The sequence below is a fragment of the Rosa chinensis genome, chromosome 3 (assembly GCF_002994745.2).
Source record: "Rosa chinensis cultivar Old Blush chromosome 3, RchiOBHm-V2, whole genome shotgun sequence".
Lineage (NCBI taxonomy): Eukaryota > Viridiplantae > Streptophyta > Magnoliopsida > Rosales > Rosaceae > Rosa > Rosa chinensis.
Genome location: NC_037090.1, coordinates 46,618,748 through 46,762,926, shown reverse-complemented (window position 1 = coordinate 46,762,926; position 144,179 = coordinate 46,618,748). Strand labels below are relative to the sequence as shown.

Below are 144,179 nucleotides of genomic sequence, written 5' to 3'. Positions count from 1 at the left end.
GCCGATCTTGATTTGCATGCAAAAGTAAAACTGGGGTGACTTCTCAATCTGGTACGACTGCCTCTGTGCCCATTCAAGCAATCGCTTGTTGTTTTACTTCCTTGTTGACCATGTACCACCGCCTCACACATTCAATTATATTTGGCAACATAAACCATGTTTTTGTCTTCTTCTTGATTGAAAGATGAGCACGGTTAAGCATTGTATTTCTGAGTTGTATTCAATACCAATCTGCAGCACATTATATATATATATTTGAAAGCTTTGGTGAGCGACACGTTTTGACAAGCTTCCATTCATCATATATAATTAAAACTATTTGTCATTATCTGCAGGTCTTGACCATTTCTCCACAGTCAATCTTTCAGAAAGGTCGGCTTATTTACTTGACACCTACAGCATTGATTCTTGTACTTTTTTTCTTTTGATGGCAATCACCTTTTGTACATCACCGCTTCGAAGATTGACCTTGCTCTTGCTGCACTTGTGTTTGATCGTTGCCACCATGTCCTGCTTTGATCGTCACCACCACTTCACCCATCAAATTATATTTGGCAGCCTTTGTCTTCTTTGCTTATGACATAAAGCAAATTCAAGCTTGAATAATTAAAGCCATGTTTTTGGCTTCTTGTTAGCATGATTCCAGAAACAAAGAAAAACAATTAAGTTATGTTTGCTCCCAGCTTGCATCCACAGTTTCAAAGTAACAAATAATTAAACTTGGCCACCATTTGTCTTCTAGTTCATTACTTCCCTTTGACCACCGTTTGCAATGCATATTTGAAGGTTCTATGTTTAAAGTATTTTGTCTTCTTGCTGCATATTTAGACTTTATCTAGCCTTCCTAGCGATCACACACCAAAACGAGATGACTGCCACCAAGTTTTGTTTTAATTGTCAATAACGCATTTAGCTTGTCTCTTGGTATTTCTTGCTAATTAAATCAACATAACTTTGCTTTTTCAATTAACAACTCAAAGCTTTTGTATGCGCAGACTTAGTTGACTGCCAAGCCCTGCTGCCAATTTTCATAGAGGTCAGTACTGCAGATAATTGGTAGCCTGCAGTTTTGCCTTCCTTCTAATTATTTCTTTCATTTACCTTATGTTCACAACTCTGCTCTCTTTTGACCATCTTATTTTATCTCTTTTGGTTTGCAGGTTACAAAAACAAATTATTAAGGGTGAGGCTCTGTATTTCTCTGCTTGGCGTGTTGGATTGGTAGCTTAGGATTTGTATTTCTTTTTGGAAGTGGTGGTGGAAAAGTTTTGATACGGTGGAAGAAGAAAAGCAAGGTAGCAGGGGAAGCTTTTTATGTGATGGGTTTTGCTGCGTTTGGAGGAAGAGAATGTACTGCATAGGTTGTGATATCGGAACTCGGCCGTTCATGAACGACTCTATGTTCCAATATTTAAAACCCCAGCAGCCATGTTGCATTAAGACGTCGGCCGTTCATGAACGACCATGTTAGTCTTAATTCAAGAGGAGATTGCTCAGCCGTTCTTGAACGACCATGGTTGTCTCAAAAGGGTATTGGTTGTTCATGAACAGCCCCCTTTTGCTTGAAGAAAACCTGTTAATTCCCTGCCGAAGCAAGCAAGAGCAGCATGATGCAGTGTATACCTAAACTTCTCCCTTCGAGCTGCTTTGATTTCGCTCTCTGTTTTGGCAGAGTCTTGGCCTCTTGTTTTCTGAATATTTTTCTCCTCTCCCTCTTTGTGTGTTTCTCTTCAGCGTGGCCACCTTTATATAATAGTGGTTGGATAGCTGATGCCTTGTATTTGAATTTGAATAACAGCTATATCTTTATCACTTGTTATTTTTGAATGTTTGAATTGGTTGAGATGTTAATCAACACTTGAATAGTCAAAGGCTCAAAGCTAGCAGAACTTATCCTTGACGTTATTCAAAGCCAAAAGACTTTGAAAAATATTTGAATAGCCCCCCTTGCTTGCTGTTTGAACTTGGTCAAAGATAAAACAAGCTTATCCATGTGGGATTTGGAATGTTATTCATTGCAAGTGTATTTCTGTATTTTTCTTCTCTACGGCAACCATGTAGCTACCGATTTATTTTTATATCTCAACAGTGAGCAAAAACCAACCAAGAAACGAGTCATAGCAGATCAAGTCCCTTATTATTGTTTCCCTACGTACTTAGTCTACGTGAATGCACAATAGTTAATCCTATCAAACATGCAATCAAGGTATAGAATGCTATCCTATCAACAACACATATAGTGTCAACATATTTGAAGCATTAAGACCTCATGAAAACGATTGGTTATAGAGTTGCAGTCTAGTGTGGAACGCCTACCCAGCATGCTCTTCTAGTTGTTTAAAACATCATCTTTTGTTCAAAGCCTTACATGCTTGTGGATTAAAAAACAAGACGATTAGGTAAATTATTTTCTAAACCTAGCTCCAATTACATGCATAAATCCAATATTCGTGACCATAAAACATATACATGCAAAAGTTTTCAATCAAGCAGAAATAAACAACCAATTCACACCAAAGATCAAGAAACTAAATTAAAACCAAACATATGTTCTACATAATTGGGGCTTCAAACCTTGCCCTTAACAAAATTTAGCTAGCCACACATCATCTTAAATTCAACAAATAAAATCCTCAGTATTGAATTACAAGAGAATAAAAACCGTAAAAGAAGAGGATGAAGGCCACGAATTCACTTTTAGGTTGCCCTTGGATGTAAGAACTCCTTCAAGATGAAGAATTTTGGTATACACATACCTCCTAGGCACAAGTATCAGAAGCACACGACTCGTATCGCCAATACATGAGCAAGGAAAACTCCCAGCTGAGAGTTCTGATACCCCTCGGAACGATATTAGGAACCCCAAGCATCCCACACTGAAAGAAACGGAACCAAGCTCCCATAAACCTGCTATATTAAGGTCATCTCCAACAACCCAAAGATGTAACTGTTTACTATCGCTTTCCATTATCATTATCTTTTAACGATACTGACTTAGGCATCAGAGCGTTGAAAGTCGGCACACCCAATCTTCCCTCTGACCTTCGTCTTTATTGTAGATAAGCGAGACCGATAGCGATAGTAACAGGCCGATACATCCCATGTTTAGCTGGATCAAACCCCTTTCGAGACAGATGAAACAAAGAACACGGCAAGACTCGATGATGGAGGATGGAAGTGCACGGTTTTGCGTCTTGAAGACTTGAGAATTTCAAGACTTTGTGAACTAGGGTTTGGGAGCAGAAGATGGCGTAGTAGGGTGATTCTTTTTCATGTATTTAGATGCTCTATATGTAGTGGGAGCACAGCCCAAGTTTCCTTCTCCAATTCTGCTTTAAAGACCTTCCTAGTTGCTTGAGGATTCCATTAATTGGTGCACAATTTAATTGACTCCAAGCCTTAGTAATCTTCCCAAAATCTTGAGGAATCATTCGAGGACTCTCCTTGATATTTGCAGCAGCAATAACCTTCCAAAAATGCACCCAAAATCCGTTCATAGAAGATTTCCACCAAACTGTCATGATTTGACTGGGACTCAATTTCTATCTCTGAAGCTTACTTCTTGGACAAGGAACGACTTCCTATTGCTACGTTTTTGGACATTTCTGAAATCCTATGTGTTCTATGACATCATGTCTTCTAGAATGATCAATAACCTTCTAGAAAAACTCCAAGTAAGTAGCCGGAAAAGATCTCCCAAAAAGCTTCGTGAAAAGCTGACAGTTTCTGTCTTATCGGGAAGCTTACTTTGAATTTGATTTCTTGCTGCCTCGTTGACACTTCTGGCCAGTTCTTTGGCTCTTGTCGAAGTGCAGCATCATGTCTTTAAGGATTGATGGCTCTTTTTGCAAAGGTGCAGCTAAAAGAATATGATAATTGCTCCTCTTAAGCTCATATTTCTCTTGAACTGCTTCACGAACTTCCTAAAAAGAAAACAAACTTAAAACTGACTTTTTAAAGGAAATAGCTAATAAAAGTGTAAATGATTGCACATTATATTTATCATATTTTATGCTCCTATCAGGAATGGGTTAGCTCCCTTAGTGTTTGTGTTGTCAAGGACTTCTCCAAGCCATAACAGTTTCAGGCAAGACTTATCATTGATCCCTTGCGGCTAATTTCTGCTAGTCACCACGACCTTGGTGGTGGGTAAAATCCTCCATACCTTTAGTATTCACCAACAAATTTTTTTCAATAGAATCTCCAATCTCAGCAATAGGAGTATTAGTTACAGGGACCACATCAATCTCACTTACATGGGCCAAAAGGTTTCATCCTCCATCTGGAGAGACTCTCCCTTTTCCTCCACCACTTCTCCCTCCCCTACCACGACCCCTAGCTCTCCCAACACCAGTAGATAATCTGAGACTAGGGTTGTTCAGTACTTTAGTTTTCTTACTCCTCTGAGCAGATCCCTCTCTAATAGACTTTGTTTGTCTTTGCATTTTGGTGGTGTATGTAGCCTTGTCAGACTTTGTTCCCACAGTAGGAGTCATGGTTGTGGATGATTCTATTTCAACAAGTTTAAAGGAATTGGGCTTAGCTGGTGTAGCAGTTAGCCTATTGAAGTTATCAGTAGAAAGTGGCACTGGAAAGAAATTAAAGATTTGCGTGGAAGTACTCCTCCTTGTCTTTGAAAAACCAAGGAGGTATATACTCCAAATTATCCCAATTTCCATGATGGATGCATAGCCCATTATAAAGCCCGAGTTATGCTTCCATTGAGAAACATTGCCCCATGAGCATTAGGATCCCACATGCTAGGTCCATTCATAGTATACCTTGGTCTTGGTATCACAACAGTAGATAGACACACATCCTCCTTTGACTAAGTTGGCTTGGAGGAAAGGTTAGCATCAGAACTTGTGCAGTGTGCCAAACAAGAGTTGTCCCTATCCCTCGATCCCCTTCCAGCCCAATTCAAATCTCTTTTCCTACGGGTCTTATCTTGCTTCTGCTGAAAATTTCTGGTTGTCAGAGCATAAGGAAACTCCAAAAGGAATGAGGCTTGAGTAAACACAGGCTTCTGTTATCATAAACAAATTTATGAGCAGACGATTCACCTGGTACTTGCCAAAAGTATTCACATGTTGATCTGCTAAAACTAGCATCCAACTTAACCATATAAAATATCATTGTTAGTACCAAGTAAATCGGGATCGTTCAAATCCAGGGATTGAGGATACACCTGTCATTTTAGAACAATTAAAGAATTAATAAAAATACAAAGTAAAATATTTACAAAGATTTACAAAAGATATATACACAAATAACGAAAAAAGGGGGATTTAGGTTTTAGGATTCCAAAAATTAAAAGAAATAAAATTAAGAAAATACAAAAACACAAGTACAAGAATGAAATGTAAGAAACGAAGATCAAAACCCATTCCATATATCAAATTCGATTCAACCCTACAATTGTTCATCTAAGTCATGAGAAAGAAGTTGATCATGTGAAACATTCTAAGCAAATGATTTCCCATATTTTACTTTCCTTTACTAATTAATCTAAGTGAAAGCACCTAGATCAATCCTATCAAATATGCAATCAAAGTCTAGAAAGCTAGCTAATCAAAACATGTTCAACGCAATACACATAGAGAAAGGCTATCAACTTAAGTGCACAACCTAGTATGAATAAGTTCATCTATTTGCAATCCTCTTCAATTGAATTCGATTTTTGTCCAAAACCTTTACTACTTTTGATTTAAGTTCACAAAACTATTAGGTGAATCATTAACTTAAATCTAGCACCAATTATACATAAACCTAAAAGTTTCGAACCAATTAGAATAAACTTATAAAAGATATCAATCAAGCAAATTTAATTGAACAATCTCACATAAGCAACTAAAGAATCACAATCATAGGAATCGAAAATTTCATTCAATCATAAGAATTCGGATTTAAACTTTGTTCAAACATTGTTGTCAACTAGAAACAATTCCAACCAAAATCAAACAAGGAAAACCTAAAAGGTTACAAAGAAAGAGGACGAATTACACCGTGAGATGGAGATGGGGATGGAGGTGTTGACATTGGAATCTTGAATCTTGGAAGCAAGTCTTCAAGCTGGATGATGGATGATGGATGATGATGCTCATGGCTCCTTCTTGTCTTCTTCTTCCTTGCTTGATGTAGATACCTCCCACTATGCATGGAGGATTTGCTACATCACCAAGCATAAGTAACACCCTCTTTGGGACACCCACAAGCCACAGTGAGGCCCAACCGAGACATGCATCCCGTAGCCCTATGTTCAAGCTACGCTACGGTATCCGGAAGTGGCAAATACGTTGCCAGGAAGCCACCTTCCTGGCCTTGCAAAGTTGCCTTCACAAACATGCTTTCTAGACTAGAATAGTGATTTCTACATCCCACATCTAACAAAATGTAAAGGAGATGGCTTCCTTCACCTATAAAAGGAATGCCTCCTCCCACTTAAACATCCATCCCATTACACACTTTGTAATCCCCTTTGGGCCGCAAGGCCCAAACACACCTAGTACAATATTCAAGTGGACGTAGGCGGGAGACGAACCACTATACTTCTCTTGTGTGCCTCTCTCTCTCTCTCTTTCTCTAAAGCTAACTAGAGACCCCGCGGACTCTAACGTTAACATTGGCGCTAGAAGGACTCGACCTTCCTCGCCTTGTATTCTCAATCAAGCCTTACATCCACCGCTACCCATCTTAGCGGTCAAACAAAAAGCAAAATTTTGCATCAAGTGCAACTTGGGCTCATTGCTTAATTTCAGGTCAAGATGAGGTCCCCCGCCAAGTTAAAGGGATGGTCAACTCCGGTCAATGCTAGTTAAGGGCTGGTCAACGCCAACAACAAAAAAGTCAACACTGGCCCTACTGACCCAAAAGTGGTCAACGCCCAGCACCTGTGGTCAACGTTGCACCACCAATAATAAAAAAAATCCGCTATCCATCCTCAGCGGTAAAAAATAAAAAATAAAAAATAATAAAACAAAAGTATTGGTGCCAATTTCCTCTGGACACCCAGAAAGCTAGTCTTTGGTCTGGGCACCATAACAACAGAATCTTCATACCACTAGAAGCTTTGATGCGCCGCCAAACTCCACAACACAAGGTCTTACACCGCCAAGCTAAATCATCGGCGCACTACCGCTAGCGAGCCCACCGCCAAGAACCCATGTTCTTCAACGAGCTTTCTTCGTTACGTTCAGTAACATACTAGGTTGCACTACCGCTTCCGCTGATGCAGCATCTGCAATTTTCATCGATCAAAGCTTGCGGTGACAGCGCCAATGCTCGCACTCAATGTCAATCATCAGCTCATCCATAACAAGCTCTGTCACCGATCAATCAAAGCAATGTCACAGTAGCTAGTGCACCTGCAATTGATCTCGACACCCATAATGATCAGCGATCACCTTCTTTGTCAACACCGGCCACCAGTAACTTCAATCAAATTCCCACCATAATCGATCAATTTCAACACTCAAATCGCAGGGCATGGCTCCAAGCGTGGGCGTTAGGTGTGTTAGAAACCATATACATGCTCACAACATATGCACACAATCATAAAAGGGATTAAGGCTTACCTTCAGCAATCACTGGCATGGATTCCATCTTATGCAGCTACAAACACAAACACTGAATATGGCCTTCTGTTACTTACCAACTTGCTTCTCAATGGACAGAACAATATGCAAAACGTCGGTAGTAATCAGAGACCAATTCATCTGTATATATAGGAGACTTAACCCTCAAGAAGCTTCCCATTAAAGCTATCCATATCGGTTTAGGTTTCCTAGTTAGATTCTTAATGTAACACTTCATTGTAGTCTTTCTTGCAGACTAAGAATAGGATTACTTACCTTAATGAATAGATACACTGCTTCATTAAGTTACAAGTATTGATTTACAGTTTGTATCCATGTTAAACTAGGTTTGACATTTAGCTAATCATCAATTACTTTATGATGATATGTGTTAAGTCCATATTTGATCTAACAATCTCCTCCTTGGACTCACACATATCATACTCGATGATTTGCACCAGAGAACATCAAAACCTACTTAACTTACTGAAGTGCGCGCCAGATAACAAACTCAAATCGAAAATCCATTCCAACATGGTCAGATCACAGTTACTTATGCAGAGCAAGAAACAGTATACATTTTAACAAAAATGCAGAGTTTCAAAACCACTAACATAAGCTCCTGCAATCCACATATGTTCAACCAGAAGTGATACAATATATGTTAATGTGTATCAAAAAGTAAACATATATTAGGTCCTACTTTATGTTTCTAAAACCAGAAACTCAAGCAAATTTACTGAACACTGATGGCTTAAAATTATTGCTTGAACCTCAACATCATGCTATACATGATTTAAGCCATCTGATAGCAAGTATGATATTCAAAACAAGATGATAATTTCCAAAACAAAACAATAAAGCTGCAGCAAAATCATAACTGGAAATACCTCAAAATTTTATTGATAATAAAAACTGTCATTACAAATAAGTTGTGATAAACAAAAATAAAAGATCACAACTAAAACACAAGAACTCAAAAAACCTTAGAATTTTAAATGCTCCAACTGGACTAACTCTCTACTGAACCTAAGCATCTAAATTAGCTAAAATTCCAATGCTTGCTGTATGCTTATGGAATGCAGCCACTGACAATGCCTTGGTGAAAGGATCTGCTAGCTGTGAATTTGTGTCAATACTCAAAACAGCTATTTCACCATGCTTTACTCTTTCTCTAACACTGTAATACTTTAGATCAATATGCTTGGAATTATTTGACCTTTTACTGTTCTTGCTAAAGAAAACTGCAGCCTCATTGTCACAATAAATCACAAGTGTGTCTGCCACAATGTGACTCAATACTTTGGTCTGCATGAGAAAATTCCTAATCCAAAGTCCTTCACACACAGTTTCATATACTGCAATAAATTCGGCTTGCATAGTAGAAGTTGAAACAAGTGTTTGTTTCATGGTTTTCCAAGCAATAGCACCTCCTGCAAGCATGAATACATATCCACAAGTCGACTTCTTGGAGTCTGGATAATTTCCTGCAAAATCCGAGTCTGAGAATCCAATGAGTTTCAGATCCTCCACTTGTCTATAAACTAGCATGTGACTTTTAGTTCTCTGCAGGTATCTCAACACTTTCTTCCCAGCTACCCAATGTTCATGACCTGGATTAGATTGGAATCTTGACAAAATCCCAACTGCAAAAGACAAGTCTGGCCTAGTGCAGACTTGTGCATACATGAGACTTCCTACAAGTCTGGCATAAGGCTTTGACTCCATATTTTCTTTCTCAACATCACTATTGGGACTTTGCTTCTTGGTTAACTTATCTCCTTTGGACATGGGAACTTCTCCAGCTGCACACTTCTCCATACCAAATCTCTTTAAAATTTTGGTAACATAATTCTGTTGAGACAAACCAAGTAGTCTCTGTGCTCTATCTCTTTTAATTTCAATGCCTAGTACATAGGATGCTTCTCCTAAGTCTTTCATGTCAAAATTCTTTGACAGAAAACTCTTGGTATCTTTAAGCAGTTTAATGTTACTGCTAGCCAAAAGTATATCATCCACATAAAGTACCAGAAAAATAAAATTGTTCCCAACTGTCTTCAAATAAACACACTCATCAACAAGATTTTCTGTAAATCCAAAAGTAGAAATCACAGAATCAAATTTCTTGTACCACTGTCTAGAAGCTTGTTTTAGGCCATAAATTGATTTTCTTAACTTACACACTAAGTTTTCACTTCCAGCTTGTACAAACCCTTCTGGCTGCCTCATATAAATCACTTCATCTAGTTCACCATTCAAGAAAGCTGTTTTAACATCCATCTGGTGCAGCTCCATATCAAAATGAGCCACCAAAGCCATGATTATCCTAAACGAGTCTTTTGTAGAAACTGGAGAAAAAGTCTCAGTAAAATCAATGCCCTCCTTTTGTGTAAAACCTTTGGCAACTAATCTTGCTTTATGTCTCTCTACATTGCCATTTGCATCTCTTTTGGTTTTGAAAACCCATTTACAACCTATAGGCTTCTGGTTGGGGTCAGGTTCAACTAATTCCCAAACTGCATTTTGACTCATGGAATTAATTTCTGCTTCCATTGCTTGCTGCCATTGATGAGATTCACTACTTTCAATGGCCTGATTAAATGTAGTTGGATCATTGTCCTCTGCACAGTCCATTTCAATTTCTGCTTCTTGCAGATAAACAATGTAGTCACTCTCTTCCCCCCATAGGTTGGTTTTCTTGCTCTCTGTGATCTTCTAGGCTGAGCCACTGGAGGATGGTGAGATTCAGTTACTTGACCAGTTACGTGGTCAGTTACTTGACCAGGGACAGTTACTTGGTCAGTTACATGGTCAGTGACATGGTCAGTGATTTGACCAGGTACAGTTACATGGTCAGTGACTTGATCAGGTATAGTTACTTGGTCAGTGACTTGGTCAGTGACATGGTCAGTGACTTGGTCAGTGACATGGTCAGTTACTTGGCCAGTTACTCGACCAGGTACAGTTACTTGGTCAGTGACATGGTCAGTTACGTGACCAGTGACATGATCAGTTACATCTTGTTCTAAAGGCAATGCTACACTTACATTCTCATCTGACACAATTTCCTCAAAATCTGAGGTTAAATCCTCAAGGTTTGTATTGTGAACTTTTTCACTTAGAAACTTTACTTGATGTGTTTCAAAAATTCTAGGTGAATGATGAGCAGAATATAATTTATAGCCTTTAGATTTATCTGGGTAACCTATAAAATAGCAACTAACAGTTTTGGGGTCAAGTTTATTCAAGCTTGGATTATAAATTCTAGCTTCTGCATGACATCCCCAAACATGGCAGTGATGAAGACTAGGTTTCCTGCCACACCAAAGCTCAAAAGCAGTATTTTCTATGGCTTTGCTAGGTGTCCTGTTGCAAATATAATTTGCAGTTTTTAAAGCCTCACCCCACAGAAATTTAGGCAAACCAGTTGTACACATCATACATCTAACCATGTTCAAAAGAGTCCTATTCTTTCTCTCTGCAACACCATTCTGTTGTGGATTATAGGGTGTTGTGTATTGAGCTTTAATTCCATTGTCTTGCAAAAACAAGGCAAATGGACCCTTTTGTTGGCCGGATTCAGTGTACTTTCCATAGAACTCTCCCCCTCTATCTGACCTCACTGTTTTGATTTTCTTTTCTAGTTGATTTTCTACCTCAGACTTAAAGATTTGAAAGGCTTTCAATGCTTGTGCCTTTTCTGAAAGTAGATAAATATAACTGTATCTAGAAAAGTCATCAATGAATGTGATAAAATACACATTCCCACAGATAGTTTGATGCCTAAATGGTCCACATATATCAATGTGTATGAGTTCTAATAAATTTTGGCTTCTATATGCAGTCTTCTTTCTAGTATTAGTTATTTTTCTCTTAAAGCATTCGACACAGTCTGTTAGATCAGAAAAATCAAGTTCATTTAGGATGTTGTTTTTCACCAAAATTTTCAGTCTCTCTTTTGAAACATGGCCGAGTCTTCTATGCCATAAAAATGCAGACTTTTCATTTAGTTTGGTTCTTTTAACACCTGTTAAAGTGCTAGTACTGTTTGTGTTATTTTCAACAAGTAAAATTTCTTGTTGGGCCATTGAACAATTTAACTGTAAATAATCATTCATAATAACACCAGAACCAATTTGAACAGAATTTTTAGAAATAAGAATTCCATTACTATCCATAACAAGTCTACAACCAGATTTTACTAAAAGAGAAACTGAAACCAAATTCCTTCTCATGGAAGGTACATAAAAAACATTGTCCAAAACTAACAATTTTCCTAATCCTAAATCGAGCTTTAAGGTTCCAATAGCCTTGACTGCCACTCTCATGCCATTGCCTACACACAGGTTCACTTCATCACTTTTTGGGATTCTCCTCCTTATGAATCCCTGCAAAGAATTAGTAATATGAATAGGTGAGCCTGAATCTATCCACCAAGACTGTGGTTCAACATTTATAAGATTAATTTCTAAAGAAAAAACTGTATTAGAAAAAATCTTACCCTTTTTGGCTAACCAATTTTTATAGCCAGTGCAGTCTTTTTTCATGTGTCCTACTCTTTTGCAAAAGTAGCACTTGAACCTAAATGGCCTATTTTCCTTGGCCACTGCAGCTGTTGAACTCTTAGTTATGGCTTTGATAGGCTTGAGCTTATTTTGGGGCTTTTTCCTTTTAGGCTTCTCAATGAGGTTAATGGTTGTAGCAGGTTCCTTTTCTTCCTTGATCCTAGATTCTTCATCCACACAGATGGATATAAGTTCATCTAGAGTCCAGTTTCCCTTTTGAGAGTTGTAACTGGTCCTAAGATGACTAAAACTGTTAGGCAAGGAATGTAGCGCATAATGCACTACCTGCTCATCCCTAACCCCCATCAAGAGCTCCCTGAGTCTGCCATTTATATTGATCATCTTCATAATATGCTCTCTAACTCCCCCTGAACCCATGTACTTCAAATCATGAAACTCCTTGGTTAGCCTAGCAGCTTCTGCTTTTTCACTTTCTTTAAACTTAGCACCTATGAGTTCCAGAAAATCTGACGCTAGCTCAGGCTCTTCTATACTTCCCCTGACAGTCTTGGACATAGAGGTACGAATGAGGTTCTTAGCCATTCTATTGGATCTATGCCACTTCTTGTAAAGATCAGTTTCCTTCTTAGTGCTCTTTTCAATTAACTCTTCAGGTTTGTCCTCAGTGAAGCAATAGTCTATGTTCTCATGCATTCCCATATAGTTCTCTACAGAATCTAGCCAAGCTCTATAGTTGGTTCCAGTTAACATCAAGACACTGTTCAAGTTCATGTAAGAGTTACCTAAGGAGCAAAACAAAAATTCATGTGAGTTCTCAATTTGTAAAGAAAATAACTTTAAGTTTTCTGTGTTTTATTAAGCTTTAAGCAACCAAAACAAGAACATACAGAAAACCTAAACAATCCATACTTGCATTCATATCAGTCCATAACCAAAACAATGTTAAGCAACACTTTTGAGCAGAAGCATAACATCCTGGAGTTCTTTATCAATATGCCATGTTCAATGAAAACAAGTTATCCAAAGAAATTTATCCACATCTTTAGACAGAAGAAAAATTTCTAAGTATCCGTATTTATTTTCATCAAGCATGCATATTGCTGTTTTGTATTCTAAAACCATACTTGACCACTTCTTTGGAAGATAAAACTGAAGCATAGTTTTAAAACACAAAACACAATTTCAGTTTTGTCACTCGATCAGGTACTTGATTAGTTACCTGACCAGTTACATGGTCAGTGACCTGACCAGTTACATGGTCAGTTACCTGATCATTGTTTTCTGCCGACATCAATGAAGAATGCTTTGTGCATCATAATCACTTATGCCAACAGAAAACCACAAAACCCATGAGCTTTTAACTTTATATGCTACCCAGATTCATCCTTGTAAGAAAATTAAGCTCTCGTATCTGTCAATTTTAATAATGTGTAAACAAAATCTGGGAGATTTTTGTTCTTCATGCAATTTTACACAATCACAGATACTATACCATATCATCAATCAATTCAACATGCATATTCAAGCATAACCAAAATTGATTTGATTCCAAGAAACCACAGAACAATCAAGAAATTGTAAATTTCATCCGGTCACCATCTACTCTAACCTAACGCACGCCGGGAATGCAACTAGGGTTCTTGAGCACAATCAAAAACTCAATTATCATGCTATGAATCGAAATCAATTTCACAGAAAAACCTGTTTTTGCTTTTTCCCCAATTTGCTGCTAAAAATCACAGCGGAAGCATGAATTTGATATTTAACCAGATGCAGCAATCGACTTAAGTAACTTACCTTGATCAGTTACATGACCAGTTACATGGTCAGTTACCTGATCAGTGACTTGGTCAGTTACCTGACCAGTTACTTGATCCGTAAAGCAAAAAACTTTTTTTTTTTTTCTTTTTTTTTTTTTTTTTGTGTTTGTTTTGCAAAACCCTTCAACGATTTTGATACTTGTGAGCCTATGCTCTGATACCAATTGTTAGAAACCATATACATGCTCACAACATATGCACACAATCATAAAAGGGATTAAGGCTTACCTTCAGCAATCACTGGCATGGATTCCATCTTATGCAGCTACAAACACAAACACTGAATATGGCCTTCTGTTACTTACCAACTTGCTTCTCAATGGACAGAACAATATGCAAAATGTCGGTAGTAATCAGGGACCAATTCATCTGTATATATAGGAGACTTAACCCTCAAGAAGCTTCCCATTAAAGCTATCCATATCGGTTTAGGTTTCCTAGTTAGATTCTTAATGTAACACTTCATTGTAGTCTTTCTTGCAGACTAAGAATAGGATTACTTACCTTAATGAATAGATACACTGCTTCATTAAGTTACAAGTATTGATTTACAGTTTGTATCCATGTTAAACTAGGTTTGACATTTAGCTAATCATCAATTACTTTATGATGATATGTGTTAAGTCCATATTTGATCTAACAAGGTGTAGCGGCACCGGCAAGTTGCAAAACCGCTAAGCAAAAGCTCCGCTCCGCTCAGCCAAACTTCACCACCGGATAGTCTCCGCCGGGCTTCACCGCTACAGCCCACCGCCGACCATGTTCCACTGGTCCCCTCCGCTGGATTTCACCGCTCAGGCACTCCGCTGAGCTTCTTCGCTGAGGCACCACCGCTAGCCATACTCCTCTTCAATCCTCTTGGCCAAGCTTCAATCCTTGGCGGAGCTTCATTTTCCATAGTGGTGTTTCAATTTTCATGCTGGAGTTTCAACCTCCTCTTCACACCTAGGAAAATACGCTGGACACCCATTCTTCTTGACAGATTTTCTTGGCAGAGCTTCACGCTCCAGGACCATCAATCGGTCACTCTCCAGCTGATCATGCTCTGCTGACCAAGCACCGCTGCACTGCTGATCTGATCAGGCTCCGCTAAACCAGGCCTCCGCCAAGCAACACCGCTGGATAGCACCGCTGGTCCCTCCATCATCCACTGCTTGTTCACGAACCACCGTCAACCTCGGCTCATTGCTCTCAGCTATTGTTGACAACCCAGCAGCCTAACCTGGGCACATGTCTCTGGTTATCACACTTGATAGCGCCCAGGCACCATAAACCAGATAAGCTGAACTATCTTCTGTTACTGAATTAAATATCTTGTTCACTCTATCAGAATAGACTCGCATACATGAGTAAATAGGCACGTGGTTTTCTAAATAAACCACCTAGCTGCTTGAGCTATGCACACATCACCTCTCCAGTCTTGTACTGCATAGGCATCTTTTATTTGTTCCTTCACAAATATCGGCCAAGTGACCGCACATGTCCTCACTACATATGCTAATCTAAAAAGTTAATGTTGTGATCACACAGTAGCTCCTCACAAGTTAAAAAAGGAAATCCCCAGTACGGTTTAAAATTCAAGCCTGCATAGTTTTATGGCCATAAAGCCCTACATACATGCTCTTCTGGTTTTCCTTGAAAATGTTGATAACGTGATAACTGCATGGACACGTTCATATCCACTAAGTTATATATTGGCTGCATGCGCCAATCTTGTCAACTCACGAGTACATACACATGTAGTATTGTGATTAGTTATCAAGTGGTTAGCTATATATACATATATGCCTATATAGATACATATGCTTAGCTTATGTGCCAGCTAGCTTGTCAGTATTTATAATCCTTTGTGATTAAATAAACATACCCACTATGTCATGCTTGTGCTACACACACAACCACATGACTATTAAACAAAATTGGTATATATATGCAAGTTATTTGTCATCAATTATTAATTTGCTTATACACTTTGCTTACAATTTTATCAAAGTACATATGCAAATTATTTATATTGATTTTACAAATCCACATATTAATCATCTATTTTGGCTTAAGGAAATTCAACTATTTCTATCAAGCATTTGACCGCAACTATGGGTTGACCGACATTATCGGAGTACTTTATCCACCACAAGCAATGGACCGTCATGATCGGCCAACTTCTCTAGCCTCCAAATCGGCATAAGATAAGTCACTATATCTTATCTCTTAAGCTATTGCAATTAGAGCCTTTGCCATGGCTATACATGTTTCTATGACCCTTACACATGCCTACAAAATGTTATTAGCAACTTTACTACAAGTACATGCTACACACATACATGCTTAAATTCACGCTCATGTGACATTCATCTAAGAAGCTTGTGACACTTACGACTTAATTAAACATGCTTGGACAAACGACTTGCTCGGGTTGCGACTCGCTTGGGTATCGAGTATGGCCATGACTTCCGCTTGGGCCATGCCCCGCATGCTCGCACAGCGCCTACACACTCAAGTACACCCAACTTGCTCGATCATGTCCAACATGCTTTACTTAAGCCCCAAGTTCACAAACGCTTCATACTATGTCACCGGGACTACTCCCACAATTTTCTTTGGACACCCATTACACTTGCCACTATCTATTGTGCATGTTATATGACCATAAGATCCACATATACAAATACCAATATTTTACATGTTCATACACATTAATGGAATATTGAATTCTTCTACCATTTGTCGCTTGCAACAAATCAAATTCTTTTCGCATTCCATTAATACGAGCGGTAACCAATACAACAAAGCATTCTACATTTGCGCGTTTTCTGCCTCATTGGGCAGGTTAACGAGTCCTTTCTTGCTTACGGAGTTTGGGGACTTGTAGGGGCTCCGTGCCGGCCGGTTACTTATGCTTGATGACTACATGATTATAACTCCCCAACCAAGAAGCTCCTCTTACTTGAGGACTTCGGGGACTTGTAGATACCTCCCACTATGCATGGATGATTTGCTACATCACCAAGCATAAGTAACACCCTCTTTGGGACACCCACAAGCCACGGTGAGGCCCAACCGAGACATGCATCCCGTAGCCCTATGTTCAAGCTACGCTACGGTATCCGGAAGTGGCAAATACGTCGCCTGGAAGCCACCTTCCCGGCCTTGCAAAGTTGCCTTCTCAAACATGCTTTCTAGACTAGAATAGTGATTTCTACGTCCCACATCTAAGAAAATGTAAAAGAGATGGCTTCCTTCACCTATAAGAGGAATGCCTCCTCCCACTTAAACATCCATCCCATTACACACTTTGTAATCCCCTTTAGGCCGCAAGGCCCAAACACACCTAGTACAATATTCAAGTGGACGTAGTCTCCCGCTAAGGCGGGAGACGAACCACTATACTTCTCGTGTGTGCCTCTCTCTCTCTCTCTCTCCTCTCTCTCTCTCTTTCTCTAAAGCTAACTAGAGACCCCCGCGGACTCTAACGTTAACACTTGAAAACCGTGGAGATTGTAACTTAGAGGATGGAGAGAGGAAGAGAAAGACTTGACATTTTGTGTGAATTTTTTGAATGGGACGAAGTATGTGTGACGTCCAAGAGGGGGAGTATATATAGGGGACGTTGGCCTTGGTCTCCAAGTCTTCATGAATCTTCTATTATTTTCCAATGAATTATCAGAAAATACCACATAACTCCAACCAATCACAACTTGCCATGTAAGCCCTGGTGTGTCATCCAACCAATCAAAACTCTCCAAAATTAAGTCCATATCCCTTTTAATATATTGTTGCCGAAATATATAAGATTTATTTCTGATTTTCTTCACAAATTTCGGCCAAAATTCCTTTAGGGAATTTAGGGATGAACCTAGACTTGTTTTGAGCATTTTCTTGTTGTCCACACTTCTTCTTTCCTTAAAACTCTCCCTAGAATATCTCCACACATCTTCTTGCTTGATTTTCATGTTGCTTCCTTCAATCTCTCTTGGTATTTCACGGAAAAACTCAAACACTTCTCCAAAAATATCTCTTATGCGTCACAAACCCTAATTCCAATGGGCTTTAATCCATTTTGCCGAAAAATCCAAATTAACCTAGAAGGTTCTTGGGCCTTCTTGCGTCATCTTCAAGCCTTGATGCCTCCTAACGCTTCCAAGAGTCATTTCCCTTCATTATTTTGATCATACTTCCTTGACGGCTTAGGAGTCTTGCTTTGTCAAAGTTTCCTCTTCTGAGCAGGATTTCCTGGTTGAAACAGGAAACTTCATTTCTTCATTTCAACTCATTTATGCAGCCTTTTGTGTCTTGTCTCAACTCCCTCCAACATTCTCTAGCTTCTCTTTCCACTTTTGAGCTCATTTCAGCTCATTTATGCCAAGGACCTGAAAATAGAAACTATTACTAAAAATAGAAACTATCTAAAAATAAGAAATGGAAACTTTCCTAAACTAAAATGGAAACTTTCTAAAAATAGGAAATAGAAACTTTCCTAAACCAAAAGAATTTATTTAAGGAAATAACTAAGTAAATATGATGAAATAACCGTTAAAACGTCGCATTAAAATGCTCCTATCAAATTCCCCCACACTTAGCTTTTGCTAGTCCCTTAGCAAAATCACAACAAATACACAACTAAGACTCAACAAATATACAACAAACGAAAACTCTATTGCCCTTCAACATTTTGTCTCAGAAGTCTCTTACTTTCACAACATCAAGCTTAGCACTCAACCAAGAATCAATGTTTAGGCATTTGAGAGTTAATTAAAACAGATAATCCACACATACACAAGTAGAACTTGGTTGTAACAATGGTGATGGGGTGGAGCTCAGCATGTTTCAGACAAGTATGATTCATATCCTCATAAGGTATATCCACTCTTTCTTCTCTCAGATTAAGGCAATGCTTAAAAGCTTATAATCACTCAATTATATGTGGGAGAACATATTTTAAGGCAATCAAATAGCTCACATATATAAGAAACGAAAGGCACTTTGTGAATATAATTTTTTTCAAAGATCTCATGAAAGATATCAACTACTTGCACGAATGAACCCAAGCCATAGGTTCAACTCTTGTAACTCATCTCCACATATCAAAGGTTGTCTCATCTTAAGGATCAAGAAGGTCTTATTAAGGGTTATAGTGGGGACAAGGCTCTAGGTTTAAAGAAACGAAAAGTAAGGATTTTAACAAAGTGTTTTAAAAACCTAGCAGAGCTCATGCTGATGTAGAGAGACTTCTAGAAATCCACCAAGGCATTCAAAACGTCACACCCATAGAGGCTTTATAAAATGGTCTAATGTCTTCATGTTGGGCTCAATCTTCATTCTAAACTTCTTTTAAATTCTAGTAAATTAGACAAAGGCCAAATTTTTCGATAGTGGGCCTTCAATTCAAAGCAAAATCCAAACTCACCAAGTATGGGGGACTAAAATCCATAAACATATTTTTCTTTTTTCTTTCTTTTTCTTTTCTAGCCGTACACATTTTTTTCTTTTTAACTTTCTTATTCACGGTTTCACATACATTTTTTTTCTTATGGACAAGTTTACCCCCACACTTGAACTTTCACCTCTTCTCATCCTTCATCATTGACGCCAAATCCTCAAGTAAAGTCTCAAAATTAGCTCCACTAAGTTTTCAGAACAAAGGGTAAGGTTATAACTATACTAAGGTTCAGGTTAAAGATTTTCAGGGTGATGAAAGAAAAGGCTTGATGTAGGCTTAAAGGGGTTTATCTAGGGGAGTCCCACGACGGGCACAAATGGGGACACATGCTTATTTGGCAATGGTGGTAATTCCTAGGGTGCCTTTATCCTTTCCAAAATCAGGGACATGTATTGATAAAAATCTCAACAAGCACAAGAGCGAATTCTAGCATTCTCTAGTCCATCAAACTTAATCTATGGCAAGCAATCAATCAAGATGAAAGAATAATGAGATCATCAAATCATTGCCAAGAAAATAAGAATATATTTTTCATTTATCACTCCAAGAAAAGGGACATGGCTTGAATATCTTACATGGCTTTTATAAATCAAAACTCATCCTAATATGCTCATATTCTGTACCAAGGTCACGAAATCCATATCCACTACACATGCACACATTTTTCATATATCTCAATTAACCAAAGAATACCATTTTAAAATCATCTCAATATTGTGATCCTCTTTTAGCCATAATTTCAGAGATATAGAATCATCCTAGACAGTTGAAAGGGCATCCTAAGACTCAAGAACACAAACAAAGACTAAGTAAGATGCCAAAAAGGTTTTGGACTTAGGGCTATTTCCTTTCTCCTTTCGGTAACTCTTTTGGGACGTGACCAGGTGAGGAGGGGACCGATTTTGGCGGAGCTCAGCTCACTTGTTTAGCAGGGGACGAGACCCTTTGCTAGCACTTCTCGGATCCAAACCAGACCTTAGACATCACACCTTAATAGATGCGCCTACGATGAAGAAAATATTTCACCCAAAAATCATTTTGACTCAATAAATAAAAGTAATGAAATTTTTGTTATTTTTGACATTTTTCGATTTTTTTTGTATTTTTCAATATATATGACTCAAGACACAAGTATAAATCTCTTCCCCCACACTTAAATATTTCCTTGTCTTCAATGTAATCAATCATAATCTTGCAATTAAACAAATAAGCATATAGGGATGAAATTTACGAAAACAACTACTAAAACAAAGAAGAAAATTGAAAAGTAAAAGGGAAAGAGAAACCAAATCTGTGTTTGTAGACTCCTTCACAGCTACTTCTGAATTGGGATGCCTCCCAAGCAGCGCTTAATGTTTATAGTCTTTCAGCCTAGACTTGTACCTCCATTTAATCCTCTAGTTGTGGGGCACTTTGGAGGGGTACAGCCTCCACTTCATGCTCCACAAACGCTTCATAATAAGGCTTTAAGCGGTGGCCATTGACTTTGAACTATTTGCCAGTCTGTTCACTCTTTATCTGCATAGCTCCATGAGGGAACACATTAGTAATAGTGAAATGCCCAATCCAACGAGAACGATGCTTACCTGGAAAGAGTTTGAGATGAGAATGGAAAATGAGAACTTTCTGGCCCACAACAAAAGTCTTTCCACGAATCATCTTATCATGGAAGGCTTTTGTCTTCTCTTTATAGATCCTTGCACTTTCGAATGCATCATTCCTTATCTCTTCCAACTCTTGCAATTGTAACTTCCTATGAAGCCTAGCCTCATCAATGTCCATGTTAAACTGCTTCACTGCCCACCAAGCTTTGTGTTCTAACTCCACAGGCAAATGGCAAGGTTTGCCATACACTATCCGATATGGTGACATTCCAATGGGAGTTTTGTACGCAGTCCTATAGGCCCACAGAGCATCCTCTAAGCGTAGGGACCAGTCCTTCCTGTTAGGGTTCACAGTCTTCTCTAATATCCTCTTGATCTCACGATTAGAGAATTCAGCTTGCCTACTTGTCTTGGGGTGATAAGGTGTGGAAACCTTATGTGTAACATCATACTTCCTCATCAAAGCCTCAATCGTCCGATTGCAGAAGTGGGATCCACCATCACTAATAAGGACTCTAGGCATTCCGAACCTGCTAAAGATGTTAGATTTGATAAAATCTGCAACAACCTTAGAGTCATTAGTTCGAGTGGCCTTTGCTTCCACCCATTTCGAAACATAGTCCACAGTAAGCAAGATATAGAGAAATCCAAAAGATGAAGGAAAATGGCCCATGAAATCTATACCCCAAACATCAAATATTTCAACAGTTATGATATTAGATAATGGCATTTGATCTCTAGGACCTAGATTTCCGGTTCTTTGGTATCTATCACAAGTTAAACAATAGGCATATGCATCCCTAAATAACGTTGGCCAATAGAACCCAGACTCTAACACTTTAAACGCAGTCTTCTGAGACCCAAAGTGACCCCCACATGCTTTAGAATGGCAAAAAGAAAGTATAGCATGTTGTTCATGTTCAGGAATGCACCTCCTAATTAACTGATCAGAGCAATATTTCCAAAGATAAGGTTCATCACAAACATATTGTTTAACAGTTTTCTTAAGCCTATCTCTATGAGCACGTGACATGGTATCAGGAATCTTTTTAGACACAATGTAATTTACAATATCTGCATACCATGGTTCACTTACCTGGATTCCAAAGAGCTGCTCATCTGGAAAAGTCTCCACCATAGGGAGAGGGTCTTCTGCGTGCACCAAACGGCTCAAGTGGTCAGCTACCACATTTTTACTACCCGTCTTGTCCTTGATCTCCACATCAAATTCTTGGAAGAGTAGGACCCATCTAATAAGCCTTGGTTTCGCCTCCTTCTTGGTCATTAAGTACTTGAGAGCTGCATGATCAGTATAAATAATGACTTTAGTACCAAGTAAGTGAGAACGAAAATTTTCAAGTGCAAAAACAACTGCAAGAAGCTCTTTTTCAGTAGTAGAGTAATTCATTTGTGCATCATTAAGAGTTCTTGAGGTGTAATAGATGGCACTTTTGTCCTTTCGTTGCCCCAAAACAACTCCAACTGCGTAGTCAGAGGCATCACACATTAATTCAAAGGGCAAGGACCAATCTGGAGGTAACATGATGGGGGCAGACGTCAAAAGCTCCTTAAGCTTGTCAAAAGCTTCTTGGCACTCCTTGTCAAAGGTAAACGTCACATCCTTCTGGAGTAGGTGACATAGAGGTCTTGAAATCTTGGAAAAATCCTTGATAAACCTCCTATAGAACCCTGCATGACCAAGGAAATATCGAATCTCTCTCACAGAAGTGGGAGAGGGTAAGTAACGCACAAGGTCTACCTTAGCTTTGTCAACCTCTATACCCCTAGAAGAGACAATATGTCCTAGGACTATCCCTTGCCTAACCATAAAATGGCATTTTTCCCAGTTTAATACATGGTTAGTTTCCATGCAACGTTTTAAGATTATTTCCAGATTATTAAGACAATCATCAAAAAAATTTCCAAAAACAGAAAAATCATCCATGTATTACCTCTATGATTTTCTCAATATAATCTAAAAAAAAATACTTACCATACACCTCTGAAAGGTACCTGGTGCTTTGCAGAGTCCAAAAGGCATACGACGATAGGCGAATGTCCCAAAGGGGCAAGTGAACGTCGTCTTCTCTTGATCCTCATTAGCTATGGCAATCTGATTGTAGCCTAAGTAGCCATCCAAGAAGTAGTAGTAATCATGTCCAGCTAGTCGCTCAAGCATCTGGTCAATGAATGGAAGAGGAAAATGGTCTTTCCTTGTGGTTGCATGGAGCTTCCTATAGTCAATACAAACTCTGTGGCCTATAACTGTCCTTTAGGGCACCAGTTCGTTCTCAGCATTCTTCACTACAGTCAGTCCGGACTTCTTGGGCACGACTTGAACTGGGGACACCCATTTAGAATCTGAAATGGGGTAGATTACACCACAATCTAGGAGTTTGATAACCTCCTTCTTCATAACTTCCATCATAGGAGGGTTGAGATGACATTGAGCCTCTCTAGTGGGTTTGGACCCCTCCTCAAGAAGTATCCTATGGATGCAGGTTGTAGGGCTGATTCCCTTGATATCCGCCAATGTCCATCCTATGGCGGTTTTGTGTTGCTTAACATCTCCACCAATCTCTCCTCTTGTGAAGAAGTAAGTGCAGAGGACACGATCACTGGTAAGTTCTCATTGTCTCCTAAGTAGACATACTTCGAATGGTCTGGAAGAGGTTTAAGCTCAAGTTCTGGGTCCTGGACCATTGAAGGTAAAGTCTTATTAGCAGATAATTGAATGGACAAGGGTGGAGTAGACTTACCTACGAAGGGTGATGCCTCAAGGAAGGACACATTTGCAATGATTTTGTCCTCACAAGTCTCCCTAAGCATGTCCTCTTGGATTGTGACACCATCCTTGGTGTAGCCCACTCCTTGTTCGAGTGTAGTGATCAAAGTATCCTCATTCATGATATCAAACATTTTCTGCGCAAGATTATCCAGAATATCAATAGAAAAACAATCATGAACATCAAGAGGATACCTCATGGCTTCAAAGATGTTGAAGCCAATAACATCACCATCGAATTCCATGGTGAGAGATCCAGTGTACACGTTTATCTTTGTCCTAGCCGTCCTTAAGAAAGGGCGACCCAAAAGTAATGGCGTTGAACTCACAAGAGAGTCCTCCATCTCTAACACGTAGAAGTCAGCGGAAAGATAAGATGGTTAACCTGCACAAGCACATCTTCCAACAAACCTAGACCTAGGGTTTCATAAACAGAATAGGGCATAACGTTAACAGATGCTCCTAGGTCTAACATGGCATTCTTAAATCTAGAGTTACCAATAGTGCAGGGAATGGTGAAGCTTCCAAGATCCTTGCATTTGGAAGGTAGCTTCCTCTGAATAAGGGCAGAGACGTTCTCACTTACCTTTACTACCTCCTTCTCACGGTTTATCCTCCTTGTGGTACACAGCTCTTTAAGGAACTTAGCATATTTGGGCAATTGATTGATGGCCTCAAGGTTCACTTGCACCTTCTTGAAAGTTTTCAAGATAACTTGGTCACTCTCATCCTTCTTTGATTTGGTAAATCTGCGTGGGAGGGGCATGCAAGAGGAAGAAGGGTTAGCAATAACCGAATTTGACGACTTAGAGTGGTTACCTTTATTTTTCGGAATTGCCTTTGAAGGTGAGGGCGTCTTCGCCTCTACCCTGGACGTTGCAGGGTCTTTCTCAAGTCCCAACTTGATGGGCTCTTGCTCCTCTTCAGCTTCAATGTCTACTTAGGCTTCCTTGGATCTCTTAGGTTGATCCACGAACACTCTTCCACTCCTAGTAGTCACAACATATGCATTCTCCACATTACCTTTTGGATTGGGTATTGTGTTACTAGGGAGCTTTCCAGTCTCATGAATCTTGCTCATGAAGTCCACAACTTGGTCCATTTGCTTCTTAAGGTCTGCAATGTCCTTTGTATGGGTCTGTTGTCCTTGGACCAAAGCCTGTGTAGAATTGGTTAGTGCCTCAAACATTTTATCATAATTAGAATTCGAATTACCTGAGGCCTATTGAGGATTGAGATAGGGCCTTTGAAAGGGTGGCCCTTGAGGACGTTGGAAGTTACCACCAAGAGGGTTCTGAATATTGTCATTGTTGGTCCGCTTGAAGTTGGGGTGGTCCCTCCATCCAGGGTTATAGGTATTCGAAGTAGGATCATACCTTAGACGTTGGGGACCTCCTTGATATCCACCTATGGCATTTACGGACTCCCATCCACCATTATCTATGAGTTGGGGGCATTGGTCAGTCACGTGCCCTTGCATAGAGCAAACCCCACAAGCTAGCATTGGTCCCTTGTTGCTTACAACCTGGTTCATAAGAAGAGTAAGTTTATTTAGCTTATCCTCAATAGCAGAATTAGTACTTACCTCATGCACCCTATGAGTTGTGCGTCCCACACCCTCATATTGTTGGGCATTTAGGGCACGATTAGCAATGAGTTCTTTCCCTGCAGGTGATTTGTCAACAAAGGCTCCCCTAGCTGCAGCATCAAGCATTTGCCTTTCTAAGGGCATTTGATGTTGAGGACATTGGGCAAGTAGGGACTTGAACCTCTCATAGTAGGCAGCATAGGATTCGTCTTGTGCCTGCTCAATACCACTGATCTTCTTCTTGAGCATGATTACCTTGGACGTTGGGAAGTATTTTTCCAAGAAAGCTTTCATCATGGCGTCCCATGATGTAATACGCCCAGCAGGAAGTTCAAATAGCCAATCCTTGGCTCTATTAGTTATGGAGAAGGGAAAGGCCTTTAACTTAAGGATATCTTCATCAGCTCCTTGTGGAATCATGCTCGAACAGACAAACAGAAACTCTTGGAGATGCTTATTGGCGTCTTCCATAGATAGGCCATGAAACACAGGAAGTCTATGCAATAGTCCACTCTTCAACTCAAAGTCTGCATAACTTCCTTCAGCAGCAACAGGAAACACAATGCTTGTAGGGAGTCCTCCTTGAACCACGAATGAGGAAAGTTCCCTAATGGATTGATCAACATTGAATCCCATTTCTGCGTCCTCTTCTTCAGGGGGTGGTGTGTAGGTTGGTGAAGGTGAAAGGGGTGACGTAATTTGAGTTGAGATTGAATTGGAGGAAACCAGAGATGATGGCGTACGTGAAGGTGGAGAGGGAGTTGGTGTAGGTGATGTGGACTCCTCAGAAGACTGTAAAATCCTCTTCCCTTGCTCGTTAAATATGTCTTCCTTAAATTGCAAAGGAGAGGGTTTTTTGTACTCAAGTTGTGGAGGGTTCTGCAAACGTGCAAATCTTTCTTCAATCTCTCGTGCACTAGGGATTTTAAAAGGCTTGGACATTCATGAAGATCCTGAACAACATTAAGAATTAAATAAGTTAATAAACTATACAATAAAAGAAATACAAATTAATATTTTATACAATAAAACGTCACAATTTTACAAGTATGATTAGAAGTATAATGTACAAAATTTTCACACAAACCAAAAGTTCAAAACGTCACAATTTTTATTTTTATTTTTATGGGGTGTGAAACAAATAATTAATAAAAGCTTGAATTCTATTATAAGCTCTTAACCAAAATTTAGACGTGCGGCCCAAGGGCTCTATCCTTAATACTAGTCGCCTTTATCAATCTTTTGGTAACTCTTTTCACATAGAGCCAAGTAGTAGAGGAATGATTTTGGCGGAGCTACTCCCACATTGTGGTTTAGGCTCACTTGTAAAGCACTTCTGGTATCCAATCAGCCTAGACACCCTGTGCTACTAAGGTGCGCCACACGAAAGAGAAGGGTGGATGACTAATGTTAAAGACAAAGTCCTTCACCTATTCCATTATGGTTAAAAACTCATGATAAAACTCTTACTCACATAAACTATTATCATCACAGAACAACCATTTACACGTTACTCAAGTATTAACAAGTATTTCTTCTTTTTACAATTTTGTTTCAACATTTACGTACGGAACAGGGAGTCTCGATGTGCAGTGGGACTGAAATAGTTACCCTTTTTCAAGACTATGTTTTATCCAATATACCTTAGTGTATCACAACATTTTCTTTTGTTATAAATATCATTGATATCGAATTAAATTCCAAGCAGTAAATCAAGTGGACGTGCGGTCCAAGTATAGTCGTCTAGACACAAATTCCCTTAAGCATCTTTTGGGCAACCTTACTGAAATGGCCAGGTAGGGGAGGGCGACCAGAAGAGGTATAATCCATTTTGGCATGAGCTACTCCCACATAGTGTTTTAGGCCCATTTGTAAGCACTTCTGGATCCAAAACCCGCTATGAACATTGTTCCCTTCCTAGACACCATCCCACATAGGTTATACTTACTAAGATGAAAAATGTCCCAAGTGTGAAGACAATTCAACAAGTGTTAATAAAGGCCGCCCTCAACCTTAGGGGACCTGAACTAGGTACCAATAAGGGGTTTAGGCTAATATTAACAAACGCGACTTCACCTATTCCTCTCAAATTACAACTTACAATTAAAACTCTTTTTCAACAATAAAAATAACAACCTAAGTAAACTAATTAAGGGCAAATTACTAGTCACACCCTTATCTTTTTGGGATTCGACAGTTCAGTCTCTCGTATCGTAATTTTAACAAGTAACTCCTCAGACATTCAAATTTCACACAATTTGGTCTAAAATGACCATTTTACCCCTCACTTCCTCTTTTTTTTTTTTTTTTTAATTCTCCTCTCTCTCTGTATTTTTTTTTTTTTCTACTTCTCTCTCACTCTGTCTCTCGGCTCAGAAAAGATGTCTCTGCTCTCTCTCCTCGGAACTTGATCGCCTCTGTGTCATAAGCTCTGGCTGCCTCCTCCTCCGTTTGGAACGTCCTGAGCTAAACCCGAACCACGCGACGCGGGTCACGAATCTCAGCCGCCCATTTTCCCCTGGTCTCTGCTGCACTCCCCTGTACTTCCAGTTTCAACTACATTCATTGAGGTCAAAATCACAGTTCACCTTCAAGTTAACATAGCATGCATCATTCAACACTATCCAAATAAGATAATATTGCAACAATTTCAACACCACCAACTCGCACTACACGTCACCCCTTTCACTTCCCCCATTCCTTCAGCAACTGAAAGGCAGTCGCAAAAATTAAATCCCACAACCAAAATCAAACGCAAAAACAACCCACGATTGAACAATCCCAAAATCCCTAAATTACTAAACCCAGAGGAAAAAAAATCACAAATTAAGACAGATAGAGCAAGAAATCAAAAACAGCATATACCATTTTCTCCATAACCACAGGATTGGGCGACCCATCGAGAAATTCCTGCTAGGACTCAGCCAAGACCTCTTCTTGCTTGTTGAACTTCGTGCTTGTTCTTCCTGACCCGGATTCATCGGGCCAACCCTCAAATCCCCAATTCCGCATAATCAACTTTCTTTCTTGCTCTAAGTCTAATTCAGTTGATAATTCATCCATGAATTCATAAATCGAAATCTAAATCGATATCAAGTCTTACCTGCAAAACCAAACAAATCAAACTCAATCCTCTTTTCTCTCTGTTTGCAGAAGCCAGATGTCTGTCTCTCATCTCTCTCATGCTCTCCTTTATCTTCTGGGACCACGTCGCCGCCTCCACAGCTTCCGCGGCTCCATCCTCGCAGCCCAAGACCGCGTTGCAGTGCCGTCATAAGATGGAGAAGCTCCACAAGCGGTACCGTGCTGAGAAGCAGCGGGCTTCTAGGTACCCGGGTCGGTCTTCCTCCTCGTCGTGGGCTTTGTTTCATCTCATGGATGAAATGGAGTCTGACCCGGATCGGGGATTGGATAATGGTGGTGAGTTTGGAGGTGGGTTTTCGTTAAAGGCTCTTAATTTGATGAAATTTGATGGAAATGGAGGGTGGAATGGTCGGATTGGCGGCGGGACGACGAGGGAGGCTTAGGTGAGTTGGCGAGAGAGAGAGAGAGAGAGAGAGAGAGAGAGGGGAGAGCAGAGCTCTCATTCTGAGCCGAGAGAAAAGCAAAAAAAAATAACAAAAAGAGAGAGAGAAGAAATTTAAAAAAAAAGGAAGTGAGGGGTAAAATGGTCATTTTGGACCAAATTGTGTGAAATTTGAATGTCTGACGAGTTACTTGTTAAAATTACGATACGAGGGACTGAACTGTCGAATCTCAAAAAGATGAGGGTGTGAATAGTAATTTCCCCATTAATTAAACTAAGTTTCGAAAACAATATACAACATATATTCACAATTTAACAAGTGATTTTTCAATCCCCGGCAACGGTGCCAAAAATTGATATGCTAAAACTAGCATCCAACTTAACCCTATAAAATATCATTGTTAGTACGCAGTAAATAGGGATCGTTCAAATCCGGGGCTTGAGGGTACACCTGTCATTTTAGAACAATTAAAGAATTAATAAAAATACAAAGTAAAATATTTACAAAGATTTACAAAAGATATATACACAAATAACGAAAAAGGGGGGTTTTAGGTTTTAGGATTCCGAAAATTAAAAGAAATAAAATTAAGAAAATACAAAAACACAAGTACAAGAACGAAATGTAAGAAACGAAGATCAAAACCTATTCCATGTATCAAATTCGATTCAACCCTACAATTGTTCATCTAAGTCATGAGAAAGAAGTTGATCATGTGAAACATTCCAAGCAAATGATTTCCCATATATTACTTTCCTTTACTAATTAATCTAAGTGAAAGCACCTAGATCAATCCAATCAAACATGCAATCAAAGTCTAGAAAGCTAGCTAATCAAAACATGTTCAACGCAATACACATAGAGAAAGGCTATCAACTTAAGTGCAACATAGTATGAATAAGTTCATCTATTTGCAATCCTCTTCAATTAAATTCGATTTTTGTCCAAAACCTTTACATTTAAGTTCACAAAACTATTAGGTGAATTATTAACTTAAATCTAGCACCAATTATACATAAACCCTAAAAGTTTCGAACCAATTAGAATAAACATATAAAAGATATCAATCAAGCAAATTTAATTGAACAATCTCACATAAGCAACTATAGAATCACAATCATAGGAATTGAAAATTTCATTCAATCATAAGAATTCGGATTTAAACTTTGTTCAAACATTGTTGTCAACTAGAAACAATTCCAACCAAAATCAAACAAGGAAAACCTAAAAGGTTACAAAGAAAGAGGACGAATTACACCGTGAGATGGAGATGGGGATGGAGGTGTTGACGTTGGAACCTTGAATCTTGGAAGCAAGTCTTCAAGGTGGACGATGGATGATGATGCTCATGGCTCCTTCTTCTCTTCTTCTTCCTTGCTTGAAAACCGTGGAGATTGTAACTTAGAGGATGGAGAGAGGAAGAGAAAGACTTGACGTTTTGTGTGAATTTTCTGAATGGGAGGAAGTATGTGTGACGTCCAAGAGGGGGAGTATATATAGGGGACGTTGGCCTTGGTCTCCAAGTCTTCATGAATCTTCTATTATTTTCCAAGGAATTATCAGAAAATACCACATAACTCCAACCAATCACAACTTGCCATGTAAGCCCTGGTGTGTCATCCAACCAATCAAAACTCTCCAAAATTAAGTCCATATCCCTTTTAATATATTGTTGTCGAAATATATAAGATTTATTTCTGATTTTCTTCACAAATTTCGGCCAAAATTCCTTTAGGGAATTTAGGGATGAACCTAGACTTGTTTTGAGCATTTTCTTATTGTCCACACTTCTTCTTTCCTTAAAACTCTCCCTAGAATATCTCCACACGTCTTCTTGCTTGATTTTCACGTTGCTTCCTTCAATCTCTCTTGGTATTTCACGGCAAAACTCAAACACTTCTCCAAAAATATCTCTTATGCGTCACAAACCCTAATTCCAATGGGCTTTAGTCCATTTTGCCAAAAAATCCAAATTAACCTAGAAGGTTCTTGGGCCTTCTTGCGTCATCTTCAAGCCTTGATGCCTCCTAACGCTTCCAAGAGTCATTTCCCTTCATTATTTCGATCATACTTCCTTGACGGCTTAGGAGTCTTGCTTTGTCAAAGTTTCCTCTTCTGAGCAGGATTTCCTGGTAGAAACAGGAAACTTCATTTCTTCATTTCAGCTCATTCATGCAGCCCTTTGTGTCTTGTCTCAACTCCCTCCAACGTTCTCTAGCTTCTCTTTCCACTTTTGAGCTCATTTCAGCTCATTGATGCCAAGGACCTGAAAATAGAAACTTTCTAAAAATAAGAAATGGAAACTTTCCTAAACTAAAATGAAAACTTTCTAAAAATAGGAAATAGAAACTTTCCTAAACCAAAAGGATTTATTTAAGGAAATAACTATGTAAATATGAGGAAATAGCCGTTAAAACATCGTATTAAAATGTTCCTATCACATGCCCCAACCTCCCACAATGATAACAAAAATTCTGGAGATTCTCATACTACAAACGGATTTCGGTAACAGATGAACTGGATCTGGGAAGTTGAACAAAGGTTGCAAGTGGCCTTCTAGTATCAAAATCAATTCTTAATATTCGAAAGCCCTATTTCCAGCCACCATAGGGTCTTCAACCTCAATCACTGATCCCAACATACCACCCAGCTTTCTACCATTGTTTACAATAATCTAGGCTAATAGAACTCCATGAGCCTGTATCCAATAAACTGCTCTGTTAACCTCAATATCATTCAAAGAGTGATACCGAGCCCAATGGCGGATAGAGGAACAATAGCCCTTCACATTCCATGGGGCTATCATCTATCAGCTTGCTAGCTAGTTTCTATGAACTGACAGTTAGACAATAGGTATTCTTTTTAACTCTAATGATACGTATCTAGCCAAGTGTTTTCAGTACCCATTAGAATAGTTTTGATTCCACCAATGCCTGGTTCTTCATCAGTAATCAAAATTCCCACTAAATTGATACCATATTCCAAATTAAGAAGATCGGCACTATGTTCAAAGTTAATAGACATTGCCTTAATAATCTCCTCATCCTCAAAGGGGACTTCATCATGTGGGGTAGAAGAAGAAGCCATAATGACTAGGGAAGGAAAAGAGATAGTGTTTTGAGATAAATTATCCACGCAAGTCAGGTTGGGGGCCTAACTCACAGAGTATACGTGAGAAATAAATGAAAATGTAAGCTTCAGCCTAGAAACAGAATGTAAACGACCTTGGATGTGGTATCTGACAATTAGGAGATGATCGTGTCATTACCAAGAGTCAAGGATCAATTTCCTTTGTAGGCTCTTGACTCCATTGGAGAAGAATGAAAGCACAGAGAAAGATTGCTCCCTACTAATAACAAGTAGGGCTTGACTCTATGATGTTAGAATCAAATATGGACTTGTCACACATTAACATTAAGTATATTGATATTTAGTTAAATGTCAAATCTAGTTTAACATGGACACAAACTCAAATCAATACTTGTAGCTTAATGAAAGAGTGTATCAATTCATTAAGGTAAGTAATCCAATTCTTGGTCTGCAAGAAAGACTACAATGAAGTGTTACATTAAGAATCTAACTAGAAAACCTAATCCGATAAGGAATGCTTTAATGGGAAGCTTCTTGAGGGTTAAGTCACCTATATAAATAAGATGAATTGGTCCCTATTGCCGGCACGTTATTGCATTAGTTCTGTCCATTGAGAAGCAAGGTTGGTAAGCAATAGAAGGCTATATTCTAGTGATCGTTGTTGTGTAGTTGCAGAGATGGAATCCATGCCAGTAATTGCTGAAGGTAAGTGTTACGCCTCGTATCCGAATTACCCTTTTTCTATATCTAATTGAATTATTAAACGTTTTACCGTCTTTGGTTTCGGTTTTTATCAATTAGGGGGGTGCCAGAAGTTGATTTTTATGGGTTAACAATTTGAGAAAATTTCATTCACGAAAGTTGTAGGGGACATTAAACCGAGTCCGTGGACATGTGGTACACTTAAATCGGAATTCATATGTGAAAGTTATGGCTTAAAATGTGAAAATTACTGTTCATGGTAATTATTATATATATGGAAAATTACTGTTGGTAGATTTCCATTTTCGGAAATCCACCCCAGCTCGGTAACTCTCTCTCTCTCTCTTCTTCCCCGAGCTCTCTCCTTCTTTCGGCCTCCCTTTGATTTCCGGCCAATCTCCTCCTTCTGGCCACCCAAAAGACGAACCCAAGGCATAGGACGACGCTCCTCCTTCCCCTTGACACGCCTACGGTGGTGATTCACAATGATTTGGCCGGAATATCACAAATCGGGCTTCCAAACTTTACTGTAGCAGTCGGCTTTAATCGTCGATTTCTTCCAATTCAGGCCATCTCCGGCCACAAAACCAGGCATAGGAGAAGCGCCTCGAGCCATTTGCCATTTCCCCTCAAGGTTCTAGCTTCAATTCGTGGTGTAGAGAGTGAATCGAATAAATTTCAAATCCTAGGGTTCTTGAATTTTCTGGAAGTTTTCACCGGCCAAATTGGAGCTCTTCAAGGTAAAATTGGAACTTGTTGTAGTTGAGAAAGAGGTTGGGTTTGTTGAGTAGGTGGTGCTGCCGAATTTTGGTGGCCATCGGAGGTGTTTGCCGGCGGCGCGTGTAGCTCACGTGCCGCCACTGTGGATGGCGCGTGGTGGCGCGTAGGGTGGAGTTTTGGTTTCTATTTTTAGCTAGTTAAAATGTACATGAGTTGTGGAGGTTGTAAATGTGACTTTGGTGTAGTTTGGTTGGAATCCGACGTGATTGGAGGAGTTGGGTTTAAAGGAAATAGGGTTTAGAATATCAATTTCTAATTATCGTCGATTTAATTTTCCGTCTTGGAATCACATTTTTACAAGTGCTATACGTACAGGACGAGAGGAGTCTCCATACAAGGAGAATATCGATCGACGGCAGGATTAGCTGAATATTGTGAGTGGACTTTTGTTTTTAAATAAATGATGCATGCATTTATTTATTAAAGTATGCTCTATTTAATTATCTTATTACATTTTGAGCATATGATTTAATTTCAGAGATTGATTTCGCTTTATCTCATATAATTGCTTTCGATAGTGATTTGTATCCGAAGTTGGTTATGATTTATAATCCTATTTGACGAATTATTTATTTCCGATGTGATTCCGGAATTATACTATTTATATTATATTTATATTCGTCGATTTGAAATTTTTAAAGGATTTTCGAAATGGGATTTCGATGGAGTTAGTCTTCATATTTATTTATCGATTTTCAGTTTTGGGCATTGGGAATGCCTTGATGATGATCTTGGACTTGGTTTTGTCTCGATTTATGGAGATTATGTTTGATTATTATTTATCTCCTATTTATTTTTGAACTTGAGCTTATCTTGGCGTGTGGGACATGTCGTTGAAAATTCATTTGCGAGAGTTGGGGAAGTTTTATGGATTTATGTGGTTTTCGGATTTTCTTTTGCCATACTTTGGGTGACTATTATCATTGCTAGCATTGATTCGTCCGCCTTTGTGGCGAGGTGATGGGATCACTGAAGCCCGTCCGCCTTTGTGGCGCTGGTTACTGTCTTTGTGACAGTAATGCTGAAGCCCAGTATCCTAATCGCTACACTTAGTGGCGTGTGGGTATATATAACGGGAGTATATGGGAGTACTTTAGCCTGGGAGGTTATCACCCGAGCCTGGGAGGCTCATTCGTATGGCTATCTCCTTCCCCTACTTTTATATTATTACTTGACTAGCGGGGCTAGTCCGATTTCTCTTAACCAGTGGGGCTGGTATGTTTTTCACTAGTTTTTGAGTTTAAAGAAATACGTTTTATAAACGTTGCATGCATCGAGATTTTATAAATTTAAATCTGTGGGAAAGTAATACAACTTCATTTCTTTTAAATTATTTATTTGGTTATTTATTTTTGTCCACTCACGCTGACGTGTTTTTCAATTACTTTCCCCTGGGCCCTTCGGTTTCAAATGCCCAGTTCTCAGAGTTGCTGCTTGGCGTACTTGGAGCGAGCCATAGTGACCGCATCAGTTTCCCACCATCTCATATTGTAGGTTACCTGTTTAACCTACTGTACTCTATCGTATTTTCTGTTTTAGTCTGCTCTGATTACTATGGGATTTGTGACCCGGACTTGTAATGAGTTGTATTTGAGGTCTATGACCTAACTTTCGTGAATTGCTGTATTTAAAGTTATGAAGCTTCATTGGACCTAAGCTTTTGAATTATTATTTCTATCTTTGAGTTTGAGTTGGTTGGATTATGGGAGCAGGGTGGCTCCAGAAGGACACGGTTGGGATATTAGAAGTGAATTCGTTTTTCTTACAGGTTTGGGTTGCCTACTTTTAAGGAAGGTTCTGCCGAAATTTTGGTAAAATTTTCTTTAAAAGTGGGTCCTGCAGGGCCACTTCAGATTTCAGGGGGAAATCTGGGGCGGGTCCTGTCAGTAAGTCTTGATTCTTTTATGATTATTGTCGAGTTGATGTGCATATGTTGTGAGCATCTATATGGTTTTACAATTGGTATCAGAGCATAGGGCACAAATATGAATTCAGTTTTTGATTGGCATGAAAATCGTTTTAGGGTTTCGCAAAACAAACATAAAAAAAAAATTTGCTTTACGAGTCAAGTAACTGATCAGGTACCTGATCAAGGTAACTTACTTAATCTAGACCCAGTCAAGCATACGGACTATCCAAGCCCAAACCCGACCAAAACATGAAGAACAGGTGATTGTTGTATCACAACGGTCAGTTTTGATCAAGACGAAGGTTTGGGACTGGATTGGGAAACGCGCGAGATGTTTTCATATCGGGAGGGGATTCAACACCCCGATTGCTGTGAATCAAGAAGCCAATAGAGTTGATTACTACATCTGGACAATGAATTCACGCTTCCGCTGAGATTTTTTGCAGCAAATTGGGGAAAAAGCAAAAACAGGTTTTTCTGTGAAAATTGTTTTAGATTCATAGCATAATTGTTAAGTTTTTGATTGTGCTTAAGAACCCTAGTATCATTCCCGGCATGCGTTAGGCTAGAGTAGATGGTGACCGGATGAAATTTACAATTTCTTGATTGTTCTGTGGTTTCTTGGAATCAAAACAATTTAGATTGTGATTTGATATGCATGTTCAATTGATTGATGATATTGCATTGTATCTGTGATTGTGTAAAACTATATGAAGAACAAAAATGTCCCAAAAATTGTTTACACGTTGTTAAAGTTGACAGATACAAGAGCTTATTTTCGTACAAGGATGAATCTGGATAGAATATAAAGTAAAAGAGCTCATATGTTTTGTGGTTTTCTGTTGGCATAAGTGATTATGATGCACAAAGCATTCTTCATTGATGTTGGCAGAAAACACTGATCAGGTACCTGATCAAGTAACTGTACCTGATCGAGTAACAAAACTAAAATTGTGTTTTGTGTTTTAAAACTATGCTTCAGTTTTATCTTCCAAAGAAGTGGTCAAGTATGGTTTTAGAATACAAAACAGCAGTATGCATGCTTGATGAAAATAAATATGGATACTTAGAAATTTTTCTTCTGTCTAAAGATGTGGATAAATTTCTTTGGATAACTTGTTTTCATTGATGAACATGGTATATTGATAAAGAACTCCAGGATGTTATGCTTCTGCTCAAAAGTGTTGCTTAACATTGTTTTTGTTATGGACTGACATGAATGCAAGTATGGATTGTTTAGGTTTTCTGTATGTTTTTTGTTTTGGTTGCTTAAAGCTTAATAAAACACAGAAAACTTAAAGTTATTTTCTTTAGAAATTGAGAACTCACATGAATTTTGTTTTGCTCCTTAGGTAACTCTTACATGAACTTGAACAGTGTCTTGATGCTAGCTGGAACCAACTATAAAGCTTGGCTAGATTCTGTAGAGAACTATATGGGAATGCATGAAAACATAGACTATTGCTTTACTGAGGATAAGCCTGTAGAGTTGAATGAAAAGAGCACCAAGAAAGAAACTGATCTTTACAAGAAGTGGCATAGATCCAATAGAATGGCTAAGAACCTCATTCGTACCTCCATGTCTAAAACTGTCAGGGGAAGTATAGAGGAGCCTAAGCTAGCATCAAATTTTTTGGAACTCATAGGTGTTAAGTTTAAAGAAAGTGAAAAGCAGAAGCAGCTAGGCTAACCAAGGAGTTTCATGACTTGAAGTATATGAGTTCAGGGGGAGTTAGAGAGCATATTATGAAGATGATCAATATAAATGGCAGGCTCAGGGAGCTGTTGATGGGGGTTAGGGATGAGCAGGTAGTGCATTATGCACTACATTCCTTACCTAACAGTTTTAGTCATCTTAGGACCAGTTACAACTCTCAAAAGGAAAACTGGACTCTAGATGAACTTATATCCATCTACATGGATGAGGAAGCTAGGATCAAGGAAGAAAAAGAACCTACTACAGCCATAAACCTCATAGAAAAGCCTAAAAAGAAAAATCCCCAGAACAAGTTGAAGCCTATCAAAGCCATAACTAAGAGTTCAACAGCTGCAGTGGTCAAGGAAAACAAGCCATTTAGGTTCAAGTGCAACTTTTGCAAAAGAGTAGGACACATGAAAAAGGACTGCACTGGCTATAAAATTGTGTAAGTACTTGGACTACTCCCTTCAACACATGACTTTCCCAAGATCTCAAGGACAACAGACATGCAAAGAATTAGGAGGGTATCTCTCCTAATTGCTCGGAGAATCAAAGGAAATAAAAGAAGATCGCATGAAGAAAATTTCAAGGAAGCTATCTCACTGATCTTGAGATAAAGGTCTCTTTAATACATATCATATTTGCATGATTCTAAATTGATATGCATTGATTTTAATTGATCTCAAAATCTCTTTATGTATGCATATCCGATTACATGTTCAAAATAGTTTAAAAACCTTTCCATGTTTATCTTATTCGGTGATTAAGATACGATTTGTTTGAGGGGGAGTCTTGCTCCTATAAAAGGGTTTTCAAACTGATTTATGAGAGAGAGTTTTTGTTTTGCATAAAATTGGTTTTGCTTGAACCACTTGTGTTGTTGTTCAAATCGGTCTTTGAAAACTCTCAGTATTTTGTTTCATGTATTCAATTGCATAATCAATCACTTGCATAATTCATTCTCAAGATCAGTGAGAAGATTGAGTACGGGGAAGATTGAATATAGATTGGCTAGTAGTCGGTGTTGATCTAGTAAGAAGTTAGAACAGTAGTAAAACAAGTTAGCATTTGTTGCTAAGTGAAAGTGTTTGTTGTGAACAAACATTACTTGTATACTGTAAACTTGATTATTTCATATTGGATTGATTCTTCGTGTTGGCTACGTAAAAAGCCACACAGTGAAGTTTCCTCAGTGGAGAGGTTTACACTGCGTCAGCAATTCCTGTGTTCGTGTTATTCTAATTGTGTACTTGAATAGTGTCAGTATTCAAATTCTATAATATTTGTTCCATCTAGTTAAAACAAATTGGTTAGCCAAAAAGGGTAAGATTTTATCTAATACAGTTTTTTCTTTAGAAATTAATCTTATAAATGTTGAACCACAGTCTTGGTGGATAGATTCAGGCTCACCTATTCATATTACTAATTCTTTGCAGGGATTAATAAGGAGGAGAATCCCAAAAAGTGATGAAGTAAACCTGTGTGTAGGCAATGGCATGAGAGTGGCAGTCAAGACTATTGGACCCTTAAAGCTCAATTTAGGATTAGGAAAAATGTTAGTTTTGGACAATGTTTTTTATGTAACTTCCATGAGAAGGAATTTGGTTTCAGTTTCTCTTTTAGTAAAATCTGGTTGTAGACTTGTTATGGATAGTAATGGAATTCTTATTTCTAAAAATTATGTTCAAATTGGTTCTGGTGTTATTATGAATGATTATTTACAGTTAAATTGTTCAATGACTCAATAAGAAATTTTACTTGTTGAAAATAACACAAACAGTACTACTAGAATTATGATCATAGACATCACGACAATTACATCGGTGAGAAATACACGTGATGTAAAACAATGTCATTAACATCGATTCCTCAAAAACCGATTTCTATGCAAATAACTAACATTTCTTTTTACTGTTGACCGATGTCTATATTTTGAATCAAAAATTTTCAAAAACGTGGAAAGACTAAGTTAAAAATTTTCAGGAACGGGGGAACAAAATTTTCATTTCCCACACTTATTATTTTTTCACTACTTTCACACAATTGAAAATTGGCGACCCATTTTCTCTCTTCTATTCCCCGAACCTTGCCCTCTCCTCCTTCCTCTCCCACTCTCTTTCTAGAGCCACCACCACTTCCCTCTCCTCCACTCTCTCTCTCTCTCATTAACCACCTCCGCCTCTTGCCGGCGCCATCACCTCCACGAGCAAGCTCTCTCTCTCTCTGGAATTTCGGAAGACTGAAAGAAGGCAAAGAACCCTTTTCTCAATCTCACTCTCGAATGGGGGAAATCAATTGCTTATGTGAACCAAGACAACATCCTAGGGGCGACCGGCTACCACTCCTTGTCCTAAGACGACTAGGGTTTGGGAAATCCTAATCAAACCCTAGGCTAATCAAACCCTAGGCACCATAAAAGCCATAATCAAGCAAAACTTCTGAAACGTTTCTGGCAAGAAAGATTTTCCTAGAGAGATCGCTCATCTCTGAAGCGAAATTTCACTGCCTTTAATTTGTTTGGAAACGATGGGCAGAGGAAAGTACAAGAACAAGCCCACTGGTCAGTACCAGTTCTCCAGTCGCGAAGATCTTCGTAAGCCCCCGTTTCTCTCCTCCTTTGTTTCATTCCAAATAAAACAGCTTGATTCTTGTTTATTTTGTTCTCAGAACATGAATAATTCAGTTCTCAGAACATGATAATGATTTCAGTTCTAGTAATGGTGTATTACTATTCGGATTTGGGTTGGAACTTGAGGAATGATTATTGATTATGAAAGACCAGAATTTAACAAGTCATTGTAAGGTCACCCTTTTCTTGTCTTAAGATTTTAGCTATGTTTGATGTCAATTGCAAGTTCAAGCAGCTACCAACTCATATTTATTTTTAAGTATTGGCTGAATAATCCAGGAAAGAATTATAGTTTTATTTTTACTTTCTCAATATGATCCCATGTAATGGAAACTTAAACACTAGTCGACATTCCGGAATTTCATTGTTGGTTTTCATTGTTTTGGGGATATTTACTCAGCTCTAGATGAGATTTCAATAGATTGTACCAATGAGTGTTGCTTCTTAATATGAACTCCCTATAAGTTTTGATTGATTTGAGGATGTTCTATTGTTCTTGAGATGGATAGGAGTGAAGGTTAGGCATGACACTGCCTTTGTGTCTTACTAAATGGTCTAATTCTACTTCTTTGCCAAAAAGAATTAATGACTTCCTTTTCATATGTGTAAAAGAGAGAGAGAAGGGAAATAAATAGGAAACTAGATGCCCTTATATTTATATTACAATTTCCAGTTTATTTTCGAAAATCATGATATATCTTACTTCCAGAGTAAGATGATTCCCGCTGCTGCGGTCAAATTAAGCATCCTGACTCTTTTTTGTGTTGCATTTGTTGTTTATATATATTTGCAGTTGCCGGTACCTCCACCCGTCCCCGTTCTTTTTCAAAGGTAACCCTCTGTCACACTGTTTTTGTGGTCACCGTGATGCAAATATCAATTTTTAGGTTTAAGTAACCTTTTACTTAATGTTCTATTAGCGAGAAGCTGAACATGAAGAAGAACTGGAAGCGTTCTGTCAAAGAAATCTCAGACGCTGGCGAAAATCACTGATTCATAGTCGGTTCTCAAAAGGTAAATCGAAATGGTGGGGGTTTTCAATTTTAGAGTTTTTGGTAATCAATCGAAAATTGAATTATAGATGGGTGGAGTAGAAAAGAATACTTCAATTCAGGGTTAATTCGATAATTCTATTCATCCCACAATAAGGGTATATATACAAGTACAAAGGAGTAGTCTAACTCTAATAGGAAACAATCTTTCCATAATTACAGGATATCCTAATTAAATAAAATCCTAATTACATACAGATTTACAGCGATTCTACACTCCCCCTCAAGTTGGTGCATAGATGTCTATCATGCCCAACTTGTCAATTGAGCTGTCAAATACCTTTCTGCACACTCCTTTAGTAAGAACATCAGCTAATTGCTCCTCTGAGTTTACAAATGGAAAGCGAATAACCTTTTTGTCAAGATTTTCTTTAATAAAATGACGGTCAACCTCCACATGCTTTGTTCTATCATGTTGAACTGGATTATGTGCAATCTCAATGGCAGCTGTATTATCACAATGCAAATCCATAGGATTTTTAAGCTTGTAACCCAGGTCTTTCAAGACATTACGAATCCACAACATTTCACAGACTCCGTGTGCCATACCTTGGAACTCAGCTTCTGCACTTGATCTGGCAACAACTTTCTGCTTTTTGCTACGCCAAGTGACAAAGTTTCCTCCAACAAAAGTGAAGTACCCAGATGTAGAACGGCTGTTAGTTTTATCACCAGCCCAATCTGCATTTGTGTACCCAACAACTTCCAATTCATCTTTTTTCTGAAACAGTAACCCTTTACCTGGCGCCATCTTCAAGAACTTCAAAATACGAAAGACTGTATCCATATGCTCTTCACTAGGACAATGCATAAATTGACTAACAACACTCACAGCATAAGCAATATCAGGTCTAGTATGTGAAAGATAAATCAACCTTCCTACAAGACGTTGATACCTCCCTTTATCAGTTGGAACTTGATCAGGATAAATAGCAAGTCTTTGATTCATCTCAATGGGTGTCTCCATTGGTCTGCAGTCCAGCATCCCCGTTTCAGCAAGTAAATCAAGGACATACCTCCTTTGTGAAAGCAAAATCCCCTTCTTAGACCTTGCAACTTCAATACCCAGAAAATACTTCAGTTGTCCCAGATCCTTCATTTCAAACTCCTTTGACAGATACTTTTGGAATTCATTCATCTCTTTCGGATCATCCCCTGTAACAATCATGTCATCAACATACACAATAAAAGCTATAATCTTACCATTCTTGCGTTTGATAAACAAGGTATGGTCAGAATTGCTCTGTCTGTACCCAAAGGCTTTCATGGACTTTGAAAATCTTCCAAACCAAGCTCTTGGAGACTGCTTCAGGCCATACAAAGACTTCTTCAATTTACACACCTTGCCAACGTCACTTGGGTAATTCTTAACACCTGGGGGCACATCCATGTACACTTCCTCCTCCAAATTCCCATTAAGAAACGCATTCTTCACATCAAACTAGTGCAAGGGCCAATCTTTGTTTGCTGCAAGTGAGATTAGAATCCGGACAGTATTAATCTTTGCCACAGGTGCAAAAGTCTCCTCATAATCAATCCCATAGCGTTGTGTATATCCTTTGGCAACCAACCTCGCCTTGTATCTATTAATAGTTCCATCTGCATTAAGCTTCACAGTAAATACCCAACGACATCCTACAGTCTTCTTTCCAACCTGCATAGGTACTAGCTCCCATGTTGCATTCTTTTGAAGAGCTTCCAATTCTTCATTCATCGCCTTTGTCCATTTTAGATCCGTCAATGCTTCCTGCACGTTACTAGGAATAGATACAGTAGATAATTGATCAACAACAAGTGCATGTGACCCAGAAATCCTATGGTTAGACATAAAATTAGCTATAGGGTATTTAGCTTTGGCTTTGATATCTGGTTCATATTGTTTCTTAGGAATTCCCTTGGTAACCCTTTGTGATTTCCTAGGTTCGACACTTTCTAACCCAGAAGATTCATTAAAGTTTAGGGGTACCTGAGGAGGATCATTCTGACCGGGATCTTCAGTTGGTGATGTATAAAGGGGAATATCTTGTGTGTGAGCTTCAGATACGTCTTGATTTTGATTCAAGCTATCCAGAAAAGTCGTCTCTTCTATCTCGGAATTCACAACACTCTGTTCAGCAGTTACATTTTCTGTTTCGGAATTCACAATACTCTGTTCGGCAGTCACATTTTCTGTTTCGGAATTCGCAACACTTCGTTCGGCAGTCGCATTCTGTTCGGCAGTTGCATTTTCTGTTTCGGAATTTGCAACACTTCGTTCGGCAGTCGCATTGTCTGTTTCGGAATTCACAATGCTCTGTTCGGCAACTGCATTTTCTGTTTCCGAATTTCTACCCTCAAATCTGTCCTCCAAATGTTCCAAGTCTTCAAAGACATCAAAATCAATAATAGAACGAGGATTCCCTTCACAACCTCTCCCCCCCTGAAGGGAAGACTGAGAAACTCCCCCTGAGTAATAAGGCTCGGATTCACGAAAAGCAACATCAAGAGAGACATGTAGAGTGCCAGTAAGGGATCATAACATCGATAACCCTTCTGGAAGTCAACATAACCAACAAAGATACACTTCCGGGCACGGGGATTAAGCTTGCTGCGTTGAGGCTTGGGAATATGAACATAGGCTATACACCCAAACACCCGGGGCTCCAAATTAGGCATAGAAGGGATGGTCAAAAGTGTATGAAGCTTCTTATGAGGATTCTGAAACTCAATCACCCGTGAAGGAGTACGGTTGATAAGATATGCTGCTGATTTTACTGCTTCTCCCCAATAGGACCGAGGTACATTCATGCCAAACAAGGAAGCACGAACAACTTCCATCAACTGCCTGTTCTTCCGTTCTGCTAAACCATTTTGTTGAGGAGTATAAGAATTGGAGGTTTGATGACGAATTCCATGTGACCGGCAAAACTCAATCATAGGGCCATTCACAAACTCTCCACCATTGTCAGACTGAAACACTCTGATGGATTGTTGATACTGAGTTGCCACCATTTTGTGAAATTCGGTAAACATTCCAAATACATCACTCTTATTCTTCAGTAATGACACCCATGTCATGCGAGTGCAATCATCAATAAACGTTACGAAATACCGAGCTCCAGAAAGAGAAGGAATTTTCGCAGGACCCCAGACATCGGAGTGAATCTTCATAAAAGGAACATGACTTTTATTAAGACTTGGTGAATATGAAATACAATGACTCTTGGCCAGTTCACAGATGTCACAGTGGAAATCCAAATCACTAACAACTGAAAACAATTGAGGTTGCAGCTTCTTAAGATAACAAAAGGATAGATGACCTAAACGGCGATGCCATAACCACACAGCTTCCTTCGCATTCTCTACCCCGTTGATCTGATTAGCCTGTCCCAAAAGATGCTTATGTTTCTTTCCAATCTCCGTCAGATCCAGATAGTATAATTTCCCCCTTCTAACACCATAACCAAGAATCCGTCGAGTCAGAATGTCCTGAAACACACAGAAAAACGGATAGAAGGTCACAATACATGCAAGAGATAAAATAACTTGACCAACAGACAGGAGATTATAAGCTAGTGATGGAACAACTAAGACAGATTCAAGGGTTAAGGTATCAGATAAAGCAATAGAACCTTCTCCGGTGACCGGAGTTGGAGTACCATCAGCAGCAAGGTTCGAAAAATTGCTAGGCGCTAGTAGGGCGGTGGGCTAGGGAGGAGCGCCTAGCCTCCTAGGCGGGAGTCTAGGCGGCGCCTAGGTGGTTTTGTATTTTTTTAATTTTTAATTTTTATTTTTATAACTTTTATTTATATAATTAAAAATATATAAACTTATAAAGACTTAAAGAGTAATAAACTAAATATTTATCTTCCTCAAATAAAAAATAAACTAAATGGAAATTTGGTGGAGCGATGTGAGCCATCACTACTAGAATTATGGCCTCAGACATCGGCCAAAAACCGATGAGAAAAAGAATTCCGACCGATGTCTTAGTGCCTGATGAGAAAGATCCGGAAAATGCAGACATCAGTTTTTAGCCGATGTCTGGTATAATTATATACATCGGTTCTTCATTATAAATCGATGTAAATACGTTTAAATTCAGACAAATTTGTATGTTTATATATTGTTAAACCCTCATATTTTTGCCTTTAATGCTTATAGAAATATAGATCCTACAGCCCAACTATACATTTTAACATCGTTATTTACTTAAAAACGATGACTGATATTGCTTCACACATCAGTCACCATGAACGTTTCTTGTTGTTCATGATTTAGACGTGTAATTTGGCTCATATCCTACCATTCCTAATTCAATATACACAGTTGAATATTATATGAACCGATTTATTTACTTACATTAACATCAGATTCTAGGGAAAAAACGATGTTAATCATCTTATACTACATTGGTTCCAGTAAAAGAACGATGTCTGATGCTATGTAATATATCGAATCACTATAAAAAACGATGTCCGTATATTTTCATAACATCGGTTTTCTTGTCCTCATCGATGGCAATACTTATATTGGACATCGATCTTTTTCTAAAAGACGATGTGCAGTAGCTTATGGCACATCGATTCCAACATAATAATTCGATTTCCTGTGGTTAATGGGACATCGATATTGATTTTGGAACTGATGTATCGGAACTGATGTATCTCTCTTACTGGACATCAGTTCTTATAGCTATAACTTATTTAAACTTTATACATAGACATCAGTTTGAAATAAGAGGATTGATGTCCACAAAATATGTAGCTGCTACTATATAATATTGCAATATCCACAGTTGACCAAAGTGATTTCAATATATATTGGGGTATTTTGTCCAAAATCATCATCATTGACAGTTCACAAAATAGGCAAAACAAAAACCCCAATTAACCTACTACAAGGCTAGCTAGGCAAGCAATTACTATTACATTTTTGTTCATAATTGCTGCATTCATTTCATCTACTACAAAAATGTTAAACAAAAGCTAACTAGCCTTACTCAAAATCATGAAAGTAGTCAGAATCTACAGCAAAGTCTGTTAGTCGGCCACTTCAATGCACACCTCGTCAAATTGTTGTTGGGTATATCCTTTATGAGCCTCTACCGCCAACTACAAATATGATGAAAGTTCGTCAGCATTCCTGGCATGGATTCAGCAAGCATTACACTTCAGTTGACACTATAGTGTCCCACTGTCACTTTGTCTAGTATCCCAGCAATAAAATGATCCCTGATGCCATTTTCTTTCAGTAATCCTTTTGACTAAAATATTCAAACGAAACATGTTTTACCCGACTAAATCCGTCTGGCCATGTTATTGACATGGCATAATTTTCCATGGGCCGAATTTCTTCAGGTTCAATATTTTCTGGACCATCATTATACTGCAATTTTTGCTCCCCTATCCGCTCATCCTGATTGAGAATAAAATTAGCCACCTAAAAGTCAAAAGGATTATACATGTAGATCAATGGGAACTTATGGCCAACAAACCAAATTTCTACAGCAACAGAGGATATAAGGCCGTAGTTTCTTTCTAGAAAGTTACATTTTGTTTGCTCTGAACCTTGACCATTGAAAAGTTCTGGTGTGAAATTTAGCCACCTCTACTATATATCCCCATCAACTAGTTTCTCTCCAAAGTCTTGTTTTACATGGACATCAATTTCTAACTCTAGAATAATCTTAAAATAAAAAATAAAAAAATAAAAAATTAAACATTAAACATTAAAAAACAAAGCAGGTAAAATTCAACAGCTGTATTCTTACTTCTCTTTGCTTTAAACCAATTTATGAAGTGATGTAGTGCTCATGTGAAAATGACAGAACTCGCAGAAGCAGTTTTCTTGAAGGACCAGTGTCATAAATCAAACATTATATGCACGTCATCTTGCAGAAATAGTGTGCTACTCTGAGAAAGAAAAAAAGAACAGACAAAAGAGCTCTATACTTGGTGCTTCCAAATAAATCTAGTCATACCACACTTTGGGCAGAGCGGTCATTCCGTCTCACAGTTACAGGATGGAGAAGAAATTCATCATCTGAATCTGGTACCCTCACTCTTATTGCCTTGATAGATTTATCATAGGTCACTGCTGCTGAGACTACAATAGAAAAACATAATATTTCATTAGAAAAGGACCAGTTCAGTAAAAGAATAAGGGAATTTAGCTTGCAAGGTTTTTAAGTTGGAAAAACACAACTTCAAACTAAAATTTGATTTCAAAGCTTTGGAGATACTAATACCTTCTATACATAGTTACTCCCTTAATCTTACTAGGGTAATTTACCAGAAAACTTTGTTAACCTGAATAGGTACTGGAGGTCTAAGATAGCTTACCTTGTTGGCGAATCTTAGCACATTGTTGCACAACACATATTCCAAGCTCCTGAAATGTCCTCGAAACTTCACCTAGAGGATCAGCTACCACTTCAGGTACTCCACTATCTCCAGACGCAGATAGCTGCCAGATAAATGTAATCAAGGTTTCTGCCTGTAGCCAATATACCATATTGAAAAACATTTTACAATTTGATATGATAAATTGATAATAGAAGCAAATCGTGACAGTCATGTGCTCTGAAACAAAAACTTGAACTGTATAGAAAATGTATGGCCCATGTTGTCAACCAAGCTAGTCTCAAGCATGCACTAGAGCAATTTCAAAGGATAACTGAACTAAGAAAACATAGGACTTACAGCATAAACATGAATGAGTAAACTTTACTTCCCATTACTGGTTGAGATATAATTACAAGTTTGTCAGTTTTGAACAATGTTAAAGATCTATTATCCCATTGACAGGTTAATTTATAATGGAATGGATGATTGTGTGGCGAAAATACACGCACCTTCAACTTTGAAAACATGCGACTCCTTTTGCGACATCAATAAACGCTAGCTTTTGAGGGGTGGTAGCTCATGTACCTCTCCAAAAACTCACTGTAACTTATCTCTTTCCCATTCACCCTCACTGAACCCGATCGGGAAATTGGAGTTCGAATTGTGAGAGATCCTTGAGAAAGCGAGACTGAACCAGATGGAATGCAAGGAGACTGCTTGCAGTCATGAATTGTAGGAACCTTCTTTCTCTTAGATCTATCCTTTGCATCTTCCAGGTCTCTCTCATGGTCAACATTTGAACCTATAGGAAAGTCGAGAAAATACACATACACATTTGAATTATACCAGTTCATACCCAAAACTATTATTTACAAACTTAAAACCATTAGATATTACGGACCTCTAATATGCCATTTAAAGAAAAATCAAGGACATGATCCAACCGAACAAAAAACATACCATCTATACTAGAGGTCTGTTCAAAGTTTGATGAAGCCTGCTTTCTCTTATGTTTAGCTGCTGCACCCTCCAGGTCTCTCTCCTGCTCTAGTTGTGAACCTGTAGAATATTCAGTAAAATAAATGTCAAAAATCCAGACAGTTCACATGCTCATCAAAGGAAAAAGCAGTGAATCTTGAATAAGGAATGATACAACAAGAAGACCACTTGCAAGAAATCAGAGTGAATCTAATATTAAATCAAATTCTAGGTTCATCACCAAACTAATTTAAAAGAAGAGTAGCATTTTATAATCATTAGAATTGTCAAGATACTACAGTTTTACAGTTTGTGAATGAAAACCTTGTCACTCAATAAAATTGTCAAAGTATACTGCCCCTAGACGACCGCTTTGTGCCACAATTTCGAGATAAAAGTACAAGTAAATAATTAAATTCACACAGTTTTCATTAAATTATTTAATTCCATTTCAAACTCCCCCAGTAATCAACTTAAACCAAAAGGATAAATGAGACCACACCTCATGGGGAATGCCAACTTCTTGCAAATGCTCAGACAATGAATCACTCTGCTCAACACTAGTTGTGCCAACAAGTACAGGGCGACCTGTTTTGTGCATTCTAGAAATCATGTTCCGTGGTTTCAGTAATCACATACATAATTTGTGAGGGCCAATAGTAAATTCATCTATTATTACCAGAGTCTTGATAAGTTCAAACTGAAAACCAGTATTCACCACCATATGAATATTGCCTGAGAAGATGATAAAAATAGATACATATGAGTCAACTGACCTCAGATTCAACCTTCCTTTTGTCTACATAGAAGAAAGCTGAGTTCAGAGTAACTATCGCAAAGGCATGAACAACTGGACCGTAATCAACATCAGTCCCACGAATATTATACAAGCAGCAAACCTGCAGAGTCATGGCAAAATCAAAACCATATCTCTGTATCCTATGATGAAGTGATTAAAGTTATACAAAACAGAAACAAAGTAAATATATTAATGTATTTACACAGAGGACACACAGGACACACACACACAGGACATAATGTATATATTAAGATAGCAACTTTCAAAAACTTACCTTGCACCATTATATTTTGGGTGCCCAAAGAAACCCCAGCAACTACCTGAGAGAAATTCACACTATCAAACACAGCAAGAATTCAAGATATCGAATCGAATTCAAGATACCCATTCCACCAAGTCAATACAATGAAAAACTTCAGTGCTATGCGCCATAAGAACTGTAAAAATTAATCACAAAATTACTTCCGATTCTCAATTTTAAAGCAAACCAGCAAAGCTTTAAATAAAATACCAGTAAATTAATTTGAAGGTCAAGTCGGAAATGCAAGCCACCACGGGTTCTGATATCTCCATGCCCCTTCTCTTCGCTGCTTGGAGAACTATAATTGAAAACTGAGAAAAAAACCAGAAACGAAATCAAAAGCCGTCGAATTAATGAGTGTGAAGATTTTAGTACCTTCGGCATCAGCGATAGAGATGGTGCAGAGCTGAATCGATCTCTGAGAACCTCGCTCACTGGGTCGTCTTCTTCTCTCTCCATTTTCCTCTCTTTCTTCTGATTCTCTTCTTCTCGGACCTCGACTCGGTTTCACCGTCGGATCCTGATTCCCGTCGCTTCCTGGGTCGGGCGCGTTTCCTCTCCCGCCACTCCGCCTTCTGTTGGACGAGAAGCACCAGCTTGCGGCCGGAGAGAGCTTGCCCGCAGAGGCGATGGCGCCGGTGAGGGGACGGAGGTGGTTGATGAGGGAGAGACAGTAGCCATGGAAATAGAGCATGAGAGGAAGGAGGCAAGAGTGAGAGAGAATGAGCTCAGGTCAGAGAGCGTCGAAGGAGGTGCCGGTGTCAATCGTAGTCAAAGTGAGAGTTAGGGTTCGAGTGAAAAAATAACAAGTGTGGGGGTAATGAAATTTTTAGTCCCCGCGTTTCTCAAAAGTTTCAAACTTAGTCCCTCCGCGTTTTTTCAAAATTTTTGAACAAGACTTTACACATCAGTTAATTTAACGACCGATGTTTATAATCACAATAGAAATCGATTTTTCACAAACTGATGTTAGCATGTATTTTTTACATCGCGTGCAATTCCGACCGATTTAATAGTGGTGATGTCTAATGGCATAATTCTAGTAGTGATGGATCCCCTCACTGCTTGATCTGGGCCGTCCATTGTTAAATGGACCAATTTATTTATAGTTGTTGATCAGATCAAAGCTGTTGATCAGATCAAAGAGAGAGGGAGAGAATAAGCTCGAGAGAGAGAGAGAGAGAGAGAGCCCGAGAGCTCGGTGCTCTCAGACCCGAAGCACGACCCGACCGGCGCCACTCCTTCCGGCCATGGCACAACGGCGGACCACCGGCATCGTCTTCGTCTCGCTGTCGCCAGAAACCTCCTATCCTTGGATCATACATGCACTGAACGGAGAAGGAGACTCGACGACTAAAAGCTTCGAGACTTCTCCGGTGATCTCTGCAATTTCCGGCGATTCCGGCCATCGTTTAGGCCGCCTGTGGTCTAGGCGAGGTATTGTGAAGCCTTCCAGGCTGTAGCCCGACGATTCATCAGTTCATCACCATTCTAGTTTTGGCAGTGAGCTTAGGGAAACTGAGCTTGGGTTGATTCAAGGGATTTCCGACTTCCGAAGGTATAATTCGAATTCTTGAGTGGTAGTTTGGTTCTTGTTGTGTGGATCGAAATCTGTGGCTGGTATTGGAACTTTGTAATCAATGGTTGTGTGTGCAATGACCTGTGGAGTTGTGGTGGAGCTCGGATTTGTCTGGGATGTGTAGGATGTGTGTTTAGCTTGTTAAGTTGCAACTCCAGAAAGCCCAGAGCGCCCAGGCCAGAGAGTTTTAGAACACTGATCAGCAGTAGAGACAACGTCTTGAGGGGAACTTCTAAGGTTTTTCACAAGACTTGGGTCATTGGTCATATGGTCAGATGCACCTGTATCAATTATCCATGTACTATTAAAAGTAACCTTACCCTTCATACCTGACTGCGCTACATTAGTGGAGGCATTGTCTAGGTAAACTTCCTCTTTAGTAGCAACAGTGGCCTTGCCCAGATTCTTTCGCATTTTCTTGGTGAAGTCCCACCAATCAGGGTAACCAATCACTTCATAGCACCGCTCGTTGCTATGACCTAATTCCCCACAGATAATGCACCTTTTGTTTGCATATGGATTTGGTTTACCTAGAAGACGGTGTGGAGAAGGTCCTGAGAAGCCTAGAGGAGGACCCTGTTTGCGTTGAGCCATAACAGAAAATTCAGTAGTTACCGAATGCCCCATAGCCTGTTTCTCTGATTGCGTCATTGAGGAATTCATGATTTTCACAGGATTGGATTTTCAAGGGTTTCAAGATGGATATGAATGTTTTGGAAAAAGAAAAGTTTTTTTGTTTCTTTTGTCCGAAAAAAAAGGTAGGGTGATGGTGGTTTGAAATTCAGGATGGTTTGATTTCAACGGTGGTGGTACGTAGCAGTTTGTGGTGTTATTTGGGATTCAAGATTCAGGATTCAAAGGATGCAGCGCAAGTTCAAAGGATTAAACCTGGCTTTGATACCAAGTAGAAAAGAATACTTCAATTCAGGGTTAATTCGATAATTCTATTCATCCCACAATGAGGGTATATATACAAGTACAAAGGAGTAGTCTAACTCTAATAGGAAACAATCTTTCCATAATTACAGGATATCCTCATTAAATAAAATCCTAATTACATACAGATTTACAGCGATTCTACAGAGATTTGGGGATATCTGCATTCCCTGAAGAAGACAACATATTCTGAGCATTGTCTCATTTGATTGGTCTTTAATTACATGTTTTCACCTGGTGATGTAGATAATCTTTGGGAATTGATGGAGACATCTTTTAGGAGAAAGAGACTTTTGGGAACATGTGGGAGGAATTGATATTTCCTTGGCTCCATCTAGTTTCGGCCAAGCAATTAAACACACGGGTACTTTAAACTCATAATCTGACTATTGAAGTTTGATTTAAATGCTTGACTTCGTGTGCAATTCATCCGCTACTGTCAATTATGAATATAGAGGAATCAAACCCACGTCAAATCTTAAGATTACTCATGTATATATGTATTATAATATCATTGTAATTGTCTAACTGGGCCTTAAGGTGTTGTCATTTGAAAGATGAAACGTCAAGAATCTTTGGTTAATCATTATGATTGGAAAACATATTTTCTGACACTTTATCTTTTAGAAATTTGGAAACAATACCTATTCGTCTTCAATTTATTTTAACAGTTAGACTTAATCACCTTGCCTAATGCTAATTTATCCCAGGCATTTGATACCCTGCTCCGAAAGCTACAAAGGTATGTCCCTCTTGGAGCATCTGTTGCTGATTTGTATGCAGGAGCAGGTGTTGTCAGATTATCATTGGCTGCTACAAGAAAATGCAGGCAAGAATTTAAGATTTTTGTAAATGCACAGTATTAAAACTCAGAAGTCTCGAACTTTATAAAGTGAAATTCTAATTGTTTTCTAGGTCTGTGAGATGCATTGAGATTAACAAAGAATCAAAGCTATCCTTTGAGAAGACGGTTGCCCGCCTGCCCAACATAGTAGATAGCAGCATCAGCTGGCATCATGCAGACACTTCTAAGGTTAATAACCCTGGGAAAGTTTATGATCATATATTTTATGAGCTAACAATTAGAATTATGCATGATCATAGATAATTTCAATCTCAATTCTTTGATTAATTTCTATTGATTTGCAGCTCTTCATATTCAAATACACGTCTGGATATCTTTTAGCCTCTCTTTGATTAAGCTCTGTGATGTTGTTAACTCATACTCTGTTTCAATTTTATATTTCCAAATAGCTTGAGTTTTGACAAACTGAACTGATGCATGATCTTTGATAGTTTGTCTTTCGGTTCTCACTTTTCTTCAAAACTATATATGAGTTTGGATGTACTTATCAAATTGGACTATCACTTGTATAAATTATTTCAGAAACTACAGTTTCCAGACCCAGCGACCTATTTCTGTAAAACTGTAATTTTCTGTTAATAATTTGAAGTTATTTTCTTCTGAGAATTTGTAGTGGACTTGTTAAAGAGTATTTGAGACTTGGAATCTCCTAAAAAAGATTTTTCTATAATTAGTTATGATTTTTCAAAGTTACAGATCTGTTGCAGGAATTTCTGAAAACAGTATCACTGTCATGTTCTTTCTGTTTCTTTTAATATCCTTTTATGTACAATCTTGCTTCAAGAAACTAGTACTTTAAAAGTAAGCATTCCCACCTTTCATATGAAACCAGCCTGCCTCCATTTGGAGTTCGTATGAAAGATTTATATCACGACAAATTTGGCTTTGTGCATGAGCATTTCTGCTGCACAGTTTTACTTTACAAATCAGATCTCAAATAACCATTTCTAGATGCTCAATGTGTGCTATAATCCAGTATTTCTATTGTATGATAAAGCAATTAGTTTGTTTTTATTTGGGGGGCTACAAGGTAGTAGAAAATAAGAATTCAATGTGTTTATTATGCTTCAATATATTATTCATCTCCAAGTAGGAGGTTTATATAGAGATACAAGTGTAATCCTACTAGGAAAAGATCTCCTATAGTTATACAGGATACGTAATCTACACATACAAGGAAAGTAAATATTTACAGAATATTCTACACTCCCCCTCAAGTTGGTGCATAGATGTCGATCATGCCCAACTTGTCAATTGAGTTGTCAAACACTTTCCTTGACACTCCTTTCGTAAGGACATCTGCTAATTGATCTTCTGTATACACAAAAGGGACGTGGATAATCTTTATGTCCAGGTTTTCCTTAATGAAGTGTCGATCTACCTCCACATGCTTAGTCCGGTCATGCTGAACAGGATTATGAGCAATTTCAATAGCAGATGTGCTATCACAGTGCAAGTCCATAGGTTTCTTGAGTTTAAAACCCAAATCTTTCAACACATTACGAATCCACAACATCTCACAAACTCCATGTGCCATACCTCGGAACTCAGCTTCAGCACTCGACCTAGCAACAACCTTCTGTTTCTTACTACGCCAAGCTACAAGGTTTCCTCCAACAAATGTAAAATACCCAGATGTAGACCGTCTGTCAGTCTTATCACCGACCCAATCTGCATCAGTTTACCCCACAACTTCCAATTCATCCTTCTTTTTGAACAACAAACCTCTTCCAGGTGCCATTTTAAGATATCTCAGAATACGATACACTGCATCCATATGCTCTTCACTAGGACAATGCATAAATTGACTAACCACACTCACAGCATAAGCAATATCAGGTCTAGTATGAGAAAGATAAATAAGCCTCCCTACTAGACGTTGGTATCTTCCTTTATCAGTTGGAACCTGATCCGGGTAGATGGCGAGGTTGTGGTTCATCTCGATTGGCGTCTCAATAGGTCCGCAGTCAAGCATTCCGGTCTCAGCTAACAAGTCAAGTACATACTTACGTTGGGATAAAGAAATCCCCTTCTTAGACCTTGCAACTTCAATTCCAAGAAAGTACTTTAATTGCCCAAGGTCCTTCATCTCAAACTCCTTAAAAAGATACTTCTGTAGAGCCTCCATCTCTTTTAGATCATCCCCTGTGACAATCATATCATCAACATATACTATCAGAGCGGTAATCTTACCCTGGCTACGCTTGATGAACAAGGTGTGATCCGAATTGCTCTGTCTATATCCGAACATCCTCATAGACTTAGAAAACCTTCCAAACCAAGCTCTAGGAGACTGCTTTAAACCATACAGAGACTTCTTCAACTTACAAACCTTGCCAGTATCACAAGGCATATTTCTAACTCCTGGCGGCATGTCCATATACACTTCCTGCTCTAAGTTTCCATTGAGGAAAGCATTCTTCACATCAAACTGATGTAGAGGCCAATCTTTAGTTGCTGCAAGTGAAATCAAGATTCGAACAGTATTGATCTTTGCTACAGGGGCGAACGTCTCTTCATAATCAATTCCATAGCGTTGAGTGTATCTTTTGGCAACTAATCTGGCTTTGTACCTGTCAATACTCCCATCAGCTTTAAGTTTTACTGTAAACACCCAACGACACCCAACCGTCTTCTTTCCAGCAGGCATAGTCACAATATCCCAAGTCGAGTTTTTCTGCAAGGCCTCCAGTTCTTCATTCATCGCTTGAGTCCACTTAGGATCTGCTAATGCATCCTGTACACTACTAGGAATAGATACAGTGGATAATTGATTAATAACACGTGCATGTGACCTAGACAACCTATGGTTGGATATGTAATTAGCTATAGGATATTTAGCTTTGGCTTTGATGTCGGGTTCATATTGTTTCTTAGGAATACCCTTGGTGACCCTCTGTGATTTCCTAGACTCAATATTATCTACCCCGATAATTCATTAGAAAATAAAGGTACCTGAGGAGGAACATTTGCAGCGGATTCTTCAGTTGACGATGTAGAGAGGGGGAAAAACTCTAAGAGATGAGAACTCTGAACTTGCTGGCGCGTAACATCTTCTCTGTCCAACTTGTCAAGGCCACTTTGGGAATGTGAACTGATGTCAAGGCGTGCTCCATCTGTCCCTTGGGACTGGTCACGGATGCTGCCTCATGTTGGGACTGATCACGGCTGGATGAGGACCCCACGGGTGTTGCCTCATGTTGGGTCTGGTCATGGCTGGATGAGGGACCCACGGCATGTTGTTGGCTGGACGCTGCACGTGCTGCCTCATGATGTCCTTCTGACCCCATGGTCTCATGATGTCCATCTGACCCCACGGGTCCACCACCAATCAGTCCATCTACATTGGTTCCTTCTGTTTCGTCGTTGTTTCTTTCTGTTTCGTCTTCTGTGTCGTTTCCAACTGGTATTGGAGAATTTCCAACCCCAGAATTTCCAACCCCAAATCTTGATTCCAATGCTTCTAATTCTTCAAACTCCTCAAATACAAATGAATCTTGAGGGTTTCCTTCACAACCTCTCTCCCCCTGAAGGGAAGACTTCGAAACTCCCCCAAAATAATACGACTCAGATTCACGAAAAACAACATCAAGAGAGACATGTATAGTGCCAGTAAGAGGATCATAACATCGATAACCTTTCTGGAATTCAGCATAACCAACAAATATACACTTACGGGCACGGGGATCAAGCTTGCTGCGTTGAGGCTTAGGAATATGAACATAAGCGACGCACCCAAACAGACGAGGCTCTAGGTTAGGTAATGACGGAAGTGAAAGAAGTTTCTGAAGTTGCTGTTGAGGGTTTTGAAATTCAATTACCCGAGAAGGAGTACGATTAATAAGGTAGGCAGCGGACTTCACAGCTTCTCCCCAATATTCCCGAGGTACATGCATGCCAAACAAGGAGGCACGGACAACTTCAAGCAACTGTCGATTCTTTCTTTCTGCCAATCCATTCTGCTGAGGAGTATACGAATTCGACGTCTGATGTCGAATTCCATGAGCTTGCATAAACTCCTGCATAGGGCCATTAACATATTCGCCGCCATTGTCAGATTGGAAAACTCGAATAATTTGTTGGTACTGTGTAGACACCATCTTGTGAAACTCTTTGAACACAGAACACACATCATTCTTGTGCTTCAATAAGGACACCCAAGTCATACGAGTACAATCATCAATAAAAGTCACATAATATCGAGCTCCAGAAAGAGAAGGGATCTTGGCAGGACCCCAAACATCAGAATGAATTTTCATAAACGGAATAGGACTTTTATGAAGACTAGGTGAATATGAAATACGATGACTTTGAGCCAGTTCACATACATCACAACGAAAATCTGAATCACTAACAACTGAAAACAAATGAGGTTGCAGTTTCTTAAGATAACTAAAAGACAGATGACCCAAACGACAATGCCACAGCCACACTGTTTCCTTAGCATTCTCTACTCCATTGACCTGATTCACTTGTCCTAACAACTGTTGATCTCCACTTTCTGTCAGATCCAAGTAGTAGAGTTTCCCCCTTCTAACACCATAACTAAGAATCCGCCGAGTCAGAATGTCCTGAAATACACAGAAAGAGGGATAAAATGTCGCAATACATGCGAGTGTTAGGATAATCTAGCCGACAGATAGGAGATTATATGCTAATGAAGGAACAACCAACATAGAGTCAAGGGTTAATGTGTCAGATAGGACAACAGAGCCTTCTCCGGTAACCGGAGTTGGAGTACCATTAGCAGTAGAAACAATATGTTGAGAGGAGGGTTTCAACTTTTTCAAGAGGCGAGGATCATTAGTCATATGGTCAGATGCACCTGTATCAATTATCCAAGAACTATTCATAGATACCTTACCCTTCATACCTGACTGTGCTACATTAGCGGAGGCAGTAGACGGTTGCTCTTCCTCAGTAGTAGCCACGGCAGCTTTTCCAAGGTTCTTTCGCGGTTTCTTGGTGAAATCCCACCAATCAGGGTAGCCAATTACTTCATAGCACCGTTGCTTGCTATGACCCAAAGCTCCACAGAGCGGACACTTTGTATTTGCCTATGGATTTGTCTTACCCTGAGGGCGGTGTGGTGGAGGAGTTGAGAAGCCTGGGGGAGGACCCTGTTTGCGTTGGACAATCATGACAGAGGACTTAGAGGTGTGTCCCATTGCATGCCTATCAGAATGTACCTTTCGAACATAGGCATAGCTTTGTTCCAAATCGAATTTCGGGTCTTTGCGCAGAATCTCACCACGGACTTGATCATACTCTGAATCGAGTCTACTAAGAAACATGTGAACTCGCATCCGTGCCATGACAGTAGTCTCTTGAACAACTGCAGCCACTGTGTTATTTTGAGAGGCCATACGCTGATCAATCTCCTGAAACATTCCCACCAATTCATTGTAGTAGGTAGGAAGGGTCCAACCATTCTGTTTCGCTCCAAAGCACTTTTTGTTTAATTCAAATATCCTGGTTTCATCAGAATCATCATAAAAGGTATTCTTAATAGCTTCCCAAACATCTTTGGCTGTTGGGAGTCGGATATACCGATTCATGAGTGATGGCTCTATGGAATTAATGAGCCAACTCTTCACTTTTTCATTGTCTGTGGCCCAAACTTCAAATTCAGGAGAGTTCTCATCTGGTGCAGCTCTGGTTCCAGTGATGTAGCCGACCTTTCCTCGTGCTCCAATCCTCATCTTCATAAGGGGTGCCCATATGGTGTAGTTGGATTCACTCAAGGCAACACTTGTTGGAAACGCTGAATTATCTTGAGCGGAGGTATGATAATGGTTAATGATGGGAGGCATGTTGTGGTGTGCAAGGGTGGCAGCGTCGTCTTCCATTGACCAAACGAACAAGAACCTGACACGTGACCAAGCAAGAAACTGCAGGAGGTGAGAAGTCTCTGTCGGCTGGATTTAATTAACCTGCAGGAAGGAGGTCTTGTAGAAGTGCTTAATTGAAAGAGGTCTTAGTCAAATAAGGTGGGCTAGGCTTAATTAAAAAAAAAACGGCAGGAGGTCTTGTCAGCTAGGTTGAATCAACCAAAAAAGGAACAGCAACTTCAATCGATGATGATAACTTCAAGATATTTTTGTCTTCAATTGCGTTGATGTTTTTCGGCATTCAGGCTTCGGATTTCGGGTTTCAGATTTTGGCTCTGATACCAAGTAGAAAATAAGAATTCAATGTGTTTATTATGCTTCAATATATTATTCATCTCCAAGTAGGAGGTTTATATAGAGATACAAGTGTAATCCTACTAGGAAAAGATCTCCTATAGTTATATAGGATACGTAATCTACACATACAAGGAAAGTAAATATTTACAGAATATTCTACAAAGGTGATATCATTGTTGCAACCTTGGACCTTAACAATGATGGGGTTCCTTGAAAAGGAAACCACTTGGGAATTTTAAAAATGTAGCTGCTTGGTCTATCATATTTTGGAGTGCTTTTACATTCTTCTTGTCTAATAATGTACATAAATATGATATTTATTGGTTCAGATCCGCCTTCTTTTGGCTATCAGTTAAGACATAGGAGAGGAAAATCAGAAACTACTCGTGCTTAGTACATAAACACAAAGGATGTGAGGTTTGTCTATGTTTTTCTACCTCTTGCAATGCTAGGCCTAGAAGTAGCACCAGTTTGGTTCTTAATGGAATTTCCTGGGGCACATTGTTTCATGTAGGCTAACAATAAGCACTTGGAATGTTGCTGGAAGAATTCCGGATGAAAACCTTGATATTTCGGATGAAAACCTTGATATTGATGATTGGATTTCTTCAGAAGAGCCATCGGATATCTACATTTTCGGGTCAGTACTTTCTATCTTCCTTTTCATAATCAACCTAGGCACATACTTTCAGTACTTTCTATCCCAGAAAGGTATAGTTAAGTTAACCAACAGATTGTGTTATGGATGCTAGGATAAGAATGTCTTGTAAGGTCAATGTCTTTTTGTCTTTCCCTTTTCCTTTCCTTTCTTTCCTTCTGTTTTTCTTGTTATAGCTAATTGTTCATTTCATTTTATTTGCAGGTGAAAACAGAAGATCAATGGGATATAAGTATGGCGAGGCTTGCTTTCGTTTATGTTTCTAGTATTATGTACCATTTAGACTTAAATTTTTGTTTTATTTCGACATGTTATGCATAGAAATACTTGGGATGTTGTAATGTACTTTGAGCATCAATATTAATCAAAATTTATTTACTTACGATATTTATTCTCATTAGATTTCCTAGCAATAGTTACAAGTAAGTTTATAACTATAAAAATGAAGTCATATAAGAACTAATACATCAGTTCTAAAAGAAAAATTGATGTCTCATTAGCCAGTGGATAACAAAGTATTAAGTAAGAAACGATGTAACACAACCCAATGAACATCGACTTATTAAGTAAGAAACGATGTAAAACAACGCAATGGACATCGACTTATTAAGTAAGAAATGATGTAAAACAACGCTATGGACATCGATTTATTAAATGAAAAACGATGTCTAGTATAAGTATAAACATCGGTATCAACCTCAAAAACTGATGTTTAATATAAGCTTGGACATCACTTCATAAAAGGAAACGATGTTTAACATAATAATGAACATTGGTCGAGTAATACAAAAAGAATGTAGATTCAATCTTAAATAGTGTGATATATGGCAAGTACCCGTAAAACTTATAAACAGCAGGTAAATTTCAAAAATACTGATGTGTAAGAATATATTACTCATCGTTTCTAGAATGAGTAACGATGTTAAAATGAATATTAGTGCTATTGGACCTATATTTCGTTAAGCATTAAATGCATAAATATGAAGGTTTAACAATATCTAAAAACACCAATTTGTGATCATAATAGCAGTTTAACATCGATTATAGAATCTAATCCGATGTTTATTGTACTATGGGACATCGGTTTTTAACCGATGTCTATTTTTTGGCGATCTTTTACATAACCCACTAACACATGTGTACAAATTTTTTTTTACATCGGTTTCTGGCCTATGTATATGAGAAAAATTCTAGTAGTAAAAGAACTTTAATAGGTGTTAAAAGAACCAAACTAAATGAAAAGTCTGCATTTTTATGACATAGAAGACTCGACCATGTTTCAAAAGAGAGACTGAAAATTTTGGTGAAAAACAACATCCTAAATGAACTTGATTTTTCTGATCTAACAGACTGTGTGGAATGCTTTAAGGGAAAAATAACTAATACTAGAAAGAAAACTGCATATAGAAGCCAAAATTTATTAGAACTCATACACACTGATATATGTGGACCATTTAGGCATCAAACTATCTGTGGGAATGTGTATTTTATCACATTCATTGATGACTTTTCTAGATACAGTTATATTTATCTACTTTCAGAAAAGGCACAAGCATTGAAAGCCTCTCAAATCTTTAAGTCCGAGGTAGAAAATCAACTAGAAAAGAAAATCAAAACAGTAAGATCAGATAAAGGTGGTGAGTTCTATGGAAAGTACACTGAATCCGGCCAACAAAAGGGTCCATTTGCCTTGTTTTTGCAAGACAATGAAATTAAAGCTCAATACACAACACCCTATAACCCACAACAGAATGGTGTTGCAAAGAGAAAGAATATGACTCTTTTGAACATGGTTAGATGTATGATGTGTACAACTGGTTTGCCTAAATTTCTGTGGGGTGAGGCTTTAAAAACTGCAAATTATATTTGCAACAGGATACCTAGCAAAGCTATAGAAAAGACTGCTTTTGAGCTTTGGTGTGGCAGGAAACCTAGTCTTCATCACTGCCATGTTTGGGGATGTAATGCAGAAGTTAGAATTATAATCCAAGTTTGAATAAACTTGACCCCAAAACTGTTAGTTGCTATTTTATAGGTTATCCAGATAAATCTAAAGGCTATAAATTATATTTTGCTCATCATTCACCTAGAATTTTTGAAACACATCAAGTAAAGTTTCTAAGTGAAAAAGTTCACAATACAAACCTTGAGGATTTAACCTCAGATTTTGAGGAAATTGTGTCAGATGAGAATATAAGTGTAGCATTGCCTTTAGAACAAGATGTAACTGATCAAGTCACTGGTCGAGTAACTGATCAAGTACCTGTATCTGGTCAAGTAACTGATCAAGTAACTAACCAAGTAACTGATCAAGTAACTGATCAAGTACCTGTAACTGGTCAAGTAACTGATCAAGTACTTGTAACTGGTCAAGTAACTGACCAAGTAACTGATCAAGTACTTGTAGCTCAACCTAATCCTGAACATCCTCAGCCTAGAAGATCACAGAGAGCAAGAAAACCAACTTGGGGGGGGGGGAAGAGAGTGACTACATTGTTTATCTGCAAGAAGCAGAAATTGAAATAGACTGTGCAGAGGACAATGATCCAACTACATTTAATCAGGCCATTGAAAGTAATGAATCTCACCAATGGCAGCTAGCAATGGAAGCAGAAATTGATTTCATGAGCCAAAATGCAGTTTGGGAATTAGTTGAATCTAACCCCAAACAGAAGCCTATAGGTTGTAAATGGGTTTTCAAAACCAAAAGAGATGCAAATGGCAATGTAGAGAGACATAAAGCAAGATTAGTTGCCAAGTTCACACAGAAGGAGGGCATTGACTTTACTGAGACTTTTTCTCCAGTTTCTACAAAAGACTCGTTTAGGATAATCATGGCTTTAGTGGCTGATTTTGATATGGAGCTGCAACAGATGGATGTTAAAACAGCTTTCTTGAATGGTGAACTAGATGAAGTGATTTTATATGAGGCAGCCAGAAGGGTTTGTACAAGCTGGAAGTGAAAACTTAGTGTGTAAGTTAAGAAAATCAATTTATGGCCTAAAACAAGCTTCTAGACAGTGGTACAAGAAATTTGATTATGTGATTTCTACTTTTGGATTTACAGAAAATCTTGTGTATGAGTGTGTTTATTTGAAGACAGTTGGGAATAATTTTATTTTCCTAGTTCTCCATGTGGATGATATACTTTTGGCTAGTAATAACCTAAAACTGCTTAAAGACACTAAGAATTTTGACATGAAAGACTTAGGAGAAGCGTCCTATGTACTAGGCATTGAGATTAAAAGAGATAGGGCACAAAGACTACTTGGTTTATCTCAACAGAATTATATTACCAAAGTTTTAAAGAGATTTGGTATGGAAAAGTGTGCAGCTGGAGAAGTTCCCATGTCTAAAGGAGATAAGCTAACTAAGAAGTAAAGTCCCAAAAGTGATATTGAGAAAGAAAATATGGAGTCAAAGCCTTATGCTAGACTTGTAGGAAGTCTCATGTATGCATAAGTCTGCACTAGGCCAGACTTGTCTTTTGCAGTAGGGATTTTGTCAAGATTTCAATCCAATCCAGGCCATGAGCATTGGGTAGCTGGGAAGAAAGTGTTGAGGTACCTGCAAAGAACCAAGGGTTATATGCTAGTGTATAGGCAAGTGGAGGATCTGAAACTTGTTGGATTTTCAGACTCAGATTTTGCAGGGAATTATCCGGACTCCAAGAAGTCGACTTGTGGATATGTATTCATGCTTGCAGGAGGTGCTATTGCTTGGATAACCATGAAGCAAACTCTTGTTTCAACTTCTACTATGCAAGCTGAATTTATTGCAGTATATGAAACTGTGTGTGAAGGACTTTGGATTAGGAATTTTCTCATGCAGACCAAAGTATTGAGTCACATTGTGGTAGACACACTTGTGATTTATTGTGATAATGAAGCAGCAGTTTTCTTTAGCAAGAACAGTAAAAGATCAAATAATTCTAAACACATTGATTTAAAGTATTACAGTGTTAGAGAAAGAGTAAAGCATGGTGAAATAGCTATTTTGAGTATTGACACAAATTCATAGCTAGCAGATCTTTTCACCAAGGCATTGTCAGTGGCTGCATTCCAGAAGTATACAGCAAGCATTGGAATTTTAGCTAATTTAGATGCTTAGGTTTAGTATAGAGTTAGTCCAGTTGGAGCAATTTAAATTTCTAAGGTTTTTGAGTTCTTGTATTTTCAGTTGTGATCTTTTGACTTTATTTATCACAACTTATTTGTAATGGCAGTTTATTATTATCGATAAAATTTTTGAGGTATTTTTTGACTTTGGTTATTGCTGCAGCTTTTATTAAATGTTCTGAAAGATTGTCGATTTTGTACTTAAAGTTATACTTGCTATCAGATGGCTTAAATCATGTATAGCATGATGTTAAGGTTCAAGCAATAATTTTAAGCCATCAGTGTTCAGTAAATTTGCTTGAGTTTCTGGTTTTAGAAACATAAAGTAGGACCTAATATATGTTTACTTGTTGATACACATTAACATATATTGTATCACTTCTGGTTTGACATATGTGGATTACAGGAGCTTATGTTGTGGTTTTGAAACTCTGCATTTTTGTTAAAATGTATACTATTTCTTGCTCTGCATAAGTAACTGTGATCTGACCATGTTGAAATGGAATTCTGGTTTAAATTGTTGTCTGGCGCGCACTTCAGTAAGTTAAATAGATTATGGCATTTTCTGGTGCTAGTTATCAAGGTTAATATGTGTCAGTCCAAGGGGGAGATTGTAGGGGTGGGCATTTTGTACCAAAAATGCGGTTACCGACCCGAACCGCACATAAAAAATGGTTCGGTAACCGCACTGAACAGTATAAAAGCGGTTCGGTTGCGGTTTCGGGTCATAAACCGCCCGATTTAAACCGACCCACACCGAATTTATTTTAATTACATTTTATTTATTTATTATTTCTTTATTGATGGAAATGTTGGTTTTCAATATATAAGAAATCCATTTTTGATTAGGTTTTCAGTTTGTAATAAGTTGCTATGTTTGCTTGATCATTGATATATATATATATATATGTGTGTGTGTGTGTGTGTGTGTGTGTGTGTGTAATAAGTTGCTATGTTCTTTCTACAAGTTGCTTGATATTTGCCGATTTGTGTGGACTCTATATGCATTCAAAATTTATTTATGCTTCATTGAAATTGTTAGGTACAAAAAAACCTGATTTTGGCCCTCTCTTTCTAGTTGAAATTAATAAATCACTCCAAACCGAAACCGACCCGCACCGCACCGAAAAATGGTGTAACCGAAATAATCGGTTCAACCCTTTTGTAATGCGGTTGCGGTTTGATATATAGGCCAACCGAAAAAAGCGGTTTGGGCCTCAAACCGAACCGAACCACACTGCGCCCACCCCTAGGAGATTGTTAGAATCAAATATGGACTTGTCACACATTAACATTATGTATATTGATAATTAGTTAAATGTCAAATCTAGTTTAACATGGACACAAACTCAAATCAATACTTGGAACTTAATGAAAGAGTGTATCAATTCATTAAGGTAAATAATCCAATTCTTGGTATGCAAGAAAGACTACAATGAAGTGTTACATTGAGAATCTAACTAGAAAACCTAATCCGATAAGGAATGCTTTAATGGGAAGCTTCTTGAGGGTTAAGTCACCTATATAAATAAGATGAATTGGTCTCTGTTGCCACCACGTTATTGCATTAGTTCTGTCCATTGAGAAGCAAGGTTGGTAAGCAACAAAAGGCTATATTCTAGTGATCGTTGTTGTGTAGTTGCAGAGATCGAATCCATGCCAGTAATTGCTGAAGGTAAGTCTTAATTCTTTTATGATTATTGTCGAGTTGATGTGCATATGTTGTGAGCATGTATATTATTTTACATATGAATCAAGCACTAATTTTCCAATTCCAGAAAAAGAGTTACTTGAGTAAGTATTGTTGTGTAACGTTTTGCGGCAGTGTTCTGGGCAAGTCCTAGAAAGAAAGACATTCTCTCTCCTCACATTAGTGCAGCGTTGTTATTTGTGAAACTTAAGATACCAAAATTACGAGTGAGCCATACATTAGGTATTATTATCGTAAATCCGCAATTTTAGATTTTTAGCTATAATAAAAAAAAAAAAAAAACCAGCTTGCGCGCCTTGCCGCCTTGACACCAAATAGAGGAAAAAAAAGAAGAAAAAAAAGCGGATAAAGTTTGGGAGTGTCAGTGTTTCCCCCTCTCACCACCAGAGACTAGACTAGAGAGTAGAGAGTGAAGCAGAGAAGAGAAACTAAGAGAGAAATGTTGGCAAACCCTAGCAGTGGCAGACTGCACTGCGCCAAACCCTTTCATTTCCACCCAAAATCAAACGAGCCCAAATGTTTTGTGTTCCGAAACTGGCCCCCGCGCAGCAAGTCCAAGTCCAAGTTCTGCAGTTTGTCCCTCCTCGTTCCCAGAAAGAATCGCAAGGCCTTTGGCATCAGGGCTTTGACCGACGCCACCGGAGCTGCGGCGGTTGATGTTACTCAGCCCTATTCCGTCAAAATCCCCGTTGGCGATAGACACGTGAGTTTCTGCTTCTGTTTTTGTTTTTCCGAGGGCTCTTATCATTTGTCCACAAATGTATCTTGAATTATAGATAGGCACTATTGTTTCCATGTCCTAGTATAGTTGGTTGTATGAACTGAACTCCTGATTTATTTGGCATGTTTACAGATTTTGATTGAGACAGGTCATATTGGGAGACAAGCCAGTGCTTCTGTTACAGTCACAGATGGAGAAACTGTAAGTTATACTCTCGCTACTTCCTACCCTTGTACTCTTTTCATCTTCACTTACACTGGTTTTGCCTTTCCCTCATTGCTTTACTACAGAAACAAGACCACATAAATTAAATGTGTTTGTTATCTCAAGAAACACAAAAAAAAAAAAAAAGAAGAAGAGAAAAATACAGAAACAAGAGGATGGATGGTTTATCAGATTTATGTTTCTTTTTGTAGATTGTTTACACATCTGTTTGTTTGGCTGATACTCCAAGTGAACCGTCAGACTTTTTCCCTCTTTCCGTTCATTATCAGGAGCGTTTTTCGGCTGCAGGTCGGACTAGGTATGTCTCGGAACTTTTCCCCTTATTTTGATTGCTTTACAGTGTTACTTGTTTTTTGAATTATTTCAATAGGTTGTATCTGTCATTATTACAGTGGAGGATTTTTTAAACGAGAAGGAAGGGCAAAAGATCACGAGGTACATCCACAATTTTTTGGTATTAAGAACCCATCTCTGGGGTTTTTTTTTTTTTAGTTTTAGATGAAGCTGTCATGATATATCAGACATTCAGTTTCAAATTTTTATTTCATGCAATATCTAGTGGAATTTTTTTTTTTTTGACCAAGTTTTTTAACTCTGGTCTGTTTATCTAATTTTTTCCTTTTTCGCCTAGGAAATGAATGCGTGCAACAGTTTGCCTTCTTAAGTTGTATTGTATATGCATAACAGCTAGGTCACAGGGATCAGGGATCTTAAAAGTATCAATGTTTGATTCTTACTGTCAGATATTATGAAAAAGGGATGTCTTTGGGTTTGAATCTTTTATTTAGAGTTTTAGTCTTCTGCTACTTTCTCAGCTGCTATAAATGTAGTGGCCAAATACCAATTCTCTCTCCATAAATATGAGTTTTGGGGGGTTGAGGTTATGGGTAAGTTTATACATATTTATACTTTTCTTTTGGTGTTTGGTTTTGGGTAAAGGGCCCTACTTTAGAAAAAACCACGCTCCCTTTATCTAGTTATGGCTCCTTAATAAGAATGTACATTTCCAATCAGACTTGAGAAAAGATAAGTTACTGCAACAAGAAATTATTTTCTTAAAGTTTCTATGTTTTCTTCTGGGTATGCATATTGGGACAGATTGTTCTCACTACATATCCCACCTTGTGATCTATTAACTCATTGTGCACATAACTTTCTCATTTTTTGATTGGTTTTGATTTTGATTTTGATTTTAATTTGTTTTAGCTTTGCATTCATGCAGGTTCTCATTTGCAGATTGATTGATAGGCCTTTGCGTCCAACTATGTTGAATGGCTTCTACCATGAAACTCAGATACTTTCTTGGGTATGCGTAGATTTTTTACTGCACATATACTCTCATTAATATTTTATTGTGGTTTACTTGAAGATTTTCTGGTACATATGCCATTCTTGCTGCTTTGAGTGCTTCTATGTCCGTATTTCACCCCTGGCCCCACCCAATCGCAATCCCTTGGTTCGATCTAAGAAGCTGGTACACAAATCATGCTGAATGGAATAGTGATCAATAATCTAGTTTTAAGTATTTTGTTTATGTCTTGCTGTAATTTAGGTGAGGCTTATTGATATTTTAGCTTAGGTTTCTAGAATTAACTTGGTGTGTATAAGTATGCTTGCCTAGAACTGATATCTTCTCTCGTCTCTCCTAAACCCTAATTCTTCTCTGTTTCTAATCCTTTGTCGTCTTGTTCTTCTTTTCTGCTTATTCTGTCTATCTTCTTCCCCTCTATTTCGTTTAGCTGTGTTTCTTGATTCTCCATTGGACTCATTTATATTGTTTGTAAAGTATATTTTCTAATTAATGACATAAATGTGCCGGTGACCTGTGGCTTGTTGGTTGTTAGTTGGCCTAACACACACCTTGGAGGTCACGGGGTTCAAATTTCACTGACATCAGGGATGGCTGGGGTGGGGATTATAAACAAAAAAAACTTTGTTAAAAAAAAGAAAAGAAAAAGGAAATTGATGTGCGTATGTGTCACAATTTTATTTATATCTAAGGCATTATGTACTTCACAGCAGTCATAATTTTTTATATTTTATATTTTTTTAATCTTTTTCTCTATTGTGACACATGTGAGCAATTGTGTTGGGAAACTTCTCCTCATTTGCTGCTCCTACTTTTCACTTTTTCTGAGGTTTTGCTTAATAAGATACCCATGACTGAGCGTTAGTGAATACAACCTTGACTAGTGGTGTACAATAATAGTCAATTTATTTCAGCCTGCATTTCAACATTCAGGGCTTTTAGCTCATTCCCAAGGCACAAAAGACATGATCATAATTTTGCATGTTTTTACTTACTAAGAACTTCTTTTGTCAACTTATTCCTGCAGGTGCTGAGTTATGATGGTTTGCACTCTCCTGATTCTTTGGCAGTCACAGCTGCTGGAATAGCTGTGTAAGTCTGATTGCTTCCAATCCCCTGAAACGGGAATTATTATTATTATCGTTTTTTTTTGTTTCCTTATAAAGAAGATACACTTTCTTATGTTTAATTATTTGAATTCCACAGTGCTCTTTCAGAGGTTCCAAACACAAAAACTATAGCAGGAGTTAGAATTGGTCTTGTTGGTGACAGATTTATTGTGAATCCAACAACTAAGGAGATGGAAGACTCTGAGTTGGACTTGCTGCTAGCTGGCACAGATAGTGCAATATTGATGATAGAGGTAAAATGTTAGTGGTAGTGTTTACATAATGTTTGTATGCTATTCCTTAGAATCCGTATCAACTTTAGTTTTCACATGGATTACATTTTAAACCGCAATGCAGACTAATGTACGATCCCACTAGCAGCTTTATTGATATAGTGGGTGTTAGGCACATTTTCTGCTAACCTTTAGAAAGTATCAGTAATACTGTATTCAGCCTCTGCAATGTTAGATGGTAGGATTGGACCAACAGAAGTTGGAGGTAGATTTATTATTTTTTTTTATACTTTTCTTTGATAAGAAACAGAATTTCGTTTATGTAAATGAATATGTAGATGAGTGATTATGTGCTATTAATTCTATTATAAAGCCAGGCCTCATTGATTTTGGGGTCATGGGCTTTACCAACATGCAAACAGAATTTCATTAAAGGCTAGTAGTGTATAAAGTCAGATTTTGGGATACAGTAATTTTGTGAAAGTTTACTATATTTCCTTATTTACATGACAACTGATAGCATTACTGTGTGTGACATATTTGCAGGGTTATTGTGATTTTCTGCCCGAGGAAAAGTTGCTGCAAGCAATAGAAGTTGGGCAGGTTGTTTACTTAATAAATGTCTTGCCTATTTGTTGCACAAGCTATAATTTGTGCTGCGTTCCAATTATCTTGGCCCTTTTGGCATGTAGGTTGCTTGAATATGCAGCTCCTTTATCTAGATGATACTTATCTTTAGCCTTATTCATTTAGTCATTAAATATTATGAGCCTCCTCTTCGATTGCACAAGGATCTTTTGTTAGTATGCTTTTTATGATCACATTTTGGTTGGGCCTATTATGTTCTTAATATCATATATATAATCAAAACATAATGTTATGTAGTGCTTAATGGCAAGTTTTGGAGCAATGAATTAATTCTAGGTGGCCAGCTCACTTGACGCTAACTAACAACAGGATGTCTATGGCATCTATATTAAAGCATTAGATATTCAATCAAAGAAAAAGAAAAAGAAAGAAGGGTTAGAAGACATGTAGTAGTTGGACAGAGCTGAATATAGCTAGCGCACCCTGGCCTCCTGGGTCCACAGTTATATGATTATTTGTTCACTTTCTCCAGTATCAACTCTTTTCAATTCCTGAGAAACCCTTGATCTCATGTAATTGTAAGATTTTCTATATGAGCTTTCTTTGTTTAGATGCTTGCCAACACTGGATAGTTCCTGTTTTTTAGCCTGTCTTACGCACCAACATTCACATGCATTATTCTGGTGATTTGGTAGCACATAAAACATGCATGTTATCTCATACTTGTTTTATTTTTTTGAATTAACAACTTGATCTATGTATATCTTTGCTGGGAGATTTTTAACTCTATTTAGGGTCAGAGTTCACGGTCGATCATTTCTTTGAATTGTTCATTAGTAGGATTCCACAACAGAAACAAATCCATATAGATGTGTAAATTTTGCTTATACACCAATATCAGGATGCTGTACGAGCAATTTGCAATGAGGTGGAGGCTTTGGTTAAGAAGTGTGGGAAGCCAAAAATGTTTGATGCAATTAAATTACCTCCCCCTGAGCTATATAATCATGTTGAGGTATGCTAATAACCTTTTGCATTAGATTTCTCTCTCTCTCTCTCTCTCTCTCTCTCTCTCTCTCTCTCTCTCTCTCTTTCTCTCTCTCTCTCTCTCTCACTCACTCAAATGAGGTATACAATCATGTTGAGCTAATAAAACATTCTGAAGTGCACTTAATCTCAATAAATTCAGGAGCATTTAGTTTTGAACATTGGTATGTGTATAAAGGCAATTAAGTATGTGGGTTTGAGAAAACAATAGATTAGGACTGAAAGATTAAAGGTGCTCTCAAATTTTGTTTCTGTATTAAATTTGTTAATTGTTGTATAGGGTTTTGTTAAACAGTTTGTATTCCTATTCTATAAGATAAGTCATATTCCTTCACTTGTTTGGACAGCCAGTAATGTTTCATTAGCTAGTTTCTCCCACTTTGTTGCAAGCTTTTTGGGCTGCATCACTTTTGGTATAATAGATATGAAAACCGTGTTGCAAACCAACCCTTTTGGGCTGCATCTCTTTTGGTATAACAGATATAAGAGTGTCTATCCATGTTAATTTTCACAAATTTGATATAGATTTTGGCTGGTATATTGGTCATTTCAATGGATTGAAACAGATGATTCTTTGAGGATTATAAAGGTATGAAGGTGGAGGGTATTGTAGGATACGTTTGTTTATTAGTCATCTTTTTGAGCATCTACTTCTCGGTTAGGATAGAGGCAGTTTTTGGGTTGTGGGGATGATTAGATTTCCACTGACATTCTTGGTGTTCTCCATGGACTTCATGCCTATCTTGTTTCTGCAATACCTTTTTTCACAGACAATGGATTTTTTTGTTGTTTCCCATAACGAAAAAGGAGATTTTGTTATCTTATGCATAATATTGAGTGTTCTACCATGTACAGGAAATTGCTGGTGATGAGTTGGTAAGAGCTCTGCAGATTACACACAAGATTCCTAGAAGAAAAGCCCTGTTGTCATTGGAAGGAGAAGTTTTAACTATACTTACTGAAAAGGGATATGTTAGTAAGGATACAGCTCTTGCAGGCAGTGAAACAGTACCAGATATATTTGAAGATGAAGATGAGGATGAGGAAGTGATTGTGGATGGTGAAGTAGATGAAGGTGATGTTCATATAAAACCTACCTCACGGAAATCGACTCCCTTGGTATACTTCAATTCTATTTATCTTTTATTTAGTGTTTTATGATTCCATGAATGACATCTTTTGATGCAGTGTATGTGTTGTAGTCTAGTGGTGTTTGTTTTTAATTTTTATTTTTTAGCATTTTTTATTTGTTGAAGATTGCTTTGAGATGTTGTTGAGATATTTTTAGATCTATAATCTATAATTATCTTAGGCCAACTCCAACTACTTTTGGTTATTATTTTCTTTGTAAGTATGACTCTTTGGACAAGATGCTGACTGATTTGCTAGCTATATGTTCAAGTCTATGACTCTGCATCTAAAAATAGATTTGAACAACAACAGAGTAATATTAAAAAATATAAATGATAGCAGCATTCCAATCAGAAAGACTAGGATGTAATGATTTATATTCTGTGAAAATCGATGTCGATAGAGATGCCTAAAACCAGACCTTGTTTCACAAAAGGTCCCAGCTCCTCTCTCATTCACATTCTTAGAACTTCTATTATTTCTTGCCATCAAAATTAGCCAGAATACAGCTGTAACAGTGCATCCTTCAAGAACGTACCCTCATTTTTCCCTGCTTGCATCTTTAATGCAATAAGGCCACAGAATCCACTTGATTGTCCCCAACTCACTTTAGACTCCCTAAAACTAAAGAACGGGCTCAATTGAGATGGGTATGTGTAAAAAGAAGAGGGAAGAAAATAGCAAAATTGGGCATAAATTAGGCTGGCATGGCTTTATGATGTCTTGGGATTTGATCATAAACTTGGGCCCAACTAACGTAGAATTCTAGCTATCCTGTGATCTGATTTAAAGCAATATATTGGAGTTTGTTGAAAATATGTACATTCAAAGCACAATTGCCCAAAGCCACAACCAAAAAACTGGGGGCCTGTTAAGAAATTTTGTGTGATTCAGGTATACTGTTCGTTTGTTATCTTGCAATACATTGTTGGTGCATTGTTAACTGCTTATGCCTTTTGGGTCTAGTGCTGTTATATTGTTCTGGTTGTAGGAAGTTTTGCATTCTAAACCCCCAATCCCCACTTTCCACTCTGTTTCTTTGAAGGTGCAGCAAGGTGTAGTATGAGCTGCACCTATGATTTTCGGTCTCTCTGCATATGTCTGCCTCTCCATGCGGAGGATGGGGCTACAGGGTGTGTGCTTGAATGCACTGTTGGCCAGTTTACCAACAACATAAGTTTCAGGAGTCCAGTGGTTGTCTACCATGTTAGGCTTGTTAAAAGCTTATAACGTCTAATTGTAAGTTTAAAGATAAATAGGAAATGTTGATTGCAGATTTGCAGGGCATTTAAGAATTGTTAATATCTAAGAAATTTAACCTACCAACTGCAGGTGTTCAAGTTTGCAAGGTACTAAAATCCTTGAACTTGATCCATCAAATGACTTGTTTTGGAATTGGTGCAACCTCTAAAATTTTGATGACTTTTGTGATCTTATGGTTTGTATATTTTTGGTTGACATTTGACTGAAAATCATAGTTCTGATTGTGTTGCTGCTGAATTCGTTTTCTTTTATCTGACCTATGCATTATTATATTTTATTGTTCTCTGATTGTTTTATTACTGCAAGAAAATAAAGTACTTTCATTATTCTCTAGTTTTTTTCTGAGGTAGACGTGAAGCTGGTATTCAAAGAAGTAACATCCAAATTTTTGCGCAGGCGCATTGTGGAGGTATGAGGATTGCTTTTGTTTAGATATTCTATTTACTTAAATATTCTGAATATGTTCTTGTATTACTACATATAACTCTTTCATATTTAGGTGTAATTAATCTGTTAAATTTATGATATTGGTTTTATATAGATATATTTAACTATGGGAAATCTGTGTTTGGTACTGGGTTTTGTGATGTAGATTAGATAGGGAAAAGACTAATATTGCCTGCAATAGAACTTGATATTGCTAGCAAACAAGACAGAACAAAACTTAGGGCGGTTGGGTTGTTAGAGAGGTCTGGTGTAGCCTAGGAATCTCTCCCAAACTTCAAACAAGGCCTCACACCTTCTATAAGTGAATCACTCATAAAATCTATGAAATAATAGTAGCACTGTTCATTGCCTGAAAATGACAGAGGACATGCTCTAAATAAAAGACATTGAGAACCCCACTAATACCTTCTAGGCACCTTTTAGAAGATAAAAATTAAAGAAATTGATGAATCAGTTAAGGATTGGCTATAATCGATCATATTGGACAGTAAAAGGGCACATGCGATCAAATTAGAAGTTGGGGAGCACAAATGATTTTAGATGTAAAGTTCAAGGAGGTAAAATGATTTTAGCTCAAAATTAAATATCAGATTTAAAGACTTCTTGGTTGAATCTTTTACTCCTAACTAAATAACACATTGGCTAAACCTTTACAACTTTCGAGGAACCTCTATGCAAATTGCTGCAATTTTCCAGCTGTATATTAAGCTAAATCCCAACTAGGGCTGCAGTAGCCTAAGTCCGCCTGATAAAAGTATTTAGCCTCTTCTTAGTCTGCTTACTTTAAGTGGGCGTGGTTGCTGTCACTTTGCCTGGGAGAAACTTGTGGAGATTGTTTTGATGCTATCAACTTACTGACTCTTCAGCATAATCACTCTTCAAAGTGTCCTACAAACTTCAGCGAGAATTTTCTAGGGTGAGTTTGGATTGCTTCTGAAAGTCCTAAAAGTTTTTTTTTTTTTTTTTTTTTTTGGCCTTTGAAATTTGGCAAAGCTTTTGTATGAGGAAGACTTGACATGTGATTCTCAAAACCACTTTCAACTGCTTCTAAAATGCAGCCAAGAGCCCAAGACAAATTCCATACTTTTGTAAACTAGTTCTTTTTATTAATTCAAACTTGCTTTCGGGGCCACTACCATTTTGGTCTAGTGGGATTAGTCTTCCCTTTGTAAGTGGGAGATCCTGAGTTCTACTCATGGACGAGTAGTTGTGTATTCCAAGTTCTGTAAAAAAAAAAAAAAAAAAATCGCTTTTGGGTCTTCTAAAAGAAACCCCAAACGAGCGATAATGAAAAAATTTCCCAAATAGTGAAATAAGTGATGAGAGCTACATCCTGATCAGTGAATTATTCATTCTATGTGTGAGCTTTGTTAAATATGATTTTCATTGATCTGTATGTTTACAATTGTACCATTATATAGCTAAGATCTGCTCTACTGTTACCAACATAATTCAATGCTATAAATACAAATATTAAAAACTAATCTACAGTTACACAATCAGTTTTGATTGTGGAGAGGAAATCAATGTAGGAGAGTGATTTTCTCTAACACCCCCCTTCAAACTAGGCGGCTCAGGACGCACAAGTTTGGTACACGAGATTATGGCGCTGCTTGTGAAGTGGTTTAGTAAGAAGATCAGTTGGTTGATCGACAGAAGGGACAAAAAGAACCTGATGACTCCCAAGAGCTATCTTTTCACGAACGAAGTGATAATCTAACTCGATGTGCTTGGTGCGAGCATGGAAGACCGGATTAGAAGCCATGTATGTGGCACTTAGGTTATCACAGTAAAGCGGAATGGGGTACTGAATATGGACACCAAGTTCATATAGTAAAAAGCCTAACCAAGTTGTCTCGGCACTGGAATGAGCAAGGGATCGATATTCAGATTCTGCACTGGAGCGAGCAATGGCAGGTTGCTTTTTGGAACACCAAGAGACAATGGTATTGCCAAGGTAAATGAGATAGCTAGAAGTGGAACGGCGAGATTCAGGGCAACCGGCCCAATCGGCATCAGAGTAAGCAGAAAGGTGGGCAGGTTGGCGTTGAGGACCAAAATGGAGACCATGGCCTAGTGTGCCTTTGACATAGCGGAGAATACGTTTGGCTGCAATGAGATGTGGAGCACGAGGTTGACTCATGAATTGTGACACAGAATTGACCGCAAAGGCGATGTCAGGGCTTGTAATGGTTAGGTACTGCAGGGAGCCAACTATCTCACGAAAGGCAGTTGGATTTTCAAGAAGATCACCATCATGTGTGGTGAGAATAGCCTTTGCCGACATTGGAGTGCTCACTGGTTGACTTGAGTAACAGATCATGTTTCTCTAAAATATCATGAGCATACTTGAGTTGATTGATGTGAAGGCCGTTGGAATGAGGCCTGACCTGTAAACCCAGGAAATAGTGAAGGGGACGAAGATCTTTAATGTCAAATCCACGGCCCAAGGCATCAATAAAACTTTGAAGAAGCTGATCGCTGCTGCCTGTAATGACAATGTCATCAACATAGAGTAAAAAGAAAATTGTATGCTGTCCATGTTGATAGATGAATAAAGATGAGTCAGCTTTATTATGTCGAAAACCAACAGAAAGCAGAAAAGAGCTCATGCGTTGAAACCAAGCACGGGGTGCTTGTTTGAGGCCATAAAGTGCCTTGTGAAGCTTACAGACATAGGAGGGCCGAGAGGAATCAACGAAGCCAGGAGGTTGAGTCATGTAAACGTCTTCCTGAAGATAGCCATGGAGGAATGCATTTTTGACATCCAGCTGACGGAGAGGCCAACCCCTAGACACAGCAACACAAAGAACGGTTCGAATGGTAGCAGGCTTGATAACAGGACTATAGGTTTCACCATAGTCGATCCCGTGCTGTTGATGGAATCCTTTGGCAACAAGGCGGGCCTTGTAACGCTCGACTGAGCCATCCAGGTTTCACTTAATGCGGAACACCCATTTGCAGCCCCCAATATGCTGAGATGGAGAGGGAGGAACAAGGGACCGTGTATGGTTTTTCAACAAAGCATTAATCTCCTCGGTCATGGCAGCTCTCCAAGTCACATCTTTGGAAGCCTGAGTATAACAAGTGGTTCCATGGAATGAATAACAGATAAAAGAGCTTTTGTAATGGGATACTTTACAATGCCGTCCGTGTGAATTCTGGGCTGGATGATTCCATCTCGGAGTCGAGTCCTCATGGGGTGTGTTTGGGGCGGCGGAGGAGGCGCTAGGACTAGTGGAGGAGCTGGTGCCGGAATTGGTGGAGGAGGAGGGGGAGGTACAACGACCGGCGATGGAGGGTCAGTGGCGACTGGAGGTTCGACGAAGACCGGAGGAGCGTCATCGTTGGATTCCTGAGCGATGGTGGACTGAGCAGGCGGCTCGGGTGCATCCACCGGTCGGTGACGGCGTCGGTAAGTCACAATCGGAGGAGCGACCGGAGGAGGACGACCAGGGGGCGGCGATGAGGGAAGCGGAAGCATGAGATTGATGGAGTGCCTGTTTGATTCGAGAGACGCCAAGGGTGGATGTTGACCAGAGTGTGAACTCGGGGCGTCGGGCTGCAGACTTGGACTTGGGTCAATGGGCTGTGAAATTGGACTTGGGTCATTGGGCTGCTCTGTGTACCTGCAAGTTTTTGTAGGGAAAATTGGTTTTGTGAAATAAAACATGACAAGAGATATAGACACGATCGGTGTTTGGATCGAGACAACGATAACCTTTGTGTTGAGGACTATAACCAAGGAAGAACACTCGACACTACGACTAGACAATTTGTTGGGAACATTTGTACCTAGGTAAGGAAAACATGAGCAACCAAAAACACGAAGGGATGAATAAGGAGGAGGATGACCATAGAGACGTGTGTGAGGAGTATCCCAATTTAGAGTAGGAGTGGGAAGAAGGTTAATGAGATATACAGATGTGAGAACAGCCTCAGCCCAAAGATTGTGAGGAGCACCTGAGGTGAGAAGTAGAGTGCGAGCCATAGTGGCAATATGTCGATGTTTTCTTTCAGCAAGCCCATTTTGTTGTGGAGTGTATGGACAAGAAAATCGTTGTAGGATACCTGAAGAGGCACAAAACTGAGAGAAGGAATGGTTGACATATTATGTACCATTGTCACTTTGAAGGTATTTTACAGAACTGTGGAAAATATTGCGAATCATGGCAACCAATTTTTGAAAGTGAGTAAGGACCTCATTTTTCTGGCGCATAGGATAAAGCCATGTATAACGAGAGTATTCATCTGTAAAAAGAACATAATATTTGAAGCCACTGACAGACAAGTTAGGAGACATCCATACATCACTATGGATGATAGAAAATAGAGAAGAGGCAGAAATATGTTTGGAAGGAAAAGGTAATCGATGGGACTTGCTAAGTGCACAAGTATGACAAAAAGAATTAAAAGAAAGTGTGGAACCAAGAGTAGATCCTAAACAAGCTAAAACGGAAGAGGAGGGATGACCTAAGCGATTGTGCCAAAGAGACGAGGCAACAGAGTGCATGGGGGAATGTGGACTCAGAAGACAAGCTAAGTGGATAAAGACCATCTTTGCATGGGCCCTGAAATAATAAACGACCAGTACGTAAACAATAGATTTGATAGAAATCTGGAGCAAATATGAAGAAAACAAGATTATCCTTGGTGAAACGAGCCATAGAGAGAAGATTTTTACGAATCGACGAAATGCGAAAGACATTTTGTAAAGAAAAGGTGGAAGAACCGAATGACAAGGGGAGGTTACCAGTATGGGAAACGGGCATCGAGCCCCCATTACCCATATATACATTATGAGGCCCTCCATAAGAGAGTGGATTGTTGACAGGCATAGCTGTCATGTGATGAGTGGCACCGGTGTCCGGGTACCAAGTTGGATCAGCAGCAGAATGGACTCCAGCAAAAGGGGGAGCAGTATTTGGGCCGAAAAACTTTGTGGGCCTTGAGAAGAATAGGAAGCCCATGTAGGAGAAGAGAACAACCTAGGCACGTTGTGTTGCATCGTGTACAGAGGTTGTGGGAAAAGGAATACTGCTGCTGCTGCTCAGAGAAAGGATGACAATTCCGGCCAGTGGTTGATGGTGGGAAAAGGAAGACTGCTGCTGCTGCTGCAGGATGAAGGTATGATACCAAAATGAAGATGTAGGAATATTGGAAAAGGAAGAATGAGAACTGAACAGGGAAGGATCCTAGGCTGATACCATGTTAAATATGATTTTCATTGATCTGTATGTTTACAATTGTACCGTTATATAGCTAAGATCTGCTCTACTGTTACCAACATAATTCAATGCTATAAATACAAATATTAAAAACTAATCTACAGTTGCACAATCAGTTTTGATTGTGGAGAGGTTACACAATCAGATTTGATTGTGGAGAGGAAATCAATGTAGGAGAGTGATTTTCTCTAACAATACCATGTTAAATATGATTTTCATTGATCTGTATGTTTACAATTGTACCATTATATAGCTAAGATCTGCTCTACTGTTACCAACATAATTCAATGCTATAAATACAAATATTAAAAACTAATCTATAGTTACACAATCAGTTTTGATTGTGGAGAGGTTACACAATCAGATTTGATTGTGGAGAGGAAATCAATGTAGGAGAGTGATTTTCTCTAACAAGCTTCATCTCTTTGTCTTCTCTATAGATTTGAATCCTAATGGTGTTGCCAGTTCGCTTTTTGGGAAGTAATAGATGTACCGTATGAGTGTATCTGTAATCTTATTGTAAAGTAATAGATGTACCGTATGACCTGGCGGTTTGTTTGCTGAACACTTGGCTTTCAGCTTAAGCTTTGAAGTCTAACTATCCGCAAAATTTCTTGTAGTTCGGGTTGGTTAAGTGGTAGACCTGGTCCAAATAAATTTGGTTGCTGGAAAAAGAGAATCAACTCACCCCAATATTGTCGGGTCTGTCAGCCTGGAGAGTAAAAGGAGAAGAGACGTGGCGTGGGAGAGGGAGAGTGGCAGTGGCGGCCTCAAGAGGGAGAGGTTAGCGGTGGTTTGGAGATGATGTGAGGCAATGGCATGGATTAGAGAGGGGCAGTGGAGGCTTGGTGAGGGAGCGGGTCAGCAGTGCCCAGAGAGGGAGTGATGTTAGGATTCCAGTGTCCTGCATCGTAGAAATAGTAGATGGATTAAGATGAGTCGTATCAGAACTTGGTTCACCAGGCTAGATTAAACTGACGGTGTGCATAATGCTGGCCATTGAATGCTGATAGACAAGTGGAAGCCATATAAAAGCAAGGAAAGGGCTACCACGTGGCCAATGTCATTAGAGTAAGCTGAGAAGGAAATCGGGTTCGGAAGAATCCAAAACCTTTTGGAATCTCCATCCATCTGAAGTAATCCAAAACCTACTGGTAAAACATTGCTCGCCTCTAAGCCAATAGTTCTAATTGCGTTGGGAAAAATTTCATGTGCTGGACCCCAACTATCTTCCCCACTAGACCATGAAGGAGGAATACTTGGCGTGACTCCATTACTTGGAGTTCCCCCAAGCTTACTTAAAGAAGATCTTTCATGTTTAGAGAGTGAGTGTGAGGGCAAAGAAGAGAGAGATAGGAAGAGAAGAGATAGTCCTTGTTTTCTTATTCTTTCTGGTTGTTCATCAAGTCGGTTATAGGCTTGGCATGATTGTGTATTCATTATAAATATAGTGGAAGACTGTTTTGCTGAACCACGTTAAATCTGTGTTCTGTTCTCATCTGTGTGTGTGTGTGTATTCTCTTGGTGTGCTGTACTTGTTGCGTTTTTGACATCCAGGAGGGAGATAGCGCGGCCGGACCCTAGGAGAGAAGGGGAAATGGGACTGCTCTGATACCAGTTAGAATGGGAAATTGAAATTAAATTAAGGCACAGCACACCAAGAGAATCACACAGAGATAATAACACAAGAACACATATAACGTTGTTCAGTAATGCCTTTTCCTTATTGGAATCTCCATCCACTAGGAATCCAATACCTACTGGTAAAACATTTCTTGCCTCAGACAATAGTTCTAATTGCCTTGATAAAAACTCATGGGCTGGAACAGAGGGAGGAAGAGAGACCACTAGGCTGAGACTCTGACCACTATGATACAAATTAGTTGTGAATTTCTTTGTATTTATTAATTTCTTAGAGGAGTTTATATAGGTACAATAACAGAAGAATACTGTTAGGTAAGGAATTGAAACTTACAGCTAATGAATTAAAGACTGAAGTTGCTCTTACATAACAACGAGCAGATACAAAATACAATAATTATAGACGTAGTTGACTAAGAAATAAAGAAGAAATAAAGGCTAATTCACATGGATTGGGGTTCTCCAACATTTTTCAACCTGGAAATAAGTTATTGTACTATTAATTGTTACTGATGCTAGTTGAATTTATATTTTGGATGTTTCTTTTTCTGGTTGCTACAGGGTGGAAGAAGAAGTGATGGGCGGACCCCAGAAGGGATACGTCCAATTAACTCAAGATGTGGACTACTTCCAAGGGCACATGGAAGTGCTCTTTTCACACGAGGGGAAACACAGGTTCAGAATTTTTATGCCTGGAGCCCTATTCGATTATGTTTTTCTGTAATAGAACTGCTTTCATGGTTAATCTTTTGGTACATGCTCTCTTAGATGATGTTTCTGTTTAATTTTTACTAGCCTCTTGACACGCTTAGGCGCCTTTTTTTTTTGGCAAAATTATGCGTGTCTATTGGCCTTTTTTATTTATAGATTTGTACATTTTTTGTTTATATAAATTATTTATCTAAGATAGTTTTTTTGGCAAACTGCTATTGCAGTAGTCCGTAGGGAGCAGTTTGGTTTGTCTCCCACGTTTAGTTGGTTTGTCTTTTTTCTTTTTGATTTTAGATTTTTAATTGACTTATGTACCCTCTATATATATTAGATCACAAATGTGGGTTTATAAAAATTTAAACCTTAACCTTTGATTGCTTAATTAATACTGATAGTTGAAAAAAAAGAAAACACATTTATTAACCTGAATAAGGTACACATTTGCTCCTCTGCGTCTCACATGTGGGTGTTTTAAATATCGTCTTGCAACCAGTTAGCCCCATCTGTTTTTTTACTCTAATGTTAACCCATCTATGGAGCTACATAATCTCTACATTTTTTGCTGGCAATTTTGATAGTATGAATACTTTTCAAATTTAAGGTGAATCTTCATTTTGTGAACAAGCATGTCTAACTATTCTGAATGTTGGAAACTAGCTATATTTCATCCTGTAGTAAGATTAGTTTACTAAAATTTAGCAGAAGTTTTGTATCATTGACTCTTTAGTCACAGCCAACTAGTCAAGTTCTTTAGGGAGTTGCTATGTACACTCCAGTCACAGTCAACTAGTCAAGTTCTTTAGGGAGTTGCTATGTACACTCCAATAATGTCAATCTAGACTCCGCCTGCAGTTTTATGTACAGTAGGAAAAGTAATAAATATTATTAATGGAATGTTGATAACAACTTCCACTTTCAAAAGAATGTCAATTGACTCTCATTGCACTTACTGAGTGTTACCGCTTCCCGCTTAGATGATCTTATCAGCTAATCATTTAACAAATGTTCTCAATTATTCAGTTCTCTTTGGATATTAGAAAGCTGTTAATGTTTCCAAGTTATGTGATTAACAGGTCCTTTCGCTTTTCGTCTGTTTTACAGTCATTGGCTGTGGTTACACTTGGTGATAAGCAGATGGCTCAGAGGATAGACAACCTAGTGGGTGTAGATGAATGGAAAAGATTCTATCTCCAGGTCTCTCTCTCTCTCTCTCTCTCTCTATCTATATATATATATATATATATATATATATATATATAGGTGGATACCAAAATTTGGTAATACAGTGGCTCTGGCAGACAGTTCTCATGTGTGTATATATGGAATTATGATATACCCATTCCCATTTCTTCCATTATGCTACAGCTTGTTAATAAATTCTCTTTTTTTTTTCTTCTCAAACAATGTGTGTGTGTGAAGAAAACTAGAAATTGGAAATGAAGAACAATGAACTTCACTTCACAAGAGCTTATAAATCCAGCCTAACAGTTTCCCAAAATCAACCATTTTTACCGTCCATGAAGATGACCAAAGTCTCAGCTGATCCCAATGTTCCTTGCAACCCTAAAATGTTCTTTATGTTTGTGAGAATATGGAGTTCTGTCCCACATTGGAAGTAGTACTTTACAAAAGAGCTTATAACAGTTGGGCCCTCTCCACCCATTGCTAATTGGTTTTGGGTTGGATGCTTAGATTTGTTTATAATATCAGTGTGTAAAGCCGTTAGCCCACAACTACAAGTTGTACATGTTGGCTCGGATCTATTCATTAAATGAATCAATTCAATACCCATAGGTGCTACATTGGATTTGAATAAGATTTCGGATCAATCTATTTTGACTGACTGCGTCCATTGTGTTGTTGCTAGCAAATACCATTATGGGAAAACAAACTGGGTATTAGCTTATAAGGTTCCAGGCCTCTACACCCATTGCTTGTTTTGTTTTAGTTTGAATGCATTAAATTCTTGGTGTTCCATCCAACTTATCCAAAAAATTTCCAACAATAAGCAGCCCAATAGGGTCTTAGAATTCTTTCCCTTTCCCAAAGCCCCAGAACTTAGTACTCCATAGCTCAAAATACCATGTTGGGGTGCTCCAACTGGCATTAATATTGGTAAACCATTTTCAGTCATAGTTGCAGAGGATAGCGAAAATGAAGAAAAACATGTTCCATGCTTTCCTCCCTGTCTTCACATAAAGTGGATCAATGGGGAGAAAAGCAATTAAAAAGCCTTCGCCTCTGAACTTGATCACAAGTGTTGACCCTCCCAAGAGCCCGAACCAAACCAAACCATAACTTTTACTTTTCTGTTCCAGATCTGAGAAGAATGTAAGAAAGAGGGAAGAGTTACTGCATGAAAAACCATATCCACTTATTTTCATACTTAAGTGGATATTATATTGTGCCCTTCTTTACCTGATATTTAGTAGACTGATTAATTTTCTGATTTCCTCTGTTTTCTTCAAGTAACTATCTTATTTTATTAGATTGTAATTGTTGAATGAAAGTAATGTTTGATAATTGGTATCATTCTCATTGATGGTGTTATAGACAAAGTAGCTGCTTGGTTCCATGACCTTTGTAGCTATAGAATCATCAACTTGGAAAAATCTTTGAATTTTTCTGTTGAAATCATGTGCGATTACTAAACTTCCAAGTTTGAATATCTATCCTTTTTTATCTTTCTTTTTCTTTGAATTTCTTTAACCTGGCCAATATTTTGAACCTGTTATTAATTTTTCAGTACACATTTCCCCCTTCATGTGTTGGGGAGGTTGGACGGAATGGAGCACCTAGTAGAAGAGAAATTGGTCATGGAATGCTGGCTGAGAGAGCTCTTGAACCAATATTGCCTTGTGATGATGATTTTCCTTACACTGTACGTGTTGAGAGCACAATTACTGAAAGCAATGGCTCTTCAAGGTTGACTTTCTCAATATGTTGTGTTACTCTGTTATCATATATCTTTCAACAACCTATAACACAGTCAATTTTTCTCATGAATGCTTTTCATGTTTTTTTACGGTGAAATACACACACACACACACACACACATCTGATATAAAGAGCCCTTCTACTAAGGGATCCCTTGTGGGACCCACTTTCGATCATTTATCGGCAAATTGATCATTAGATTTTTAGGTCTACATGAGTAGATCATTTCTGCAAAATTTCAGCCAAATTAATAATCGTTAAGGCATTTATAATCGTGATTTATCATTATGAACATAAACAGTTCAGGTTAGACAGATTTGGTTTGTCCATTGATTTGATCTAGTTCGGTACCTTAACGATTATCAATTTGGCTGAAAATTTGCAAAAGTGATCTACTCATGAGGACCTAAAAACTAAATGGTTGAGAAGTGGGTCTCACGAGTGATCCCTTAAAATGGCCAAAAAGGGATCCCTCACTAGAAGGGCCTTGATATATGTATATGTATATGTATGAAGACCTACCTCTTAACATCTTTTCGGGGATACAGTATGGCGTCTGTGTGTGGGGGATGCTTAGCACTACAGGATGCTGGAGTTCCAATCAAGTGCTCTATAGTTGGAATAGCAATGGGTCTGGTTCTAGATACCCAGGAATTTGGGGGGGATGGTTCTCCGCTTATTCTCTCTGACATAACTGGATCTGAAGATGCATCAGGGGATATGGATTTCAAGGTCTCGTTCTAGAATTTTTTTAATTTGTTATTTCAGTGCTTCTGAATATAACAAAGATAATTATTTAATAGCATAATTCGTTAAGTGAAGAATTCAGTGATTTCAGGTTGCTGGAAATGAACATGGTGTAACAGCATTTCAGATGGATATAAAGGTCAGCTATCCGTATATTCTCATAGTTGTTTGAAGCTGAATTTATGTGACGTTTTGGAAAGAGGGTGCGTGTGTCAGTGTGGTATTACCTGTGTTCTAGTTTTCTGTTTGTCCTAGGTAATAAACTGAAGCTTTATTATCTTAGGTGAGCGGGATTACATTATCAGTTATGAGAAAGGCACTCCTACAAGCAAAAGATGGCCGGAAGCATATTATTGGTAAGTTGTACTAGCTAATATTTGGTTCTAGTAAATTTCTGAAGCAACTATAGTACAGTCAATTTTTCTCGTCATTGTATTTTAGATGATGCCTTCTATCCCAGTAAATTCAGTCTATGCTATGATTTATCACTCATGGATGTTTATTGATTGTTTCCTGGTGGAATCGATAGGATTTTATTGTTTGTTTGATTTACCATGTCCATTCTTTCCTGTGGTCAAAATAAAGAATGATAAATTACAATAGTCTTTCATTCTCTTTTCTCATCTTGTCATATGTTGTCATATGATAGCACTGTCAACCATGAAGAATATGTTGTTTACATATTCTTGCCTTGAGAGAGAAACAATTACAGTTGAAAGGAAGGAAGTAAATATTTACTCTAACTCAGAACCACATTGTTTATGATGGTCTAACACAACCATTGGAATATCAGTTCAAGTAATTCACATTCTGTTCCTACTTCAGCAAGCTCCATGTGTCACAAATAGTGGATTTTCTATCCTTGAGCTATCAGTTCAATTGATCTGATTGTCTGTATTCTTAGATGGGTCTAAACTGTAAAAAACCACAAATTATAGTGAGCTTACTTTCTTTTTTCCCATCAGCATGGTTACATTTAGTGATTTAGAAGATATCTTATCTTGTTTTTTCTTATTTTGAGCTGTCATTGGAAGGAAAAGTTAATTCCTTTTTTATTTTATTTTTATAACTCAGCGGAACTGTTGAAATGCTCCCCTCCACCTTCAGGAAGGCTTTCCAAGTATGCACCACTGATTCACATAATGAAGGTATTGTTCCATATTCTCTGCCAATTGAAGCTGATGTTCTGATATGTATTGTGCCTCTTGCTTATGACCTCATCGTTGTCATAGGTCAAACCTGAGAAAGTAAACTTAATCATTGGTTCTGGTGGGAAGAAGGTCAAAAGTATTATAGAAGAGACCGGAGTAGATGCAATTGACACACAAGAGGATGGGATAGTAAGACAAGACAGGCCCGAATCTTTGGTCATATGTTTTCTTCTAATCACATGCAACTTATCTTTTGGCTATTGCAGGTGAAAATTACTGCCAGGGATTTATCGAGTTTAGAAAAGTCTAAAGCTATTATTGCTAATTTGACAATGGTTCCAACTGTTGGTGATATCTACAGGTATTTTTTTTTTTTCCTCTAGAAAAATAGATACAGATCTTTCTTAACATTTTCTTTTACGAAAATTCCAATATTTATTTTCTTCTGTATTGTCACATTGATGATGTCTGCCTAAATTTATACTTTACTGTACACTTTTTAAAAAGTACCGTTCATGCACTTACATTATAAATTATCAATATCATTTAGCTAAATGAATAAATAAATAAAGAAAGTTGGGATAAATTATCAAAAGAACTGTACCAAATTGTTTTATGTAAAGTTCGCTTTGCATTTTCGCTTTACATATAATTTTATCTGAAGCATTCCTCAAGCTCTATCAAAGATGTCAAAAACCAGAATGAATATTGAAAAATCATATTCCATTAGGATAATGCATCTCTGTCCTAAATATGCATGACATAAAAACTTGAGTTATTGCAGTAGGATATTAAAATCAAATAGTTACATTAGATGGGAAAAAGTGAATTTTGCTTCGGTATTATATTCTTCTCACACGAACACAATTCTTAGTAAAAATTTATAGTGAGTCTCGATAGTTTTTTTAGAACACGCCACACGCGGTTGGCTAGGGTTTTCCAGCTTCTATTCATTCTCGTCCGGTCGCCTCTGCGCCATTCTAGGCCTTGGGCCTCGGCGGTGAGTTCTTTCTTTGGGTGTCATTGGCTCCTGGCGAGAGTTCTGGCTTGGACAAAGGAGGCCATGTTAGGGTTGCGGCTCAAAACTAATTCCTTGTCTATTTTGGATTCTTTACTTCTGAAGGCTTTAGGTAAGTGGGTAAGTTATTCTAGTGTATCTTGGATTCTTGGAGTTTTTCCTTAGAAGTAAAGGTTTAGGATTGAAGATCCTATTGGGAGTCGAACTAATTATGAGCCTATAAATAGGCATTCAGGGAGATCGCTTTGGTGTGTGCTTTCGAAGATTGGAAGACACATTTAGGGAAGATGCGAGGGTTTGGAGATTCTTACGTTGTGGGTTGAAAGAGACTCATTCTGGGAGGTGCCGTTGTGGGTTGAAAGAGACTCATTTTGGAGGGTGCAATTGAGACATCGTTTAGAGAGATCCGTGTGTGGATCAATTGAGAGATTGTAGAGAGTTGCAAGCTTTGAGAGATCGGGTGTTTCTGGGAGTTCTCTGTTGAGAATTTGGGTTGTGAGGAGAGGTTATTTGAGTGGAAGAACCAAAACGTTCTTCAAAAGTTTGTATTCTTTATCTCGTCTAGTGGATCCACCATCATCATCACCTGGGGATGTAGGTCAACTGTTTGACCGAACCTCGCCCAACAATTTTTTGTTTGCTTACATAGTTTGTGATTACTGTCTTCATTCGGTTTCGGTCGTGGGCTAGGGAATTCGGAAGGTGACCCGAATTTCCTAACAGGCCAAGGCGAGGGAGGCTAGCGGTGCAGTTTCGGGGATGACTGGGTTGGCTGGTGGGGTGATCTGAATCTCTTTCGGATCCGCTGTGGTTGATGGCTTTGTCTGGGGCGGTGGCGGAGTTGCTCTGGCAGGGTGGATGCTGGTCTGCTTCGACGATGGCAGCGGCTTCGTAGCTTTCTCTGGTTGCGGGGTTTGGTGTTGACGGAGGACAGAGGGCATTTGGCTTTGCAGTGGTGGCACGGGTCTAGCTTTGAGCTGCTGTTGGGCTCTGGAGCTGGGATTTCTTTGGGCCTGGCTAGGTTTAGGGTTGTCTTGGACTGCTTTATGCTTTTAGTTAGGTTGTTTTACAATAAGGCCACTGTTTTTTTTGTGGGTATAGAGGGCTTCGGCCCAGTCATATCTTTGTCTCTTTGTGGATCTGTGTGGCAGGCTCAATTCGATTGCTGATATTGATGTACACCAATTGCGGTCTTAGGCGGATGTACCAATTTTATCAATTGTGTCATATATCTTCAATTAGGCTAAGGTCTAGTTGGTTAGTTTTGTAGTCCTTGGTTAAGTGTGCATGGCGGTTCTAGAATGAGTATTATTTGCTAAGGATCTGTTTCGCAATTAGGCCGAATAGGCAAAAACAGGTTTATGCTTCGGGAGCTTTCGCTCTGGTGTATGTAATATCTTGGCACTGACTTGGTGAGGTGGTGAAAATATCTATGATATTTATTTCCCTAAAAAAAAAATATATCAGTAAAAATTTATGATTGTGGGTCTTTTTTGATAGATTGATGAATGTTAGATAAATTTACATTTTTCTTTTGTAAAATGGACTTGTATAATAAACAATGGACTTGTATAATAAACTTATGGTTTTTAAATTTCAAGAATAGTAGTTGTATATCTAGTTATCTACCACCTTCACATAAGGTCATTAGCTATATTATTTCCAATCAAATCATTTTTTCTTCTCAGAAAAAAAAAGAAAAAGAAAAATATTATGTGTGGGGGCCATATGGACCATGGACCGAGAATCAAAAACCGAACGTTAAATGCAGAGTTATCCGTTGAAATAGTCGACAACAAATTAAATGATTATTCCAATCTAAAAAAATATTATTTAGATAAATCTTATGGACCAACCAAGAATAAAAAACCGAACGTTATCCCTTTGACTTGTATCTTTGATATAGTGTGTTAAGGTCTTAAGGCAGACAGTCAAAACACTACAATAGAGAATCTTGCATGGATAGTTTCTTCACTAGTAATGGTCCTTTTATACGTTAGTTGTTTCAAGAATTCGTTCCTTAACTAGCTAAACTCACACGCCATCTGAATTTTCTGCGACTACTTATTAGAAGATAGTTTCTCTCAAGTGTAGCATGGGAAGTTCATTGTTGAAGCTTGTTGACATCTTTAGTAGCGTATCTGTGTGTCTCTTTACTATGCATTGACTAAGATCAGTAAATAACCATATGACTCTGCGACCTTTGATGTATCAGGAATTGCGAAATTAAAACAATAGCTCCATATGGAGTATTTGTGGAAATAGCACCTGGCCGAGAGGTATAATTCATTGCATCTTTAATAACCAATTCATTAGTTCTTTTACCTCTATATGTCATGATGCTTGTTTTATGGAGAGGTAGGCCTAATTATGGTCATGATGCTGGTGTTATGGAGATGTAGGCCTCCTATATAGAGGTATGAGGTTGAAACATAATATCAGAAATCTCAATTCTCCAATCATTTACAGGGACTTTGCCATATTAGTGAGTTAAGTTCAGATTGGCTGGCAAAGGCAGAAGATGTAAGCACATAATTCTACATCCATTCTTATAGTTTTATGAAATCATATGCAAGGATCATGAGGAACTGATTTATTTTTTCACAGGCTTTTAAGGTGGGAGATCATGTTGATGTTAAACTTATTGAGGTATGGGTCTATTCTTTCTTACATATTTATTTCAGGAAACAGAATGTATTGTGGAATGTGTGTACACACAGTCATACAGATAGTATTAATCTAGGTTTCATTGGGGCATTAACCTTTGCACAGCTGTTAATAAAAACAAAATCTTAATAATTAGCCATGAGCTGAACACATGGAAACAATTTAGCACACATTTTTTGATGTGGGATTCACATTCTCAACACTTATCATAAAGACATGAGAAAAATTTAGTGACTCTTAGCCCCAGAAATCTGAAGAACATATCATCTCAATAGCATAAACAATGGCCATTGAATTTGACAAAAATTTGAGAATCCAATCCAAAACCACTTGGCAATGGGCGGAGAGGCTTACCTTAAAATTTTTTATGGATCTGACATTTCTCTAAAGTTGGTATTTTTAAGAAATAAGGTTGTAACCTTGGCATAGTTCCAAATTTTTTTTATTTATATTGTGATGGAAAACGTTGGTGGTGGTTTGGCACAAAAACTTTGGCCACTTACAGGAAAATTTGGACTGTAAATATTTTGGAACTTCCTAGTGAGTGCAAGTGAAATTTGAAAAAAAAAAAAGAACTGGCATTGTTGACATAAAAGACCTTTACATTCTAGTCTTCGACAAGAATGGATAGTTGCACCGCCAGTAGCTTTGTTAGTTAAATCAGTTTAGGTTCCATAGCTTTGTCATCACCTAGGTTTTTTTTTTTTTTTTTTCTTTGCCAGATTTTGTTAACCTTGATTGTTTGTAGTTATTATGGCTTGCTTTCTGCTCATCAAGTTTGCTTAAACTACTTTACCATCTAGAATCCCATATTTATGGCCATGTCATATCAGGTAAATGAGAAGGGGCAACTTCGCCTTAGCCGCCGAGCATTACTTCCAGATGCAGATCCTGAGAATGCTGGTGTAAGGCAGCCTACAGGTGACTCCAAAGATGTACCTTCTCAAACTTCGGACAAAAACAAAGTCAAAGGTACAAGCTCACCTAAAAATAATTCATCAGAAAGTACTCTGCTCCCACAAAAAAAGTTCATCCGGAGATCAGTCAGCCCCGCCAAAGATAGACAAAATATTAATAATGATGCGACAAAGAAGAGCAGCAGTAGAGTAGTGAGCAGTTCCAGCAAGGATGAAAATACTCTAGTAAATGGAGGTGCTAACATTGGATAGTAAGGATATTTTAACTGATGAGGGTCATCTGTTGGCCCCATTTGTCATGGTGAATATGACAATGTGATGTGATGGCCACCAGATCTAACAGAAAGAAAGGGTACGACTTGCTAATTACCATTGTACTTTTATTAATGTCAATAGATGCATGCATTGTGCATATATTTGGTGTACATCAGCTACATGTCACTCCAGATAATTAGAAAATCTTTTTACTCATGATCATCTTCAATCTCTTGTTGGGAAAGTAGGCTCAAAGAGATCATCATGCCAATAATTCCAATTCCAACCTGTATGTTTTAATTCTATATCAGGAGTATCCATATCTTTTTAAAATTAACATTATCCATTAGGATTAGATTTCAGGTGTCTCCATGCACCTATGGTTCTCGTCTACAGTCATTGATTTACAGTACTTGATTCTGGGAATGAGTATGAATTCCACTCTCTTAAGGTATATAGGCAATAATAATAATAATAATAAGTTCAAGAAGTTTTCCCCAGGTCTAGAGATAGCTCCATGGGATGGGTTAATGCATCAAATAATGAAATTTATCCATGTTGAGAAAATCTTATTATTATTTATTATGACTCGCTGACCAAGCTGTAAATGGTACACAGCTTATGTACTTGAGGTTTATTTATTTTATTTTTGATTTTATATGCTACAGTTTTCAGGATTTTTACTTGTTAGAAGTGGTGGATTATGTGTCCGAGGTTAGCAATTCCGCCAAAATGTTCACATCACATGCATTCTTCTGATTGACTAGAGGAAGTTACAGACTTACAGGTGTTACTAGTGCATATGTTCTTCAAGAGAGGGAAGTCTTATGGGCTTGGAAATTTTGCTGGACCAATAGATTCTTACAATTCCATTTGCATTGTGCCTTTTATGTCTTTAGAACCTCTTTTCTTAGTTTCTTTTCCTTGGCTCTTGCTGCAGCACAATATTGTTTATCCTCCCTTGTATGTTAAATTGGTAATTCGTATTTTCTTGTGCCATCGCATCTAATAGCTAGTTTCTAGTTGCTAGCATTTTGACATGAGATAGACGTTCTGATTCGAATTAATGTTTAATGATAGAAGAATTGTATTGGATGGCAACTACAACTCGATGACTAGGTTCGAAAGATATGCTGGAAATTGGATCACTTATCTTTTATATAATGCTAGTGCTGGTAGCCTTTACATGTTGGTAGATGTTACTGAAGACTTCTGAAAGTCTCCCAAGTCTCATAGTATGTTATCCAGCTATCATCACTAGTACTTAGAGATCGGAAGATTAGAAAAGTTGTTCAAATTACTTGTAGGCCACACACAAACGGGCATTGTTATTGTCGTATCCTATCATTTTGGCACCGTCGCATTATTCAATGTAAAAAACACTCTCTTGCGGCTGAGAAGACCGTCCCGTATGGACTAGAACTAAAGAAAACCAAGGCTCTGAAAAATAGAAAGCCTTTGAAGTAGACACATTTGATGTGCGACAATACCATTTCCTCATTATACACTGAGACAAACATTTGATATGCCCATAATTTCTTATATTTCTCTGTTGATGGTTGTATTTATGTTTAGTTTTCTTTATTTATGAGTCATCTATGTTATTTCAATATGTTTCGTAGAGAAAAGAAATGAAGCTAAAATGGCAATCACATCAGACCATGTGCATAGTTGCATTATTCGTGATGTGAATATTCATACAGTAAAACCTCTATAAATTAATAGCATTGGGACCAAGAAAATCCTATTGATTTATCGATTAATATTCACTAGATTAATAACTTATTAATTTATCAAGGTATTCTTTCTTTTCTTAAACATTGTTGTATTTTGTTCAATGTGCTATGTTGACTGAGGAGTAAATAATTGAGAGCGTCATGGGAAATTATCAAGATGATGTAATGGAAGATGATAGTTCTACTAAACTCTCAAAGCAGTGATGACATTGGATAATTTTTTTTGTTGTAGCATGAGAAAACTACACCAGAACTTCTTATCATGTTAAGAAAAGTCAGAAATGAGATCTAAGGTAACATTAATTTCAAGAAGAAACAAACAATAATTGAGTCATTCTTTATAGTCAAATCATAAACATTATGTATTGAGGAATTATTAATTTATATATTACATGGAGTCTATATGAATTTTTTAAATGTATTATTTTATAAATTTAGAGAATTATTAAATTAACATGTTGTCCCCAAGCTGGGACCAACCAAAAATATTATTTAATCAAAGTTATTAATTTAATGAGTTATTCAATTATGGAGGCTCAATTGTAGTTCAAATCCAAGCCTTCATTTATTACTGAAATAGTTATGAGAAGGTCTTGGGAGATCCTACAATAGAGGCCTGTTCTAGAGAGGACATCTTTTAAGAATTTGAGGATTTTTACTATTTTACACTAGTATATGACATAATTTAATGATTTCAACTGTTACCATTTAGCATAATGTTTGTTTTATTTTTATCTAATGGACTACATTTGTTTACACAATTTTGAATAACCAAATAATTATGGATTTGATTGATTTTCTAAAGACACAATTCTTGGATAGAAATCTCAAGGATCAACAGTTGCAATCATTGAATTACGTCATATACTAGTGTGAAATAATAAAAATCCTTAAATTCTTAAAGTACGAAGGTTTTTTTCTAGAATTGGCCTCTATGTGTGTGTGGTTGTCCATGTAAATACTCATTAGTTATGTCTTTATGATGGAAACCCTACCTCTTATATAAAATAGTCTAATAAGAATGAATCACACACTTTACCTCTCTTTAGCATTGCTAAGACAGAGAACTCTCATAATTAAAATCGTTATATTTTTCCAAAATGACCTAGCGCTCTGCTAGGGTTAAGAAATCTCTTCCTCAGGGCAGCGGTTTCTCAATTTCTCGCTGCTGCTCGTCAATAGCTGTTATGGCGGATCTTGGTCTGCTTATTCTCTTCCTCGTGGCGCTGGGTAGCGCTGAGGCTGTGTTGGTGTCGGGGGTTGGAGGCGTTGTTGGATCCGCGTCCAAGCTTGACAGTGAAGTGCAAGATGCAGCCTCGTTTGCGGGGATGGCATCTCGGTGGTGGGTGAGTGGTGATCCGGTCTTGGTTTGGTCAAGATCGGATCGGCGGGGTCGATTCCGATCAGATCCAAGGGACGATGGTGCATCTAAGAATGGCATCTTGATTAACCAAATCTGGTTTGGTGTTCCTATTGATAGTGATGATGGATCTACTCTTGATCCATCAATCTATGGCGGAGGCCAGGTTACTCTTGTTGGGGGTGGTGGTGATTTGTGGTGGGGTTGCGTGCAACAGTGCGGCGAATCTGGGAGAGGTGATAGCTTCGGCTTCTTCTCCTCTTCGTTGGAATCTTCCGATGGTTGTAGCGGTGCATATCTCGTGTTCGGGGCAGTTGGTTGTATTTGGTTATTGAGGAGAAAGCATCTGGTCTTCAATGGTGGAGGCAGTAATTTGTCTCTGGTTGTTGACATTGGGCTTGATCTAGGGGCCACTGGTGGTGTTTACGACGGCGGTGGAGGTGGGACAGAAGCTGGCATGTATATTGACGGTGGCTTGCTTGCCTTTTCATCTAGGTTTCGCCCAAAGGGTTATGATTGGGCTGCTAGGGCTCTTTGGACCCATGCAGTTCTTTTGTCTTTAAGTTTTGATGTAGCTTTGGGCCTTCATTCTTTTGTGAATGATGGGCCTATAGTTTTCTTGCATTAAGCGGGAGAGATCGCAAAGAAAGGAGAGACCTCGTTGCCAATTTAATCTACTTCGGGGCTCTACTTTTCTTTGTTTTGGGCTTAATCCTAAAAGGTGGGTGTGCTAGGAGATTACTAGTTTGGTTGCTCTTTTGCTAGCGGTAGCTTTGTAGTAGTTTCTAAGAAACGGTTCTTTCTGACGACCACACAGGGGTGGATCGTTTTTGTACTGCTTGCTGAATTATATAATGGGATGACTTCTTTTACTCAAAAAAAAAAAAAAGTTATGTAATTCAATTAGTGTTCTAAAAGACGGTCTGAGCGGCCCCTAAGTGCTAAGCGTAGAGTGATTGGCCCGATTTTGGGCTAGGCGATAAGGGAAATCAAGCTGGGTTTCGACGAGCGAGGCGGGATATGGGAGGCCTGGGCGCTGGGGGGCTACCCAGATATATATGTTCTTCTACTTCCCTCCCCTTTATTCCTTTTGTATTTGTGGAGAAAAAGAAGAAACATGGCTATGAATCTGAGCCGTTTATTATAAAATTAACAGCTGTAATGAAAGCCGAGCCTCTGACTCGCTCAACTGTGAACTCAATGATGATTCGTCTCTTGTCCTCCTCAACTGGGCAATCTCAATTGGAGCGCGAAAAACGTTGAGGTAAATTATGCTGAAAACAATCCAAAGTTACTTGGCTTCAAAATGGAGACAGAAATACAAAGTTCTTTCACCTTTCCACTATGGTGAGAAGACGAAGAAATAAAATTGAAGGGTTGCTTAATCAATCTGGTGAGCATTGCACTGATCTTCCTACTATGAAAAACATTGCTGCTGCTTTCTTTCAAGCTCTGTTCACTCATAATCCCTCAGAAGACATCAGGTTTGTCATTCCTTACCTTTTTCCTAGTTTGGATATTGATGCTCTCAATTGGATGAGTAGATCAATTTCTGTTAGGGAAGTGCAAAGTGCCTTATTTAGTATTGGAAGTCTAAAGGCTCCTGGTGTCGACGGGTTCCCTGCCCTTTTCTACCAGAAGCATTGGAATCTTTTATCTGCTGAGATTGTTAGTTTGGTGACTGATGCCTTGACTCATGGGAAAATTCCTGACGGCCTCAATCACACCCTCATTACTCTTGTTCCTAAAGTGATAAGCCCACAAGATATGTCGTTGTTTAGACCGATCAGCCTTTGTTGTACTCTTTATAAGACTATATCCAAAGTTTTGGTGGCTAGGATTCGCCCCTACCTTTCTAATCTCATAGGCCCCAATCAAGTTAGTTTTGTTCCAGGGAGGCAAATTTCTGATAATATTATCATTGCTCAAGAAGTCCTTTATAAGTTTCAACACTCTCATGGCTCCAAAGGTTTTATGGCCTGGAAAATTGATCTGTCCAAGGCCTATGACAGATTGCATTGGAGTTTTATTGAATCAGTTTTAGTTGAAGCCCAATTTCCTGATAAGCATACCAAATTGATCATGAATTGTGTAACTACTACCAGCTTCCAGGTTTGTGTGAATGGTGAACTTTCTTCTTGTTTTAAAGCTAGTAGAGGAATAAGACAGGGAGATCCTCTCTCCCCCTATCTCTTTGTTCTTTGTATGGAGAAGTTGTCTCACCTAATTTGCTCAGCTGTTAATGTAGGGAAATGGAAACCTGTGAAAGCCTCTAGATCGGGACCTCTCATTTCACATCTATTTTTTGCAGATGATCTGATTCTTTTCTCTGAAGCAAGTTGTTCTCAAGCCAAAGTTATGAAGAGGTGTTTGGATATCTTTTGTAACCTATCTGGGCAGGAGGTAAGCTTCAATAAATCTCTTTTGTTCTGCTCTCCTAATACCCGCAAGAAGCTTACTCGGAAAATTAGCAAAATTTCTGGTTCTGTTCTTACTACCAACTTGGGTAATTATCTTGGGATGCCCCTTATTCACTCTTATGTGACGAAGCAAACGTATCGTCCTATTGTTGAAAAAGTTCAGAGTAAACTTACAGGGTGGAAGAGTAAAGCTCTTAGTTTTACTGGGAGACTCACCTTGGTTCAAGCTGTATCATCTACCATGCCTATTTATGCAATGCAAATGGCTAAACTCCCTATTTCTGTGTGCAATTCCCTGGATAAACAGTCTAGAGATTTTTTATGGGGTGACTGTGATGAAAAAAAGAAAGTTCATATGATAAATTGGGACCTTGTTTGCAGGCCTAAATCTAATGGTGGTTTGGGTTTGAAGAAAGCTGTTCATATGAATCAAGCTATGTTAGCAAAGATTGGTTGGAGAATGTTTCAGAAAGATAACGGGCTTTGGTGCGATGTTCTCAACAAAAAGTATGTGAAATCTCAATCTCTTTTCCACTCTAATTACTCTTGTCCTTCTAGCTGTTCTAGTACCTGGAAGGGAATTGTTTTGTGGGGCTAAATTGCTTACTCAAGGCCTTTGTTGGAGGGTTGGTGATGGTTCTCTCATTAATTTCTGGTATGACAATTGGTTAGGAATAGGACCCCTAATTCAGAAAATTTCAAATGCCTCTGCTATTGATGTTCATCTTAAGGTCAATGATTGCTGGAATGATGTGGGATGGGACATGAACTTCTTCAGTTCAATTCTTGATGAAAATACCATCAATGAAATTGTTAGAATTCCTGTTAATTTTGATGGCGGCGGGGTTGATAAAATGATTTGGGGAGCTAATTCCAATGGGAAATTTTTAGTGAAATCTACTTATCTCTGCTTAATTCAACATGAAAACTTTGCTTTATTTCCTTAGGAGTATATTTGGCGATTATCTATTCCTCCCAAATTACAGACTTTCTTTTGGTTGGTTTGTCATGGTAAGCTGCTATCTAATGTAGAAAGGGCTAAGAGACATCTTATTGTTGATCCAAGTTGTTCTTGCTGTCCTAATTGTCCAGAAACTTTGCTACATTTGCTTAGAGACTGCCCCATGGCTCAACGTATATGGAATAAGATTATGTGCTCTGACTCAATTGCTAGGACTTGGAACCTAGATTGGAATGGTTGGTTGCATGCTAACACTCATTGCAAACTTCGTTGTTATGGTGGTCTGATGTGGGTAAATATCTTTATTTTCACATGTTGGTTTATTTGGAAATGGAGATGCAAGAGAATTTTTGATAGTGAGTTCTGGTGCCCTTTTGACCCTGTTACTGTTATTTTGGATACTGTGACTGAATGGGGTCGTGCTCATACCTGTGACACTCGTGTCACTGAAAAAGTTGCTGTGACTGTTAAATGGACTAAGCCTCCTCCTGGATGGGTGAAATTGAATGTTGATGGTGCTAGAACTCAAAATGGAAGTATTGGAGCTGGGGGGGTTATTAGAGATTGTGATGGTAATTGGATATCTGGTTTCTCTGCTTGCTTAGGGAGTGGTTATGTTCTTGAGGCAGAAGCTTGGGGTCTCCTGCTGGGTTTAAGGCTCACCTACTCCCTTAAGTGTGTTTATGTTCTCATTGAATCTGATTCTGAAATTTTAGTTCAAATGCTAAATCAAGGGGTGGATGATCTTCATCCTTTGCATAGTGTGATAAGTAGGTGCAAGTTTCTGCAGAATAAGCTCTCTTCGTGTGAAGTCTCACATGTGTTTAGAGAGATCAATATGGTGGCTGATATTCTCTCCAAGTCCAGATTGGGGTCTGAGTTTGGAGTGAAGTACTTTCAGCAACCTCCTCCACAAGTTGTGAATCTTGCTCTTGATGACTTGTGTGAAACTGTTAGAACTAGGAATGTAGTTGTTACTTCCTGATTGTTTTCTTTGTGTTTGTTCTTTGGGCCTTTTGGCCCCCATATATCCAAAAAAAAAAAAATTATGCTGAAAACGTCGAAGTTAATAATGGAAACAGTGAAGTGACCTCTACCACCGAAGACCTGCAAACATCTCCGCCTCTACCACTGCATCTCACCGCCGTTCCTCCAACAGCCTGGTGGCGAATCCGATCTTCACCTTCTTCGCCCTTCCAAAGGGAAGCGGCGGAGATGTGGAGGCCTCAAATTTTCAGCGCAAACGAGTGCGCAATGGTGACGAGTTGAGTAGCAATCTGGCTGCTATGAGGATGGAGGATTTGGATTCTCGACTACAACAATCTACTTCTCCTCCGTCCCCTCTTAGCTATGCAAGTACCCTCAAAAACCCCGTGGACTGTTTTCGTCAAACCATGGTGGAGGAGTTTGAATTGACTGATGCTGATTGCTCTTATACGCCTGGGAAACATGGTCTGAATGTCTCCTTTGCCCATAAGGTACACAATAAGTTTGACTATGAATGGCGATGTGCTGTAATTGTTAAACAAGTGGGAAAGCCCAACTCTACGAACTCTTTTGATTTCATGCTAAATGGGTTAAGAAAGAAGTGGAAATTGAAGGGTGGTTGGCATCTCATTGATTTACCAAATGATTTCTTCATTGTCAAGTTTAATTTGGAAGAAGATATGAACCATGCTTTATGTGATGGACCATGGATTTTGGTGGGGCAAACTCTTGTAGTGCAAAAATGGCGACCAGACTTTGATCATTTTCAGGAAAACATCAACAGAATGGCTTTGTGGGTGAGAATTGGTGGGTTGCCTGTCAAGTACTTCAAGCAGTATCCTATTGCGAAAATTGGGAAAATTCTTGGTATGGTGATTAAAGTTGATCAAGTTACTCTTGCTCAAGATAGGGGTAAATTTGCTCGTGTATGTGTTGAAGTTGATCTTAGCAAGGCCCTATGACCATTTGTGGAAGTCGAATCTGTTGCTTATGGAGTTGTTTATGAAGGTATCTCTATGACTCTATGATATGCTTTGAATGTGGTTGTTATTGCCATACAAAGGATCGGTGTCCTACTGTTCATTTTACTCCTCAACACAACTCTAATGCTATGATTGATAACCCTGACTCTTCTGCTAGGAAGGATATTAGCTCAGATAATACAACTTCTACCCAGCAAGATATGGAGACAAACCAACCTACAACTGTGGATTTGAATTGTCCAAATGCTATATTGAAAAATGATATGGGACCATGGATGTTGATGACCTACAGGAACAAAAGAAGAAGACTCAGACTGGAGCTAAGAAGCTTCCTATTGGTGGTTCCAGATTTAATGTCGTTCAAACTGAAGGTGAGGAGCTTATTGATACTAATGGAGAAAAGGTAAGTTCAAGCTCTGGACCATTTGATCACACCCCTCCTATTTTGAAGCTATGGAAAAATTTCCAGGAAAAGGCAACAGTTGCAAGAGACGCTAACTTGAACATGGATAAAACTCCTGAAATTAGAAAGGACAAGCAAGTGTAGGTTGAGGAGACTGTTGTATCGAAGGTGAAGCTACCTAATAGAATTCCAATGTCTGATGTCTCTAACCGAATGGTGAGGAAGCATCATATTGGGCGGGACCACCCAAAAACCTTAAGGCAATATCAAAGAATCAGTAAGCCTTCTTGTGCTCCTATATCCAAACTTCAAATTCCAGCTTTCAATATTGTTGAGGTGGATATTGTAAAGGACCTGAGGATGACTCAGATATTGCTGCTACTTGTGGCCATTGCCCACCAGAGGAACCAGTGGTTCAAATGGTGTGTGAGGGGGCTTTGAACGGTGAAAATGCGGACATGGTTGCTGCTAATTTTGCTGAGCATATCTTTGCGAGTAATAGTGTTTTGACTAATGATCAAAACCTGCCTTCTCTAGATGGGAAGGGTATGGTTGATACTTAATCTGAGGCTTTTGGCCCTCCCTTTCCACTATTTTATCATGAATAATATCCTTTTTTTGGAATGCTAGGGGTGCAGGGAGTGATAGCTTTAGGTATGATATTATGGACCTAGTGAAATTGCATTATGTGGATCTTTTGATCATATGTGAACCTAGGGCAATTTAAAAAAGCAAAGAAACATCTTTTGCAACTTGGTTTTTCAGATTGTGGAGGCTACTGGCTTTTCCGGTGGTGTATGGCTTTTATGGAATAAAAATGAGTTTCAAGTTGATTTTTGGGACTCCAACTCTCAGTCAATTATTGTCAAAATCTCTGGTGGTGGTTTGCAGGACTGGTTACTTACTGGACTTTATGCTAGCCCTTGTATTAAAACTCTTCAGGGACTTTGGAGGTATTTAACTGCTGTATCTACTTCTATTCAATTACCCTGGTTAGTTATTGGTGATTTCAATGCACTTACTTGCTATGTTGATAAGAATGGTGGGTCTTATACTGGTAAATTTGGGGGCCTTAAAACATGGATGCAAAGTGAGGCAATGGTTGATCTTGGTTACACTGGGGCTGCCTATACCTGGTCTAAAGGACATGTGAAAGAGAGGCTTGATAGAGGTTTTTGTAACGGGGATTGGAGAGTTTTGTTTGCTGATGCTAAAGTTACTCATTTAGCAAAAATGAAGTCTGACCATTGCCCTTTACTTCTAAAGCTACACTCTACTATTCCTAATGCTAGAACAAATCCTCCTTTCCGTTTTCATGCAATGTGGATGCAGCATACTGATTACAGAGATTTTATTGACAAAACTTGGAATACTATTGATGGAGATATACTCACAAAGACTGACAATCTTGCCTCTAAGTTACAGATCTGGAATAGAGAAGCTTTTGGGAATATATTTGGACAGAAACGAAGATTGCTAGCACGAATTAGTGGGATTCAACGGAGTAGATGCTTCCAAGATAATCATTTTTTGAGAAACCTTGAGCAGACTCTAACTCAGCAATATGAAACTATCCGGGATCATGAAGCAATGTTGTGGAAACAGAAGTCCAGAGAGAAATGGCTTAAGGATGGAGACAAAAACACTAAATTCTTCCACATTACCACCATGGTGAGAAGACGAAGAAATAAGATTGAAGGATTATTTGATGACTCTAGAGCGTGGAATGAGGATATGGGAATCATGAAGAATATTGCGTCTTCTTTAAAAATCTATTTGCTTATGAGGAGGGTCCTGATCTGAGGTTCCACATTCCCTGGTTATTCCCTATTATTGAAAATGATGGATTGGTTGAGCTTACAAAACCTGTAATTGCTGATGAAGTCAAATCTGCCCTCTTTGCTATTGGTAGCTTAAAAGCCCCAGGTTTTGATGGCTTTCCAGCCCTATTCTATCAAAAGCACTGGAACATTTGTGGCGAGGAAATAATTCGGTTGGTTTCCAACGCTTTCTCATCCAGTAAGATCCCTGTTGGTTTAAATCATACCCTCATCACATTAGTGCCTAAGACACAGAATCCTAAACATATGCATTTGTTCAGACCAATAAGTTTATGCAGCACCCTTTATAAAATCATCTCCAAAATTATTGTTTCCAAGATAAGGCCTTTTCTCACTAAGTGGATCAATCCTAATCAAGTAAGCTTTGTTCCTGGGAGACATATATCTGATAATATTTTAATTACTCAAGAGATCCTTCACAAGTGCAGATTCGCTAAAAGCAAGAAAGGTTTCATGGTGTGGAAGATTGATCTTTCAAAAGCGTATGATAAATTAAGCTGGAGTTTCATCCAGCAAGTCCTTTATGAGTTGCAAATTCCTGACAAACTAACTCAGGTTATTATGCATTTTCTTACTTCTCCAACTTTTCAGGTTATTGTCAATGGGGACCTTTCTGCTGAATTCAATGCTGGAAGAGGGGTAAGGCAAGGAGATCCTTTATCTCCATACCTCTTTGTTTTATGTATGGAAAAACTTTCCCATTTGATTCAATCTACAATTGAGGTGGGACAATGGAAACCAATACAATCTTCACAATCTGGGCCTTTTGTTTCGCTCTTATTCTTTGCCGATGACCTCATCTTGTTTGTAGAAACATCCACCAACCAAGCTAGAGTTTTGAAAAAATGCATAGCCTTATTTTGTGATCTATCTAGATAGACTGTAAACTTTGAGAAATCTAAAATTTATTGTTCTCCTAATACCAGAAAAAGGATAGCTAGATCCATCAGCAAGGTTTGTGGCTCTCCCCTTACTTCTGACTTGGGTAAATATCTTGGAATGCCTTTGCTTCATTCTAGAATAAACAAATGTACTCATTTTGATCCGGTGGATAAGGTCCAAAACAAGCTTGAAGGTTGGAAAAGCAAAACTCTTAGTATGGCAGGTAGGCTTACACTGGTGCAAGCTGTTACTACCTCCACCCCGATCTATGCCATGCAAACCATTAAACTACCATTAGCTACTTGTAATACTCTTGATACACTTAATAGAAACTTCCTCTGGGGTGATTGTGAAGACAAGCAGAAAATTCATATGGTAAGTTGGGATTCTGTTTGTAAGCCGAAGCATATTGGGGGCTTGGGTATTAAGAGATCTGAGGACATGAACAAAGCTATGCTAGCAAACACAAGTTGGAGGATAATGCAAAAGGACAAAGGTCTTTGGTGTAAGGTTTTCCAAAAGAAATATCTGAAGCATGACAACCTGTTGGATCCTAATTATAAAAAGCTAAAGGGTTGTTCCTCTACTTGGTCTGGTATTTGCATTGGTGCTTTTGTTATGAGGCAAGGAGTAGTTTGGAGGATTGGTGATGGTACGTAGTTCAATTTATTTTTGGAATGATAATTGGTCTGGTTTTGGTCATGTAAGTACTCATGCCTTAGATCAATCCATGGTGGATAAAGACCTGCTTGTCCAAGATTGCTAGATTAATAAGGAATGGGATACTACTCTTCTTTTTGCCTGCCTCCCTCCTGACATTGTGGAAACAATTCTCAGTATCCCATTGGCTCTCTCTACTTCCCCTGATAAGCCTATCTGGATGCACTCATCTACTGGTAATTTTACTGTCAAAAGTGCTTATTCTAGAGTTATCAATCCAACTAGGATGGCCAATAGAAAATGGATGCACATTTGGCAAATGAACCTCCCTCCTAAACTTAAGATTTTCACATGGCTCTTTGTGCAAAGCAAACTACTTACCAATGTTAATAGAGTGAGAAGACACCTTACTTCTGACCCAAGTTACTATTATTGTCCGGGTAAAGCTGAGACTATGCTCCATTTATTCAGGGATTGTCCTAAAGCTATGGCAGTCTGGAGATGCTTTGATATTCCTAACTCTATTCTAGAACTTTCATTTTGGAGTGGGACAAGTGGATGAATGTAAATATTTTGCAGCAAAAAGGTAAGTGTATTGGCTTTAATTGGTCTCAGCTCTTCATCTCCATTTGTTGGTTCATATGGAAATGGAGAAATAAGGTGATTTTTGACGCTACTTTTCACTACCCTTATGATCCCACTCCTATCATTACTCAATATAATTTTGAGTGGATTAATGCTAATCAGAAGGCTAATGTGGATCCTGAATTGATAACTGAGTTGCTTTCTTGGCAAAAACCTCCCCCAGGCTATGTCAAACTTAATGTTGATGGTTCTAGAGCAAATGGTAGCTTGATTGGTGCTGGTGGGGTTATACAAGATTGTACTGGATCTTGGATTGCTGGCTTCCAGAGAAATATTGGTAAAGGGGAAGTTTTACATGCTGAAGCTTGGGGCCTTTTCTCTGGTCTTCAATTGGCTGTAGATTATCATATGAGACGAGTAATGGTTGAATCAAATTCTGCTGTTCTTATTACTCTTCTCCAAAGTAGAGACATTGACTTGCATCCTATACGAACCATCATTTCTAACTGCAAGACTCTTTTGCAGTCTTTTGATTATTACATAATCAACCACATACATAGAGAAAGGAATATGGTCGCTGACTTGTTGGCTAAGAGAAGCACTGATCAAGAGCTGGGATTGTGTACTTTTGACTGTCCTCCAATCTTTGTTATCCAAATAGTGCTGGATGACATGGATGGCGTTGCTAGGCCTAGAAACTTTGTAACAGCCTCGGCTGGTTAGCTTTACACCAAAAAAAAAAAATGGAAACGTGAAAAGTGAGCTGATAACAGGACTTGCCCCAGATTTTACCCTGAAATCCGAAGTGGTCCTGCAGGCCCCACATTTGGAGAAATCCTACCACAAGTTTGGCAGAATTTGCCCTAACAATGGACCCTGCAATTCCAACTCAATACTTCTAATATTATCAACAATCACTCAAACTCCTAAGAGCCTACATGCTCTCCTTTACAATTAAACTCCCACCAAGTAAATAAGAAGAAAATATGAAACAGTAGTCTCGAATCACAATTATTAATACTATTGAAATTTGGCAATCAGAGCAAACTAGACAATGAACTAAATAAGTTACAAGTAGGTTAAACATATAACTTACAATAAAGTCGAAAGTGGTGGACACTATGTCTCGACTTCTATGCACGCCTGACCTCAACTAATCTGCAGACTGGGCATGGAAACTAAAAAGCCCAAGGAAAAGCATTTAGAAAAGAAAAAAAAACTGTTAGTGTGAGTGTGAGTGGACAAAAACTAAAAGATTCCAAGAAATAAAATAAAATTTAGGGCTAAATACTGACTACTACCTTGTAGTTTGGGTCTAAAATTAATTCAGTCTCTAAACTTCTAATTTCATCAAGAACACCCCTGCACTTTCAATTTTGATTTAATAGGTCCAATTTGTTAGTCTTCCGACAATTGAGTTATTTAACTTGTTGGCGTGGCTCATATATGGCCTATGTTTTATAATGTGGTGTTGAGGTGGCTTGCATAGTCAATTTTGGAGTGAGTCCCACTATTAGCAATCTATCAAATAAATAGTTTTTCAACAAATAATCCAACTATAACTTGAACTCATAACAGAATATTAATGAATTGGACCTATTAGATCAAAATTGAAAGTACATGGGTGTTTTTGATGAAATTAGAAGTTCAGGGACTGAATTGATTTTGAACATAAACCACAGGGTAGTAACCAGTATTTAGCCCTAAAATTTAATGCTTTCTCAATTTTTGTTCTCAAATGAAAACAAAGCACGCAGTAAGTTCTCGTAAAAATACTTTTCATCATTCTCTGGTACTGAAATCCCAAACGAACTATAAATCAACTCATTTAAAATACGAGCATCTCAAAGACTGTTTCAAATCCTCACATAAAATACTTGATAACTAGAGGGTACTGCCGACTACTCATCCCATGACAAGACCCGACCCAGGAATCACCCCAATTACCTGGATACGAGCCTGTGGGGCCCACGTTAAGCGAAATCCTACCGAAAATTCGGCAGAACCTCCCCTAAATATGAGCTACCCAAAAATTTCACAAACCTGGATATGATTACAACATTAACTTCTACTCAACCTACGATATCATATTTACAATCCAGGCACATATATTACATCTGTAAGCAACCACAATCCGAACAACAACATCCATCAAATTCAAAAGAAGAGGCTTATCAGAGCAACACTAAAACTAAGCCAATATCATACAAGGTAGGTTAAGTAATAACCTACGGACAAAAACGGAAGCGTTGATTTCCAAGTCCTTGAGCCTGGACGCAATCTCGGCTAATCTGAAATCTGGGCATTTGAAAACGAAGGGCCCAGGGGAAAACATGTAAAATCCATTAGAGTGAGTGGACAAAACCGAAACTAGAATCAAAACAACTTATGGTATGCTTCCCCATTTCTCTTTTTAACAAAACCATCATGCAGCTAAACCCTATGAAGTTCCAACTCAATCCTTTTCCAAGAAACTCATTTGATGACTAGGAAGGACTGCTTCCTAGGCATCTCATGCCATCGGGGAGGGACTGCCACCCGATGACGCATCGGAAGGGACTGCCAACCGGAGTAGGAGGCGGTGATTAGTTGGGACTGCCAACTAGCCACAGGTAGTAGACGGGACTGCCGACTAACTACCTCAAGTCATCTGGAAGGGACTGCCAACCAGATGACGCATCGAATGGGACTGCCAACCGAGCTGTAGTCTGGAAGGGACTGCCAACCAGACTATTACCTAGAAGGGACTGCCAACTAGGTAAGATACGCATGCGCCAAAACTGGCCTCCTTGTCAACTGCTTCCTTTTTAAATCCTTTATTTTCCACAAAGTCACATTTACTCGAATAACAATCCATTTCAAAATTTAATACCATGCTGCATGCATTATTTAAATAAAATAAAGGTCCACTCACAAGTGAGTCCCGCAGCTAATCCTGCTGCCTGCCTGTGTCCTCCTCGCTCGAGGGCTCAGTACGTCCTGTCACAATAGAATAGGATATAATTAACCATATAATGGAATACTCTCAAAAACAACTCATTCCCCTCGGAATAAGCATCCGTTATTTACAAATTGTTATAAAACTCCCATCCTTTAATTTGGGATTAAATTCTATCATTCCTTTACAACCTCGATGCCCTCCAACTCATAACCACTCAATCGATTCCTAAATCGATTCCTTAACCATTCCATGACCTCGCTTAATCTAAACCTTCACAAAGACCGTTCGATAACTTAACAAAATCTTTAATTCACTTCCTTCAACACAATTTACCACCAATTTATAATATAAATCCTTCAACCATGTTCAACATCACAACTAAAGAAAACTCTATATCCAACAAACCTCAAGTTTAACACAAACTCAAAGATTAAATTCAATTCCAATCAACCTATTTATTCCAAAATCAACTTCATAACCCACACAACTATCTCTATACCTGCAACAGCCACCAAAAACAAGCAGAAAAGTCGAAATTCAAACCCAAAAATATCAAGAACTCGGCAGCACTATTCACGCTACTGTTCACGTCTCCAAACACCCTCAAATCTTCCTCCACCGGCCAACACAAGCTGCAATAGTTAGATATGATCATCAACAACAACCCAGCAACCCAAAACTTCAAAGAAATCCGGCGGAAATAGCCGGAAAAATCGAATCGGAGCCAAACTCCGATTTTTCCCCTTTTTGCAATTCTCCTCAAATCTATAAAACCGAAGCTACCCAAGGTGAAATACTTACATGGCTAGAAGGAGAAGGAAGAGAGGATCACGCCGTGCCCAACGATGCGTCCTGAGGTGGCCGGACGGCGACGAATTCGCCGGAGGAAGTGCGGCGGCGAAAAAAAGAAAAAGGGGGGGAAGACTCGGGTTCGTCCCGTGCTCTCTCTTCCTTTTTTTTTTTTTTTTTTCAATTCTTTTAACTTTCTCTCTCTTCCCATCTGATTTTAACCCCTCCTTACCACATATAGTAGCTCACAAAAAAAGAAAATCATGCCAAAAATAGAAATTTCTATTTTTGGTCATAACTTTTCCGATATAAATCCAATTTAAACAAACTACATGTCCACGAACTCGATTTTTCGTATTCTACGACAATCTCAAATAAATTTCCTAATTTACCGGACTAAAGAAAAAGTCACTCCTCAGTCAACTACTGTAAAAAGTAACTAGTAGGTACGGGGCATTACATCTCATGCCATCTAGAGGGTACTGCCTACCAGATGACGCATCACGCATCAGAGGGTACTACTGACCAGTATACAAGGATGCAATGACTAGAGGGTACTGTCGACTAACCATCTCATGCCATCTAGAGCGTACTGCCAACTAGATGACGCATCGAAGGGTACTGCCAACCAAATGATGCATCGGAGGGTACTACCGACCTGATATATATTTTGGAGGGTAATGCTGCCCAAGATATTCTTTAGAGGGTATTGCTGACTAGACTATTACGTAGAGGGTACTACCGACCAGGTAATGCATGCATGCTCTAATAACATATTTTACCTACTCGAATACATAATTCTGAACTCATTAATTCTCATAAGTTTTAAGTCATAATCTTTCCGAAATAAATTCTCAATAGCTCAAAATTCAAATAACTCGATAATTTATAAAAGCTTTCGGAAAGGAAACTCACTATTAACTTCGTAAATCATCAAACACAATTTATGAAATCTCGATAATTCAAACATACTCATTAACTCATAATATTTAAATCTCCATTTTCCAAAACAAATCCTTGATAACTCAATAATTCAAGTATCAGCAGAAAATCTAAGGATACTCATAACTCAAAATGAACTCAATGCCGATAAATCGTCAATTTATGGAAATCACTAAATAGTAAAATCAAATATTAAACCTTAACCATTATCACAAAAGAAAAGGAATCTCGACGAAAAATCTCTTCAGTTCTGCTTTCTCAGGGCTTTATGGATTGAATTTCTTCCATGGATCACAAAAGAGAAGGAAGGCGCCTCGAATGGTGGTGGTGTGGCGGTATGGGGTTGCCGGATGATTGAGATATTGCCGGATCTTCTTCCGGGTCGCGGTGCGGCTCGGGTTAAAACCAAGGTCGTGTCTAGAGGATTTGGAAAGTAGGATTTGTTAACTGAAATGGAGACTTCCCGAAATGGAAAGTCAAACTGCCATTTATAGTAGGTTTCCTAAAATAGTAAATTTTGCATTTTAGATCGTAACTTTTCCATGCAAACCCCGTTTTTTGTGTGCCACATGTCTACAAACTCGGTTTAACGCCCTTTACAACTTTTATGAAGGTAGTTTCCCTAATAACTAAGCCAAAGACAAATTCAACTGTTAGGTCCCCTTAAGTGTTCAAAATAAAGTAAAAAGTAAAGATTTTAATTGTTTATTGTCCAAATGACCAGTGAATGGTTAAATCTAGTTACGGGCGTGGTAGCTGAGGATGGTGAAGATGATTGAGATGAGTTGGATTTGAATAAAGATATTGGTGAGATATCCTCTACTCAACGATCCCCCTCTCTCTCTTTCACTCTCTATCCTCGACTCCCCCTTAGTTTGATTAAAGAAAGAAAAGGATAAGTAGGCTGATTTCAATTACTATGAGGTTCAATATTATAATGAGTTAAAGAAAGGAACTAGTTGATATGTAACAGTTTAGACCAATCGCTTTGTGTAATGTAGTTTACAAATTTGCATCCAAAGTGTTGGCTAATAGGCTTATGGCCTTTCTTCCAGATATTATTTCTAATTAGCAGAGTGCTTTTGTTCCTGGTTGACTCATTTCAGATAACTCTCTGATGGTTGCAGAATTAGGTCATTATATTCACAATTTATGGCATGAAAAATAAGGCTTCCTTTCGCTAAAACTAGACATCAGTAAGGCCTATGATAGGTTAAAGTGGTCCTTCCTGCAACAGATTATGGAGAAGATGGGATTTGATATGCATTGGATAGAGTTGATTATGACTTGTTTTTCGACAGTGTGATATTCTTTTATTATTAATGGTGAACCAAGAGGTTCTGTCTCACCAGGAAGAGGATTGAGACACAGTGATACTCTATCACCCTATCTATTCAAGATATGTGTTGAAGGTTTTTCTGCTTTGATATCGCAACATGTTAGTGTAGGACTGTTGAATGGTTTACAGGTTTGTGACGGGGCACCTACTATTAGTCACTTATTGTTTGCTGATGATAACATGTTGTATGATAGAGCTACCCTGCAGAATTGTGTGGTGATCAAACATATTTTGCAGTTATAGGAGAGGGCTTCTAAACAGAAGGTGAACTTGGCAAAGAGTAGTATTATGTTCAGTGAGAATGTTCTGCCTCCTAAACAAGAGTCTCTCACAGACTTGTTGGGAGTGGAGAGAGTGGAGGTGCATGAGAAATACTTGGGGTTGCCAACTTATGTTGGGAGATCAAAATCAGAAGCTTTTGCATATTAAAGAAAGTTTGTCTAAGAAACTAAAGGAGTGGAAATTGAAGTTGTTTGAGTGTTGCAGGTAAGTAAATTCTTATGTGGTAGCTCAGGCTATTCCAATTTATGCAATGAATTGTTACCTTCTCCACTAAGGTTTTTACGATGAGTTGCATTAGTAATGTGCCCAATTTTGGTGGGGTGATACTGAGGATAAGCAGGCTATGCATTGGCATGCATGGGAGGAGTTGTGTAAGTCCAAGGAGCAAGGTGGGTTGGGGTTTAGACATCTGCATACTTTTAATCTTGCTATGTGTACATACATGGTATCTGCCGGCCATAATCAGAACTCATACCAGACCACCTCACTTCGTCGAATGGGCCTTGATGGTGTAGCCTCCGGGAACACAGCAAGCTAACCTTCACCGACAAATGGTACGGCTGGGCAGAGTCTTGAAACAGTTTTTGGCCAGGAAGTGATAGGCAAGGAAGTGATGATAATTCTGGTCTAGACGTTGCCTATTTATAAGGTAGCATTGGTTGGCTTTTGTAGATCATACCCTTCATCATTTGTACGGATGGGATTGCATCATAATTCCTTTAATTTCCCTACTGAAACGTCTCCTTTATGGCCTTAATTCCTCTCATAATGAGGTCTTTTAACAAGCTAACTTTCTCTTATTTATTTTTCAGTTGAAACATCTTTCTCCTTTATTTCCCTTCTTCATTGCTTGGTCAAACGTCTAAAATGCTTTATTTTCTGATTCCATCATTGCTGTTTCCAAGAGTTCCACTAGGCAAGGTTTCCTACAACAAGGAGGAGAATATCATAATGTTTTAGAGAAAATAAAGGGAATTAAAATTTAAAGACTGCAAAAACAGTCGACAGTGAGGAATCCTGATCCAGCTAGGATTTTTCATGAATTTTTTCGTTTTCCACCTATTTCACGCCAAACACTCTACAAGACTCTGAAAACTACTCAATGACTCAAAATATGAAACTAAGGGAGAAACAAGGCTAAAATGGGGCACATACTCAATAATATCATCTCACTTTGTGCTCCTATCAACAAACCAGGTCTAGGCCAAAATATGCCTCGACGCGCCGACACGCGCCACCTAAAAGCGTCCCTGTGGAAAGGAAGAAAAATCATCAGACTGAAGCATATCAGTCCCACATCGAAAACGAGATTGAGGTAACCCACTATTCCACCTATAAAATTAAGGTCCACTTCTCTCTCTTCATTCATTACGCATTTAATACTTTATCAATATAAATACATCGTCTAACTTTAGCATCGGAGGAGCGAAGACCGCCAACCGCGGTCTCCCCTCTTGACGCCTTTGTTTTTCTTTTGACAGATAGCGAGACTTTGCGAATTCACAACATATTGGAAGATTCGACCCTCATCCACGTTATTGGAAGCCGACAACTTGTGGAGGTATCTTGAGCATTAACATTGGCACCGTCTGTGGGAACTCCCTTTGAACTAAAGGCCACTCCCCCATAAATCTACCATGGCTAGCGGTAGCGTAAATGGCGGTGACGACCAGACAAACCAGTCTGTCAACCTTCAACCCACGAACCCTGCCAATCCAACAATCGCCGTCAACCACGAATTATTCACTACGCCGTCCAACACTGATAGTTGATCCCTCAACACCCCCGAGATACCCCTAGCATAGTCCACTGTGGAGAACCAAATTGGCACCAGACGTCAAGTACCAAGCTGGGATCTCGCCGCCATGTTGGAACTAGCTTTCTGGGACTTGCACAAAGCAAACAGAGAGCAGGAGAAAGAGCTAGAGGAGAAGGCGAAAGCTCAAAACCAAGTGGCGACACTATTATCAAAATTCAACAAGCTAAAGAAGGCACTAGGGACTAACACAAATCCAGCTCAAAGCGAACACTCGCAAAGCGCAAGGCTCAGCCCAAACATAAGGGTAAGGACAGCGCCGACATCAGTAATCTAAATGAATGTTGCTCTGAACCCACATGAACTGACAGGATTAGGGCCAGCTCTACCGCCACATTTGGTGCAGGAGCAGGTAGCAGACTCACAGCCACAATGAGACAACTCATTCAGCGCAGGCTAGCAGAGAGGAGCGACAAATGTGAAGACCACCCGACAAATCGTGGCACCAAATCCGCTAATCCCCAGGCCTACTGTCGACTCCACCACCTTAACCTAGAAAAAATGCGGGAGCTAGAAGAAAGGTTAATTAGAGTCGAAACAGGCACCCTACCGCCAACTCAAAATTCGTTATTTGTGGCGGGTCTAGGCCCATTTACTGCCAGAATTTTGCAAACCGTCAGACTGACATATGCGAAGACTCCCAAGATTGCCCAATTTAGCGGTTTGACAGACCCATTTGCCCAGATGGACACATTCAAAAAGGCAACCAACAACAAAGGTTTTGACGATGCAACTCTCTGTCATCTATTCAACAAAACATTGGACGGTGAGGCAATGAGTTGGTTCTTTGAGTGCCCCCCAGGCTCCATGGACTCATTCTCAGATCTATCAAACGCATTCCTGTCACGATTCATCCTCATGATGGACTGTTATCACAACTCAAGCCAATTGTTCAGCGTCAAGCAGGGCACTGACGAATTGTTAAAGGCATTTGTAACCAAATGGAGAACCGCCACATCAAGCTGTCGAGACCTAGAAAAAACAATGGCGCTGGCGGCCTTCAAGCAAGGGCTCCTCAAGGCAAACTTCTTGTACCACCTTAACTACAACTGCCTAAACGCCACATGTGACCACATCATGAGTGAAGCAGTCTTACACGCCCAGGCGGAGTACAACACTTATGGCCCCACTCCACCACTACCACAAACTCCACAAAAGACATCCCAGTCCCCCACATTCCAACAAGGAAACACCACCACCACCACCCCAAATATCACCACACCACTAAATGACAAAAAGAGGGAATGGCAACAGGGCTACTACCAAGACAAGCGGCAAAGAGACCAATAATACCACAACAAGGGCAATAGATCTTTCCACAACGATCGCCATGACAACCGCAACAACCGTAATAATAAGTCTGCTGCGAACCCTCAAAAGTTTGAAGTATTCACAGTAGTGATGGCGTCAAATGAAGAAATTTATGATCAATGTAAGGACCAAATACCGCCACCACTCCCAAGAAAATACCCCAGAGTAAGAAAGCCCAGAAACACTGGCAAATGGTGCAAACACCATGAAGATAGAGCCATAACACCAACAATTGCAACGCCCTCAAAACCGCAATCAAATCGCTATATCGTGACGAGAAGTTAGAGCAGTACAAGGTCCGACAATCACCATCTGTCGTCGCAAATATTGAACTAATGAGGAGGATCAACACAATAGACGACAGCGCTTTTATCGGTAACATATCCCACAGAGCAAGGAAGCACTATGAATGTGCCTAACCACCCAAAGGAGGTATTTAATATTCGTTATGATCGATCCGCCAAGATGGCCAAAACTGGTTGGGAGCCAATCACTTTCTATGAGGAGGAAGAACGAGGTATCCACTCCCCCCATGACGACCCATTTCTGATTGACGCAATCCTCGACAGGTGGTCTGTCGGCTGAGTGTTGGTAGACTGCTGATCCGCCGTAAATGTCATATTTAACGGCTGCTACAAATAACTGCAACGCAACAGAAAAGCTCCTGTAAGACCACGAGCACTACTCAGTTTCTCCGGTGAAGTGACTCAACCTTTAGGGTCTGATTACATGCGCATATCCATCGGAGTAACCCCATGTACGACAGAGATACACACTGAGTTCATTGTGGTAGACTGCTTCAGCTCATACAACGCTATTATCTGTCGCCCTGTCCTCAACAAGCTCAAGTGCATCATAGTAGGATACATGCTACTCATGAAGTTCCCCACCCCTAATGGCACTGGCTCTGTCAAGGGAAGTCAATCGGTTGCACAGGAATGTTACTCAACAACGGTGACAAGGTCAAAAAGCCGCCATGAAATCCTCACTGTAGGCAACACACCACAGTTGACGGACAAAATTGATAACCCTAGGGATGACGAGAAAAAGTACTTCAAGAAGTAGCCCGTCAACCCGGAGACATCACTCTGCATTGTGAGCATCTCCGACGAACACCCAGAAAGAACTATACGCATTGGTGCCCAACTCTCCCCTGAGATAGCAACAGAGGTCACTCAATTTCTGAAGGAAAATGCCGCAGTTTTTGCATGGTCATATGCTAACATGCCAGGAATCTCACCTGACATAATTACACACAAGCTCAGCATCGAGCCATCCTTCTACCCCGTCAAGCAGAAACGATGGGCCTTTGATGAAGAAAGATATTGGACTATCAGAGAAGAGGTAATCAAATTGCAAGATATTGGTTTCATTTGCCACGTTAATTACCCACAATGGATCTCTAACTTGGTGATGGTAAGGAAGCCCAATGGGAAGTGGCGGATGTGTGTTGACTTCAAAGGCCTAAACAAGGCATGCCCCAAGGACAGTTTCCTGTTACCATGCATCGACCAATTGATTGACGCTACAGCAGGGCATGAACTACTTAGCATGATGGACGTCTTCTCTAGCTACAATCAAATAAAGATGCACCCAGGAGATCAGGAATGCATAACATTCACCACAGACAAGGGTTTATACTGCTACAATGTCATGCCATTCGGCCTCAAGAAAGCTGGAGCCACGTACCAACGATTAATGAACGCAATGTTTGAGGAACACCTGAGAAAAATCATCGAGGTATATGTCGATGACATGCTCGTCAGAATTATAAAAGCTGGCGGTTATGTGGCTAACCTTTGCATCATATTTGCCATACTATTGGCATATAACATGCGTCTAAACTCGGAGAAATGTTTCTTTGGATCACTGCTAGCAAGTTCCTTGGGTACATCGTTAGTGAACGAGGAATTGAGGCCAACCCCGACAAGGTACAAGCAATCATAAACATGAAATCTCTCAAGAAGAAAGTCGATGTGCAAAGCCTGCAGGGAAAGTTAACGACACTTTCTCAATTCATCTCCAGACTCACCGACAAATACTTACCGTTCTTCAAGGCAATGAAGTGGTCACACTGTAAGGTAGTAGATTGGACGCCTGATTGTGAGGCGACATTTCAAAGTCTCAAGGAATACTTGGCCTCTGTCCAGTTACTTTCAATCCCAATGCAGGATGAAATACTCTACATCTATTTAGTGGTGTCCAAATCAGCTGTCAGCTGTGCCATAGTACGCAGAGAGGCAACAGAAGAATTACCGGTATTCTACGCCAGCAGAGGCATGAATGGAGCAAAAACCAGATACCCGCCACTTGAGCAGCTGGCACTGGCACTCATAGTGGCCGCTAGAGGGTTACAACAATACTTTCAGGCACATACAATCCATGTCCTCACAAACCAACCACTAAAACAGATGTTGCAAAGCCCGGAGCATTCAGGTCACCTCAGCAAGTGGGCAATAGAACTCAGCAAGTTCAACATCGACTATAAGCTAAGAACCACCATTAGAGGTCAGGCTATGGCTGACTTTATAGCGGAACTAACAGAACAGCAGCCGGAACAACCAAATGATATGATATCGGAGGTCAACGCTCCAAGCCTGAGACCATGCCAACTAGGACACCGTCAAAATTAAACCTCTTTGTCAACGGCTCGGCATGTGCCAAGGCATGCGGTGTCGCCATCATCCTCACAGGACCAGGGGGACTTAATGTTGAGTAAGCCCTGAACTTCAACTTCAAAGCCTCCAACAACATGGCGGAGTACAAGGCACTCATCACCGGACTATTGTTAGCCATAGACTGTGGAGTGAAAAATGTCGACATCTTTAGCGACTCACAACTAGTAGTGAGGTCAATGACACCTTCCAAGTCAAGGATAGGCAATTGACGGCATATCTAGGGTACGCCAAGACCTTACTAGGCAAATTCAACTTCTTCAACATCACACAAATACCTCGGGAGAAGAATGCCGAGGTAGACTCCCTAGCACGCCTGGCAACAGCCCAACTACGTCAGAGCCCAACCGACAATCGGGTGGAGATGCTCGACAAACCTAGCATCACCAAAAATCTGGTGGAGATTTACACAGTCAATGTAAGCCCAAATTGGATGGAGGAAATACTGAAATACAAACGTAATGGCACACTGCCAGCCGACAAGGTCGAAGCAAGACGATTAGTACAAAGGGCGACACGCTACAACATCCAAAATGGCAAGCTCTACCGCCAGGGATTCACATATCCTAACTTAAAGTGCTTAACAATAGAAGAAGGAAAACAAGTTTTGGCAAAGATACACGCAGAAGAATGCGGCAACCACTCAGGTTCCAGATCACTTGCAAATCGCACCATGAGTCCAGGATACTTCTGGCCATCATTGGGGGACGACGCAAAGGAAATATCACGATCATGCCATAAATGCCAACAATATGCAGACCTCCTACATGCACCAACAGAACCACTATCCATCATTATCGGATCTTGGATCCACTCCACATGGGGATTGGACATCATCGGCAAATTACCGACTGCCAAGGGCCAGTTCAAGTACATAATTGTCGCCATCGATTATGACAGCAAGTGGATTGAGACTAAACCATTAACTGCCATTATCACAGCCAAAGTGCAACATTTCCTCTGGAAAAACATCTACTGCCGCTATGGAGTTCCCAACACAACCATCACCGATAACGAAATACAGTTCAACAATGAGGAATTCATCAGTTTCATCACCAACCTAGGCACCAAGATGTGTTTTGCCTCTGTTGTACACCCCCAAACCAATGGACAAGTCGAGGCAGCCAACAAAATTATCAAGAAACTTCTAAAGAAGAAGTTGGAGGACAAGAAAGGTCTATGGGCTGAGAAACTCCCGGAAGTTCTTTGGGCCATCAGAACAACTCCAACATTCGTCAATGGCGAGACCCCCTTCTGCATGATGTCTAGCACAGAAGCGGTCCTCCCCATCGAAGTAACCCAACCTATCGCCAGGGTCGACAGTTATGATGCCACGACAAACGTTGAAGGAGTCAACTTAGACAAGGATATATCTACTCGAAGAAAGACGAGACAAGGCGCACTTGCACAATTTGCAAAACAAGCAACGGGTGTCAGGTTTTTACAACACTCATGTCAAGGCCAAGAACCTCCAACTTAGAGATTGGGTAATGAAGGAAGTCATTCCTCCACCTAAGGCACTCCGCCCAACTTGGAAGGGACCTTACCAAATTGTAAAAGTGGCGAGTCCCGGCACATTCTACTTAAAGAACAAGGAAGGCGTCACATCCACCCATCTTGGAACACTGAACATCTCCGCTACTACTACAAGTAGCACGACAATATGCCCAGAGCATCTTCACTTAGCTAATTTTTGCAAAGCTTAGCTAAAAAGAGCTACCCTCCGGGTACATATTTTTGTAAACACTGGTTCCACCCAGTTGTCAATGAAACGAGGAATTATTTAAACCATTGTCCCACACATGCACCAAAAAAAAAAATCAAGTCTGGCCAGGCCAACACATTTCCCCCATAAAACAAGCAAGGGCAATATGTTCAATTAGCGAACCAATCTTAATTCCTTTCATGTTCCATTGACGTACAAAAATATACCTTCCGCCATAGTACAAAGAAAATCTTAGCGGATAAAACATTCATCATGCGAAAATAAACCAAAACAAGCATCACATTGCAAAAGAAAGAAAAGTTGGGACTCCCCAACCAAGGGTATTCATATATTTCGACACACGGCGCCTACACCGCCACAATTTTTACAAAAAAACCTAAATACTGACAATGCTACTCCGAGGCAGCCTCGTCAACATGCGAAGAGGAACCTGAAGCACTACCACCACGGCGATGCTTCTGAGCAAGTTGGCGGATAGTTTCCTTTCTCTTCTCAGTCTTGCTTGTCAGCGTTGGAGTCTCAGGATTACCGTCCGACGTTACATCATCTTCCTCAGACAAACCACTCCCTTCACCGACATCAGAGGACCTGGCTCCTGAAGAATCATCGACCCCATACTCCTTATCTTCCACCACCTCAACATCCCCGCCGACCAAGGAGCTTGATGGAGCTCGATCTGTGACAATCTTGTCAAAATTCAAACACCCCTTGTCCTTAAGTAGCTCCTTAAAGTTGGTGGCGACACCTTGCATACCGGCATTTGTCAGAAGCTCCTTGAACTTTGCCCATTTTTTGAAAACTTCCACTGCTTCCAGACCAACTCATGTTTTCTCATCCTCCGCCATTCCTCGCGCTTAGCAGACTGAAAATCCACCAACTCATTCTCTTTGGCGATAAGTGCCTCTTGCAACTGGGAGATGGTATCTTCCCTCTCAGCTTTCTCCTTTTTCAGAGCCGCCAATTCAGAGTTTAGGTCAGAGATGGTGGCGGTGTCGGCAATAGTTTTGTTAACGGCATGCTTGAACTTTTCCTTCACTTTAAGAAGAGCACCATCGAGCTTAGCAATATTCCCCTCGATGGTTTTATTATTCTCCCTCTCTGCCGCCAAGTCATGTTGCGCTTGCAGAAGTTCCTGCTTCAACCTACACTCCTCCGACAAACCTTGGTAGAGGTAAAGCTCGTGGGCACCCTTCAAAATAAGGTCCAGGGATGTCTCCAACTTCGATGCCGCCACGGGGTGGGGAACTCTCTCCTTGCCGCCAAAACCAAGGCTCTCACACACCTTGTACAAAAAATCCTGCTGACCAGCGGGCGCCTGCACCAATCCAAGCACAGGATTGTCAGAGACAAACCCACCACCCCCGGAACCTTGACTACCGCCAACTGCCATGTGCTTCTCGGCAACCTTTATTTTTTTAGCAGGATTAGGAAGAATGGAGGAGGCGCCAATTTTCCTTTTCTGCAGAACAGCAGACAGCCCCTCAGGCTGACCAACGGCACTCCCGCTAAAGCCTGAACCCTCGACAACGCTCCCACCAGCACCTTTCCAGTCATGTTTAGCCCCTCCCTTATCCGCTATAATTTTCTTCCTCTTCTCTCTCTCAACATCCTTCTTCGCCTCCTTGTCACCATCTTCACCTACCACATCCGGCTCTCTAATAACAGTCGTAGTCTGCTCCGGAAGCTCACCAGCAGGAAGTTCCAGAACCAATCCAATCTCCTAATTTTCTTGCTCAGTCTTGTCCGCCACATCTCTCTCTTTGCCACCAATCTTCTTCTTCTTCTTCAACTTCACGCGATTAGAATGCAGCGGAGCTTCCAGAATCTTCGCTTCAGTCCCCTCCGTTACCGCCTTGGTCTTAGGGTCGACTATCTTTTTGCGCACTTTGGCAGACTCGTCAAGCATGAAGTTGACATAATCTTTAATACCACCAAGGTCTGCCATCGCCTTCTTCAAAACTTTGTTGGTTCTCTTGTTCGTTCGAATTGCTGCTACAAAGGAAAGATTCACAATTCAGGAAACAACAACAATAACAACGCAACGAGGTATGTAGATCCAAGGACAAGTATTACTTACCGGGCTCGCGAGTCAGGGCCAAGCGAATAAGTACTGTCCAATGTGACAGAATGTGGAGATTAAGACAGTTCTCATTTGTCCAACAGTAGTGCACACGACACACCCGCTGTTGTTCAATATCCATCAACTTCGTCTCCAGCCCTCTGCAAACACACAGACAAGTTATCACATAACGAGGCAAACACAATGGTCAAAGATAACGGCAGAGTCAACAAACAAAAAGGAACACTCAATACAAAGTCATGTTTCAAGCAATCAAACAACAACCTTTTATCGCTTGAAACTTTGGTGGAACCCTGAATAGCGGAGCCTTGGCTCCTTTAGGCCTTGTGTCATATTCCCAACCTTCCGTAGCAACATACTCGGTGGCCCGCCATGTCGTAGAAGAGTCAGGGGTATGTTCCAGAAGTTTCAGAGTTCCAGGCCGACGAGTCAGTTTCACGGTGCCACCGCATTTCTTCTTCTCATTGTACGTTAACTCATAAAAGAAAAAAAAACCTCAGCCACTGTAGGAAATTCGCACCCTGACAAGTCCCATAAGGCTGTCAAGGCCAACAACATTTTCCATATATTTATGGAAACATGGCCAACCGCAACGTTAAGCTCGTGCAGCAGATACTGCAGACTCGGAAGCAGCGGCCAATGACTGAAAAATCGATATATCCTCGATATTTCCTTGATATTTCCCTTTTTTTAGGGTCTCGATATATCTTTGACTTACCAAGAGAATATCGTGGGAAATTTTCAAAATTTCGCGATATTTCCAGAAATATTCAAAATTTTCAAGATATTTCCAGAAATATTGGAAATTTTAGCGAAATTCATGATATTATCCCGAAATTATAAGATTATTGTCACGTCTCGAGATATGTAGGTTGGTCAGAAAGTATTTAGACTAAAATCGAACCTGATACCTCATGAAAACTAGCCCTTGTCCTTATCCAATCCGACTAGACTGTATAACATCTAAAGAGGAAAACTTTAAAAATCTATTGGGTCATGTATCGCGCTTTAAATCTTTTCCCTCCATGTTTATAAATCTTTTGATTATCTAATTTGCTAACTAGTAAACATCTGGCTCTATTAAAATATTAAAAAAAAAGGTTTTCTATGTATTTCTATGGATCATTTTCTACTTCTTTTCCTATTTGTTTGAAGACCGATATTCATTTTAACATATCTATTTAATTGTAAAATATTATTATAATTGATAATTAACTCTCCAATCTCCTATTTAAGTCATTTTGAGATTTCTCATGTAGAATTTTATTTCTTTGTCATGTCACTGTATATTATTATAATCTAAATTACTACAATCATTATATAAGTAAGTTTATCAAACACTTTTTTTGAAATACTATAGATAACTAATTATGTAAACATTTCATGAAAATTCATTAATGATTTCCATGTTACTTTCTAAATTTTCATCATTTTTTTCAAAAATTTACTTAGATCGAAATTTTCATTTTTTTAACTATAGATATTTCCTCAATATTCTATGTTTTAGTCCTTGGCAGCGGCAATTTCACATAGTGGTGGAGGATGGCTTCATGAATAGCAGCATAACCCTTCGCTAAGTCGGTAGCTTTCTCATCCTTTTGTAATAGCAGCAATTTCACGATACTGGGAAGCCGGAATCGCTCTCGTAGCTTGTTTATTTTCCACCACGACATGGTAGAGGAAGGTTCGTCCACCCCAGCACCATCGCTGAGGGTCCAAGAAAAATTGGTAGGCCGAGAGCTTTGCCCCTCCTCAACTCCAACCCCCTCGTCACTTTGACCCTAAGAACCAACACTACCCTTACTATTGTCGGACCTTTCCACCTCCTCACTTTGACGGACAATCTCGTGCTCATCACTTCGACGCGAAGCCATTCGTGTCAGGTAAATGGTTTGCAACGGCGTTATGTCTAGCGGTTCCTCGAAACTACCTCCTGTAGAAGTAGGACGACGCAATGAGTCAATAAAGTCCCTCTTTGATGTGTTAAGTAACGACACGTAAGACTTAGATTCTTCGCTACTTGAAATATTGATAACGTCTGGCATACCCCACAAACGCTCTAACCTAGAAGTTAGCAGTCAAGTGAGATCTAAACCTACCCTATGCTAGTAACCACAAGAACTCACTCGAGAACACAATAGTTCAAAACCCAGAAAAATCCAACAAACCCCAGAAAACCGAAAATTCTCAGACCCTTAAACACAATACACATCAAAACACAAGCATACATTTGTACGACCCCTACAAGGCACAAGCACTTGCAAAAAAAAAGTAAGGAAAAACCCAAACAAGAACACAAAATGTCAGACGAGGAAGGCATACCTCAACGTTGCCAACACGAACACAAAGTAACAGCAAAACAGTTCATGCGAAGATGATATCAGTTTCTCTACTGGATTTTTTGCTCCTTCACTCGATCGTCAGTACTCTCTCTCTCTCTCTCTCTCTCTCTCTCTCTCTCTCTCTCTCTCTCTCTCTCTCTCTCAGCATGGAAGACAAAGAAGAGTTTGCAGAATAGGGCAAAGTGAAGAAAACACGACTTCGGTTCCCCTTTAAACACAAACTCACTCAATAAATCTCCACCGTCGACAAAAAGTAATCGCCATACGAGATTGAGCCATGTACCCCCACTAACTGAGACGTCGCCTTGGTAAAACACCCACGAGTTCATAAATGCCTCATTTATGGTGAAACGACATGGGCTGTGAAACGACGACCCCGACACAAACCGTCCTAATCATTAACCCCCATGTGTCACCTACTTTGTCAGAAGATCATTCCGAATCCTGGCACAAGTAAAAATTCAAATGGCTCACCACCAACACCCTCATTCCACCATTAACACCTTAGTCCCACTGCTAAGGAACATCATATTCAGACAACAACAATGTTTCTCCTCTAAGGTTGTACACTAAGAAAGTCAATATTTACAAATCTGTTGGGGACATCATCGAGTATAAAATAAGTGCAAATTTGGTGTATGATGTTTCCTACTCCCAAGTATAGGAGGTTAAGTTTTAGTAAAGGGAAAAAGTAAAGAGTATCGTACCCAAGGGATTGAGTAACTCTACCCTAACTAGATTACCATGAAAATAAACCTAGAAAACACATATAAGTCTACCTTTTTACAAGTTCACAACCTTAGCCCTTTGCAAGCTAAAGATCATGAGGATGGTATTAACAATTGTGGTAGTGAGTGGCTTGGTTGATTTTAATTTGGATAAAGAAAATTAAGTTGCATAAAATAAAATAAAATAAACAAATAAAAATGTAGAGACTAAATCAATGAGAAGAATAGAGACTTAGGCATCGCACCTAACCTTACTCATGCACAACATGTAACCCATATTTAATGTAATAACATGCTTTCATAAATTTCCCCTTAGTGCTTTGATGAAGCTACCAAGAAACCAATTAGTCATGCAATTTAACAATCTCTTCCAAAGCAAAGCTAAATTACACAACCTTTATACCATTCAAATCTTCCGGATCCTAAATGGCCTATGGTGCTGTGAGCCTAAATTCTTCCCGTACCTAGACTCGAAACATCATGCTTTAATTTCAAGGTAAGAAATTGAAGCAACTTAGTTCTTCCCGTAGGAATAAGCTAAACCACCACCTATTTAGCTACACATGCTCACGGAATCAAGAGTTTGTTAAGTTCATGTTTCCGATTCATTAATTTCCTAAAACATGCTTCTAGGTGATAAATCTATAAACACACTTAGGGTACATGAAAATATAGTAGCCAAAAGATTCAAAACATGCATAAACATCCAAACACATGGAAATTTACATTATTTGCACATAAGCTAGCCCTAGCCTCAAATCCAACTACTCACAACATATATTATTACAAATACAAGCCATCAACATCAAATTAAAGAGAGGAGGAGAGAAAAAGAGAAGAACTACCCAACCTTCCACCTAGTTCTCAAAGATGTCAAATGATGAGAGAATTGCTCCAAGGTATGGGATTTTCGGTTTTACAACCCAAAACACCATACACATCCACAAAACTCAAGAACAAAGAAGAACAAAGGCTTGGATGTGTGAAAGCAAGTGTTGTGATTGATTTAGAGTGTGTAGTAACTTCGGTTTTGGTGAAACCCAAGTGCCTACACACCTATTTCTCACACAAACTCAAAGAACTATGTACAAGGTATGAAAAATTAACCTAAAACTAGAGAAAAGAGAGATTTTGATGCTCCAAAATGAGAGAGCTAAGGGGATGCATGGTTTTGGAAGAGAGGAAGGGCTATTTAAAGGCCAAGACAATCCAAATCAAGGGTGGAGATCAAAAGGAATGAAGAGCTAGATGTGATTGACAAATGTGTAAGCACAAAATGTGAATCTAGTTTTTGACTCTACATAGAAATGACCTAGAAAGCTCATAGATATTTTGGTGGAGCAAAAAAGGTAAGGGTAGAAGAGTCATTGTGTAGAGGAACAAGGTAATAAATGGGAGACAAAGATGTAAGGTGTAAGAATAGGATCATTTGTCCTCTTTCAAATTTTGAATTTCAAAATAACCTAGACCTAAAGTCTCTAACCCTATTCAGTTCTTCCTTGTCCTCCACACATGTTCTCGACTGAACAACTCGGCCGGAAATGTCCGGAATCCGGCGTTGACCACCGTTGACCCCTTTTTATCTGTTTGCACACTTTCTTCTCCTTTCTTCCTTCAATTGAATCTCCACAAAGACTTCTGAATTGGCCTTTGACTTCTTCATACCAAATATTATTATTCCATGAGTGTAGATCATCCTGGTAAAATTTTAGAGCTTAGTTCACTGTGGTTTGGCCAGAACTGCTGCTAGAATCCGTACAGGTCCTGTTTTGCAGTTTTCATCTTTTAGTCAGAAATTTGGGCCGATCGTTTGAAGGCCTTCCACTCCAAACTAGGTCTTACACTCTTCATAACAAATTATCCTTAGGATGTGTAGAATGGATATAATAAGTTTCAACTTATTTGGAGTTTATTTGGTCAGTCTGCCCCTCCTTCTTCCTTGCCTAGCTCGGTTTCTCCTAGACGGAGTAGGAAAATATGCTAAAATTGACTTTTTAGTGCATTTCCAAGATTCTCCATCATTTTCTAGCATGATAGGGAAAACATAATAAATATATATAAATAAACACAAAGGTTAAGAAAAAGTGCAAGATTAGGGGAATAATTACTAGGTAATTATGGACCTAACAAAAGCCAATACTCAAGAAAACTATACTCATCGCAAAAACCCATGCTCCACCGCTAACATCCTTTGTGAACCACCAACATCCTGTTTGCACCAACAACTTTGGAGAGCCAGCACAAATGTTTGTTGACAACGAACCTCCTCGCGGTAAGCCAATTTCATTCCCTGGCAACACCCCTCTTAACCGCTAACAAACGTGCTTTCCCAACATCGTTACTCCGTACGTAACGGGGAGGCAACCAACAATGGACACCCCCACTATTTATCGGTACATCAACTTCTACGAGGCGATGTAGTCAAGTTTTTCTCCTTCGGGAAAGAGTAAGGGACGCGTTAACATAGCCCACGGCAGCCACTGATCATGCCATTAAACTCCCGACACTAAGGCACTGAAAGAGTGGGATCGCTATTTGCCGCCTCAAGCTGTCAAGCAGCTCCCCTCACCAAACAATCACCCAACCAAACAGAGGTCTTTCTTACCTCAGGAGTGAGAGACTCCATAGAGGGCCCGGGAAGGGGCCCACCCGAAAGGGCATAAGCATTTGCTCAGACAGAGGCCATGATTGACGACTCACTGATTACGCCCGACATGTAACCTAAGGTTCAGCCTTAGCGACAATAACTCCCAAACCAAGAAATCCCTCCTTGACTGGGGACTTGGGGGACTTGTACATACATGGTATCTGCCGGCCATAACCAGCACTCATACCAGACCACCTCACTTTGTCGAATGGGCCTTGATGGTGTAGCCTCCGGGAACACAGCAAGCTAACCTTCACCGACAAACGAGGTCCAGGCCAAAACATGCCTCGACATGACGACACGCGCCGCCTGAAGTCATCCTTGTAGAAATGATGAAAATTCATCAGACTGAAGCATATCAGTCCCACATCGAAAACGAGACTGAGGTAACCCATTATTCCACCTATAAAAGGTCCACTTCTCTCTCTTCATTCATTACGCATTTAATAGCTATCTACCGTTACTTTGTCAATATAAATACATCGTCTAACTTTAGCATTAGAGAAGCGAAGACGACCAACCGCAGTCTCCCCTCTTGACGCCATTGTATTTCTCTTGATAGATAGCGGGACTTTGCGAATTCACAACATATCGGAAGATTGGACCCTCGTCCACGTTATCAGAAGTAGACACCTTGTGGAGGTATTCTGAGCATTAACACTATGTTAGCAAAATAGGCTTGGAGGTTCATTCAGAATCCTGATTCTTTAGTAAGCCGGATATATGAAGCTATATATTTTCCTAATTGTTCTTTTTGGGAGGTGGATCTAGCTACTTCTACATCTTACTCATGGGGAAGCATTCACAAGGCTCAGAAGGTTCTGAAGGCTGGAATTCACAGGCAAATTGGGGATGAATTGTCTACTTCCATATGGCAAGATCTGTGGTTACATGGTGTGGATTTGAGTGCTTATTTTGATATGAATTATATGTTTGTTAAGGACTTGTTGAGGGTGCAAGGGAAATGGGATATTCCAGTGCTTCATAATCTTTTCCCTCCTCATATAGTTGTTCAGATTTTGCTTCTACTTATTAGCTCTAGAGGACATGTTGATAGATAGACTTGGGCTCCCAAAAAAATATGTTTCTTTACAGTAAAATTTGCTTACAGATTAGCTAGGGATCAGTTATTGGGAGTTGGTCCTCCTAACACTTTTGCTCGTCTTTGGAAGAAAATCTGGCATGCACCCATTCCTGGTAAAGTTAAGTTTGTGTGTGGAAGGCCTGTGCCAATATTATTCCAACTAGGAGTCGATTGAGTGAACGTGGGGTTGATATTGATATAAAGTGTTCACTTTCTGTTGAGGAGGTGGAAACACCCATTCATACCTTGTGAGATTGCAAGGTTACGGAGGTTCAACAATTGGCGCCTTTTGCACCTCTCCCCAATGCAGCTTCACATTCTACTATTATTGATTGGTTGTCTTACCTGTCTAGTAAGTTGGCTAAAAGCTTATTCTCTTTGCTTCTTATGCTGCTATGGTCAATTTGGAAGAATAGAAATGAAATGGTGTGGGAAAATTCTTCTAAACCTCCATTGCAGCTGGTGACATTATCCATAGGGTGGTAGGAAGAATATAGAGCTAATCATTCTAAACATTTATTTGTGAATACTGGGGGTGTTATTAGATGGAAGAAACCATCGGTAGGATTCATTAAACTAAATGTTGATGCGGCATTTTATTCTACTTTTGTTAAGGCTGGTCTAGGAGGAGTGTTTAGGGATTTTGGGGGGAGCTTTATGGGTGGATTTTTACATAGCCAAGAGAATGTGTCTTCTGCTAAACATGCTAAACTCCTTGCATGTTTTCATGGGGTTCAACTAGCTAGGGCAAAAGGCTTCTTATCCATTCGGATTGAAACTAATTGCTTGGAGTTGGTTGATGCTGTTTCTAATAGTGCTGCAGATTATTTAGATTTGGGTTTTCTTGTGGAGGACCTGAAACAAAGTTTGGTTTTGCCCTCCAATGCTTCTCTTGTTCATGTTAGACGATTTGCCAATCAGGTGGCTCATCTACTTACACAGTTAGCTAGAAATATAGATGGTCTTTATTTTTAGCAGAAGCTCCTCCAAGTGTGGGGGACGCTATTCAGTTTGATTGTATTGATGGTTAAGCATCTATGAATTTCATTCATTCAATTCCCCTTAAAAAAAAAAAAAAATTTGTTTAAGGAAAACTGAAATTGGGAGATAATTGAGTCATGTTTTCATTGATAATAGGGGCCTCTTTATATAGAGGATAAGACATAGAATCAGAGTTGTATAAGGAAAGATAATCGTACAATTAATCAGATATCTATGAATATCTCCGAGAATATCTCTAATTCAAAATCCTATTACAACTAGGTCAAGTAACCTATAGTTTGGGACAGACACATATTCTGGATTTACTTAAACACTCCCCCTTGTGTCGCCCAAACGTGGTGCTCCTCTCGTTGCCTCATTAAAAACCTTGCCGAGAAACAAAAACTCTGTGGGACAAAAATAACCTTGGTCGAAGGGGAAAAAGAGCACAACACACCCTTCACATTTTGAGACTATACACGTAGACATCTCCCCTGATGTCTGCATCTCCCCCTAATGTCTGCATCTCCCCCTGATGACAACGGTCATGGGAGTTCGGATAACTTCTGCAAATGATGCTACCAATATGTTTCTCGAAAGTGGAATTTAGGCAATGACTTAGTGAGCAAGTCTGCCACACTGTCCTCAAATCAAACCTAGTTCACTTTGATCTTGAGGAGAGTCTGTTGTTGCTGATTATCCTTGGTGTTGTCGCTTTTGATGTAGCCTTGCTTCATTTGTTCAAAACAAGCGGCAATATCCTAAATGCTCGTAGGCATCTGTGGTAGACTTCAAACCACAATTTTTTGAACATGCGTAATTATGGATCCAATCCATAAACATTCATGAACCACTTCGTGAAGAGCAATGATCTCTGCATTGTTCGAAGGTATAACGACTAGGATCTGTTCTGTAGACCTCTAAGATATTATGGTCTTTACCCATAGTGAACACTTAACCAGTTTGGAAAGACTTTTGTGGTCAGAGAGATACCCACATCAGTAAAACCTTCCATGTCATTTTGGGATGGGGATAGCGGACATATGCCAGTGTTAGCGGCGGCGTTCCTGGTGTGTGATAAGTCCGAATCCATCATCTCTCTGTAGGGATAAAGCATGCCCCTATCAATATTACATCTCTAGTATCGAAAGATATCTTTTACACCAATCCAATGGCGTGCATTGGCGCAGAGCTATATCTTAGTTAACAAGTTTACTGCAAATGAGATGTCTGGTCTTGTGCATTGAGCTAAGTACAATAATGCGTCTATTGTACTTAAGTAAGGCACTTCTACCTCTAGCACATCTTCATCATCATCCTTTGGACGAAGAGGATCATTTTCAGGATCAAGACTACGGACGATCATGGGGGTGCTTAGAGGCTTGACCTTGTCAAAATGCCTAAGCATCTATCAACACGATGCTTAAGTTCCAAACCGAGACATAATCGTGTTCTCCCAAAATCCTTCATCTCAAACTTGGATTTCAAGTGTTCAGCGGTTTCCCTTAACTCTTTAAGGGCTTCCAATGAAGATCATGTACAACATGAACCGCGATAGAATCTGAAACTTGTTATGGAAACGCGCGGGCATATCCATTCCCAATCAAGTAGTCACTTTAGTGAGCGTTTCAACCTTATTGCAAACGCACTCCGTGGTCTAGAGCCACTTGACTTGGGTAAATGAAGTCCACCATGAACCTTCATGTATATTTCTTAATTTAGATCCCCATAGAAATTCGTAGTGACCACATTCGTAAGTTGCATGATCAGTTATTCAGAAACTACCAACCTGACAGAGTAGTGGAGTGCAATGACATCCATTATGAGAGAATATGTCTCATCGTAGTCGATTCCAGGGCGTTTTGTGAGAAGCCTTGCACCATGAGGCGAGATTGCCATCTCTGTTTCTCATCACGCTTTCTAACGAAGACCCATTAGTCAATAGGTTTTATGTTAGGAGGTGTTGGCATCACTTGCTCAAAAACCTTCATCTTCCTTAGAGAATCCAACTTAACCTGGATTTCCATTTAGGCCAAATTTCTCTACATTGGCATTCATTCATCAACAGAGCGTGGTTCAATATCATCGGACTCAATGAACTCATGCGCAACGAAATGTGCAACTACATCATCAATTATGCTGGAGTTTCTATCCCATGTCTCATGTACACTAGTGTAATTTTCATAGAGCTCTATATTCTCAGGAATAGGTTCTGATGTTGAGGTGTCCCCCAATGATAACCGCAACTTGGAAGATACTCATGAGATGGATTTTGAGTCTTGATGATCAAGGGATTGGAATGTGCCAAATTATCCTTTGAACTCACGGGCCTCCCACGCATCCTAGCTGGGGCCATGACCTATAACGCTAGAGTGCCACTCTCTTTGGCGTTGGCTCCATGCCTACATTCGTGTAGGGTGGCGCTACGTCCTCTCATAGGGACGTCCTTCCTTGTAGGCATGTTTGCAGCATATTTGTGTGATCTCGTCACTTTAACGGGGATCGAGATAAGACATAGTGGGGACATGCCACGACAATTCCTGTCATTCCTGTTGAACATCCGTGTTCTTATCTCCCCTTAATGACGGGAAGACTGTCTCATCAAAGTGACAACCCGCAAATCTAGCGGTAAGGAGATTGCCTTGCAAGGGCATTAAGTGGCGGACGATTGTTGGAGTCTCAAATCCAACGTAGTTGCCTATTCCTCTGTAAGGACCCATCATAGAGTGCTATGGCGGTGCAATTGGCACATAAATGACACACTTAAATATGCGTAAGTATGAAATACTTGTACCCAGTCACTAGTTGTAACGCAGAGGTAAATTGAGTGGTAGTGGGTCGTAGACGAATTAGCATAGCTGCATGCAATATTGCATCATCCCAAGCAGATATAAGGAGATTGGTGCGCATTACCAATGTCCTGATTACCATTGTAGTCGTTTTCGCTAGACCATTTGAGTGTGTTCATGAGAATATGATGTCCAACATCAATCACATTGCAATAGCCGTCGAAAGTTTTCGATGTAAACTCTCTAGCATTGTCAAATCTTATTGACTGAATAGGATGATTCGGGGAGTGAACCCTTTGTCATATGATATGTGCTAGGAGTGTAGCATAAGCAGCATTACAAGTGGACAATGGCACAACACGTAACCAGCGTGTTTGCGTGTCAACCAATCATCATGGGATATTTAAACGTCCGCAAGTTGGTTGAATCAGTCCACAGAATCCCCATGGATTCTATGTAAGAACAGAATAAGTATTTTCATATCCTTTGCATAGGACGGTCTCAGTCCTAATTTCCCTAAGGAACAGGCTTTGTAAAATGAGCGAGAGGCTTTAAAAGCAACCAATGAGGATTTTGGTTGGGCTTGAGCGTCTGAAACGCTATTTGAAGCAAAGTTGGTGATTGCAGCATCACCTAGGGCGCCATCGCCATGATGGACCCCATCCATGGCGTTATGGATAGGGACTGTGCCAGCCCTAGGTTGGTGGTGGACGGCGGTAGTGCTAGAGGCAGTGGCGGCGATCACACTTAGTCCAAGAATCAACTTTTGATTCATGCTTCGTTTCGCTCAAGAGAATGGATGTCCGTATGAAGTCTTTAGTAGACGGATCATCATATCAGGACCAGGGTGACCTATCCTGTCGTGACAAAGCCAATGTGTGAAAATCCAAGAGATCTTCTCTCATGACTTTATTGGATTTAATAGCTCGAATAGTGACATAGAGTCCACTAGAGAGACACATAAACTTCTCTAAGATGCGTCTTTGTTCACAATCATTAGAGGTATTACAAAGGAACTTATTTTTGTTCTCTACATGCGTTTTCTCATAGAATCCGTTGGCTATTCGTAGGTGTGATTTGCCTTAGGAGCGTAGAGAGTTTCTGTGACAATAATCAAGGTGCCATTTGGCAGGGGAACTTGGGCTATTCCATGTCCTTGAATTAAGACTTATGGCCCAGCCATCGTAGTCACAAAGTAATATGCTCCGAATCAAAATTGAGTCATAATGAAAAGAACTCGAAATTTTATTCATAAGCCAACAGAGTACATCATTGTCTCTTAACCATTAGGAGAATCTAATCCAAATTCTAGCTAATGCAAAACAAAGGTAGTCGTTTGACTTCTTTCGGTAACTCCAAAATAAATATGACCAGGTGAGTAGAGAGATGTCGGTGGAGCAAAGCTCGCTTAAGTTCCACTTATCTCAAAACCTTCCTAGACATCATACTCATTTTGGATGAGCCTATGTGAAGAAAAACTAAACCAATGACATTTACTACAAAGTATATGGCAATTGCCTATTATATTTCTTGGAAAAATAAAGACTTAGACAAAATTGACGATCTATTGATCCCAGCCAGATTTGTAGTCTTCAACCCTTCACTCTAGATCATCTTCTTGATCTTCTTGTTCCACATAGTGAGCCTCTCTTGCTTCACAATATGCTTTGTAGGCGATGACAATTTCTTCATGAGCTCTACAAATGTGTGCCTAATGACCGGATACTCCACATCGAGAACATACATCTCTTTGCTCAGACTCCATTGATTAAGGCGCGTTGAAAGCGTCATTTAGATGGCTCTTAATGTTGGTGGCACCACCAACATGTCCAGAGGCGTTGCCTCCCTCTCTCTCTTTCCACATTGACCTCTTCAGTTCCGTGTTCGCCTATTTTGGCAGTTACCTTCCCAAGTAGAGCGATTATATGGACCAGAACGTCGAAAAGGATCCCTATGATTAGGGTTTCGCTCTTGGTGCCCTTTCCTAGGGGCGCGGCTATAATTGGATTTCAGAATATGTTTTGTTTCCACAGATCTCGAATTATAGTTCTTCACAAAGATGTTGTCATGCTTTTCAGCGACATTCATAGCTCCAATAAGCTCATGAAACCTTGTGATTGGTCCTGCAGTAACATCGATTCGATAGTTCTTAGCAACCATCAATGCAGAGACAGGGAAGGTAGAGAGAGTCTTCTCAATCAACATCGTATCTGTGATCTCTTTACCACAAAATTTCATTAAGGATTTAATGCGAAGTGCTTCCGAATTGTAGTCAAGAACTGACTTGAAATCACAGAAGCGGAGGCTATGCCATCTCACTTTTAAGTCAGGAAACAGGGAGTCACGGACGTTGCCAAATCTTTCATCGAGTGAGACCCACAGCCTTCTGGGGTCTTGTTCATTCATACACTCGTACTGGAGCAAATCATATATATGACGAGTCATTATGATGATGGCTTTCACCTTATTTGCCTCTAAAGCTGCTTTATTTGCTTCTAAAGCTTGAGCTTGCTCAACAGTTGCCACGGCCTGGCTAGGCTCAAGAATCGTGTCCAGGATTCCATCGGCCTTGAGATGCTGGCGAACATCAGGAATCTATCTGTGATATTCAGAGCTAGTTGTTCCCAATGGAGTAAAGTCCAATTTGTTCAGGTTACTCATCCTGAAAGAGAACAAGAAAAAGGGTTTGTTTCGGAGCGGAAAAAGCTACCACAAAAACATATAAAATTTCTTAGCGTAGTCGCTTCTAAGAAATTAGGAATTTCTGAGCGTAATCGCTTCCAAAAAATTCAATTCCAAGAGGTATTGGATTAGATCGAAACAATGACGTAAGTGGTCGATCATAAATTCTCTACAAATTCTAAGTTTGGAGATCTCAACAAGCTCCAAGCTTGGAGTGAGCACGAACCCCCACAGTTCTGCATAATTAGGTCTCCCCTATGATGATGAAGAAAAAGGGGGTAGAAGAACGGAGTTTATAAGTCCCCGAGAAAAAGAAGAGAAAAATAATAAAAACTTCAAAAACGGGAACCTTTAGTAAAACATACCTTTTAGGATTACAGAGAGTATTCGATCCTCGTTGTAGGATTGTAGACGAGCTTCAGTCCTAGGCGAACAGATTTGTAGGATTGCAGCGTGGTTTCGATCCTTGTTATAGGATTGCAGACTGCTATCAATCCTAGTTGCTGAAGCTGACAGAAGAAAGGCGTGAGGGGCTGCTGATGGCAGGTTGCGCACTGGGCAGGCGTGGTGTGCTGCTTGCTGGCTTGCGACGTTGGGCTGCAGAGATGTACTATTGATCCTAAGCTAGGATAGCAACGGGTTTGCAATCCTGGTCGAAGTCGGTGCTAGGTGGATGCGGTGTTCCAAGGGCATGCGAGTAGCGGCAGAGGCTTGCAGCAAGAGTAGGCGCATGGGCGCGTGGGAGAGGTGCACATTTAATGGCAGTGTGATGCCCCGGAAATTCGTATTTATTTTCCGAGGAATTTCCGGAATCTAATTTATGGTTGTTGGACGGTTTCGTGGCTCGTGGATGGAGCGGAAGTATTTCGGACGAATTTCTATTTGAAAGGTATGACTTTAGGGGGGGGGCTCAAGGTTGACTTTTTATTCGTTGGGATTCTCCGAAAACTTCCTTCACGAAAGTTGTAGAGCGCGTCGATACGAGTTCGTGGATATGTGGAACGCGAGAATCGGAGTTCGTATGAGAAAGTTATGGCCATTGGAAGAAATTTCCATTTTGGTATAAATAGAAGTTTCCCGAAGGAGAAACTTACTATTTTCATAATTTCCATTTCCGGAAACCATTCCTTTCTCTCTCTTCTCTCTCGTTCGCACCTTCAGAATCGAAATTATTCGGCTGACCCGACCCGAACCAGGACGATCCGACCCGACTTTTCCCGCGAACTGCGGCGGTCTCCGGCGACGAAACTTTCCAGATCAGTTCGTCTCCTCCGTCTGGTCGTCCCTGTGGTGTCCTCTAGCATCGATTCTCGGTGGTGGCAGCGGTAGAAGACGGTGCAGGTTGGTGTTTTCGGACCCGGTCGGAAATCCTTGTTCCGACGTCGGCGAGGCTTCAAGTCTTCTTGGTTGAGCTCAGAGCAGCCTCGTTGATCGATCCTTGGTGGTTGTTTGGATCGATTCACGTGAAACTTCGATCAACTCGGATTGGATTACTGTTCACGGCTTGTGAGGTAGTTTTCGACTCCTTTTGCTTGTTTTCTGACTTCGAGCCAGTTATGAGAGTTCACAAGCATGCTTAGATGAAGAACTTTGATGTTGGGAGTTTTGTGAAATATTGAGTTTTGGCCGGCGGCGGTGCGCCACCGTCTCTGGCTGTGTTCCGGCCACTTAAGGAACTGTTTTTGGTATTATATATGTTCTACTCGTTGATACGAGCATTTCGATATATAATATGCAAATTTTGGAGTTCGTATGGAATTGTTATGATTTTTGCAGTTTCATACCGATCGATTATTTTGTCCGTGAGGATTTGAGCGTTCGATCGACTTGTGGTTTGGTCACATCGATCGTGGACGTATTCCGAAGACTTTGGGAGGTCTCGGATGTGGTTTTGCCTCGATTGGCGCCACCTTGGGGATTTTAGTTCAAAATAGGGGTTTAGAACTTTAATCAAATGTGAATCGTTACTGATTTGAGATCATTGGTGATTAGGTGCTTCTAAAGGTGAATTGGACGAGTTGTTGGTGATAGTGTTAGTTCAGTTCTGTATAGAAGACGCAGCAGGAATCTGAGGTGAGTAATCTCACGAAGTTCATTCACGAACGGGCTTACCTTTATCGTTTTGAGAGTTATTTAGTTAACTGCAAACTATAGTTGGTATTAGTAGGCATTCCTGAGCGGATGACTACGTATATATATATTTATGTGAAATATATGTGTTTTGGTGGTTTGTGGATTTTGAAACAATATGCATGAAATGATGCTTTTTATTGTTTTGAGTTGTGGCTTTTGGAAAACAAATGATTGTGGAAATGTTGATTTCGATTTGTTTTGAAAAGCGTTGAGATTTGTGTATTTGAGGAATATTTTAGTTCGCGGGTGATTTATTTAAATATGGGTTTTTACCAGGAGTAATTGATAGGGATCAATTACGGGGAATCTTTCATTTTAGATTCGTGTAACATTTTGGGTCCACTGTGACTCCTTTAATGTTTTGGTATTTATACCGCGGGTCCAAAGACTTACGAGTTGACGATCGTGGGTGGGAAAATCAGGACTTCACGCCTTTGGCCGGGTTAGTGAATACGATCAGTTAGAGCTTTAGTCTGTCCGCCGCGTTTGTTTATTCATTTAAACGTGTGAGTTTATCTTGTGATTTGAGTGAGTTTATCTCGTGCTTTGTTTCTTGATTGAAACGCGTTTGTTTATTCATTTAAACGTGTGAGTTTATCTCGTGACTTGAGTGAGTTTATCTCGTGCTTTGTTTATTGATTTAAACATGATTTGAGTGAGTTTATCTCGTGCTTTGTTTATTGATTTAAACGTGATTTGAGTGAGTTTATCTCGTACTTTGTTTATTGATTTAAACGTGATTTAAGTGAGTTTGTCTCGTACTTTGTTTATTGATTTAAACGTGATTCGTGTGAGTTATTCTCGTGATTGGTGTGAGTTGTGTGTGGTTTGAGTTACTCATACGGGCTTGCAAAAGCTTATCGGGTTTGTTGTGTGGCAACCCGGTGCACCATTCAAACGGTGTAGGGGTTAATCCTGCAGGTCAGGAAAATCGTGGGTGAAGTTGGGGTTGCATACTTGCAGCTAAACGGTAGGAAGCAAATTTTGTGACTTGACCGTTATTTGGACTTCCGTTGTAGTGAGCTCTGAGGAGCATTTACGTTTTATCTTGTTGTTGACAATTTAATTCGTAAGCTGGTGTAATATATAACTCTATGGAGCGAGTGTATATTAACTTTGAGGGTTCAGGGCATCAATATGTGTGTAAGTTAAGGGGAAAAAGATTTCAGGTATTTTGTATTGATGACTGAACGTTCACACATGTATAATTATGAGATTATATATATCGATTTTCATGTGTGTAAAATCAGAGGCGTGACAGGCAGCGAATGGGAAAAAGGTTTGGCTTCAAGAAACTAGGGTTAGGGCTCATGCTGATAACATGTTTAAGGAAAACTAAAATTGGAAGAAAATTGAGTTGTGTTTTTATTGATAATAGGGGTCTCTTTATATATATATGATTACAAGACATAGAATCAGAGTTGTACAAGGAAAGATAATCGTACAATTAATCGGATATCTATGAATATCTCCGAGAATATCTCTAATTCTAAAACTCTATTACAACTATGTCAAGTAACTTATAGTTTGGGCCAGACACATATTCTGAATTTATTTGAATAATAATTTTTTTATTAATACAATTTTTTTTTTTCTCCAGCCCACCCCCACCCAAGCAGTAGATTGTTGGGCCTCACTTACCCCAAGAAAGCCCACCCAGAAGATCGATTGGGGCCGAAAGAAATAAGTCGAAATGAAAGCAGAGGGTAGAATCAGAATTGAAAAAGGCAAAGCTGCGGGGAGAGGGAGAGAGAGAGTCCACGATTTCCCGCCACTTTTGCCGTCTGAAGAATCGAAGATGCTGTGGGTAGACAAGTACAGACCCAAAACCCTAGACCAGGCAATGGTCCACCAAGACACGGCGCAAAACCTCAAGAAACTTGTACAATTCTCTACCTTGTCTAGTAGTGCTGTTCAATTCCCAATTTCTTTCTAGGGTTTCTTAGCTTGAGCTTCTTCTTGTGCAGGTCGCAGAGCAGGACTGCCCCCATTTGCTCTTTTACGGGCCTTCCGGCTCCGGCAAGAAAACCCTAATCATTGCCCTTATTCGTCAGATTTTCGGACCCAGCGCCGACAAGGTCACATTTCTTATTTCAAGTCTTTGTTTTGGGTCATCTTTTCTGGTACATGGTGACCGTTTTTGAGCTCCTGTTTTGATTTTGGTTTGCAGGTGAAGGTGGAAAACAGGACATGGAAAGTTGATGTAAGTTTGTTTCGCCCTCTTTTTTAATTGACGTGATTTACTCTTCATGTTGCTTCGAAACAATTGTTCATTTGTCATTTAGGTGGCACCGTAGTGTTGATATCTGTTTTGTTGACTGTTACTAGCACCTATTGACACATGGTGTTGCATTTTCTAGCACCTTATGACTGGTATATTGGGTGCATCATGCAGTTGCTTATTCTTATACTACTCACATTTATTTACAACTTTTCTCTGGATATCTTAGGCTGGGAGTAGAACCATTGACATAGAGCTGACTACATTATCAAGCACCAATCACATTGAACTCAACCCCAGTGATGCAGGCTTTCAGGACAGATACATTGTTCAAGAGATAATTAAGGAAATGGCTAAAAATAGACCCATTGACACAAAAGGGAAAAAAGGATATAAAAGTAAGTTTGAGTCCTTTTACTTATTGCATGTGAAGATACTCTTGTCCGAATATGTTTCACTGGAGGGCTGCTGTAGTCTAGGCTTAGATTTTTTTTTTTTTGGGGAGTCTTTCCTGCTTCAATTTAAGAGCTTCTATTGTTTTTCTTTCTAGTCTTTGGTGTTTCCTCCCTCGTTGTTTGTGGATTTCATGTCCACTTTTATTGTATCATGCTGCTGTTTGTTCAATAAAGCTGTTTCTTTTTCAAAAAGAAAAGAAAGAAAAAGATACACTTGTCTGATGTATACTAGAGGACTATGTGTTTTGTATGTCCTATAACAGTACGCAGCTGGGTTTTTGTTTTATTTCGTTGAATGGATTGCTTTTTTCGTTCATGTTGTTTTCTCATCCTTTTCAGAGTTCTTTTAAACTGGGATTTTCTTTTATCTCCCACCAAAAATTCAAAAGGAACTAACTAACTGCAGCTGTATGAATTCTTGTTTTAACACTAAATTTTTTATACTGATCCCACATCCTCTTTGAATTTTTTCGATGTCAGTCTTGGTGTTGAATGAAGTTGACAAACTTTCAAGAGAAGCACAGCATTCTCTTCGAAGAACTATGGAGAAATATAGTGCTTATTGCCGCCTAATACTATGCTGTAACAGTTCTTCAAAGGTGACTGAAGCAATCCGATCACGGTGTCTAAATGTGCGAATAAATGCACCAACAGATGAACAGGTTGGAGTTGCTGGCTTCTAACTTGTAGAGTTCATTGTGTAACATAAAAGGTTATCATTTATATTGACTTCATGGTTAATTCGTACCTGAGTTACTAAATTATTGTGAAATTTTCTGGGTCAGATTGTTAAGGCATTGGAGTTCATTGGAAAGAAAGAAGGGCTTCAACTTCCTTCTGGATTTGCTGCTCATATAGCTGAAAAATCAAACAGGAGCTTAAGGAGAGCTATATTGTCTCTAGAAACTTGTCATGTTCAACAGTTGAGTGCCTTAATTATTCTTATTCTTCAAGCAGTTTTTTTCCCCTTCTTTTTCTTATGCGCATGGCATGGTTCCTGATGGCTTTGTTCTTTCTGTGTTCCATTGTTGTGGTTGTAGGTATCCCTTTACAAGTAACCAAATAATTCCCTCAATGGATTGGGAGGAATATGTTTCAGAAATTGTATCTGATATAATGAAGGAGCAGAGTCCGAAAAGGTTTTGTACATTCTACAATAATTGCCTATATTTCAGCCTTTTCTGTTATTTTGAAAAATATCTTTTTCTAGTTCTATGACCAAATCCAACTCAGAAAACTGATAAAAATATGATCTCCCATAGGCAGACATACCATCTGCCTAGTGAGAGCGGCATACACTAAAAAATTATCTCAATTTGATTTCTATTCAAGATTTGTTTATTTATGTGTGATTTTAAAGAAGAACCAAAGTTTTATTTTCTAATATTAAATATACACTAGGAGTAAATAAGGAGCCTATGGTCTAGAGCTACCAAAATTCTACAAAAGAAAAAGGAAAAAAAAAAAAAAACAAAAGAAGCTCAAAGAGACTAACCAACAGGTTACAAAGAAACAGCCTCATGTCACAAAGCTACCAGATTCATCATAATAGAAGAAAGGGAATAAGCCCTAAAACAGCAGTAACCAATGCACCTTAAGCAGACCATAATTGTACTCAATCCTAAAGCCCTTCCGCTTCCTGACCCTGATATCCTAAAAAGTTCTTCGATCACACCCCATCCATAAAACCCAAATACCCAGGAGCAAGCTGCCACCCAGGAGCAAGCTGCCCCATAGGGTTTTAGATTTATTTTGTTTTCTAAAAACCTTGAAACAGGTATTCAATGGCTTAATGTTTTACCATTTATAGCCTTTCTTTTCTTTTTCTCTTTTTCCTTTTATTAGTTGGTTAGATGTTTCATTCATGTTTTTTCTTTGCTTTGTGTAAATAAAATTTGTTCCTGCTTAAAAAAGAATCATAAGATATATTACAATGTTGAATTAAGTAGCGATGGTGCTAGAGAAACAAAGGAGGAAATTCCCTTTTCTATAAGAGTAGTGAAGAGACAAAAGATCATAACTAGTTGGGGTCTTGTGTGGTCAACGAAGGAGAAAGGAGTGCTTTCTCTGGGAAATCTATTGAAAGGTTATAAAGAATTGTTAGGAAAATCGTTCTGGAAGTTCCCACTATAGCAAACTCTGTTTTGTGCTCAACCATTAGGAGTAAGTGTGCCGTACAATCTAATGCATGCAATTTTAAGGATATTAGATAGCGGTTCCTTTCAGTGTCATTAGAAATGTGTAATCTCACTGGTTATTCTTCCTTTTCTCATATATTGAAATTTGTTGTTGGCCTGGACTTGGGGAATACCTTTGACTTGATGAATTGTTTGTCCTTCCCCCCCTCTCTTTTTTCTCCTCTCACTCGTGATTGTAATGCAATGATTTCTTCTAGAGATTATTGAGTCACTTATTGGGCTTACATCTTCAAAGGAAGTTGAATGATATAGAGCCGTCAAAATCTTTAGCCCTGTCCTACAAGATCATTAACGTCTCCTTGTGCTGGATCATTGTATAAAAGATTATTGTCTGCTCACAAATATATAAGTGGATATTTGTTCTTTATCCATGTCTTTCCACTTTTCTATGATTTGATAAATGACCTTTATTCATAAAAATGCTCAGGTTGGTGATTGATGAGAAAAATGAATACTTAATGCTCAGAGAAGAAAACCTATGGATGTTTATCTCCACACTTCTGTTTTGTAAAAAGAAAGGGAAAGTTTTGGTCTTTTTTATGTTTTTTTTTTTTTTTTACTCTATTGTTTTTGTTTGTTTGCATTGTCACCTGAAAGTGCAAATTTGCCTTGCTTTTGACTGTTTCAAGTGGCATGAGTTTGTTCTTCGGATTGCATTTTTCTTTTGCTAGTGGAGAATTACTTCAATATGGGGACTGACCGACCGAGTAATTTCTGAATTAACTGGACATGATCCATTGTTTCTCATATTGTTCCTTATTGCCATACTTCCACCACGAGAGGTTAAAGTAATTGTATGGAAATTGGACTAGCAGGATCATGTTGACTGTAATCTTATATCACATGAAAGGATTTGGGAAATTCTATATATTTGGTTGTGAAAAATTTGTATTCAGTTCATGATTTTGAGAGTTGAAGTTCTTCCATTTTATTTTTTTCTAATTATATAGATGATTGATGATTCATGTTATCTCATTTCTGTGCTTGTCTGTGCTGTAGGCTTTATCTGGATTCATGTTATCTGATTTCTCTGCTTGTCTGTGCTGTAGGCTTTATCTGGTGCGGCAAAAGTTGTATGAGCTACTTGTTAATTGTATCCCTCCAGAGATCATTCTTAAGGTACAGATACTTTACTATTGTTTTCTACAATTTCTGGTTTCACCTATTTACTTTAGGCATTATCATGTTGAGCAAAAGTTTTATGAGCTACTTCTGAGTTGTATTCCTGCAGACATTGTCGAGAAGTTTAGATAATTTGTTTATTATTTTTTCCTGCATTTTTTTAAGAACATGATTTGAACTCATATTTGCTGTTGTCTCAGAGGCTGCTTTATGAGTTATTGAAGAAATTGGATGCAGAATTGAAGCATGAGGTCTGCCATTGGGCAGCATATTATGTAAGTTACTAATTAGTTTCATATCAGCAAGCAATGTGTATACATTTGGGTCTTTTTTTCGTTGTTACTATTACGTGTGGGTTTCTCTGTTTTAGTGTTGATAGGTCTGTTAGATTTTAAGTGGACAACTTGTTCTTTTTATTTTTAATTAAAGTCTGGTTTCTTAAAAAAACAAATAATGAAAAATTCCCATGTCAGTAGCAATGTGCATTTACTTGCTCTCTGTCCATCTCTGATTGTTTTGAGTTTACATTAGATATCAGTTCCCATATCAACAGAAATTTCATTAGATCAGGTTGTATATATTTGCCATCTGTATCATCTCTGATCTCTGTGAGTTTACATTCTGTTACACTGTCACGTGATGGATTAGAATGGGAAATCAAATCAACTCAACAGACTAAGAGATATCTCTTTACAGAACACCAGGAAATACTGTGGTTGTGGAACTACAATCTCTTCCACTACTGAATGACGGGTACAACAATCTACCAATCCCCTAACCAAGGCGTGATGAACAATTGGAAAGAAGAACATTGGAAAATCCCTTATTTCTTTTCTTCTCCCTCAAACACCTGGCCCTTCAATAGGCTTCTCACTCTCTTCTAGAGTGATATGATCTCACAATCTCCTTGTAGTGGGATTTTCTCACCCTCCTACTGGGTTGGCATGCTTGCCAGCAAGCGCCTGGCCCCAACTGCTTTCCCCTACTTGCCACTGATTCTTTGAGCCCAACACCTCTATATGTATTCATATCAATAGCTTTATAGTAATTACAAAACTAGTTCCTGTTATTTTTAGGCAATCATCCCTTTCATTGTCTGTAGCCAACGACAAGGCTTTCTAGTAGTCTCTCATCAATTAGGATTAGGAATAGTTATTCCTCCCTTATGGGGCAAATTGTGGTTGCCTAGTAGTCTTCAATCAATAGGCATTCAATCCTTAGTAAGACTTCTTGTCTTCTAAGAATAAGGAATATGTATTGCCTTGAATAAGAAAACATGGGTTGGATTATTAGCTTGCAAAGCAGGCTGCACGGTGCACATGAATAAGTTTTTGTAGCGAACATGGGTAAGAAAACATGATAATTAGCATACTGACCTCATCACATGGGGTCTCAAGTCATACATATTGCACTAATTGCACTTGCCTGTTCACTTTTGATACTCATTTTCCTTCATTTTGTCCCTCACTCTCTCATGAGTCATGGTAGATGATGAATACCAGATTATGATTTATTCAATTCTAGGTGGAATTAATCAATAAATCAGGTCATCAATCCTGATATGATATGGTACTGGGTTTAGGTCGTGGTTGGGGTATAAATGTTCATCGTTGTCCAAGAAAAAAGGGGAAAACAAGGGATAAAGAAAAAAATACAAAATATAACAACAATTCTTCAGTTTCTGCTAGTGTTACTTTCTGTACAGTTAAGTGGTAACAGGCATAGAGAGAACAAGGAAGGTCAGTTATAGGCTTAGAGCAGAAATGGTGTTCTTGGCTAATCATCCAATTTGTCTGATAACTGAGACGAACGCATTAACTTGAGTAGTAGACTCACAGGTCATTGGCTAGAGCAGGGTAGTGATTATCAGCTTGGGAACAGAGTAGTTATGATTTGATTTATCCAGTAGTCAAATGTCTTAATATTGTCATTTACCCTTTCTTTTATAGTAATATATATATATATATATATATTTTTTGTCTTTACAGGAACATAGGATGCGTCTTGGGCAGAAAGCCATATTTCACCTCGAAGGTACTTTACATTTGTGGAGGATGTGTGAGATAATGATGAGTAGAAATGAGGAAACAATAAATATTGTTGTGTTACTTTGTTAGTATAAAATGTGTTTCATTTTCAGTCGTTTAATTGTTTTTAGTTAAATTCTTGTTTAACTTCGTATTGACCCCACAACAAAAAAAGCAAAATGTTGTCAATTGGACCTCTTATTTTCTGTACACGACCCAGAGGTAAGCGTGTGTTGGCTTAACCATTCAGATAGATGTAATCTGCAAGAGTAACCCACTGTATTATTCTTCCATTTTGGAGAGCTTTCTTTGTAGTATTATCTGTTATCCCATCATCACTGAATAGGATTAGATAATTACCCCATCCTCTTAGCTTGTTGGTTTTGGCTCTCTGATGGTATTTCTGGATCATTTTTCTTTTCAGCGTTCGTGGCCAAGTTCATGAGTATTTATAAGGCTTTCCTCATTGCAGCATTTGGCTAAACACCAGAATAGCATGATTTCCTTCAATCTGAAATGTGAGTTTCTGTTCAAGGTGGCAATGAATTGCACACTCAGTTTCAATGTTTATCACGAGATGTATGTCATGAGAAGATGTGTATTGTTTCACAAGATGAACTATGTATTACTGTATCATGGTTTTATCTTTTCTGCACTATACTTTTCTGGCTCAGTTTGTAGCTTGCTTCTCTTTTCATAATTAGATGACCAGAGGCCCACTAAAACAGCAGAAAAAATTCTTTTAATGCGGAGGTTAGGAGGTACAAGTGTTCATACACTTCAACCCTTTTTATTTATTCAGCATGCCCAACAAGGTTCTGGACTGTCGGATAAAATAACATGTGAATTATGTGGAGAGTGATTCTTCTTGGCAGCATGATTTTTTAAATAACTCCCTACCCTTCAAGATGTTAAGGGTGAGGGGGGTTATGGGATTTTTTTTTAATTTTTTTTAATTTTTTTTTTTTAAAGTTTGAATGAGGGAAATATTTGCTCCGATAAACAATTTGCAAAATACTCCAACATAGTTAGGTCGAAACTATTGAAACCACCGAAGCACATACACTCCAACTCATGACCCAAGAAAAAAAAAAGAACCACCTGCATATTTAGGCAAACCAATCTTATCCCAACTTAAATTTAGGACAAGTATACTTGTTGGATTGTTGGGTTATAGAATACTGATTACTACTTTTTTTTATGTTAGCTATCACCCGTTGAGTTTGGGTCACTGGGTTGAGATACTGTTCATTTAATGTTCTATTGCTTTATTTATTGTAAATAAGAAATATACGATGTAAATAAATAGTAATGATGAACATTTCATAAAATTGGTGTTTTGGGTGCACATTGCCTTCATCAAATTTTGGACTCGATAATAAAGTGCACCATGTGATGAGTTTGTGAGAATTTTCGGAAAATTTTTCGACCTGACCCTTGCTTCTGACCAGACCTAGACTCAATGGCGGCGCGGTGACCCAACCAGACCCTTGCTTTCGACTCCGACCACCTCAGGTTGATG

General features: G+C 39.1%; 4 protein-coding genes and 1 long non-coding RNA gene across 37 annotated transcripts in view; 4 read left to right on the top strand and 1 right to left on the bottom strand.

Moving 5' to 3' along the window:
- Positions 1-1,944, top strand: part of LOC112193518 — a 2,275-nt gene extending 331 nt beyond the window's left edge. Inside the window, exons 2-5 of the long non-coding RNA XR_002933928.2 lie at positions 1-51; positions 336-372; positions 996-1,036; positions 1,161-1,944. The exon at positions 1-51 is cut by the window's left edge and continues 24 nt beyond it. This is a non-coding gene — a long non-coding RNA (uncharacterized LOC112193518). The remainder of the gene's footprint in view (positions 52-335; positions 373-995; positions 1,037-1,160) is intronic.
- A 37,498-nt stretch (positions 1,945-39,442) lies between these two features.
- Positions 39,443-59,254, top strand: LOC121052217. The gene is made up of 5 exons (XM_040516704.1): positions 39,443-39,637; positions 40,467-40,504; positions 52,355-52,473; positions 52,560-52,677; positions 59,027-59,254. Exons 1-5 carry the CDS (start codon positions 39,571-39,573, stop codon positions 59,051-59,053), a joined length of 369 nt encoding a protein of 122 aa, XP_040372638.1. The 5' UTR covers positions 39,443-39,570; the 3' UTR covers positions 59,054-59,254.
- LOC112191655 (fe-S cluster assembly factor HCF101, chloroplastic) lies at positions 45,456-49,927 on the bottom strand. Of its 25 annotated transcripts, none has more exons than XM_040516696.1 (11): positions 49,505-49,927; positions 49,340-49,440; positions 49,103-49,265; positions 48,806-48,928; positions 48,532-48,617; positions 48,012-48,110; positions 47,561-47,853; positions 47,049-47,202; positions 46,688-46,812; positions 46,000-46,146; positions 45,456-45,818 (listed from the first exon to the last, which is right to left on the bottom strand). In XM_040516696.1, the coding sequence occupies exons 7-11, from the start codon at positions 47,576-47,578 to the stop codon at positions 45,747-45,749; spliced, it is 516 nt and encodes a 171-aa protein (XP_040372630.1). In that variant the 5' UTR covers positions 47,579-47,853; positions 48,012-48,110; positions 48,532-48,617; positions 48,806-48,928; positions 49,103-49,265; positions 49,340-49,440; positions 49,505-49,927; the 3' UTR covers positions 45,456-45,746. The 25 variants fall into 25 exon arrangements, 17 of the variants coding, with proteins under 17 accessions (XP_040372630.1, XP_024186807.1, XP_040372629.1 ...); XM_024331039.2 differs by having other exon boundaries at positions 49,103-49,148; XM_040516695.1 differs by having other exon boundaries at positions 49,340-49,427.
- A 6,260-nt stretch (positions 59,255-65,514) lies between the features above and the next one.
- On the top strand, positions 65,515-91,716 carry LOC112193412 (probable polyribonucleotide nucleotidyltransferase 1, chloroplastic). Of its 9 annotated transcripts, none has more exons than XM_040516219.1 (26): positions 65,516-65,887; positions 66,038-66,106; positions 66,322-66,428; positions 66,523-66,565; positions 67,353-67,436; positions 68,467-68,531; positions 68,646-68,802; positions 69,328-69,384; positions 70,271-70,384; positions 71,272-71,535; positions 73,145-73,219; positions 74,124-74,173; positions 80,688-80,801; positions 81,911-82,031; positions 83,584-83,762; positions 84,323-84,506; positions 84,613-84,660; positions 84,805-84,877; positions 85,596-85,669; positions 85,754-85,861; positions 85,939-86,033; positions 88,906-88,969; positions 89,160-89,213; positions 89,298-89,339; positions 90,191-90,626; positions 91,198-91,716. In XM_040516219.1, exons 1-25 carry the CDS (start codon positions 65,624-65,626, stop codon positions 90,524-90,526), a joined length of 2,841 nt encoding a protein of 946 aa, XP_040372153.1. In that variant the 5' UTR covers positions 65,516-65,623; the 3' UTR covers positions 90,527-90,626; positions 91,198-91,716. The 9 variants fall into 9 exon arrangements, with proteins under 9 accessions (XP_040372157.1, XP_040372153.1, XP_040372152.1 ...); XM_040516218.1 differs by having other exon boundaries at positions 85,930-86,033; positions 91,205-91,716; XM_040516216.1 differs by having other exon boundaries at positions 85,930-86,033.
- A 44,625-nt stretch (positions 91,717-136,341) lies between these two features.
- On the top strand, positions 136,342-143,417 carry LOC112195302 (replication factor C subunit 3). Its single transcript, XM_024335708.2, has 11 exons — positions 136,342-136,516; positions 136,602-136,712; positions 136,805-136,837; positions 137,085-137,253; positions 137,791-137,972; positions 138,096-138,232; positions 138,351-138,449; positions 140,558-140,627; positions 140,831-140,905; positions 142,619-142,664; positions 143,082-143,417. The coding sequence occupies exons 1-11, from the start codon at positions 136,433-136,435 to the stop codon at positions 143,138-143,140; spliced, it is 1,065 nt and encodes a 354-aa protein (XP_024191476.1). The 5' UTR covers positions 136,342-136,432; the 3' UTR covers positions 143,141-143,417.
- Positions 143,418-144,179: the final 762 nt, after the last annotated feature.

What these genes read in the sequence shown, in the direction of transcription:
- LOC121052217 (XM_040516704.1), top strand. Translation starts at nt 39,571, where the DNA reads ATGGGCAGAGGAAAGTACAAGAACAAGCCCACTGGTCAGTACCAGTTC. An exon ending in CTCCAGTCGCGAAGATCTTC is followed by an intron (nt 39,638 to 40,466) that starts GTAAGCCCCCGT and finishes ATATATTTGCAG; the next exon opens with TTGCCGGTACCTCCACCCGT. An exon ending in GCTGCTACAAGAAAATGCAG is followed by an intron (nt 52,474 to 52,559) that starts GCAAGAATTTAA and finishes ATTGTTTTCTAG; the next exon opens with GTCTGTGAGATGCATTGAGA.
- LOC112195302 (XM_024335708.2), top strand. Translation starts at nt 136,433, where the DNA reads ATGCTGTGGGTAGACAAGTACAGACCCAAAACCCTAGACCAGGCAATG. An exon ending in TCGGACCCAGCGCCGACAAG is followed by an intron (nt 136,713 to 136,804) that starts GTCACATTTCTT and finishes TTTGGTTTGCAG; the next exon opens with GTGAAGGTGGAAAACAGGAC. An exon ending in CTCCAGAGATCATTCTTAAG is followed by an intron (nt 140,628 to 140,830) that starts GTACAGATACTT and finishes CTGTTGTCTCAG; the next exon opens with AGGCTGCTTTATGAGTTATT.
- LOC112193412 (XM_040516218.1), top strand. Translation starts at nt 65,624, where the DNA reads ATGTTGGCAAACCCTAGCAGTGGCAGACTGCACTGCGCCAAACCCTTT. An exon ending in CACTGATTCACATAATGAAG is followed by an intron (nt 85,670 to 85,753) that starts GTATTGTTCCAT and finishes TCGTTGTCATAG; the next exon opens with GTCAAACCTGAGAAAGTAAA. An exon ending in ACACACAAGAGGATGGGATA is followed by an intron (nt 85,862 to 85,929) that starts GTAAGACAAGAC and finishes CTTATCTTTTGG; the next exon opens with CTATTGCAGGTGAAAATTAC.
- LOC112191655 (XM_040516693.1), bottom strand. An exon ending in TGCTAAGATTCGCCAACAAG is followed by an intron (nt 46,813 to 47,048) that starts GTAAGCTATCTT and finishes TTTCTATTGTAG; the next exon opens with TCTCAGCAGCAGTGACCTAT. An exon ending in GGCCAGACGGATTTAGTCGG is followed by an intron (nt 45,819 to 45,999) that starts GTAAAACATGTT and finishes TCATATTTGTAG; the next exon opens with TTGGCGGTAGAGGCTCATAA.